Source organism: Salvia miltiorrhiza, chromosome 6 (assembly GCF_028751815.1).
Source record: "Salvia miltiorrhiza cultivar Shanhuang (shh) chromosome 6, IMPLAD_Smil_shh, whole genome shotgun sequence".
Taxonomy (NCBI): domain Eukaryota; kingdom Viridiplantae; phylum Streptophyta; class Magnoliopsida; order Lamiales; family Lamiaceae; genus Salvia; species Salvia miltiorrhiza.
Genome location: NC_080392.1, coordinates 736876 through 848848, shown reverse-complemented (window position 1 = coordinate 848848; position 111973 = coordinate 736876). Strand labels below are relative to the sequence as shown.

General features: G+C 35.1%; 14 protein-coding genes, 2 long non-coding RNA genes and 1 other non-coding gene across 27 annotated transcripts; 11 read left to right on the top strand and 6 right to left on the bottom strand.

The window, feature by feature from the left end:
- The first annotated feature begins 15862 nt into the window (after positions 1 to 15862).
- On the top strand, positions 15863 to 19808 carry LOC130987664 (protein SUPPRESSOR OF MAX2 1-like). Its single transcript, XM_057911269.1, has 3 exons — positions 15863 to 17487; positions 17723 to 17954; positions 18035 to 19808. Exons 1-3 carry the CDS (start codon positions 16436 to 16438, stop codon positions 19550 to 19552), a joined length of 2802 nt encoding a protein of 933 aa, XP_057767252.1. The 5' UTR covers positions 15863 to 16435; the 3' UTR covers positions 19553 to 19808.
- Positions 19809 to 21916: 2108 nt separating this feature from the next.
- Positions 21917 to 23981, top strand: LOC130987663 (uncharacterized). Its single transcript, XR_009089817.1, has 3 exons — positions 21917 to 22338; positions 23399 to 23462; positions 23740 to 23981. It is a non-coding gene; the product is annotated as an uncharacterized LOC130987663 (long non-coding RNA).
- Positions 23982 to 29049: 5068 nt separating this feature from the next.
- On the top strand, positions 29050 to 31260 carry LOC130987661 (uncharacterized). The gene is made up of 3 exons (XR_009089816.1): positions 29050 to 29617; positions 30678 to 30741; positions 31019 to 31260. It is a non-coding gene; the product is annotated as an uncharacterized LOC130987661 (long non-coding RNA).
- A 3652-nt stretch (positions 31261 to 34912) lies between these two features.
- Positions 34913 to 35752, bottom strand: LOC130990026 (uncharacterized). Its single transcript, XM_057914229.1, has one exon. The coding sequence runs from the start codon at positions 35750 to 35752 to the stop codon at positions 35009 to 35011; it is 744 nt and encodes a 247-aa protein (XP_057770212.1). The 3' UTR covers positions 34913 to 35008.
- Positions 35753 to 35797: 45 nt separating this feature from the next.
- On the bottom strand, positions 35798 to 38195 carry LOC130990025 (uncharacterized). Its single transcript, XM_057914228.1, has 2 exons — positions 37886 to 38195; positions 35798 to 37421 (listed from the first exon to the last, which is right to left on the bottom strand). The coding sequence occupies exon 2, from the start codon at positions 37415 to 37417 to the stop codon at positions 35798 to 35800; it is 1620 nt and encodes a 539-aa protein (XP_057770211.1). The 5' UTR covers positions 37418 to 37421; positions 37886 to 38195.
- A 6637-nt stretch (positions 38196 to 44832) lies between these two features.
- On the top strand, positions 44833 to 44913 carry TRNAL-AAG (transfer RNA leucine (anticodon AAG)). The gene has a single exon. It is a non-coding gene; the product is annotated as a tRNA-Leu (tRNA).
- A 1464-nt stretch (positions 44914 to 46377) lies between these two features.
- LOC130987660 (uncharacterized) lies at positions 46378 to 53271 on the top strand. Its single transcript, XM_057911268.1, has 16 exons — positions 46378 to 46640; positions 47083 to 47222; positions 48217 to 48574; positions 48678 to 48767; positions 48849 to 48939; positions 49196 to 49262; positions 49551 to 49594; positions 49896 to 50066; positions 50161 to 50259; positions 50412 to 50480; positions 50863 to 51001; positions 51597 to 51783; positions 52060 to 52205; positions 52307 to 52343; positions 52501 to 52695; positions 52988 to 53271. Exons 2-15 carry the CDS (start codon positions 47085 to 47087, stop codon positions 52662 to 52664), a joined length of 1800 nt encoding a protein of 599 aa, XP_057767251.1. The 5' UTR covers positions 46378 to 46640; positions 47083 to 47084; the 3' UTR covers positions 52665 to 52695; positions 52988 to 53271.
- Positions 53272 to 60490: 7219 nt separating this feature from the next.
- LOC130987659 (probable LRR receptor-like serine/threonine-protein kinase At4g30520) lies at positions 60491 to 64506 on the top strand. 2 transcript variants are annotated; one of them, XM_057911266.1, is made up of 11 exons: positions 60491 to 61194; positions 61275 to 61407; positions 61488 to 61559; positions 61642 to 61785; positions 61921 to 61992; positions 62175 to 62234; positions 62432 to 62532; positions 62629 to 62763; positions 62846 to 63196; positions 63487 to 63866; positions 63973 to 64506. In XM_057911266.1, exons 1-11 carry the CDS (start codon positions 61101 to 61103, stop codon positions 64327 to 64329), a joined length of 1899 nt encoding a protein of 632 aa, XP_057767249.1. In that variant the 5' UTR covers positions 60491 to 61100; the 3' UTR covers positions 64330 to 64506. The 2 variants fall into 2 exon arrangements, with proteins under 2 accessions (XP_057767249.1, XP_057767250.1); XM_057911267.1 differs by lacking the exon at positions 62175 to 62234 and having other exon boundaries at positions 60965 to 61194.
- A 753-nt stretch (positions 64507 to 65259) lies between these two features.
- On the bottom strand, positions 65260 to 69353 carry LOC130987658 (protein FAR1-RELATED SEQUENCE 5-like). Of its 5 annotated transcripts, none has more exons than XM_057911263.1 (5): positions 69042 to 69176; positions 68600 to 68676; positions 67871 to 68005; positions 65594 to 67656; positions 65260 to 65473 (listed from the first exon to the last, which is right to left on the bottom strand). In XM_057911263.1, exons 2-4 carry the CDS (start codon positions 68634 to 68636, stop codon positions 65621 to 65623), a joined length of 2208 nt encoding a protein of 735 aa, XP_057767246.1. In that variant the 5' UTR covers positions 68637 to 68676; positions 69042 to 69176; the 3' UTR covers positions 65260 to 65473; positions 65594 to 65620. The 5 variants fall into 5 exon arrangements, with proteins under 5 accessions (XP_057767246.1, XP_057767247.1, XP_057767245.1 ...); XM_057911264.1 differs by having other exon boundaries at positions 65260 to 65469; XM_057911262.1 differs by having other exon boundaries at positions 65260 to 65487; positions 69040 to 69154.
- Positions 69354 to 70961: 1608 nt separating this feature from the next.
- On the top strand, positions 70962 to 75435 carry LOC130987657 (transmembrane 9 superfamily member 12). Its single transcript, XM_057911260.1, has 2 exons — positions 70962 to 71187; positions 73037 to 75435. The coding sequence occupies exon 2, from the start codon at positions 73114 to 73116 to the stop codon at positions 75091 to 75093; it is 1980 nt and encodes a 659-aa protein (XP_057767243.1). The 5' UTR covers positions 70962 to 71187; positions 73037 to 73113; the 3' UTR covers positions 75094 to 75435.
- Positions 75436 to 76316: 881 nt separating this feature from the next.
- On the top strand, positions 76317 to 81494 carry LOC130987655 (autophagy-related protein 18b). 3 transcript variants are annotated; one of them, XM_057911257.1, is made up of 12 exons: positions 76476 to 76522; positions 76608 to 76681; positions 77104 to 77152; positions 77271 to 77344; positions 77493 to 77602; positions 77817 to 77908; positions 78443 to 78555; positions 79296 to 79415; positions 79836 to 79981; positions 80269 to 80382; positions 80997 to 81062; positions 81233 to 81494. In XM_057911257.1, exons 3-12 carry the CDS (start codon positions 77134 to 77136, stop codon positions 81357 to 81359), a joined length of 981 nt encoding a protein of 326 aa, XP_057767240.1. In that variant the 5' UTR covers positions 76476 to 76522; positions 76608 to 76681; positions 77104 to 77133; the 3' UTR covers positions 81360 to 81494. The 3 variants fall into 3 exon arrangements, with proteins under 3 accessions (XP_057767238.1, XP_057767240.1, XP_057767239.1); XM_057911256.1 differs by having other exon boundaries at positions 76484 to 76522; positions 77089 to 77152; XM_057911255.1 differs by lacking the exon at positions 77104 to 77152 and having other exon boundaries at positions 76317 to 76522.
- Positions 81486 to 83557, bottom strand: LOC130987656 (uncharacterized). 2 transcript variants are annotated; one of them, XM_057911259.1, is made up of 5 exons: positions 83325 to 83557; positions 83032 to 83225; positions 82632 to 82716; positions 81856 to 81921; positions 81486 to 81760 (listed from the first exon to the last, which is right to left on the bottom strand). In XM_057911259.1, exons 1-5 carry the CDS (start codon positions 83406 to 83408, stop codon positions 81668 to 81670), a joined length of 522 nt encoding a protein of 173 aa, XP_057767242.1. In that variant the 5' UTR covers positions 83409 to 83557; the 3' UTR covers positions 81486 to 81667. The 2 variants fall into 2 exon arrangements, with proteins under 2 accessions (XP_057767242.1, XP_057767241.1); XM_057911258.1 differs by having other exon boundaries at positions 81486 to 82716; positions 83325 to 83523.
- Positions 83558 to 84493: 936 nt separating this feature from the next.
- LOC130987654 (uncharacterized) lies at positions 84494 to 89811 on the top strand. Its single transcript, XM_057911254.1, has 15 exons — positions 84494 to 84860; positions 85263 to 85570; positions 85669 to 85748; positions 86115 to 86215; positions 86356 to 86478; positions 86576 to 86645; positions 87454 to 87540; positions 87681 to 87746; positions 87853 to 87945; positions 88078 to 88134; positions 88259 to 88387; positions 88508 to 88598; positions 88765 to 88853; positions 88955 to 89148; positions 89541 to 89811. Exons 2-15 carry the CDS (start codon positions 85345 to 85347, stop codon positions 89629 to 89631), a joined length of 1497 nt encoding a protein of 498 aa, XP_057767237.1. The 5' UTR covers positions 84494 to 84860; positions 85263 to 85344; the 3' UTR covers positions 89632 to 89811.
- Positions 89812 to 90860: 1049 nt separating this feature from the next.
- LOC130987653 (putative clathrin assembly protein At5g35200) lies at positions 90861 to 95288 on the top strand. 2 transcript variants are annotated; one of them, XM_057911252.1, is made up of 16 exons: positions 90861 to 91014; positions 91472 to 91598; positions 91680 to 91749; positions 91830 to 91927; positions 92260 to 92401; positions 92484 to 92584; positions 92812 to 92895; positions 93027 to 93077; positions 93176 to 93241; positions 93315 to 93380; positions 93463 to 93543; positions 93661 to 93738; positions 93888 to 94052; positions 94143 to 94191; positions 94268 to 94380; positions 94449 to 95288. In XM_057911252.1, exons 2-16 carry the CDS (start codon positions 91509 to 91511, stop codon positions 95004 to 95006), a joined length of 1812 nt encoding a protein of 603 aa, XP_057767235.1. In that variant the 5' UTR covers positions 90861 to 91014; positions 91472 to 91508; the 3' UTR covers positions 95007 to 95288. The 2 variants fall into 2 exon arrangements, with proteins under 2 accessions (XP_057767235.1, XP_057767236.1); XM_057911253.1 differs by having other exon boundaries at positions 90898 to 91060.
- A 1041-nt stretch (positions 95289 to 96329) lies between these two features.
- On the top strand, positions 96330 to 100110 carry LOC130987652 (eukaryotic translation initiation factor 2 subunit gamma-like). Its single transcript, XM_057911251.1, has 9 exons — positions 96330 to 96671; positions 97183 to 97335; positions 97467 to 97528; positions 97839 to 97951; positions 98033 to 98135; positions 98360 to 98587; positions 98666 to 98884; positions 99259 to 99519; positions 99652 to 100110. Exons 2-9 carry the CDS (start codon positions 97230 to 97232, stop codon positions 99952 to 99954), a joined length of 1395 nt encoding a protein of 464 aa, XP_057767234.1. The 5' UTR covers positions 96330 to 96671; positions 97183 to 97229; the 3' UTR covers positions 99955 to 100110.
- A 479-nt stretch (positions 100111 to 100589) lies between these two features.
- LOC130987650 (uncharacterized) lies at positions 100590 to 107166 on the bottom strand. 2 transcript variants are annotated; one of them, XM_057911250.1, is made up of 15 exons: positions 106772 to 107024; positions 106494 to 106533; positions 106307 to 106412; positions 105952 to 106146; positions 105692 to 105828; positions 105426 to 105575; positions 104976 to 105077; positions 104594 to 104758; positions 104373 to 104483; positions 104124 to 104221; positions 103141 to 103264; positions 102889 to 102978; positions 102243 to 102287; positions 101352 to 101672; positions 100590 to 100996 (listed from the first exon to the last, which is right to left on the bottom strand). In XM_057911250.1, exons 3-15 carry the CDS (start codon positions 106335 to 106337, stop codon positions 100970 to 100972), a joined length of 1596 nt encoding a protein of 531 aa, XP_057767233.1. In that variant the 5' UTR covers positions 106338 to 106412; positions 106494 to 106533; positions 106772 to 107024; the 3' UTR covers positions 100590 to 100969. The 2 variants fall into 2 exon arrangements, with proteins under 2 accessions (XP_057767233.1, XP_057767232.1); XM_057911249.1 differs by lacking the exon at positions 106307 to 106412 and having other exon boundaries at positions 106772 to 107166.
- Positions 107167 to 109757: 2591 nt separating this feature from the next.
- LOC130987649 (UDP-glucuronate 4-epimerase 1) lies at positions 109758 to 111670 on the bottom strand. The gene has a single exon (XM_057911248.1). The coding sequence runs from the start codon at positions 111219 to 111221 to the stop codon at positions 109920 to 109922; it is 1302 nt and encodes a 433-aa protein (XP_057767231.1). The 5' UTR covers positions 111222 to 111670; the 3' UTR covers positions 109758 to 109919.
- Positions 111671 to 111973: the final 303 nt, after the last annotated feature.

Here is a 111973-nt window from a genome sequence, read left to right as displayed (position 1 = left end):
CCGTCCCCCTTTTTTTTTGATAAGTTACGTAAATAAATAAATAAAATTTTACGATCGCGCGACGAAGGACTCGAATTCAGGACCTCAGGCGTTGGATTTATATTTGAGAGGTGATACAAGTCAAGATTTAAATCTTCAATTTATATTCGAACATATATCTATAATTTATTTATTAATGTATGAATTTGAATTTCAATCTCATTAATATATAAATTTGTATTCAAATCTTCACCCATATTCGGTTTGATGTTTTACTAAATGGACCACAAATTTTGGTGTTTTAGGCAACGTTACATGGACCAAAATTTACCATAAGTTGTGTGTGTGAGCTGATTAAGCGGTAGTGTGGTTAATGTCTAAAAAAAATTTTGATTTGAATTTATTATGGAACGATTTTTAAATTTATTTATTTAATTATTAATTTATTTTTAAAAAAATTATCATAGATTGGACTACTTATATATGGGGAAATGAGATGCATGAACTTATCCAAATATAGTGGTATTTCAAGGTCAAATTTTTTTTTTTTTTGGATAAATTCAAAACTATCCAAATATTCAACGGTTCAGCTTCAAAATAAAATTGAATCTTATTATTGGCCGGCTACGTACAATTTGACCTGACTAGCAAAGTAATAAATAAATAAATAATTGAGAGGAAGTCAATGGTAGTATCAAGTTGAGAATTAAATCTTTGCCAAACTCAATGTGGATTAATTATTTAATATGACAAAATAGGAATCTAAAAATGCTGACTAATATCGAATTAAATGATAAACTAGATTCTACATAGTCAGTCGAGAATACTACATAGTATAGTACAAAAAATCTTGATCTATTTGGTTAATAATCCCCCTATAATTCTATTAATCATTCTAGAAAACAAAAAGAAAAAAAAGAATATGATTTAAGTAATATTTTGAATAAAGTCAACCGTCAATTTCGGATGCTGCATGGCATTAATTAGATATGCAGGTTTTTCACTTTTAGCATTAAATCACACCTTTTTTTTCCCTGTCTCCTCTCTTTATGTGCCATCAATTCGGATTTTTTACCTTTTAATAAAATAAAAAGAAAAGAAATAATGCTATTTGAATTTATGTAAAAAAATTTGTAAAAAGAAATTAATTTTATTATTTTCTCCATATATTGTATAGTTTTTTTTAAATAGAAAAAAGGGTAGTACTATTAAGCCATGATACGGCTGGCCACACGTGGGTGTAACAGTAGTTTTGTATTAAGTTAAGCATAATTAATAGTGACAAATTAATGAATCAATTTGTGAAAATATCCTTAACCCACAAATTTATGGAGTCCTACATATTTATTCTTCGACCAAACATTTTAGATTTCGTAGATGTAGGATAATATTATGATTAGTTCATTTATCTACAAAAAAATGATATTTTTTTCTATAATAATGCTATTTACAAAATATGACCGCGCAAAAAATGGTTAATTACTTGAATAATATATATATATATATATATATATATTAATTTTTTTTGTTCAAAATAGAAAAGGATTTAGTTACTTTTAATTATTTTCTCCATATTATAATTTTTTTGTCATTATTTATTTATTTTTATTTTTGTAAGTACAAAAAATAGTAACATTATAAAAAAATATTAAAAAAATTATAGACAGAACTACAATGTGAAGAAAACAATAAAACTAACTAAATCATTTTTAATTTTGAACCAAATATTTTAGATAAATCGATTTTTAAAAATATTTAACATTTTTTTGTCTTAATATATTTGGTCTAAATAACACTACTCTATAGCAAATTACCCTAAATGTACACATATACTTGTATTTATTAAGGTGGTACCTGCATGTAATTATTAACAAACGTTGTTTTATTTTTTTATTTTAGAGGGAAAGGATATTACATTCGATCAATAATTAATATCTTCTTTTACAATATCCACGAAGCAATTGGGAAAAGAAACATTTGAAAATTTTTAAGTGGATCTTGATTAATTTTTGTTCTTTTTCTTTTCTTGCACTTCCCTAGCTATCCGATGAGAATGTGTTTTTTTTTTTAATGAAAAGAAAAGGAAAAAGAAAAATTAATGAAATTATAATCCCACAAAAAACTCAGAGAAATGCAAAAATTGCAGGAGTCTCCCAAAAAAGTGCGACAAAAAACAGACATTCATTGCAAATTGCACGCATGCATGTTTGATGTTTCAATATTTCATGCATGTTTTGGTTGCACTTTTGTTGCTGCTTTAGGTGTCTCTTCAACTTCGGCGTATTTCTCTTTCATATTCAGACATAATTCACTATATCAAAAAATACATGTTACGTCAGATAAGGTCGTACTCCCTCCGTCCCATAAAGCATGACACTGTTTTTTTTTGCACGGGAATTAAGAAATTGGTATTTTGTGTGTTAAGTGTGGTAGGTGAAAAAGTGAAAAAGTGAAAATGTGAATAAAGGATAAATTTTTTGCCATTTTTAGAAACGTGTCATGCTTCGTAGGACAGACAAAAAAGGAAATTGTGTCATACTTCGTGGGACGGAGGGAGTATTTTAGGTGATATATTATACTCCCTCCGATCTCCGTTCCACTATAAGTGAAGCAGTTCTTTGGACATGAAATTTAAGTTATTGTTTAATGTATTTAGTTATATGTGTAATTAAAGATTTTTTAAAAAATTAATTCAAAAATAAGGGATGAGTATTGATTAGGGTGATTAAGAAAAATATGGGTGTAACTAGTTTTATTAGTAGAGTCTTAAATTCCCTAATTTTTACTAAAATCAGAAACGACTCATTTTCGTTGGGACAGCCCAAATAGGAATACGACTGACTCGTTTTCGGTGGGACTGAGGGAGTATGATATTTCAGCTAAGTCAATTTAGTCTGTGTTCATGTTTTGTCATCATCGAAAAGAGAAAAAATATTTTGAAAATTTCTAAGTTTTGTGGTATTTTTATTTATATAATAATCTATCATGTATATAATTATATAAATACGATTTGTTTGAATATTTTATGGCAATTGTAACAACCTTCTATGATCTATCTCTATGCCAAAGCCGCCAAATAGCTCACAGTTTTGGTGTTTGGAGTTATTCCATTTTCAGGAAGAAAACCATTTATGTATAAAAATTAAAGAAGACGAAATAGATAACAAAAAATATATTTTGAAAATGAATCTAATTTTCTATATCGCAAATATAATTGTCACCTAACTAAATCATGCATGTATTCGCAAATGTGTCCCGTTATTTTTTTAATATAAATAAATAAAAAAATTTAAAAATCGTGCGACAAAAGACTCAACCCTAATTAAGGCCTCAAGTTTTGGACATTAACCCCATACACGAAAAAAAAAAAAAAAAAAAAAAGAGCAAACTAAAATGCACGGTAAAAACTTGTTTGAAATAAAATGAAATCAAGAAACAATATTTTATTACTAAAGGGACCGGATTCACTATAAAATTTACTCCATATACTATTCTTAGTCAAACTTATTGTTGGATGATATGACCACAATTAATTCGTAGCAAGTAGTAGTTGTTGAGATTTTAAGTAAAAAAAGAATAATCATAATATTTATCTCTTTATATTTTTTTTTTAATAAATAAAATTTTCATTCAGGCACCAAGAGCGCAACCCAAAAGGAAATACAAAGTTCAACAATTATATATAAAAATAGTCAAAACTTTCTCTTTATAGTTATAACTCACGCATATTAAATTATTTGAATTCTTAATTTATTAGTTCAAATGGTATATATATATATATATATAAGTATATATAGAGAGAGAATTTAAATAAAAGTTAATTGAGAAAAAACATTAGAAGTGAAGGTTGCAGTGCTTGGGTCAACCAGGAGAAGTGTAGTTTAAATCATGTCTATCAATATTAGTAATATTTTTTACATTTCCCATGTCACCTTAAATAATTTCACTTTATGTATATGATTTAAATTAAATATAATATCATGCAAAGCAGCGCAACGCATGGCCGGTGGAGCACTAGCTAGTTGATATTTTATCCGTCGCGTTAAATTAGTCACTTTTTTGGGGGAATATTTTAAAATATAATCTACTAATTTCTTAATTAGCTAGAATTGTATAAAAATTTATCTTGTACTAAAATAACCTTATTCATTATTTGTGATGGAAATGATGTTTGGAATAGTAAATAACGACAAAATATAACAAATATATACAAATTATATTTTCAAATAAAATTAAATTAATGCGCATTTTCTCAATTGAGGAACTAATTTCGTGAAACGGGGTGAATATTAAATAATTACTCTTTATTATATATATAAAGTAAAATTAGAGAAGGTATTAGTGCACTAGACAACGAAGCGCAACTTAATTGATAAAATGCTTCCCCTCCAATCAATAAATCGATTGTTCGAGTCACTAATTAAGGGGAGTCATGGAGAACCATTATTGATCCTCTTTTAAATATAAGAAGGAGAAAAAAAAGTCACCGTAGTGCACTAATACAAAAGGAGCTAGGGTCATGGTGTATGATTTCCCAATATATATATATAGGGGGCGCTCCAATGAGACCCCCTAATTTTAGTGAGATTTAGGGCACGATCTGGTGCGTTTATTTTATCAATCCTATGGCTGATATTGTATCTGGAGGGTGATTTTTTTTCGCAGGGTTCGAATCCTGGAGGGAGCAGAATATTTTAAATTTTGTTATTCATCAGTATATATTGTATTGTTCATCAGTATATATGTCTTATTCATTATGAATTTTTTAAATTTTATTTTTCATCAGTATATACATCTTGTTCATTAGTATTATATGTCTTATTCCAGGGACGGAGCCAGGAATTAATTTCAGGGGGGGCTGAAACTGTACGGGGGTTCGGGGGCGGTAGCCCCCGAGAAATTTTTTTTGGGCATTCTGTATAATTAAGGTATTTTTTTATTAAAATACGAGTATAATACTAATAATAACGAACAATATTTTCATAGATTATATAGTTTCAATATATCACAAAACTTTTTTTGGACATTCCGTATATTTAAGACATTTTTTATTAAAAGACAAGCATAATAATAATAATAATAACAAACAACATGTTCATAGATTATATATTTTCTATATATTACAAATTAGTTTCAATACATTATAATTTTTTTAGCATTTCATACATATTAGGCATTTTTTATTAAAAGACAAGTATAATAGTAATAATAACAAACAATATTTCATAGATTATATAGTTTTAAATAACGGAATTATCCTTAAATTAAGTATATATATATGAGAGAATATAATAACCAAATACTCTTTTATAAAACAAAATTATTTTATAATAGGTATAAACATATATCTATATATATTTAAAAAAAAAAACTCAAAATTTGGGAGGGGGCTCTAGCCCCCTGGCTCCGTCCCTGTCTTATTCATTGTACTCATGTTACACGAAAAATAGGGGGTCTCACTGGAGCGCGCCCCTATATATATATTTGAGGCTGAAATGCAACATTTTATTGAAGATGGAAAAGTACCCACGAAATCAATAAAAATGAATGTCTTTCTAAATCTAACTATACACTCCAAGCGGCGAAGCTGAGGCACCAAAGACTTTTTCTTTCAATTCAAGACTCACCGATGATGTGCATGTGCGTGTGAAAAATAAATTTTTATCCAACAGGGTTACGAATTCATCCAACATGGTTACGAATTGTGAAAAATAAATTTTTGTCACCTTTGGGATTCGAACCCAGGACCACGAATTCATCCAAAAGGATTACGAATCAACCGTAGATCTTGATGATCTAAGGGCTGAAAATCATTTATATTTTATACACTTAAGAGTGTTTTTATTCTAGCCCTCCCCTATATATATATATATATATATATATCTTGTATCTCTTGAAAACAAATAGATATACATCCCATCGTTAGTTCACTCTGAGTCCAATTAGATAAATCAATCTTGTTTATTTCTGCTGAAGCAAAGGGCCCATGAAAGATTTGTCCCAACTTTTAAAAACATAATCTAAACACAACCCTATTTATTTTTAAATATTAGACAGCAAATTAACATTGTTTTAAGTGTCCTAAACTTTTGCCTCTCTAATTTTAAACATATCTATCCACAGCAGTAAGAAATAATTTTATTATTATTATTATTTTGTTTCCTCCCTGAATTAAAGTTGAATGCTTGTGTGTAAAGCATATCTGATCAGTACTACTCATTGATGTGCCAAAATTTCAACCCTAATTAGTGGAGGAAACTAACCTCATTTTCTTTCTCTCCTTTTTTTCTATTAGAATTTTATACATATTGCTTTTCCAATGAACTTGCAAAGGTGATGGAATATATTCCATTTTCTTGCACAATAATATCTTTTGGACTTTTGGCATGTTGGGCCCCATGCAAGGTGTATAGTAATTTAGATATTCTTAAATAAAATTGACACTTAATTACTAAATATTTATCAATACATGAAAATATATATGATGATATTATAAAGTCTAAGAAACTAACAAATAGGGCAAACAGATAATCCACTTGTACATATAACCTGCATTCATATAACAAATATAAAATAAAATGCTACTTTTTGTAATTAAAGAATCAAGATAATGCTGGTGGAAGTGGGAAATAATTAATTCATTTCCTAAAAAAGGAGGGGCCGGTGCCTCCACTTCTCTTACACCTTTAACCTTTTTACTTATATACAAGCAAGGATTAATTGATCAATGATAGCAAAAATATATCATTTGGTTAAGGTTGGGTCAATTGCAAGCCAAAGTAGTGTAACCTTTAATTTCTTGTATTTTGAGCAATAAGATTAATTAGTATAATCAGAACCGATCACCTATTCACCGTGGGCAAGCATAACGTGCCCACTACTGATGTCGCAATTTTAATTAGGAAAGATAACTAATACGTAAATCTTACTCTAATTAAAATTATTTTACTATAGTTACAATTGCCACATTATGGTGGGCACGTTATGCATGCCCACGGTGGGTGGGTAGGTGATCGGTTCTGTTAGTATAATTACACCCTAATCTATGTATATACTCCAATCTTCAATTTTTTCCAAAATGATGGCAAATTTATAGTATTATGAAAAGGGGAACTGAACCAATAGTGAATAGACATGTTTAGCTTGGGTTGTGAGCTGTCTTTTTTGCCTTATAATTATTCATCATGAATAAAGCAAAACCCATTTTCACATTATTCTTCCTAATAAAGAAAGGTGTTAAAAGTCCAGTTGCTTTGAGTATAAGAAGTCACCAAAACCTTTTTGGGGGTTCACTACTTTGGAAGAGTGTGAATATATATGTTTGATCCACGAGGAATATTCTACTTTTACATAACTAATCAGAGTCACAATTAAGGATTAAGGAGATATCATTATATTTGATATTAAAAAAAAGGTCATATCATTATACCATGAATATGATATATGTGTATTAATGAAATAAAATATGTGATTCAAAGTTTTGAGTGAATTTAATGTAAATGGAATGATCTGCATGTATATCATATAAAATGTATATTTGAATAAGTGTCTGAAATCATCAAACCTCATTAAAATGGACAATTTTACTCCTATTACCCCAAATTATTCAATTGACAATTGAAAAGATTAAAAAAAATGCATTGTAGACAAGAATAAGTTGATAAATCGGACAATATTTTATCATGAAATTATAAAATACGACACTTGTTCGAATTCCAGAACAAATTTTATTTTAAATACTCTCTTTGTCCCATAACTTTTGAATACAAGAGCTAAGGCGAATATATAAATTTATTAAAAATTATAGGGGCTCGCACATTTTGAAGAGTTAATGATTGCATTTTATGGAAATGAGATAATAATAATAGGAAAACTCAAAATTACTCTATTCTATCCTATAATTGGTCTGCAGCTTTGCTTAAACCCCCTAATTATTGGATTATTCAGATTAAATTTGAGCAAAATTATCCACCGTGGGACGATTCAGGATCAATCTTAAATTCATGTATTTTTTCTGATAAAAAAATGTCATAATATAAATTAAAAAATTTAAAAATTTGAGTATTTTTCTCCAACAACTCCATGAATAAAAATCATAATCTTTCATGTTTTTTTTTTTTTTGGGGGGGGGGGATACCCTACCTACATGTGAGTCAATTGTGATTAAGTTTTTGCTTCAAGTTTTGTGCATGTAGCATGATTGATTGTGTAGATGCATAAAGTGAGTGGGGCTTTGGCTTGCACAAGTGAAAAGAGTTGTGGGGCCCATTGTCTCTCAAAGGAACATCAATTAGCCTTTGAGAGAAGCTTTTATTTGATCATGAGCCATCAACACCAATTTTGAATGTCAAAGGCGCTACTATCCTTTGAATTATAAACTAGAAGAAAGATTTCACTTTTTCTTTTTTTTTTCCCCAATAAATGTTGCGTGAAGGAAAAGGGGCTTTTAATCATGTAAATCTATTATTATAGTAGCAAGGATAAGCATAACAATTTGGGGTGGGGTGGAACCACATAAGTAAAATAAAGGGGGGTGAACTCTAATTTCGAGAAGACCAAAGGGTACAAAAATAAAGGCAATTATTAGATTAAAACTTAAATTATTTGTCTTCTTTCATAAATATTTTGAATTTTTAATAATATCAATCAAATACTCAACAATAATGCTATTTGGACAAAATTTGTCCGGACAAAATATGGTTAAATACTTTATAAAATAAATTTATATAAAAATTTTGGTTCAAAATAAAATAGGATTTAGCTAGTTTTATTTTTTTCTTTATATTGTAATTTTTTTGTAATTTTTTGATAACCTTTTTAATTATTATTTTTTTAAAAGTACACAAACTACAAATAAAATAACAAAAAATTAAAAATTTGTTAAAAAATTACGAAAAAACTACAATATGGAGAAAACAATAAAACTAACTAAATCCTTTTAAATTTGAATCAAAATTTATAAATAAATTGATTTTTAAAAATTTGTAACCTTATTTTTTTGTCCGGACAAATTTTGTCCAAATACAACTACTCAATACTCAAACCATAGACATTATATAAAAAATGAAAAAATCTCAATAACTTTTTTGATTGACCTAATCACTACAAGTCTACATTTCTAATAGGACGCTCCTAAGAAATCTTTTTTTTTTTTTGGTCAAGAAAAGAGAATATATTGAAAAAACGTCAAAGGTACCAGAGGTACCTACAAATTGATACATGAAGCAATCGAGAACTCACTTGAGCACCACACATTGAAACTAACATCCGACACGAGTACCTTGAAGGTGACGAGCCAACTCCACAATCTACCTTTGATCTCCTCGATCACAGTTTTCACGTTCCAAACTTTCCCTTCAAAACGACTTTCATTCCTTCTTTTCCACACAAGCCAAATTATGCACATCCATAAGGCTTTAAGAATGTTGACAGATCTCTTACCTCTTCCTCTATTGATGAACAGAGAAAAGTGCTGCGAAATATTACATGATCTAACCGAGCTATACCCCATCCACCTATCAATGGCGTCCCATACTTGCTGAACTTTCGGGCAAAGAAGCAGCAGATGATCCGCTGTCTCGATTCTCCCAATGCATCCGTTACACCATTCCTCTCCCACCGCCAACAGCACCTTCCTTTTAGCTAGATTATCACAAGTCGCAAGCCGGTTCCTCAAGCATCTCCACGCTGTCACTTGCACCTTATGCGGAGTCGGTGGGACGCTCCTAAGAAATCTATTATGTAACATAAAGTAATGTATACCAAAAAATTAGTTAAATATATAATTTAGCTTGGTGCAACTATCAAATTAAAATACTAATCAATGTAACATTAGATTTAAAAGTTGACATGTGTCAAAATAAACTATTGTTAAAGCCTAAGTTTTTAAATAGTTTAGGATTTAATATGATAATGCCTAAGTTTTTAAATATAGTTTAGGATTTAATATGATAATGGTCCCAGCTAATTTGATTTTACTAATAATTAATTCAGCTCATAAAATTAATTATTTTATTAATAGTATAAATTCAGTGTAATATAATAGGACCTTTACGAGTGTCTTTTTTAAGATTGCGATTTGATGAACCAAAAAGATTAATGAGAATATTTTTGATACAGTGTCAATAGTTTGAATAAACTATTCAAACTATTGACATTATTAAAATTTCAAGATGTTTTTGGATTAGGATAAATAATTTAAATTTTAATAGTATAATAATTGGTCTAAAAATAAAAATGAAATGTTGAGGTAATTAAAGGAAAAGGTAATTTAGGTGTAATAGTGAGCATAAAAAGACAAAGAGAGACGCATGCAGAGAGAGGAGCCAGAAAACAAGAGTAGGCGTGATTGGTAATTAATGTAAAAAGCTGGTCTGAAAGTCACAATTTTCCAGTTCTTTTCCGTAAAGTAAAAAGTGAAAGTTTTTTACGGCAAGATTCTCAATCTGGATATTTATTTGTTTTTATTTTACAAACAATAATGATATTTGATTTATTTAATATATTCTTTTAGTAAAAAAAAAACAGATTTGGTTATTTTACTGTATTGTCTACTTTGTAACATTTTTTTTTGTAATTGTTTATTTTTAATAAAATATCAAAATTATTACAATATAAATAATATAGTAAAATAATAGTTTTTTATTTTAAAAAATAAATTAAATAAATCAAATTTTTTCATATTTAACTAATTTGTGGACAACCACTATATATGACTAAATAGATTTTTTTTTGGCAAATTACATAAATAAATAAAGAAATTAAAAGACCGCGCGACGGAGGACTCGAACCCAGGATCTCAGGTTTTCAGCATTAACCTCCTATCGCTAGGCCAACACACACACAACTACATACAAAAAATAACACACTAAATAAAACGATAAATGACTCGACGATTTACGTGGTTCGATTATGAAGATCTACATCCACGGGTGGGGTTTTGGGGCGGGGGGGAAGGGGGTTTCACTATATCACTATACTTTGTGTGTTTACATTTTACATGGTGTAGAAGAATGAATCTAAAAGTCCTTAAGCTAATAATTAAACTTTTATTTATAAGCATCAAAGTAAACATAAGACCCTTGGGCCCATTAACCTAGTGGTTGGGCCTAAGACCCTATTACATTAATCTTTGTCTTTGAACTGAATAGCCAGCGCTGCGAGCCAAGATTGAACTATTCGAGTCGAAGTAGAGCCGAATGGACTGATGGATCGAGTATATCATATGGTAATATTCCAAATGAAATCTCACTTCAAATATACTTTTAAAAGTTCAAATTTGAGTCATAAATAAGGGCATTCGTAGTGGAGAGTTCATAGGGGCTATTAAAAGTGGTCCCCACCTAAAGAAAGCCTCTTCCTCATAGTGGAGAGTCCATAGAGGCTCTTTAAAAAAATATGCCAAGTTCTACAAAAATCTATCGATTTCAATTTTTTATTTTATACTCCATATATTTTTTTTATTTTCTGCTTAAGTCTTATTGAGCGGTGCTATACACGCGTCCTTTTCTCTCTCTTCCTGACTCGGATGCGGAGCTGAGAACTTGGAGCGAGCCTATGAGGCACAGTATTGGAGGGGGCTCAGCCGAGCCCGCTGTGCACCGGTTGGCAAGCCCCCCACCAACAATGTTTTGACGGTTAATTTGGTTGATAATGTTTGAGAATCAGAATAACTTATACCGATATAATATAAACTTAAAATTAAAGTATTTTATTATTCTATTGTGCCAAAATTGCTCCAGCCAATGGCCTAACGGCTGCATGATGCATGCTGCAATTTTCTTTTATAATTAAAAATAAAAAATTAATATTGGTATAATAGATCCAAAAAAGTTGGTTTAAGAAAGAATGAAGATGAGCCTACTTACTCTTCAGTTATAGTGAAATCTGAAATTTTGCAATATTTTCAATGGCAGATTTCTTAGTTCTAACTTATTGTTTTGGACATGATCGATTTTTTCGTAGAAATATCTTTTTTAAGAATGAAGAAACTAAATGCGTAGTAAATATGGATATTGACTTTACCAAATAGAAAAAAAAAAAATTTATTGAAAAATTTAGTTCAAAATAAAAAAGATTTAACTAGTCTTACTATTTTAAAAAATAAACAATGAAAATTTCAAAAAAAAAAACTATTCTTTTTTCTGTTTTGAACAGAAAATTTTAAATGAATCATTCTTTTATTTAACTAATTTATAAATAAACATAATATTATTATTATTTTTAGATACGCACAACTTCTATAAAAAAAAGGACCCCAAACAAAGCCCAACTTTTTCCCAGTCACTATTAAGGTGATATTTTTATTATATATAAAAAATAAAATAGCTAGGCCACGTCAGTCCATGAAAAGCTTTAAAATCTTCTAGTTTCTTTTTACAATAAATCTATGCAGCCACATTGTGGCCACCCACACACTAATATAATAAGAAAAATCTTAATTTATTTAATTTATTTTTTAAAATAAAAATAGGATTTAGTTATTTTACTATATTCTCTACATTGTACTTATTTTTTTTTAAATTTTTTTGCATTTTTTATTTTTAATTTATTTTTAATAAAAATAAAAAAGTTACCAAAAAATTACAAAAAAATAATTACAATGTAGAGAATATGATAAAATAACTAAATCTTATTTTTATTTTAAAAAATAAATTAAATAAATCAAGATTTTCCTTATTATACTAGTGTGTGGGTGGCCACAATGTGGCTATTTAGCATTACTCTTTTAATCTTCTATTCTTGATTTGTCATTATTTAATTAATAGGGTCATAATCACCTAAAAAGGAGTAGTTTTTTAATAAATGCTTATATACTATTATTTTGCTGAAAGTGAAAAAGCCGAAGCCAGGCTCGAAAAATGCGTAAAAGGCAAATGAAAGCGTGCGTTACCAAAAGGCAAAAAGGCGATTATCATCATCATGGAATTTCCATTTTGTATAAATATGTTATAAATATATTTCATTATATATATATATATTTTTAAACGTTTACAGAAAATAGTTTTATTCTATTTATGAATGCTACTATTATTTAATAAATTAATTATATTTTACGCAAGAACTTGTACGCATCACCAAAAATATACAAACATTGAATCATATGCGTGCGTGTGTTGGCCTAGTAATAAGAGATTAATGCTCAAGACTCGAGGTCCTGGATTCAAGTACTTCATCGCACGATTTTTAATTTATTTATGTAATTTAACAAAACATATGCTACAAGCCATCTCTAACCATAATTTTATCCTTATTTTTCAATCCATGCATGTGACACAATTTGATAGAGTGGCCTTGGTTCGTGAATTTTTAATATTCTCAGTTTTTGTTTTTTTTTTACAGTACTTTTTTTCTTTTATGTTTCTGTCACACCGTTTTCTTGCAAATAAAAATAAAAATAAAAATAAAAATGAGGATGTAAATAGAGTGCAGAAATATTCATAATGCATACACGGTTTAAATTATTACAGCTGCTTTTATGTTGGTAAAAAGTTCCTTTGATAAGAGTAAAGTAAATCATAACTTCTCACTGTTCATAGCTTTTATGATGATATATAAAAGAATATTTATCTCATGAGAACATGATTTAGCTAAATTTCTTAAATATATTAATCAAAATGTAATCATTTTGGGAGTGGAATTTTGGGTTGTGAGTCGTAATTTCTAGTCCCTTCATGTATCCATATTAAATCGTAGTCTATTCGTGTGGTCTCACAATTTAGTATTTATATTTTTATTTATTTTTAATTTAAAATCAATTTTTATTTTTAACATTACTCCATACAATCATATAAAATATAGACTTTTTATTCCACTTTAACACCCTCGTAAATATTGAGACTGTTAATTCACTCACAACACACTCAATCACTTTATTAAATTGTGAGACAGATGGAGTATTTTTCATTTTCTATTTGATGTTATGCCTTATTCGAAACTATTATTAATATTTATATACCGCGCCTTATTGCAATAGACTTTAATATAAGAGAATGGTAGAGTGGTTAACGATTGTGTGCGTACATTGGCCGGTAAGTGTTTAGTGACTAAGGTCAAAGATCTTGTCTTCGAGTTCACTGTGACGCGAATTTTAATTTTTTTTATTTTAATTTATTAAGAAAAAATGGTAAATTTGTAACAAAAGAATCAAAGTGTTGAACGACAAATTAGTAGAATTAATGCACCTCACGAGTTGTCGTTTCAAAAGCACTTATTAGAAGCAGGAGAAGTACGTCAAAATAGCACTTTTCTTCCCTTTTTTTCTCCTTTTTTTTTTTTTTTTTGCGTGTGAAAAGTTGAAAGTTTATTTAGGTTTAAAAGCCAAAAATATTCCACCAATTATTCAACTGCCCCACGCTAAATTAAAAAGCGTGTTTCACTTCAAAGGGAAGCTAATTCCACAACTTTATGCGCCTTCTAGATCAAAATATTATTCTATACCCTAACATGTATTTTCTTTTGTAATTATACTGTAATATATGAGAAATAACAAATTGACGTTTACACTATTAATTTTGTTAATAATTTTAATATGGAATCTGATTTTCAGGAGACGTGACGTTGACTTGATATGATGAAAATACACGTACGTGAATACGTCATACATAAAAAAGAATAAAGAAAAAATGACAACATATGATGTATCCATTTGTAATTTGGTATACATTGTGGTACAGCCGTGAAACAATTCAAACGAGGAACATAAAATGATATTCTCCTATATTATGAAATAATTTATATAATTTACATATCAACATATCATAACATAATAAATACTGTATGGTAGAGTCTTCGTAAAATTGTGATTTTTCCTTTTATTTTACTGAGGTAAAGGTAAAAATTTCATTCAAAACTTGCTTCCTCACAAACAAATGAAGTAAGATGAGAATCTACATGTTTCTCAAAAACACAATATTATGTTATGGAGCGAGCAAGATCATTACAAATTTCATAGCATGAACCGAAAAGATATTAACCTAATTTATGTAGAAATTATTTTTAATACTATATGATTATTTCCACCCTAACTCCATAAATTCAACTGGCAATCTCAATATTACCCCTTTATTACCAAACGTACCATTACTAATACTCTAAGGGCGTGTTTGATATTTGCTAATACACTGTATTAGCTAATTTAGTACAGATCAGTCTAGTGTTTGGTATTATTTGGTAATAATGCAGATGACCCGGTTTAATCCCACGATCCAGTATTATTAATCCAGATTTCTTAGGATTAATAATAATACCACCTCCCTCATATGATTAACTTAAACCAGGATATTCTGTATTTAGCCATGATAGCAAACACCAACTCAGTATTAATAATCTGTTATGATCCATGCTAAATATCTTGTTTACAAATTATCCTACATAATCCTTTACTGAAAACCAAACGAGCCCAGTATAATAAAAATGAGATTATTATTTCACTCAGAACACAATTAATTATTTTATTAAAGTTCGTGTTATTTTAAACTGGGACTTTTTGGTAGAGGAGAGAGTATACTATAATTAGATCATAGTATCATATTTGACTTTAACCCATACGCATTAATTTTTTCAATTACCCTTGTGCATTAATTATCACCACTAGATAAAGTCTTGGTTTATTTTTGCTAAGCATACCAAAATGGTTAAACAAATAGAAGTACAATAATTAATAGTGATTGAGAGAGATGTTAAACTATTAAATAAATTATCACTTCTTCCATCTTTAAAAAAACAAGGTAATGCAATACCTCTCCATATATTGCAAAGATTATAATGATTGAAGTTGGAGTCGCTTAATCTAACTTCAGCATATGCAAAATTCTTCAAATTTCAAGAGCACAACAGCATATACTCATTGATTATAAATCAATGAATAAATTAATCAACCCCTAATTAAAAAGAGATTACAACTGAAAGTAGGTCAGTTTCACTCCATCTGCCAATAAAGCATATATCTCTCCAGAAATCCTTGCATCTGAAAGTACTTCTTCTTCCCATCTCCCCATTTTCCATAAATTCCTTCTTCAAAATCTCTCTCTCTCTCTCTCTCTCTCTCTCTCTCTCAATAAAAACAAAAGAAAACCAAGAACACTGCATGCTCTCTTTCTCTGACATATTCCACTTTTAACACGTTTGGCTTTTTTCTCCCCTTTTATCGTTCTCTAATTAATAGCAGAAATGTTACCTCACAACTAATTTATTTGTTACAAAAAATAAGATGCAAAAGTTTTTAATACGTCAGCCTGTTTTCTTGTTGCTTTTGTATTTATTGAAAAAAGAGGAGCCATGTTTTTGGTGTATTGATTGAGCCAGAAAGCGACGGTGCGTGTCTCTGTGTGTGTGTGTGAATTCCTTCTTCTCTTCTCTTCTCTTCTTCAAACAGAAATATGAATTCCTCCGCATCTTTTTAGTTCAAAAACACAATCAAAGATTCAATTTTTATTCGAAATTCCAGAGTTTAATCATGAGGGCCGGATTGAGCACGATTCAGCAGACGCTGACGCCGGAGGCGTCGGCCATCCTGAGCCAGTCCATCGCGGAGGCGCGCCGCCGCAACCACGGGCAGACGACGCCGCTGCACGTGGCGGCGGCGCTGCTGTCGTCGCCGTCGGGGTACCTCCGGCAGGCCTGCATCCGGTCCCACCCGAACTCGAGCCACCCGCTGCAGTGCCGCGCGCTGGAGCTCTGCTTCAGCGTGGCCCTCGAGCGCCTCCCCACGGCGCAGAAGGCGGCGGCGGAGCCGCCCATCTCCAACGCGCTGATGGCGGCGCTGAAGCGCGCGCAGGCCCACCAGCGGCGGGGGTGCCCCGAGCAGCAGCAGCAGCCCCTCCTCGCCGTGAAGGTCGAGCTCGACCAGCTCATCGTCTCCATCCTCGACGACCCCAGCGTCAGCCGCGTCATGAGGGAGGCCAGCTTCTCCAGCCCCGCCGTCAAATCCGCCGTCGAGCACTCCTCCGCCGCCGCCTCCCTCAACTACGCGCCGCCCGCCCTGTTTGCTAATCCGCCCCCGCTATCCCACAATCGGAACGCGTATCTAAACCCCCGCCTGCAGCCGCCGCCGCCGGAGGCGGCCAAGGTGGTGGAGATCATGCGGCGGAGCAAGAAAAGGAACCCAATTCTCGTCGGGGATTCGGAGCCGGCGGCGGTGGTGAGGGACTTGCTGAGGAAGGTAGAGAGTCATGATGAGATTTTCAAGAGTGTTAGTGTGGTTTCCATGGAGAAGGGGATTTCAATGGAGGAGTTGGGAGGGTTGATTGAGGGTAGGGTTAGGAGTGGAGGTGTGATTCTTGATTTGGGTGATCTCAGGTGGGTGGTGGAGCAGCAGGCTGCGGCGGAGGCGGTGGCGGAAATGGCCAAGTTGGTGGCAAGATTTAGGGGAGATGGGAGTAAGCTTTGGTTGATTGGGACTGCAACTTGTGAGACTTATTTGAGGTGCCAAGTCTATCATTCTACCATGGAGAATGATTGGGATCTTCAACCTTTGCCTATGGCTTTGAGATCAACCCCTTTTCCTAGGTATACATTTATATATCATTTCTATGCTTTGATGATGAATTAGTAGTATTGATTTGTTGTAGATGAATTCATAATCTTGATCTACTTAGTAATACATTAAGGGCGCGTTTACTTTGGAGGATCAACGAATACTCAATCATACATCTTATCAATCATGCAGAGTAAACGCGTAGTTCTTGCACTTGTTGAGAGATAAATGTATAAACAAATGGTTTTTCTCCACTGTTTTGGATAGGTTTGGAGGTGAGAGATTTTTGAGCATTCCGGTGGAGGGTGTTCCTCCGGTAGGTAGACGCGTATCTGAGAGCTCCGATCCATCGGAACGAGCCCCCTGCTGCCCTCGGTGTTCCGAAAACTACGACAAGGAGGCAGCCAAGCTCAGGACGCTTCACAGCTCATTCTCCGAAGCTTCACCGGAAGCATCTCTGCCACTATGGTTGCAAAATGCCAAACTCAATACTAATCAAGTATGTTTCCATTCCACTTTGTCAAGATTGAGAAACTTTGTTTTTTGTAGATGAAAACTAATAGTGTTTGTGATTTGCAGTCCAAGCAGAGGATTCAAGAATTGCACAAGAAATGGAGGGATATATGTTTGCATCTTCATCCCAACTTCCATCACAATAGCCATCCTTGCAGACCACTTCCACCAACGCTCTCTACGGCGAGCTTGCATAGCCGGAACCTCCTCACACGGCCGAGATCCCACCTTCCGTTGCCCGGCCAGCTCAGCACCGATCAACCCACTCATAGCCCTCCGGGGAGTCCTGTGAGGACCGAGCTTGTTCTTGGCCGGAAAGGGGCTGTCTGTGAAGATCAAGCTAGGGACTTATTGGGGTGCGTCTCGTCCCAACCACGGGCGAAGCTGCTCGACAAATTTGCTAGCCCTTTGGATGCTGATACGTACAAGAAGCTGCTCAAGGGCCTCATGGAGAGAGCCTGGTGGCAGGCAGAGGCTGCATCCACGGTGGCCTCGGCCATCGCGTGTTGCAAATCAGGCAATGGGAGGCGTCGAGGCGCTGCCTCGAGAGGGGATATATGGCTGTTGTTCACAGGCCCTGATAGAGCTGGGAAGAAGAAGATGGCATCGGTGATTGCTGAGCAGATTTGTGGGTATACTCCTATAATGATGTGTCTCGGCACGCGTCGCGATGATGAAGAGCCGGAGGCCAACTTCCGAGGCAGAACAGCCGTTGATCGCGTCGCAGAGGTGGTCCGGAGGAATCCATTCTCGGTGATCGTGCTTCAAGACATCGACGAGGCAGACGCGCTGGTCTTGGGGAGCATCAAACGGGCCGTTGAGAGGGGCCGGATCGCTGATTCCCACGGCCGTGAGGTCGGCCTTGGCAACGCCGTCTTCATCCTCACCGGTGATTGGTCAGCAACGAGTGCTGAAGCTTTGAGAGATGGTAGATTTGTGGATGAAAAGAAGCTTGCCGCCGTAGCCGGTGGCGGTTGGCGGTTAGGGCTTGTCGTGAGGGAGAAAACCGGGAAACGCCGTGCTAGTTGGTTGGGGGGTGACGATGGTGATGGTAGGCCGTTGAAGCCGCACAGAGAGGCCGCCCCGTGTGGCCTCTCGTTGGACTTGAATCTCGCGGCCGGAGACGTGGAGGATGACCGGACGGACGGCTCTCACAACTCGAGCGACCTCACTATTGATCACGAGGAGGAGTTGAGCCAAGTTAGCCACCATTGCTCTGTCACATCGGTTCCACAAGACCTTCTCAACAATGTGGACGAGTCCGTCGTGTTCAAGGCCGTCGACTCGGCCTTTGCTCGGACGGAGATCAAGAAGGCGATCGCCACGAAGTTCTCGATGACGGTGGATGAAAACTTGTCCCTAGAGATAGAAGATGATGTGCTAGACAAGATCCTAGGAGGCCTATGGCATGATAGGACCAGCTTGCAGGAATGGATTGAGAAAGTTCTAGAACCGAGCTTCGACCGGCTCAAGCCCCGCGTGCCGTCGGCCGGCGTGGTCCGGCTCGTGGCCGAATCGGACTCCGGGAGCCGGGGCCGGGGCAGGAACGGCGGAGATTGGTTGCCTAGTAGCATCTTAGTTTGAAACATGAATGGATGAGTGAGAGTGATGTTGAATTGTTAAGGGTACATAAATGGTATTTTCTTGTTTCTGTTGGGTTCATTTGTAAATATATGAAACTTTTGGGGAGGGGTTTTAGAATTCGTAGACTTGAACCTTAAAAAGTTGTAAACAGATAAAAGAAACGGAACTTTTTAGAGTGGGATGCTGACAGGTTAACGAATCTTCAACCGCTCTCACATTTAAATTAGTATTAATATTAGTATTATTTTTTAATTTACTTGTACTATTTTTCTTCATTTTATTTTTAATTTAATACTTTAGATTCTCACGTGTTTGTCCCTTTGCTGTCTGGCTCTGTGAACTGACAGGGAAGGGCAAAATGGTCTATTCACATTATTGAGGTACAGGTGGCAATCAAATATCAACTTTTTGCTTTGATTATTTTTAGTGGGGCGTGGGGCCCTCTTAAAGGCTGCTTTGATGTATACGTAATAATCCAAAGCATACCTAACTCAAAAATTCAAGTACGTTTTTAAAGGGATTTATTTTATTTTCTAAATTTTTTGGACAAAGCAAAAAGAATATGCAATACAAATGAAATTAATTGGAGTCTAAACCATTAGTTTTTCATATTTTTTTGTACAACCTTATGCAGTGGTGATAAGTAATGTTTTAATAAATTAATAATACATTAAATAAGTAATGTTTTGTTATATATTCAACGTGTTTATTATTTTATTTTGGCGAGTAAAAAGTTGACCTTATATATGTAAGTTTTTTTTTTACCTTTGAATGCGGTTAGAGTTTTGAGAATCATCATGTAAGTTGTGATTAATAATTAAAAAAATTAATTATCACTAAATACATTTAATTAAATTTTGATTTTCTCGTAAATTTAAAAATGTGAATAATAATAAATAAACTTTCAATTTATCTTATTTCGCACATGAAACAAAATCAAAAATGACGAGGAAATCAAAATAACGTCATTTCGATAATATAAAAATAAAGAATTACAATTCCACCTCATCTTATTCTTGGGTCTGATCAAATTCAACACTTTCCTGCTCGTCTCACTGTAAGAATTTCCTTGATGAGAAATGACATTTTTCTTTTAATAAAAGAAACGATGTTAATTGGGTAATTTTATTTCATATGTAAAATTAAAAAAAAAATAGAAAATTTATATTTATCATTAAAATAATTTAAGTTCACGTGCAAAATCTGAATTTGATTAAAAAAAATTATATTCAGCAGACTTTTTTTGAAGGGTGTATTTAACAGCAATTAATTAACCCAAGATTAAAACATAAAAGTGGGAGGAGTGGCGTTAGCCTTTACTAGTGAAAGTGATATACACTACTTAATTATGCTGCTGTCAGATTTGCCTTTTTGCAATTAAGACAAATTACAATCACAACTGCTCCCTATTACTTTTGTCTTTTAGAGCTTCTCCAATTAAATTTTTTTAATTTAACCTTTATTATTATTGTGAATTTTCATAATTTATTTCCATTAAAGATAATGTGATTGATCGAGATCCAATTCCAGTGGTTAATTTTAATCATTTTAGACATTGTATGTAGTTTGAGGTATAAGAAAGAGATAAGCTTCGTTTACTATTTTTTTTTTAAAGTAATAAAAAATCTGAATAAGTGGATAAATTTTTGAGCTGCACATTTTTGGTTGGAAAGTGTATAATTTTATACTTAAGAAAGAATGGTAGTATAATTTTTATACCATAACAAACAAGATATATAAAATGTGGTCCTCACTTTAAGTGATAAATTTATACATAATTATATTATTCCCTCTATTTTAAGTATAACTTTTACATTATAATATTACTTGCTAAGAAAAAAATGCCTATTACAGTCCAATTTATTTTATGAAGTTGAGAAATACCTAGTTACACAAACACTTGTTTCATCTTGAATATTCTTGATGGCAGCTGCAATGTTTTCATCATATATACCTAGAATTCAATGATTTTTTATTTTTTATTTTGGAAAAATGTTAGTTTGTTGAGAGTTTAGTTATGGAAAAGTGAGCAAAGTAGCGTGATGAGGAAAGACAAGAGCAAAAGGCTAAAGTTATTAGTTGAGATTAAAGGTTTCTTTTAACCTAATTTAGTTCTCATTGCCTTTGTCCACATGAATGAGACATTTGCAACATTCAAAAAGTAGGTTCCTACCTAATCCCCTTTACAAAGCATGTGACAGCCCGAAACCAATTCATTTATTTGAAATCATTTATCTTTGAATTGTTTGAATTTTATTTATTTATTGTAAAGTCATTTAAAATTTTATTATATTCTCAGTTATAAATAGTCTAGTCGCGCCCCTAGTTAGATATAAAACTTTGAATTATAGATTATGTCTATAATTATAGAAATTTATATTCTAAATTTTAATTTAAATTGGACCTGATAGGTTTAATATGTTATGCTTTATATTGATTTGGGCTGAATAACGTGTTTACATAAATCTACATGTATTGGGCTTCTATATATATATATACATATTTTTCCGGACGAAGATGGGTATATTTAACCCAGTTCAGATATTTGCTGAGTAAATACTTGTTTGATTTTAATTTTAAGATTAGTTCTGACGTGTTGCTCAGCTCCAACATCCACCAAATTTTACTTCACCATTTTTTAGCCACGTATCATTCCAGATTTTTATCTCATTCAAATACCTCCATCCTCATCAGCCTTTACCATTTTTCATGTCTGAAATTCCTGTGAAACCTCAAACTTGCTAGTAAATCTCTTCGATCATCTCCTGCTACAGAACTTCAGTTTGGTAAATTTATTTTCTGTGATTTTAAATCATCAGAGCAATTCTTTTTCTCCTATTTTATATTGTGCAGAAACACAACAAGCTTTTCCAAAATATTTTCTATTCTTGAATCAAATTCAGCATATACATGTTTCTAATCAAACAATTTCCCTAAATCATTCATCTAATTCATGAGAAAACATATAGAATAATTCTACTACTTTTTTTCAGAAAAGAAATTAGAAAAACTAGAAGTTGGATTGAAGAGGAATTGGGGCATAGGGTTTAGATGAGAGAGAGAGTGGGCGTCTGAACGGCGCCGGTGAGGAGAGAAGGTAGGCAGCGCCCTCGCCGGAGAAATAGGGGCGGCGGCGGCGCCAGATCTGGAAAAGGGGAGGAGGCAGCGAAGCAGCTGTGCTGTCCGTCGAGGTGATGGCGGCGGCACCCGTTGCTTCTAGTCGAAGAAAGAAGGAGACCACGCCGGGCTGGAGGAGACGGCGTCGGGCGTAGCGGCGGCGATGGCTGGCTGGGGGAGCGGCGTCGTGGCCGTCTGGCCGAGAGGGTGAGAGGGGTCGGGAGAGAGGTTGAGGAGTCAGAGAGAGGGAGGCTGGGAGAGAGAGATAGGCTGGGAAAGAGAGGAGAGGCGCCGGACGGCACCGTCGTCAGGCGGCGGCGGCGGGAAGGCTGAGAGGAAGAGATGGTGTGCTTGAGTGTGAGTGTGAGTGCGTGTGTGAAGGTGTGTGTGTTGTGTGCGTGTGTGTGTGCTGAGAGTGAGTGAAAGTGAGAATGAGTGAGATTTAATGAAGAAGAATGGGTTTAGGCCTTTAATGTTTGGGCTAGACTTTTATTTTATGGGCTATTTGGAGCTAAAGTTTGACTTGTATTTATATTTAGTAATTGGACCTTAGATATTTAAGAGTATATATATTGAGCCCAGTTTCTTTTATAATAAAAGATGTTTTATAATTTATTAGATCAATAATTTTAATGGTATTCTAAAAATAAATTCTTAATATTTATATTTATATTATTTCTAAATTTCAACTAGGCCCTTACATTTTATTATTTGAATTTATCTAACTAGGTGCGGCGCGACTAGGACGTGAATTTTAAATTCCTGCAGTTAATTTTCAAAGCTCAAGTTTCAGGTGTGGGATTTATTTCAGTACATGTTGTGGTTAATTCTTGTCCATTTTAATAATATGTGTTTTCCATATGTGTTATGACGTATATTTTGAGGATATCGCTAGGGGCCCGTAAATAGGGTCCAGGACTTCACAGTCCTTGGGTTGCCACAGTGCGAATATTGAGGATATATATGAAGTGACTGTATGTGTTTACTGTGTTATTATCTTGGACAATTATTGCATGATATCCCACACTAAGTATACTTTGTATGCTTATCCCTTATTTAACATTTTTCAGGCAACTGATGTTGGAGACGCGTGGAGGGTCGAATGGGCGCGTCGAATCTTTTTGAGTCAAAATAAATTATCTTCTTTTGAACTTTGTACAGTATCAGATACTTTTGTTTTAGTAACAGCGTTGTTTCTTTTTCAAACTGTTTTTTTTTGGTCATGTTTGACTTTGTACGTTATAATATCGTTGTGTTATGTATATATTAGAGTTTGATATTTTGAAGTTATCAAAAATTATTGATTATACGATGTTAGGTGTTAAATAGTTTCTTTAATTTATATTTTATTCTTTAGTTAGATTAGGGTGTTACAGCATGGTATCAGAGCAGGTCTACTTTCCTGTAGACTCTGCAAAATAAAATTTTCTTAAAAATTTTTTTAAAAGTCATTTGCATTAACGCCATTCGACTACCACGCACTCCGGCTTCAAGGTAAATGTATTTTAAAGTTTTTTTTCATGGGGATAAGAATAAATTGTTTATATTCCGAAATTATGTTGAATTTGCTGCAATTGTTAAAGTTATTATGAGGAAGTTGATGTTCATATTACAAGTTATTATGTTGAGGATCAATTGCAGCTATGAATTTATTTCGGAATTGTCAGTTCATGATGTTAAATTTCGAGTTATGAAAATCTTATTTATGATGTCGTCCTCGAATTAGGAATAACCTAGAATTTTCTTAGAAAAGTCTTGTCATATATTCTTTCATTTCAGTAAGCGTGAGTAAGTTGAAACTGATAGTACCTCTGAGTGTAGGACCATGAGGAATACACGCGCTCCTCCCCGTAATACTGAGAACACAAGTACGAATCGCGAAGAAAACGATGGACATCAACATCAACCTGGTGGTGAAGAAGTCATGAACCAATTCTTGAATGTCTTGCAAGGATTTGTCCAACAACAAACTCAAACTCAGGCCACCCAACCTAATCCAACTCAGGTGACTAACATGACGGATCAAGCTGTGGAACGATTCCGAAATTACAACCCGCCACGATTCAACGGACGTGATGGGCCGTTAGCAGCTGAGGAGTGGTTGGAAGAGCTCGAACGAGTTTTCACTCATATCAACTGCACCGATGAACAGAAAGTATCTTGTGCTATTTTTCAACTCAAGGAAGATGCACGCCAATGGTGGAAGCATTTTTATCGCCTGTTAGGGGAAGAAGACCGCAGGGTTTTGAATTGGGATATTTTCAAGAAAGTGGTGATGGATAAGTACTTTCCTCTCTCATTTAAGGAAAAGAAGGAGACAGAATTCTTTGAGTTGAAACAAGGAAATATGACAATAGAAGAGTACGAGCGAAAATTCAATGAGCTGGCTCGTTTCGCGCCACACTTGGTTGACACGGAAGATAAGATGATAGCTAGGTTCAGGAGAGGGTTGAGAACTGATATCAAGGGGATCATGGCTGCACATATAATTGATGATTTCAGCGATTTGGTCAAGCGAGCCGAAGAGGTAGCGACGGCTCTTGGAACAAACATCTCTACACCAAAGCCAATCAACCAACCTATGAAACGAAAATGGGAGAACTACAATCAAAGCAGAGGGAGCTTCCAAGATAAGAGACAGAAGTTTGGAGGTGACACTGGTGCAGGATCAACAGGGACGAGACCACAATGTCAGAAATGTGGAAGGTTTCACTATGGAGAGTGCATGCGGGGCAAGGGAGTTTGTTTCTTTTGTCATGAACCAGGACATACCACAACTGATTGCCCTAAACTAAGGAATAATGTGCCAGAAGGGATAAAGAATTTTGGGCCAGATAGAAGAGGAGGTAAAGAGCCAGAAAAGAGAGGAAACGCTCGTTTCTTCGCCTTAGCACATCAAGAAGCAACAGATGATGAGGACACTATGACTGGTATGTTACTCGTATCTGGAACACCTGCAGTCGTTTTATTTGATTCTGGAGCTTCGCACTCGTTTATTTCTGCTAAGTTCTGTCAAAAGAATAAGATCACTTGTGAAGTGGAAAACTTAGCACTGAACATAAGTGTCCCTTCTGGAGAATACGTTAAGACCAATAGAAGTGCTCGGAGAATTCTATTGAACTTTAGAAGTAGAGAACTTGAAGCTGACTTATATCTCATCGATATGCGTGATTTTGATGTGATATTGGGAATGGACTGGTTGAGTCGAAACTACGCCACAATTAGGTGTCGTGAGAGAGAAGTTGTTTTTAAGATACCAGGGGAAGAAGAATTTTCTTTTCGGGGATCAAAGATTGGTAAAGTACCTACGGTGATATCTGCGATGAAAGCGATAAAAATCTTAAACACGGATGGTGGAGAAGGCTATCTAGTGAGCATTGTTGGCAAGGAAAACGAAGAACTTACCCTCGAAAATGTACCAATAGTACGTGATTACCCCGATGTTTTCCCTGAGAACCTACCTGGAATACCGCCAGATAGGCAAGTGGAGTTCGCGATTGACTTAGTGCCTGGAGCAGTACCTGTCTCTAAAGCACCATATAGGATGGCGCCAAAAGAATTGGAGGAATTAAAGACACAATTGCAAGAGCTTTTGGACCTAGGGTTTATTCGGCCAAGCGTGTCACCCTGGGGAGCGCCAGTCTTGTTTGTCAAGAAGAAAGACGGAACAATGCGTATGTGCATTGACTACCGTGAACTCAATCGACTCACCATCAAGAACAAATATCCTCTGCCAAGGATAGAAGATTTGTTCGATCAACTGAAAGGAGCAGGAGTGTTCTCGAAGATTGATTTGAGGTCAGGTTATCATCAACTCAAGATAAAGGGGAGTGACATACCAAAGACGGCTTTTCGAACAAGATATGGTCATTACGAGTTTGTAGTCATGCCCTTTGGTTTGACCAACGCTCCTGCAGTATTTATGGATTTGATGAATCGTGTTTTCCACCCATATTTAGACAAGTTTGTTATAGTTTTCATTGATGATATCCTGATATACTCAACTGACAATGCACAACATGAGGAGCACCTCAAGATCGTACTGGAAACATTGAGAAGCGAGAAATTGTATGCCAAATTTAAGAAGTGCGAGTTTTGGTTAGATCGAGTAGTCTTTCTCGGTCACGTGGTGACTGCTAATGGAATTGAGGTGGACCCTGCTAAGGTCGAAGCTGTAAATAACTGGAGGACGCCTACGAATGCTACGGAAGTGAGAAGTTTCTTAGGACTTGCCGGCTATTACAGAAGATTCATCGAAGGGTTCTCAAAAATAGCAGGCTCGATGACACAATTAACGAGGAAAGGGGTCACTTTCAAATGGACTGACAAGTGCGAACAAAGTTTTCAAGAGTTAAAAAGAAGATTAACTACGGCGCCTGTGTTGGCAATACCTGATGGATCAGATAATTTTGTCATCTATACTGATGCATCGAAGCTAGGCCTAGGGTGCGTTCTAATGCAGAAAGGAAAGGTTATTGCTTACGCATCAAGACAATTGAAGACGCACGAGCATAACTACCCAACACACGATCTGGAGCTAGCTGCCGTAGTGCACGCACTAAAGATTTGGAGACACTATTTGTATGGTGGAAAATGTGAGATCTTCACCGACCATAAGAGCCTGAAATACTTCTTCACACAAAAAGAGCTGAACATGAGACAGCGGAGATGGCTAGAGCTCGTGAAAGATTACGATTGCACCATACAATATCACCCGGGAAAAGCTAATGTGGTGGCCGATGCACTAAGTAGAAAGAGCAAAGGGCAACTCGCTTCACTGATAACTCAACAGGATGTCCTGATAAGAGAATTTGAAAGGTTGAAACTGGAGGTGGTAACTCCTGATACCAAGAAGGCCAGGCTAGCAGCGCTAGTTGTTAAACCCACACTACGAGATAGAATTAAGAAGGCTCAGGAAACAAATGATTTTCTCCAGAAAATGAAGAATAAAGGAATGAAGGACGATAATATGGGTTTCTCGTTGGCAAGTGATGGGGCACTTATGTATGCAGGCAGAATCTGTGTGCCCAAGGATAAGGAATTGATAAGAGAAATTTTAGATGAAGCGCATTGCACTACTTACACAGCACACCCCGGAAGCACCAAGATGTACCAAGATCTGCACAAAACGTTTTGGTGGAGAGGAATGAAGAGAACAATAGCCGAATATGTTGGGAAATGTATGACTTGTCAACAGGTGAAAGCCGAGCATCAACGACCATCTGGATTGTTGAACCCTTTGGAGATACCTGAATGGAAATGGGAACACATTACAATGGATTTTGTGGTGAGACTCCCGAAGACGACACGTGGACATGATGCAGTTTGGGTAGTCGTTGATCGACTTACTAAGTCAGCGCATTTTCTCCCAGTGAAGATGACGTACTCAATGGATCAACTGGCGAGATTGTACGTTCAAGAGGTGGTGAGACTACATGGAGTCCCAGTATCTATTGTTTCTGATCGAGATCCAAGATTCACGTCCAAATTCTGGAAAAGCTTACACGCAGCCATGGGAACTAAGCTCAACTTTTCAACAGCATACCATCCTCAAACAGACGGACAGTCCGAAAGAACTATCCAGATTTTGGAAGATATGTTGCGAACTTGCGTCACGGATATGGGAGGAAGTTGGGAAGCTCATATCCCGTTGATAGAATTCGCATATAATAATAGTTTCCAAACAACTCTTGGCATGGCTCCATACGAGGCATTGTATGGGAGGAGGTGTAGGTCACCTTTATATTGGGATGAAGTCGGTGAACGAAAAGTGTTAGGCCCAGAGATCGTCGAGAAAACAGTCGAAGTGATTGATAAAATAAAAGAAAGGATTAAGATGGCTCAAGATCGACAGAAATCCTATGCAGATCGCAGAAGAAAGGAATTATATTTCGAAGTCGGCGAAAAAGTATTTCTAAAAGTGGCACCCATGAAAGGAGTACTTCGATTTGGAAAAAAGGGGAAGTTGAGACCTCGGTTCATAGGACCGTTTGAAATCCTAGAGCGTATAGGGGACGTGGCCTATCGTCTAGCTTTAACGCCAGGACTGTCAGCCGTACACAGCGTGTTTCACGTCTCTATGCTGCGAAAATATTTACACGATCCCAGTCACATCATCCATCATGAAGATCTCCAAATCAACAAGGACCTCACATACGAGGAAGAGCCGAGTGTTATACTGGATCGAAAAGTAAATTGCGAGGTAAAGAAATACCCTTAGTCAAAATTCAATGGACCCGACATGGACCGGACGAAGCCACTTGGGAACGCGAAGAAGAAATCTTAGCTCGTTACCCTCACTTAGAGCCAAGTAAGTTAAATTTCGAGGACGAAATTTTCTTTAAGTGGGTAGGGTTGTGACAGCCCGAAACCAATTCATTTATTTGAAATCATTTATCTTTGAATTGTTTGAATTTTATTTATTTATTGTAAAGTCATTTAAAATTTTATTATATTCTCAGTTATAAATAGTCTAGTCGCGCCCCTAGTTAGATATAAAACTTTGAATTATAGATTATGTCTATAATTATAGAAATTTATATTCTAAATTTTAATTTAAATTGGACCTGATAGGTTTAATATGTTATGCTTTATATTGATTTGGGCTGAATAACGTGTTTACATAAATCTACATGTATTGGGCTTCTATATATATATATACATATTTTTCCGGACGAAGATGGGTATATTTAACCCAGTTCAGATATTTGCTGAGTAAATACTTGTTTGATTTTAATTTTAAGATTAGTTCTGACGTGTTGCTCAGCTCCAACATCCACCAAATTTTACTTCACCATTTTTTAGCCACGTATCATTCCAGATTTTTATCTCATTCAAATACCTCCATCCTCATCAGCCTTTACCATTTTTCATGTCTGAAATTCCTGTGAAACCTCAAACTTGCTAGTAAATCTCTTCGATCATCTCCTGCTACAGAACTTCAGTTTGGTAAATTTATTTTCTGTGATTTTAAATCATCAGAGCAATTCTTTTTCTCCTATTTTATATTGTGCAGAAACACAACAAGCTTTTCCAAAATATTTTCTATTCTTGAATCAAATTCAGCATATACATGTTTCTAATCAAACAATTTCCCTAAATCATTCATCTAATTCATGAGAAAACATATAGAATAATTCTACTACTTTTTTTCAGAAAAGAAATTAGAAAAACTAGAAGTTGGATTGAAGAGGAATTGGGGCATAGGGTTTAGATGAGAGAGAGAGTGGGCGTCTGAACGGCGCCGGTGAGGAGAGAAGGTAGGCAGCGCCCTCGCCGGAGAAATAGGGGCGGCGGCGGCGCCAGATCTGGAAAAGGGGAGGAGGCAGCGAAGCAGCTGTGCTGTCCGTCGAGGTGATGGCGGCGGCACCCGTTGCTTCTAGTCGAAGAAAGAAGGAGACCACGCCGGGCTGGAGGAGACGGCGTCGGGCGTAGCGGCGGCGATGGCTGGCTGGGGGAGCGGCGTCGTGGCCGTCTGGCCGAGAGGGTGAGAGGGGTCGGGAGAGAGGTTGAGGAGTCAGAGAGAGGGAGGCTGGGAGAGAGAGATAGGCTGGGAAAGAGAGGAGAGGCGCCGGACGGCACCGTCGTCAGGCGGCGGCGGCGGGAAGGCTGAGAGGAAGAGATGGTGTGCTTGAGTGTGAGTGTGAGTGCGTGTGTGAAGGTGTGTGTGTTGTGTGCGTGTGTGTGTGCTGAGAGTGAGTGAAAGTGAGAATGAGTGAGATTTAATGAAGAAGAATGGGTTTAGGCCTTTAATGTTTGGGCTAGACTTTTATTTTATGGGCTATTTGGAGCTAAAGTTTGACTTGTATTTATATTTAGTAATTGGACCTTAGATATTTAAGAGTATATATATTGAGCCCAGTTTCTTTTATAATAAAAGATGTTTTATAATTTATTAGATCAATAATTTTAATGGTATTCTAAAAATAAATTCTTAATATTTATATTTATATTATTTCTAAATTTCAACTAGGCCCTTACATTTTATTATTTGAATTTATCTAACTAGGTGCGGCGCGACTAGGACGTGAATTTTAAATTCCTGCAGTTAATTTTCAAAGCTCAAGTTTCAGGTGTGGGATTTATTTCAGTACATGTTGTGGTTAATTCTTGTCCATTTTAATAATATGTGTTTTCCATATGTGTTATGACGTATATTTTGAGGATATCGCTAGGGGCCCGTAAATAGGGTCCAGGACTTCACAGTCCTTGGGTTGCCACAGTGCGAATATTGAGGATATATATGAAGTGACTGTATGTGTTTACTGTGTTATTATCTTGGACAATTATTGCATGATATCCCACACTAAGTATACTTTGTATGCTTATCCCTTATTTAACATTTTTCAGGCAACTGATGTTGGAGACGCGTGGAGGGTCGAATGGGCGCGTCGAATCTTTTTGAGTCAAAATAAATTATCTTCTTTTGAACTTTGTACAGTATCAGATACTTTTGTTTTAGTAACAGCGTTGTTTCTTTTTCAAACTGTTTTTTTTTGGTCATGTTTGACTTTGTACGTTATAATATCGTTGTGTTATGTATATATTAGAGTTTGATATTTTGAAGTTATCAAAAATTATTGATTATACGATGTTAGGTGTTAAATAGTTTCTTTAATTTATATTTTATTCTTTAGTTAGATTAGGGTGTTACAAAGCAACCATTGACTTACCATGAATATTCAATCCTCAAACTTTTCACCCTTATATTTTGAGAGAGAGATTGATTTCATATAACAATATTAAATTCACTTGGAATATGATTAGATTGTCAAATAATACTTGGCCCCACTTTAAATATCTTTTTTTTAGATTGTCCTGCTTCAAATGTTTTATTAAACTTTGAACAAATTCTTATTTTGCATATGAACTTTTGAATCTTTATTAAAATTACTTAATTTTTTTTTTCTTATTTTGCATATTCACCCATTTTTTATCGTGATGACATGACATAAATATACTCGCTTGACATGAATAAGCTTGCGTGGTATAAATATGACCGTCTGAAAATTAAAACTGCGTCGTATTGTATAGTTGGATGGAAATGACGTCGTTTCATGCTCAAAGTTTTGTAAAAAAATAGGTAAATATGCAAGATGAGAAAAGGTTAATAATTGAGCAATTTTAATAAAATTTGTAAGTTCATGTGCAAAATGAGAATTTGTTGAAAGATCAGTAATTTATATACAATTAATCCACGATAAATTACATCTTTATATTTAGAAACAAGTTTAAACTAATAAAAATATATTCATATGAATAAAAGTAGAGATAATACAAAATATAATCTAAATATAATAATAATAATAATAATAATAATAATAATAATAATAATAATAATAATAATAATAATAAATAACTATGGATGGCTTTACAATTCTGACTATTTTTATCTAATCTATTAAGGTAGCGTTTATTTTTATCTACACTTTCAATAAAAGATGAATCAAACAATAAATTAATTTATACTATTTCATCTATGAAAACTGATTCTCAAAAGTAAATCCCCTAACAAGAATGATTTATTACTTTTGCCAAATTATTTCATTATCGCAAAAAGTTGTTACCAATTCGATTACATGAGTATATAAGGTTTCATTTTTTACAAGGTTTTATGTGTACAGCTATAGATAGAATCAAATAAACCCAATAGCATAAAATACATATATGGATCGGGCTTAAATTTGGGCCTCAGTTTTACAAAGGGACCACTATCCATTTTTAGCAGTCCAAGCCCACTCACATGCTTCATCGGCCGGCCCGGCCCGGATAAGCCCAATTGATTTGATGCGATGACCCAAATTCTCCGAAATTATAAGTGCTTTCTTTTTCAAAAATAATTTCTTAATATTCATTTTTTGTTATATTATTGTACTTATGTAAGAAAAATATATAATCACATTCACAACATAATTAATTAATTAGTGCATAGCTCGATCAATGTCTGTGTTAGATTATGAGCTTTATTTTAATTTTAATTTTTAAATAATGTATTGATCGGTTATTTACTAAAATATTTGAAGCAATACAATAATTGAAGAAAAATATTAATTTTCTACAATGAAATTTAATTTCATAATATCAATTTTTACTATTCCCAATTCTTCTTTAGTTTTTAAATTTTTTCAATATTCAGCTAAAATTAAATTTTTACTATAGTTAAAAACGTTTCTCGTACATAACTTTTTGTCAATAGTTGGTGGGGGGTGGGGGGGGGGGCTTCAGCCCCCCTGGATCCGTCCCCGGTAATAAGTATTACTATTTGGAAGATTATTAATAATATGTCAATATTTTTTATTGTTTTAGATAGCGTTGCCATAGCTTTCTCAATAGTTAAATAAAATTCTCAAAACAAAATAAAACTGAATACAAATAAGAAATCTGATATGCCACGTACAATTGTAGCAGTCGAATATTTCATCTTCCATTCCCAACTTTAAAGTATAGACATTGTTGTCTCTCAATAAGAACAAAAAAAAAGTACAGATATTGGTTTTCCACATATATTAGTAATGAGTCATGGACACACAAAAGGTTATTGATCAAGGCTGCATTTTATCATTTTCAAGATTAAGATTTTTTCAATACAGTATAATTTTTCTACTATCCGATTCGATAATAAGAGTGTTTGCACAACGATCCCCACAAAATGGTAATTATTTAATAATTTTATGAGGGTGCGTTTACTAAATATGAAAAAAAATGAGAAAGAGAGAAAATGAGTGAATTAGATCCGTCCAAGAAGAGCTGGAAGTTCTTAAAGGCGCTGTGGATTTGCGTTAACTGGTTACTTTGGAAGCGGCGCAATGAAAGCAAATTCGATGGTAAGGCTTGGGATATTAAAAACATGGTCTTGGAGGTTAAAGCAAGAATGTGGAGCTGGAACAAAATTTTCAGGTTGTTAGATAAGGAGTCGAGCTTCTCCTCTTCGTGCTCAAGTGATCTTTCTTCCTTTTTTGTGTAACGAACGATTATGGTACCTCCGGTACCGACGGTTTTTTAATAAAGCTCTTTTCCTGATAAAAAAAAAAAGAACCGTCCAAGAAAATATTTTATCTTGTTTGAAAAAAAAAATTATCATAATAAAACATGTGAAAAATAATGAAAAATAATGAAAATATATATTTTCTCACATTTTCTATCGAATGAACGGAACCGAGTGACAAAAAATTATTTAGTAGGGGGTTAAGACCCCCTTAAGTCAACCCATGTTAATATCACACGTATATCATGTGCAATATTAGTTTCTAATATTATCAAGAGTGCCAAAATTCGAAAATTAGAGATTAAATACATACAAACATATACATAAGTCTATTGTTTGGATTGATTGGCTCATACAGGAAATTAAAGGAAAGTAAGAATGCTAAATCTTTTTTTCCTTTTAATTCTGTTTTTCTTTTCCAAAAAAAGATGCATATATTTGTTTTTTTTTTTGGTAAACAAGCATTGTTTGGTGCAGTGGTTTATGGTCTGCGAAAAAGCAAAATTTGATCGTTGGATATCTGCTGCAGTGAAAAGGATTGATATCTTTAAGCTTTTACTGCTTTCATTGATAAGTTCACATCTCCCAAACACGGCCTCTGTTTTTCCAGTTTCTTTTGTTTCAATATTTTTTCTGTTTGGTTACTATTTGCCATCGCTTTCTCAACACTTTGTTTGGCAATAAAATTAGTGTACTCAGATAAAGTCTGGTTAAATGTCATCAGCAAAAATAGTATTTATGTAGCTTTTTGCTATTTTACTAAAAATAATTACAATAAAACGAGTTTTTGCTTTCTCAGAAAATTATGGCCTTTCTTGATTCAATTCATGTCTTGAAATTTGTGCTTTGCCATTTTTGTTCCACATGTATTTTTTTTCCTCTTCATTCATTTCTCTTTTTTCATGTTCTAATTCTAATTATATTGAAGAGGTCTCGCATAGACTTTGAGAGCAACCGCTGCGGGGCTTTTGCGCCGCATCGAGCCCCGTCGCCCGCCCGTCATTGCTACACCTTCCGGCTAGAATGCCGGCCCTTCCCTTCGACCCCGGCTTAAAGGCGAATGCGTATGATTCTTGTTATGCACACCCTTTAATTAAATGGATTGAAAAATAACCTCGAAGTGTTGGAAGGCTCGGATGGGACATGTTGGTCCTCAGAGCTGAGCATAACGACAAGGCCTATAGGCAGTGACGTAGCCAGACATTTTAATCAGGGGGGGCCAAATAATAATCATAATATAATAAGTTCATAAAAAAGAATATAGAAGACTCCGAATAAATAACAATCTCAATAAAATCACAATATTGCTTTAGTTGCACTACAGTATTACAAAAATAAAAATAAATTTCCTACCATTATAACATTTCCCTTCTATTTTTCATGTTTTGAAACCGCTGCATAATCGCTTCATTAGTAACATTTACAAATACATCTTTTTCGATGTAAGATACCAGACAATCATTTAACAGCTTATCTCCCATACGATTGCGTAGAGCACTCTTTATGAACTTCATAGCTGAAAAAGCTCTTTCCACTGTAGCTGTAGCAACTGGTAGAACCAATGACAACTTGATTAACTGATAAACTAACGGAAAAACTTCATGTTTTCTTGTAGAAACCATCTTTTGAGCCAGACCTCCGATCCCTAATAATTTTGAGAACTTTTCATCTAAGCGCACATCAAAAATAAAGTTCTCAAGCTGACTTTCAAGTTCATACAAAGTTACTTCAGAAAATTCAGATGGGTAAAGCTTTGCAAGGCGAACCAGCTTCTTGACATCAAATGCAGAAAATGAATCTCTAGGATCCAAGCATGCCATGCATAAAAGTAACTCTGTGTTGATTTCATCAAAACGATGATTTAACTCTAGAACTTGCATATCAATCACAGAATAAAATAACTCAACTCGATAATGATGGAGATTGGTCATTTTCTCAACTCTACGTCTTCCTCTTCCTCGAGCTACATATTCATCCTCCATATCAAGCATAATTATCTCATGTGTGCTACAAAACTTGGAAACTTCAGTCAACAAAATCTCCCAACCATCATCTCTCATCGCTTGCAAACGTGTTTTTGCCACTTTAACAAGATTCATAGCATTAACAATATCTTGATCCTTTCTTTGTAGCACTTGAGATAGTTAATGTGTGATTCCCAAGATTTTCCTCATAATATGTAACACAAACACAAACTCAAAGCGATTCATAACGTCTAACAAATCAATGGCTTCAGCCCTCTGTGCATCATCATTTCCATTCTTCCCAACATACTCAAGAACATCAATAATAGAAGAAAATAAATGCATTAGGTTGATAAGAGTACCATAATGAGAACTCCAACGAGTATCCCCGGGCCGCTTCAATTCCATCTCTTGATTTAATCCTCTTCCCGTATTAATTTCACCATTTGCAATACCTTCAATGATTTTTTCTCTTTGATTCTCTCGAAGCATATCTCTGCGCTTACAAGAACCACCAACAACATTGCATAATCGTGTGACAGTATTAAAAAATGACCCAATACTTGTATGTTTTTTAGCAACAGCAACAATTGTGAGTTGAAGTTGATGAGCAAAACAATGAACATAATAAGCACTAGGAGTTCTCTTAAGTATCAAACTTTTCAACCCATTGAACTCACCTCTCATGTTGCTTGCACCATCATATCCCTGACCTCTCAAACTGGAAACACTTAAACCATGAGTAGAGAACAAAGAATCAATACCCATCTCAAGTGAGGTTGAAGCTGTATCACTAACATGCACAAGACCAAGAAAACGTTCAATAACACATCCATTCTTATCCACATAGCGTATAACAACACCCATTTGCTCCTTGACAGATACATCCCGACACTCATCAACTAAAATAGAGAAAAAGCCATTTCCAATATCCATAATGATAGCTTTTGTTGTCTCAACTGCAGCTGCATTTATGATATCACTTTGGATGTCAGGAGATGTAAGCTTGAGGTTGTCAGGAGCATTTTTCAATACAACATTAGATATATCTTCATTGCAAGAAGCAACAACTTTCAAAAGCTCAATAAAATTCCCTTGATTTAAGGATCTTTCCGACTCATCATTTCCTCGAAAAGCTAAACCTTGCATAATAAGATAGCGAAGACAAACAACCGAAGCATTCAATCTACAACGATAATCAATCTTAGATTGTTTTGATACTCTAGAAAGATTCACTTCAATGTGTTGGGCTTGATTCATCAAATCTTCACATGCCAATCTACATCTATTATGCTCACTAGTATGGTCTCCAACATGATATCTCAATCTTTCTTTTTTGCGCCAACAATTAAATCCTCCAGATACGAAAGCATCATGTCCCTTTTCACTACGCCCCGATGAAAAGAGATAACAGTTTAAACAAAAAACTGCGTCTTTTGTAATGCTATATTCTAGCCAAGTCTTGAATTCATCAAACCAAAATGGAACAAATTTGCGTTTTCGATTTCCTTCCATCTTTTGAGGAAAGTCATGATTCCGTGGCTGACATGGACCTTTCAATAAATAGGCTCTACGAACCTGCTCAATTAAATTTGGTGGATAGCTCATTATATCAAGTCGTAGTCCCGGATCACTTGGAAGATTTTCTAAATCGATTTCAATATTCATTCCCTTTGTTGATGCTTGAGGTGGAGAATCAACTCCAATGCTCACTTCCTTTGGTAATATTTGAGGATGTTCATTCACTGATGAAGATGGAACATCTACCTTGGGAGATGCTTTCGAATAATAGCGTTCCATTTATCTAAAATATAATAAACAAAATTAAACAATAAATAAATAATAAATAAACAAATAAATAAAGATGAAACAAAGGAATAACTAAACAATTAACTCAGTTTTTGATTATACACGTTTCAAATGAAAGGAATTAAGGAAACTAGGGAAGACCACTTTGAATAAACAAATATACAAATTTCAATGGCTTTAAGAGTGTTTTTTTTGCTTTACACGTGTTGTTCAAAGCCAAATCCCATGGCCATATGTATTTCTTTTTCTTTTCTTCCACTTTAGTCTTTGGAAATCATGGAACCTCCAGTTCAGATCGCAACAGCGCCGCGGAAGGTAATCCTTTTTTGCTATTCATGTTTATTATTTTTATGATGATTTTCGTTGATAATTGATGTTATTATTCATACGCATACCCTGCTTATTAAAGGGAAAACTCATAAAATTGAATTAGGGCTTGTGATTTGGGGATATTCTTACTCTAAATTAGTATGATGTGCAACCTGCAGTGTTGATGGAGCAGCGGTGGTGCCGTGGTGGTGAGGGTCGTCGCAGCGTCGTCGTTGGAGTAGGGGCGGCGTTGGAGTTGCTGATTGCGGGGAGAGAGAGAGCGAATTTCTGGGAGAACCGCAATCAATGAGGGAGAAACTAGGATTGAAACTAAAATAATATTATTTAATTATTTATTTAATATTAATGTGAAATTACTAAAATACCCCTAGTTTTTTTTGAAATTTCCAGTGGGGCCCAGTGCCCCCACTGCCCCCCCTCTCCCTCCGTCACTGCCTATAGGTCAGAAAGCAACAAAGCGAGACAAAGGGAAGGACAAGAAGGTGGAGTTCTCGACGTACAATGACAAGGTTAAATACTACGACGCCATGGACTGCGTCGCAAAAGCAACACTCAACCAGAAGCTCTCGATTTTTCAATTCTCAACGCAGACAAATGGAAGGTAGATGCGCGAGAATCGACAGTGCACAATTCGCTGCTCGAGTGAGTCATGAAGCATCGAGAAGAGAATCGATGTAATTTTATTTTAATTCATGTGATGCTTTTTAATTATTGTAATTTCATTTAAATTATTGTATTTTATTTTAATTAATGTAATGTTGAAATTTTAATTTAAAAGAAATATTATATATATATATATATATATATATTACATAAGTAAATAAATAAATTTAAAAATCGCATCATAGTGAACTCGAATTCAGGACCTCAAGCATAAAATGTTAAATTTTAAAATTAAAGATTTAATTTAAATGAAATAATTAGAGCCCCTCAACCATTGGGGAAAAAAATAAAAAATAAAATTGTATCTCTTTTAATTTTTACATTAAAAAGATTAAAAGGAAATTATTTTTGGATGGCCCGGCTGTCTGAATTCTGAGCTAGCATCAGTGATTTCTGTCTGTTGCTGTTCGCGATAAAGATGGATTTCTTGCATGGCCTTCACCTTCAGCTAATTAATTTTAATTAAACTACCCTTAGACTTTATAAAATATGGAAGTCCTAATTTCAATATTCATGGTTCTCCCTTTTTAATGGTGGCAACTAAAAAAAAAAAGAAATAGAAAAAATACTCATCCGTCCCACGAATTTTGACACGTATTCTTTTTTGGGCCGTCCCACGAATCTTGACACATTTCCAAATAAGGTAATAATTATTACCTTCTCTCACCTACTTTATCACTTTTATACTTTATTAATTACACACATAAAACACTAATCTACAATTCTTTAATTCATATGCCGAAACCAAACGTGTCAAGATTGATGGAACGGAGATAGTAGTAACTGGAGTAAAATAAACAATAAATCTATGCAGCCACATTGTGGCCACCCACACACTAGTATAATAAGAAAAATCTTGATTTATTTAATTTATTTATTTAAATAAAAATAGGATTTAGTTATTTTACTATATTCTCTACATTGTACTTATTTTTTTTAATTTTTTTGCATTTTTTATTTTTAATTAATTTTTAATAAAAATAAAAAAGTTACCAAAAAATTGCAAAAAAATAACTATAATGTAGAGAATATGATAAAATAACTAAATCTTATTTTTATTAAAAAAAATAAGTTGAATAAATTAAATTATTTTGTACTTAGGTAAATTATGGGTAGCCTTAATGTGGCTATTTAGCATTACTCTAAAATAAAAGAGAAGCCTAAGAAAATAGTCAAACCTAGTACATTGAATAGGGCAGTCCTAAACTGCAATTAGCAGCCTAATTAGCGGCAGAAACGCTCCTAGATTCCCACAAACGAATGTTTTAATTAACAATAAAATAAATCTATGCAATCATATCCTCATTCACAAACTAGTTTAATAGGAAAAAAAAATTAATTTATTTTTTAAAATAATTAAATCTTGTTTTTATTTCAGAAAATAAGTTGAATAAATTATTATTTATATTTAAATAATTTGTACTCTTTAATTAAGGGGCGTCGGGTTTAGTGTTTGGTTGTCTCCAACTAACTCATTCAAACAGCCTCGGAATTGCTGCATGTCTCGTCACCATTCACCCACATCATTCAAACCCAGCCTCATTCTTTCTTTCTTTTTACATTTTTTTATTTGAGCGGTGACATGATGTAAAACAAGAAAATTGTGGCTATAAGTAATTAAATAGAGAAATTGTTAATTTTATTTAATTTATTCTTTAAATATAAAGATAATTTGATTATTTTATTATATCATCTGTATTGTAGTTATGTTTAATTTTTTTAAAAAATAAAACAAAATTAAAACATTACCAAAAAATAAAAAATTGCTACAATGTAGACAATACAATGAAATAATTAAATCTACATTTTATTTAAAAATATAAATTAAAAAAAAAAAACATACTCCCTCCGTCCGCCAAAAGTAGACTACTTTGGTTGGGCACGAGATTTAATAAAATTGGTGATGATTTTGATGTAGTGGAGAAAGGGTCCCACCACTTTATGAGATGTGTGGTTGAGATTGAATTTGGGGTGGATTTTATTGTAAATAAAGAGTGTTTGTAAGGATAAAAGATTAAAGTGGGTGGTGGGACCATTTCCATAAAAGGAAAGTGGTATACTCTTTGCGAACGCCCAATATAGTAAAAGTGGTCTACTTTTGGCGGACGGAGGGAGTATTTTTTTTCCTATATATTTAACTAGTTTTTTGGACCGCCACATTGTGGTTGCATAGATTTATTATTATTATTATTACGTCAAATATTTTAATAAATTATTGAAAAATGTGTATAAGTGAATAAATAAATTCATTAAAACTAAACGAAGAAATGAACCATTAAAATTGATGTGTTAAATCAAGTTAAAATAATTGATGCGTTAAATGATTGGATTTTTTTGTAAATATTAAATAGATGAATAAAGTGTAAAATATAAGGGTGGCGATTTCTAAAAAAAATAATTTCATATTTTTCGTGGTTGAAGATTATAATATCTACATTTTACAAAATAAACCAAGAAAAAAATGCGATAAAATTGAATAGCTATTTTATTACTATGTCACTATATTTTAAAATAACCAACTCGCACGCCGACGAGACCTCTACACCATACAAAGGTGAAAAAATAATCGCACCCAGGCAGAACCACTATTCACACAAAATTGAACCCAAGACCTTTCACAAAAAATAGTCTTTGGGTGCCTCAACTTTGTCATTAGAGCAATGCTGGTTGGCAATAAATCTCTCATTTAATAGCTAGTAAAGTTGTAGTCATTATAGTAGAATATGCTAGCATCATGTTTCCAAACTGATAAAATCAACAGAAAGAAAACACTTCAAACGATTTTTCACCAAAAAAATGGGGCAAACTTAACCGTAAAGACCCATTTAGTTCAAGTGCATAAAACTGTCAGATATAGTATAAAATGTTTTTTAGTGGAAAATATATCTGTTCACTTTTTTTTTACACGATCCTATATTATATCCATATTGTTTTAATACATGCAATTTCCATATTTTCACGTGGATCTTCTATAGTAATATTTGACGTATATCCCTTTATATACACATATTACTTATCAATTTCAAGAGTTCACAACCGGAACCTATCTAGCTAGGTTATAAATAATTAAAGATGTATATTTAGATCTTGCGCTTTTAGTTGTTAATTTGTTTCAAATTTAGTTATTGAAATTTTATTTATTAAAATCAGTAAATCACATCGAAGAAGGTTAATAAGGAGGCACGAGCCAAATTCTCCATTAAATGATTGTGTGACATCTTTCATTACATTAATATATGATCCTCACATATAATTATAAAGAAAGTTGATGTTACATCTAAAGTGACTAAAATACTAGCAAGTTATTCAATGTGTGGGTAACTTTTTTTTTCACAATCACTAGTGACTACTTCTCTCATTTTGAAATTGGTGTCTATTGATTTTTCTTTGTGCAATGTATGTACACAATTGCTTAGTCTGTCTTGTGCTTTAATTTTTATATGTCGACTTATTATATTATAAGGGCATTTACTTTAAGTGATATAATAAATTACAAAACATAGGATTAAGTAATTAAAGGATAAGATGGTCAAATAAGTTTATAGTATTTTATTTTTATCAATCAATCATACTAATTATTCAACGGATGACCAACTTTCAAGAGAGGGAAGAAGTGCTTGAGGGTTAGCGAGAGAGAATTTAATTATTCTTTTTGTTATTTTTTTTAGGGTAATTATTCTTTTTGTTATTAAAAAATTTAATTAGTAGAAATTTATTTATATATATTTTAAATATTTTAAATAAAATAAAATGACATTGTTTTATCGTACATGGTAAAAATTAAATGACCACATCAAGGAACCCTAACGGTTGATAAATATGGGATAATATTTGTAAAATGGAGCAAATATATTACGGACACACGTCGTACTATATAAAGTGATAATTAATCCTTTAATATATTTGGCCTCATTACAATGAGATAAGATAAACAAAAACTTGTAAATTAATTGTTATAAATAAAATTATTAATAAGATTTAGTTTAAATGTCAAAGCTGAGCCACCCGACAATTCTCTCTTACGAGAGATCTTGGATTCAATAGTAATTTAATAACTTAATTTGTCATCTTTTAGTTCAATTAATTTTATCAATTTTAGTAAGCAAATCTAACAAAAAAATCACTGCCCAAAGCTCCCCGGTTTTCACTCTTTTGTTGCTCAAAAATCAAAATTATTTTTCTCTTTAAAAGATGGGGCAAAGGCCATTTCAAACACATACTTCCACTTATAACTTTCTCCAAAATACCTATTTTTCCAACTCTTTAACATTTCAAATTCTTCTTCACAACAATGTAGAAGATTGCACCTTTTCAGACCATCTTTCCACATGGGTGGCTGAAAAAACCAATCTTTTTCTGCTTGACGCGTTTGCTGCCGCCGGCGGCGGCGGTGGCGGCCGAGCTCACAGCAAGCGAAGCTTAGAGATATGATTTGGGCTACCGCGGGAAAGGTGGCGGCGGCGGCGGCGGTGGAGAAGCATATGGCTGTTCACAAGATTCAATCTTTTGAAGTGGGGTTTCATTCTTTGTCACTCTTCTGTTGGATTGGCTTCTGACGGCGGCGGCGGCGGCGGCGGCGCGGTGTGATATTGGCGGCACGGCTCAATCGGTTTTGTGGCGAAATTAAATTACCCTTTGCTTCATGTTTATATTATATATGCAAACAATCAACATTGAGTTTACATTTTATAAAGAAGGTTTGGTTTCTTCAAATATTTCTAATGATAATATATTTTCAACTTTAGAGATGTCCATTTTTTCTCTTTTTGCCAAATTAATAGCTGCATTTGAAATGTTTGTCAATTATCATACACATTTGGCAACTCCATATGCATGTTTTCTATATTTTATCTCTTGAAAATATGTTGTCTCCCCATTTTTTCCCCTTATTATGCCTAATATTGTGTGATCCACTTCTTTTAATTATGTGTATGTTTTCTAGTTTTAGAAAACAGAAGATTTTATTTTGATAATTAATGTTTCTTTTATAAAATACTCCCTCCGTCCGCCAAAAGTATGGCACTTTGGCCGGGCACGGAGATTAATAAAATTGGTGATGATGTTGATGTAGTGGAGAAAGGGTCCCATCACTTTTTGAGATGTGTGGTGGAGATTGAATTTGGGATGAGTTTTTTTGTAAATAAAGAGTGTTTGTAAGGATAAAATATAAAGGTGGATGGTGGGACCATGGCTTAAAAAGGAAAGTGGAATACTTTTTGCGGACGCCAAATATAGTAATTGTGTCATACTTTTGGCGGACGGAGGGAGTAAAAAATATTGTAAAATTTACATTGATTCCCGAGTTAATTTTGAATGGGGATTTCAGGTGACATCTGTTTATTTCCATTCCTCAGTGAAATTGTCTTTTCATAATGTGAGAACATTGATTTCTATGTTTATTTATATTTATATTTATATATACTCAATTTTATTTCCAGCGCCTGAAATTACTCTTGTTTTTATTGCTTGTTCAGTTATTGTCGAGACAGTGGCATTTATCATTTTCTTTGTACAATAGTGCTAAATAATTAAATTTTATTTTCTCTTATATATCTTCATAAAATTTTTATAATTTATTTGAGGCCCTTAATTAATTAATTAATTGGTACCCTCTAACATTAATGATCATTATTTACCACAAAGCAAGCTTGGAACTAAATTAGAGACTTTGGCCAAAGAATTTTATAGTCAATAGAATTAATAAAATGAAATGCTAGCTTGATTAGTGTTTATTCTGCACTGCCAAATTTTCATTAATTTGCAAAAGGGATTTAAGAGCTAAATTAGAGACTGGCCAAAGAATTTTAGAATCAATAAAATAAATTTCTATTTTATCCTAAAATAAATAAATAAAAACAAACAAAAAATTGCTACTTTTTTAAGTAGTGTTTGCTCTGCACAGCCAAATTTCATTTATTTACAAAAGTGATTTAAAAGCTGAAATATGGATAGGTTGTCAGTAACGCAGGGACCCTCTGCAGTAACAAATGTGACAGTAAATTTTCAGTGGGTCAATTACCAGTTAAATTTGTACTCTTGTTTATTACTCCAATAATGTATAGTAGTAGTAATTAATACATGGAAGTGAAATTTCATAAGTTTTTATTTTATTTTTATTTTTTATTTTTCTTTGCAGCAGACTGAGACATTATCTTAATGGTAGATATCTGCAAAGCACAAATATCAAAATAACTCTGTGGATGAGTTGGCCCCATCACTGCCCTCACACATTTATTTTTGGTAGACATAATAAATTATACATCGATATAAATGCATTTATTTTCTACGCTATCCGAATTAATTTAAAATATTTTCTACGCAAGTGCAATTCAGGCTCTTTATTTTCGAGTTATCATATTGCAAGAAACTTAGCATATGGTTAAATACGTGTATGATATAATTTTAATACATGAGTTGAGATGGCCGAGTTGGTCTAAGGCGCCAGATTAAGGTTCTGGTCCGAAAGGGCGTGGGTTCAAATCCCACTCTCAACAATTATTTTTTATTTTTTATTCTGTATTTTTTTTTGAACTTAGACATATTAATGGTTAATAAATGTATTTAAAAATTGTTATCACCAAAAAAAAAAAAAAAACACACTCACACACTCTCCCTCTAAGTGACTCGAACCCCCGATCTATTATTTTTTATTCTGAATTTTTTTTTGAACTTAGACATATTAATGGTTAATAAATGTATTTAAAAATTGTTATCACCAAAAAAAAAACACACTCACACACTCTATCCCTCTAAGTGACTCGAACCCCCGATCTATTGGTCAGAGGAGAAGCGTTTTACCAACAGACTGCACTTTATCGCTTGTTTAATACTTATGTTTAAAACTCAAATTAAATTTTCAATTTATTATTATAACCTTATAATAATTTTAAAATACTCTTAATTTAAACTCCTTTTTTTGTCATCCATAGGTTGAGGATATGAAAAAAAAAAAAAAACGAGATATAGACAACACAAAATTCAAAGCTGAAAAAACCACTTGCAGTCGCATAGAATTTGCCTAAGATCACTGCACTCAGATTTAAAGCTACGAATTACGCGCCTTATGGTTAGAAATTTCTTGATACAAGATTCAAGAAGGATATACATATCGAAAGTAAGAAATATGTTAGGAAGAGAAAAGAAGAAATTTGAAGCAACTCGAAGTTTATGGTAAATTTGTTATTCCAAAACCTAATCTATGACATTGTTGAGGTAAGGATTCAGTATCTGACGGTGATGGATCGATGCATATATTGAATGAGGTTATTTGACAAATATTTTTCAAAAGTTTATAAGTTATTAAACAATTTATAAGTAAAACATCTTCTAATACTAATACACCTACTTAGAGCACTTCCAGCAGAAATCTCAAAATTATGCTCCTATATTCCTCCTTAAAGCTTCCCTATTTAATATTAGGATCTTGATTTTATAAATGCATACACCATATCTCCTATTTTCTACATAAAAACAATAATTATGTGTGGGTCCTACTAATTATAAGCTTAAAATAAATTTAGGATGGGTGTAAATTTAAGATTAAATTTAGGTAGGTGTAAAATTTTTTGTAGGCCCCATCCAATTTAAGGGATCTGCTGGATGCATTTTTTTATCTCATTTTCAATTATTTTAGCCTAAATTTAGAGTTAGTGATGCATTTAGGTGATCTGCTGGGAGTGCTCTTAGAAGTTTTAAGCATGCATTTTTCTTGCTATTAAGTCACTTTCAGATTCTATATTAAGTGGTGAATTTTTTTTTTCCCCAGAATTGATTATATTTGCGAAACGAAAATTTACAATCAAGTTTCAATATATGATGTGAAAGCAAGAAGCAAATCCAACAGCTGCACATGCTCTCACTGATTTACATAAATAAATGAATTAAAATTTTGAGATTTCTCCAGATTTTTGATTATTTTTATCATTTAAATTAATTTTGGTGTAACGCGACACGAACCCGGCCCACTAATAAACTAGCCGATCCGATCTTAATCGAATACCTGAACAACCCGATTCGCTCGACAAACAGCCGACGGCGGCGGCGGCCTTACAATTGAATTCGCCGCCGATGCTTCGTTTCCCTCTGTTCAATCTTGTCTTTCGCGCCATTATACAACCCGCCTCACTCTTCGGTTTCAACTGCTTACTTCTTCCGTTAATTTGCAAGGCGAATTGAGGAAACTGCGGAGCTCTGAGTGCGCCGACGCCTTCCGATCAATTTGGTGAGTTACGATAAAGTTATTGGTTGGAGTTTGCTCGGATTAAAGGAATATGGCTCGCAAGCAAGAATATTTCGTTCTTTTTGCCTTTTTCGCTGAAAAGGAAGAGAATTCATTATTGAAAAATTCGGAATTTAAGTGTCAGGCTGATTTTTTGTTTGGAATTAATCGTCAGAAAGCTTAAATTTGACTGAAGAATGACTTAATGAGGACGGAGAACTTTGTTTAATCATGTTGATTTGATGTATCACATAGAAAGACATGAACTTTATTGAGTTTTAGATACGTGTTTAGTGATAATAGTATTTATAAGCTCCTGATAGTACTCGACTCATTGAATCAAGGAACTTTTTATTTAGTTTTTCTTCATTTTTTTTTTGATTCTATGAAGTAGCGTTGTTAACATTCACCTAGTTACTCTAGTTTATTGATTTTGATTTGTTAGAAATGGGTGTTATCGAAGATGGTTCGATTTCGGGTGTCCTACCCAGTGGCGGAGAGGCATTTGTAGTTCATTACCCTGGTTATCCTTCTTCTACTGATCGTGCAATCGAGACTCTGGGAGGAATGCAGCAGATTCTTAAGGTATGAGTGATAGATTGCATCTCCAAGCTGACTTTTTAAACGAGGAATTTGTTCGTAGTAGCGTCCTTTGTTCGATGTGTTATAGAGTTCGTTTTCAAAAGTGGAATACATTTATTGATTATGCATTTGTCTGGAGTGATTTTGCACATTGGAGAGATTGAGTTGGTATAGCAATCTCTAGTGCTCAATTATAAAATCACAGTATGAGAGATTGAGCTGGAGTTTATTCACCTGTTTATAGTGGTCCATCGTTTGCAAATCCTGATGTAAGCGTGAGCAGAAATGAGATGTTGTATTTGTCATTCAATCCTGTTGGTGAAAGTTTGTGACAAGGCTATACCCATTTGGGGAGGTGAAGTGATGCTTAGAAATTGCTGTCTTATTCGTCTAGTGGCATGTTCAATCTTTTCTTCATGGCTTCAGACTTCCAAGATAGATGAGCCAGGACAGCATTAGTTGGAATGTAACAGAGGATAAAGAGTTAAATTTGGTCGATGTTTTAGCCTTTTCTAGAGACGTAGGTTTAGGGTGTGAAAACTGGCAATTCTGTTGCTTTTCAAGATACCTTCTAAGAGTTTGTTGCTAAATTTGAGCTAAAAATGGTAGAATTTTTTTAACATACTGTCGTTGTAGGATTGAAATTTACCCCACTGCCCACAATATTTTGAAATCAAGTCTCCAAGAGTTCAGTGACACGTTACTCTGATAACTCAATTGTGATGGTAGGCTGATTGGCACAAATCTTATGCTTCTTATCTAAGGTTTCGCCAGCCTCTAAAATAATGTAGTCTCATCAGCAATTCATCCGCTTTTGGTTTTTTATGTAAGTCCTGGTCCAGCTTGGTTCCTGATAAGTTCATTGGCATGGCTAGGTAGCTGGGTTTTGCAGTTGACTCATTGCTTTCTTTGTCCGTTGAACTATTTCGATTCCATTAAATATGATAAGGACTTTATTTTGTTGTTGGCATTCAAATATTAATATCTATGTTTCCAGGTTCGTGCTGAGAAGTCAAACAAGTTAGAGTTGTATTTTCGTCCTGAAGATCCATATTCACATCCAGCTTCTGGGGAACTTCAGCCATGCACCAAATTCCTGTTGAAAATTTCCAAAAAGAAAGTTAATGATTTGATAAATGTTATTGACCGTTCTGGACATGCATCTGCAAATCCGGTTCATCTTAATGAGGATATTTTAATTTCTCAATCGACTGAAGCTACAGAAAATATCGTCAAGCCCAACTGTGAATCTGTGTTGCCTTCATCAGAAGCCAAACAGCAGATAAGCAATGGACCTCAGGAGCAGCTTTCTGCTGATATTGTTGCAAGGGTATCTGAGGAATATCACTTCAATGGTGATCTATTTTCAAAATTCATCATCTTATTTCACATCTTACATGGATGCTATGCTCCTTTGATTATGCTATTCATATTCCGTCTTTATTCTACTTTGTGAAGGAATGGTGGATTATCAGCATGTTCTTGCTGTTCATGCTGATGCAACTCGAAGGAAGAAAAGAAACTTGGCTGATATAGAACCTGAATCAGGTCAGCTTCTTTCTTGATTTGAGTTTTTTCTTAGAATTGGAGTTGCTCTTCTTTGTCTCACTTTTTCTACACTCATTGTAGAAAATGCTGATCCAGTGAATGTTGATCGGGACGATTTAATGATTTTAGTCCCACCACTCTTTTCATTGAAGGATCGTCCACAAAAAATAATGTAAGATGCTTTTGCTTTGTGTGGGCTTTACTTTGCCTGAACTAGGTGTTATTCTATCTCTATCATAAAAATGTGATTTCTTGGACCCTATCCGACTGTTTAATTAAAACAAAGCATTGCGAAGATCCCTGCGGATGCTAACGCAATGTGATTTCTGCCCAGTGCTCTGATTGTCATGTGTTTCATAATCTATCTTCTCATTTATGAAAACTTGGCTTCTTTGGTTTTCTGTCGTAGTGATTGTGTGTGACTGCAGATTAAAACCATCTGGAGATCTGAGTTTGAAAAAGAAACAAGACACAGTTGTCCAGAAGCGTTCAGAGGTAGCTTACTTTGTCGGGAAGAAATAAGTTGTTTGACTTTTTATATTACATCAGTATCTGTTCTGATATATTTACTTTCTACTGGTAAACATGTGTAGTAACGGATAGTATATCGAGTAATAATTTTCAGATAATGCTGAATTGCATCAAATACTTTGACCATCTCGATTAGTCCTTCCTATTATATTCTTTGTTGTTTCCTATCTGGATAAAGATTTGGTTTTCTGTATCTTCTAAGATGTCCGCTTAGCTATTGAGATTTTGAATATTTTCATTCATTTGATGCAGTTGGAGATAGACCAGTGTCTTGCCATTGACTTCAACATCAAAGATATCCTTATATATTCATGTATTTGTGGTTATATACACAATTATCTCATGCTTAAATTTCTAAAAATTAAAAATAGTTCATTGCTTCATTTCGCAAAAGAGACTTTTATGCGAGAGTTTATGTAAAAACGGAGAGAAAAGCTTGGATACTGGCGTATCTGCAGTGGCTGAAGGTGGACAAGTTTAGCCAGATTAACTAGATTTAATCCTTTGTCAGAGTTACAAACTGAATCTGAAATGATTGCAGAATGTGATCTTTTGAGTTTGCAGCGTCTTCTTTTGTTTGGACTTAACATTCTTACAGATTCCTAAGAAAGTAGATTGGGAGAAATCCATAGCCAGGGAGTCAGATCTATGGCAATGGCAGACAATTGTGTGTGAATTGTTTGAAGAACGTCCACTATGGGTGAAATATTCGTTAGCTGAACGGTTATTTGACCGAGGCGTGAATGTCCCAGACAGAGTTCTCAAAAGGTGCCTTCTTTAGCAACTGTTTTGTAATTCGGGCTGAGTAAAAGTACCCTGACTAGACTCAACTTGCTCATCGAGATTTATCTCCGATTTCTAGGCTTCTTTTTCTGGCAGCATATTATTTCTCAAATGGGCCATTCATGCGGTTCTGGATAAGAAAAGGATATGATCCCCGCAAGGATCCTGAATCTCGCATGTAAGTTTCGTAATCAAAAGTTTCTAGAGTTATACATGCATCTTCTACATTCTAGAGGTGTAAAAGGTTTTTAATCGGTACTGATAAAGAATTGAAATCGAACTTTAAAACTTCTTTCTCTTGAGTGTGCTAACTTCCTGTGACTTGATTAGATATCAGAGGACAGACTTTCGAGTACCACCTCCGATAAGAAGCTATTGTGATACCAACCTGGTGTCCGGGTAAGGGCCTGTATAATCTTTAAAATTCTTGGCATTTGTATCTTTTCTTGTGGTGATATTAGATTATATTACAGTATAGGAAGCCATGAATCATGAGAATTTCATCTTTTCCAAATTAGAAGTAATGACAAATCAATGTAAGGCTCGACGAGGAAGCCATGCAGACATTTAGGTGGGATATGCAGCCAATGTAAATTGGAAGAAACCGTTGCATACTTGGTGGGAATCATGTAGTATTACTGTGTAGTATAGCAGCAAACTAAACCCATTAAGCCTTTAGGAAAAATTGTTTACTGTATAAGTTAATTTAGACAGTGCAACTTGATCATTTGTGGACAATCAGGCCGTCTAATATGCTTCTCTTCTTGTCATTCTTGAACAGATTGAAGTGCAGGTGGAAGGATATTTGTGAATTCCGAGTTTTTCCTCGTAAAGCTCAACTTTCATTGCAGCTCTTCGAACTCAGTGATGACTATATTCAACAAGAAATCCGAAAACCTGCCAGTCATGAAAATTGCACCGTACGATTTGTTTACTCTGTCAAGTATTCTCTTAAGGGAACATGGTTGCAAACTTTTTTCAGAAACCCTCTGATTCCACGGTTTAAATATTTATAACAGAAAGATAACTAGAAAAGCTTGTCTCGGTAAATACTGAAGTTATTTATTCGCAGATGCAGTTTCTGAAAGCATATTCTTTCTTCCAACTTCTGCTTCAACTGAAATACATATTGTTAGCGATTTTTGTAGTTCTTCAATTGGATATCATGCCTAAGACATAATTTAATATTCTTGCTTTAAATTTTCAGAAACTTTTAGCTCATCTACAATGACCAAATCTACCAAATATGAGAATTACTTTTAGGCGCTGTAGGAAGACATCATCAGCTCAGGAAAATTGACGTTCTTTTTGTAGTGTGCTTTTTGTTACTATTACGTTTTCTTTTTTCTTCAGTATTTATAATTATACATAGCTCTTCTGGAGGGGATGTCTTCTCTCTCTCTCTCTCTCATTATATTGGTTTTTATTTTTTAGTTTTATATCTGTCATATTTTTGGGTGTGAGAAAATATTAGTGTGCTTGAGTAGGTTTTGAAACATATGGTATTTTCTGCAGCTGCAAACAGGTTGGTTCACATCACAGATGCTTGACATCTTGCGATTACGTGTTGCTCAGAGGTTTCTGTCAGTATATCCTGAGGGTGGTGCACAATCCTTGTTGAGATCTGTTACTAATCGGTTCGAGAAATTGAAGATATTGCATCTTACTATGAAGGATAAGAAGGCGAAACAAGCTGATAAAGGTTCAAATAAAACCAGTAATTTAACAGTTAGCTTCTCATTCTTTGTAATTCTTTTGGAAGGATATGTCATACTTATTTAGTTCACATTAATAATACTATGAAAGCTGCTTCCCAGGATAAGTAGTCTGCCATGTTCACATTAAGTCTTTTACATGGTCCTGATATTTAATCAATATATTTGTTCATATTTATGTAGGCTACCAAACTAATGAATGAAATTTCCGACTGCTCGTTTGGTTTCTCCTGTGATTATGGTTTTATATTTCCATGCTGCAGAAGTTTTAGAAACTGAAGATAAAGAAACTAATGATGAAGCTGAAGTTGAAGCCGAAGTTGAAGTTGAAGATAAAGAAGATGAGGAAGATGAAATGGAAGATGAAAATCTTGGTGAGGATGTGGATATAGACGAGGCGCTCGATATGGTGAGTCAAAAAATCACTTGGCTCATGTGCCTCCCATCATGCATGTTGCATCAATGGCAACAAATAAAGTAATCACTTCGTTTTTTTTTTTTTTTTTCCAGGTTGATCCAGAGAGGGACTTCTCCCTACCAGATACATGTATCCTTGCTATCATTTCTTCGTGTTGCTTTGCTTGCTTCATTTTCGTATGTTCTCTCGCGTGAATTGGTTTCTTACAAATTATCAACAACTGCTATAGTAAATCACATAAAACTCCCTGTCGTACCTGATCTCCGGTATCCTATACTTCATTTAGATATAGAAAATGATAATATCTCAAAGGAGTATCTACAAGATCTTTTTGGCAGTTTTCCCTTTGGTTCTGCTGGGGGCAGTGAAATGCACGACGACCCCTATGATGAAGAATATCAGATTTATGATCAAGATAGCGATGACGACTTCTCCAATGATGAGGACTAGTGAATCATCGAACGAGATGGGGCTTCTTACGGTACAACCTACTACCTCTGCTTTTACTTCACAACTTGCACATCCTTAAATTTGATGCGAAAACGTCTTCAAGCTTCTTGAATAGCTCTTTGCATGTGCTGTGATTAGAATTGCTGAAAATCTTGGAATATATATGATGTTAATTCCAGCTCTTAAGTTGCTATTAGCATGCATTGAATCAACTGTTTCCATTCTAGAACTGTGATATGCTGTTACATGTTATAGTATATGTTTTAAGATTAAGACCTTTTTTTGAAGATTTTTGGCAAACCTAACATCTCTATATGCTTTAGGGCTTTTGCTCATCTCCGAAACGATGGCGGCCGGCGGGTTATGGCTCACCGAAACGGAGCGAAACCACCCTACTTCTTTAGGGTTAGGCTGAAGTTGAGAGGTGTGTTGATTTTTGGTAGATATAGCAGTTGTAGATGAAGTAGGAAAAACTTTATTTATCTTCAAATGTAAATGAGGTTGTTTCAGTGATTTGTGTCTTGCTATCAACTTATATATACTATTGGACATATTCTTTGTTCTTGTACTTATGATTTAATGTTTATATTACAATTTTTTCATTTTATTAGGTTCTTTTGGTTTTATAATCCATATTATTAGATTCTTTTTAACGGACTTATCAAATTCATTAATTTTTTCGTTATATTACATATAATCATTTACTTCCTCCGTCCACTAATTCAAGGCCTACTTTCCTTTTTGGTCCGTCCACCAACTCAAGGCCTATTTATTTTTAGTAAGTTTTTATTCATATTTTAATTGATAGGACCCAATAAACAATACTCCATTTAACTAATAAACAATATACTTTGTGGGTCCCTTTCTCCACTCAACCAATAAACAATATATTTTGTGGATCCCTTTCTCCACCCAACTAATAAAAATATATTTTTTCTTAAAACCCGTGTTTTGCCTCCTAGGCCTTGAATTAGTGGACGGAGGGAGTATCATTTAAACTAGAGTTGGTCTCCTGTATGGGAGTTCGAAGTAAACAGTCTGAAGATCCGCGGGTCGACCCAATTCGGCCCGTTGTCGCATCGCTCCATTAGTTGGAGTATTACTTAAACGATATTTTAGTCAATAACAAATAAATCGTACACATAAAGCATCATACTGTATCTTCTTCTTTGAGCACTCCTTTGCTTGTAAAGTTTTCTCAATTTTTTCGAACTATTAGATTGTCTTTTTAATATTTCCAAACAAATTTATAGAATGGGCCAAATTTATTTAATGGGCCCAAACCTCGGCCCTATCTTCTTGGGCTCATGTCTTCATCGTTTTCAAATAATAGAATCAAAATTGGAAATCTTTTCTTGGAATTGGGCAATGAGCATCTATATATAGAAACAAAATCGTACTCCCTCCGTCCCACTGTAAGTGAGACCTTTTTTTTAGGCACGGGAATTAAGAAATGTGTATTTTGTGTGTAGATAAAAAAGTAAAAAGGTGTTTAAAGGGAAAAACTTTTACCCAAAAAGGAAAGAGTCTCACTTACAGTGGGACGTCCAAAATAGAAAGAGTCTCAGATACAGTGGGACGGAGGGAGTATTAGACAGACAATAGTTCTGAACATTCAACCGATTTTGGGAGTCGTTTTTGCAAAACAACAATTAAAAGCCCTAAATCCAAGCTGCAGCTCCACGAGTCTGCTTAGCACCGGTCGATTCCTAATTAAGCATGTCGCTTTTTTTCGTCAGCTTCAAGCCTCTCACATTCTCTCGGCAACTTCAAGCTTCGATTCTTGATTTACATCCTAATTGAGATATGTGTTAATTTTAAACACATACATTGTCGTTTTAATATGCCTAAACCGACATTGTTTTAGTAATTGGCGGATTCCGACATGTAGGATTTTAAACGGCCGCTTGCGCACTAAGTTCGGCCAAATATTGACGAGATAGCAAAATGAAAAAAATAAATAAGAATTGAGCGATTTTAAAATTGATATGCAAAATGAAAATTCTTTGAGAGTTCAATAATTTCCATGCAATTAACCCTACGAAATATTACCCTTTCAAAAAAAAAAAAAAACCCTACAAAATATTACATATTCAAATACCAAAGTGCATTTTACATACCAAAAATTGCATCTTTCGTATCACACGAACTTCTTGAGTTGGAGAACAACAAATTCAACCAACATAATAAGTTGTTTTCCATTCAACAAACATGCAACTATCTTATCCACTTTTTTTGTCAATTAACTCAATCTACCTGCAATAAATCCTAAATGGTATGCAACTATATATTTAGAATTTTCAAATTATCCATATTAAAGAATAATGTTATTTGAGAATATATATATATATTCTTAAATGAGGAAAAAGAAAACCATAATTCCATTTTATATTTGTTGCACGCTAATTTTACAATACAACGCAAAAGGTTACTCCCTCCGTCCCGCGAAGCTTGAATAATATTCATTTTCGAATTGTCTCGCGAAGCTTGAGCACTTCTTTTATATGACATTTTTTTTTCTCTTTATTCACATTTTCACTTTTTCACCTATCACACTTAACACACAAAATATTATTCCTTAAAATTCGTGCCGAATTTTTTTTGCTCAAACTCCGCGGGACGGAGGGAGTATTTTGCAACAAACACTTGCCAATGGGCAATGATGTATTTTAACCATAGAAAAAGAAATGGATGACTCACCAAAAATTAGATTTTCTAGTGAAAGTGACCAAGAATCCCCCAAGACATAATTCTTTTCAATCCAAAATTTACTCAATGCGAAGTCAAATGTATAGGGGTTTATTAAAGTAAAGTCCATTTCACGTAATTGACGTTTCATTCTAATTTGATTTGATTCCTACAAATAAAGTTAGATCCCTCTCACCATCTCACGTAATCGGTCCAATCCACATTCTACTTCTCCAATTAAAAAAATAAAAATAAAATGTCTAACTAATAAAAGTTGGGTCCTTTGCTCAAAGGGGAAAAAAATTAAATAAAAAATAAAGTTAAATTCATAAATAAAAAATTATATTAAATAATTACACAATAAATTTATATAATAATGAATTCCCGTCGAATTTCGACGGAGTTAAAAAAATAAAAATAAAATGTCTAACTAATAAAAGTTGGGTCCTTTGCTCAAAGGGAAAAAAAAAAAGTTAAGCGTGTAGAATTTAAATTCAAATTTGAATTTATCGAACACCAAATTTTACATATCTATAATCGTCAAAATCGAAAAATAGAGAATTCATATCACCTCCCCCTTTAAACCCTTTAGCAAGAAAGGGAAGAGACAAATTTATTTTTAAAAATAAATAAATATAGATACATTAAACAAAAATTAAATTAATTTTTCAAATATTTTTGTGAAAAGAAAAAAAGTGGGGGAAAAGTGGGAAATGACATTAGATACCCTGCATGTGGGCAAAAGAGAAATAGTAGTAATATTTAATTTATAAGTGTGGAGAAAAAGAGAAGAGGTAGCTTTATTGGTTTACGATTTTGCCCTCAACAAAATGGCTTTTATACTGTGATGATAGCCACTTGGAATTGCAGGTGGAAGAATCAATTCCATCCAATGGGATTTGGAATGGAAGAATAAACGCACTCCAACAAAGATTTTCATTTCCAATTTCCCATAAGTTTTGGATTTATTTGTCTACTAGATTTCCTTAATCTCTCACTCATGCTTCTAAAATTCTAAACTTTTACTCCATCTTTGTTATATTATTGTTGACCTATCTTTTTTGAGCACATGTATTTAGGAGAATAAGATTATAATGTAAAAATATGTGAGATTATATTATTTATAGTGTAAAATTATTATAAAAGTAATATTAATGGGACACCAAAAAAAAAAAAACAGATCAATAATAATGAAACAAAGGAAGTACTATTCTCCGTCTCAGCTAACTTGTTCAATATTTTTTTTGAAACGTCTTAATTAAGTTGGTTAATTTCTTTATATTAAATAAATATAGGTAAGGAAATATTTAATCACCTATTCACTTTATTATAAAACACGCTTAAAATACCAATTTCTCAAATTCTGTGTCAAAAAGAAGTTGATCAACTTAATTGGGACGGGGGAAGTATTTGGTTATTGTGCTACTCTCTTTACGTATAAATTGTGTTATTTTTGTTATTTTAATATGTTCATAAATATTGTGATTGTTATTAGTATTTATATATTTTAAACTTTATTTACATTTAATATTTCATATCAAAAATTCAATTGTGCAATACATGATATTATCACGAGGTATTAGTGGAGTACTATTTTTCTTCATTTTCCACTTTATAAATCATGAGATAAAAGAAATAATGTGATAACTTTTTTCCTATCTTCTTTTTTCCTTATTTTTTCCAAGATAAATTTGCAATTAAAGAGTCTGCATCCTATAAAGTAAATTATGACGTGGGATTGATTTTGAAAAGGGTTTACAATATTAGTGTAGTTCGTGTAGAGAAAAATAATTGGAAGTACCTAATATAACCTTAATTAATTAGTGAAGAAAGAACTCATATAAAAAATAATTGAATAAATTGATAGAGCATAAATGTTTAATTAGGAGAACGGCGAAAAGTTTACAACGATTTTTCAAACAATTATTACAAACCACGAACTTTTCAAACGATTTTTTTTTCTTTTTTTGGAAAAATGTAAGAAATAGGTGTATTATGTATATCATGATTCATGATGTCGCATTTTCAATATTATTTATTTATTTTATAAATGGCCCCAAACACTAACAAAATTTACAGAGTTAGTGGATATTGCTGATTCTATAAATTATAAAATAGTGTATATAAATTATAAAAAAGCAATTGAGTTGGACGTTGACATTCAATCAAAATAAAATAAGCATTATTACGTGTAACGCAACTTTAAAGACAATATTATAAATATATCGTAGTTGCTATAGTTAGTGTGCATGCTTTGAGTGGTAAAAATATTCTGTTTTTTGTTGTATAAATTAATGCAATTCATGCATCCATTTTTTTACTTTATTTATTACTCAACTGAGCAAAGAAATGGAGAACATGGCCATATCAATATCATTCCCAATCTTGACATTCTTGTTTTATTACAAAGCTTTTTCACTTTCACCAATACAATCATTAAATTCCATGACCAAAATTATAAAAATACACACGTGAAACCCCAATCTTGAAGTCGATAATTTTATCTAGAGTAGTAATTATTAGTGGAGTAATCAAATTAAGATGATTATAAGTATAATATTATTACGTTTGTTTTGTTTATTATGGAGTCTGATTTTGAATTTTATGAATTTCGAGGCTCACAGACTTAATCGAGTTTAAATAAATATTTTAAATTTTTATTTAAAACTTAAGCTAAAAACTAATTAAGTTTGATTTATTTATTTATTGAGTTTCACTAATAACCACGTAAAATGCATCAAAAAAATGCTTGAGTTTCAAACTTTAATACCACCTTTGTATTTTACGGGGTGATTAATGACTTTTGTATGAATGAATACGTTAGATAGAGAGATGACGACTATATATTTTTATGTATATTTCTAAAGTATAATCATGTTGAATTTATTTGAAAAAAATATATATATGTTTGACACAATTTTAAGTTTATGTTTAGGCAAATCACCAAAACTTTATTTATAAAATTATAGTAATATGTAAAATAATTTAAAATAAATAATAGTATTAATAAACCATAAATTTTATAATTAAAACTCAAATATATCTTCTAAAGACTCTATGTATTCCATTTGAAAAAGTTGAATAAATTTAATATTTATTCAACTGTATGAAATATAATCTGGGTGGGTATTTATACTCCCGAATCTGACTTGACCCCACATGAGTATAATTTTTGTACTCGCCTCCGAATCCGTCCCAAAATTTTTACCTCATACTCAGCTTATTAAGGTCCGAACCAGCTAGTATTATTGACATCCTTAATTAAAACAGAGGCAAGCCAATAATATAAATTAAAAAACATAGAGGAGAAAGAAAAGTGAAAAATGAAAGATGAAGATAGTACTCCGGCCCTCCGTCCCGTGAAGCTTGAGCAGTATTCTTTTTTGGGTTGTTTCACGAAGCTTGAGCACTTTCATGGTAAAAAAAAAATTACTCTTTATTCATCTTTTCAATTTTTCACCTACCACACTCAACACACAAAAAATCAACTTCTTAAAATTTGTGACGAAAACAAATTGCTCAAGCTTCCCGAGACGAGAGGGAGGGAGTAATTATGAGAGGGTAGGTTGGCATAGTGAAGTCAAATCTGCACAAGCATAGCATAGGGTATCAAAAGGAACAAAAGATGAAAAAACAGAGTGCATGCCTCTCAACATCTGGCGTTTAGCTTCTCGTATCAACCTCATTTTTATCCTTTTACCTTTCTTGTAAATGCCTACTCTTCTCTCATGTTGTGCCTACAACAAGCAATCTTTTTTTTCTCTTTCTTCAATTAGAGAGAGAGAGAGAGAGTACAATTTCATGTCAATTTAATTTGAAAGACAGTTATATCCGGACAATATTACTATGTTAATTACTCCCGGTGTCCCATGAAGCATGACACACTTCTTTTCGGCACGGAAATTAAGAAATTGATATTTTGTGTGTTAAGTGTGGTAGGTGAAAATGTGAATAAAGGGTAATTTTTTTTTTTCATTTTTAGAAACGTGTCATGCTTCGTGGGATAGACCAAAAAGAAAACTGTGTCATGCTTCGTGGGACGGAGGGAGTATTTACCACGCTAGTGTTGTTTAGCTCCAAACAAATTCAACTTATTCGATTGATCAACTTCAATGGTAGATAAATGAGTAAATGGCGTTTATTTTGCATAATCGATAAGATACATAATTGAGTATTTTTATTCTTAAGAATAAAAATTTTCTAATTTAATATTTTTAATGAGATATGAATAAAGAAAAATTAGCTTACATGATAGAAATAATCAACGACTTTGAAAATTTTCAAAATTTTAATCCATCAAAATAAATAATTGATTTTACTATTTTTATTTATCAATGTGAACAAAGTGTAATAGAGTTGAATTAAATAACATTGTAGATAATTTATATATTAGTAAAACTATTCAAATATTTGTATTAGATACAATTGATATTCAAATACTATTAAATTGTATTTGTAAATTGATACTCGAAATTTTTAAAACTAATCCCGTCGAAATTGGTTTGTATTTATTTGATACAATTAATTAAATTCGATATTCTATGGTGAAATTATGTATGATAAAAATTCTAACAAAAGAAGTGTTACATGTGCAAAGCACTAGATAGCAGTAGTACATTGGTACTCTCTCCGTCTAATAAAAATACCCATAGTTTTTCTTTTTCATTCGTCTCATAAAACATACATAACTCATTTATAGTAGTAATTCTCTTACTAAACATCAAGATATTTTCTCAACTCACACTATATTTTACAGAATTTCTATGCATATTTTTACGAGACAAAGAGAGTATTATATTACATAGGAGTATATATATATATTTTTTTACGATGAAGTGCAGTCTGTTGGTAAGACGCTTCTCCTCCAACCAATTGATCGATGGTTCAAGTCACCCTAGGAGTTAGAGCGTGAGTAAGTTTTTTTGTTTCTTTCGTTATAACAAATTTTGTTTATGTGTATAGGTTTAATGGTTAAATCTCCAATCTCCATTCACAATTCTCCAAGTTCTGGATTTTGAATGATCACATTTGATCATCATGGGAATTAGTTCCAGCTTTAGATTTCATTAATTAATCAAATATTTGGGTGTCGCACTCACACATTTAATCTAATCGCCTCAGTATCAGTGACCAGTGACTTCTTCTTTCTGAGTATTACTTTCTCTCACTCACTCGCTCTCTCTCTCACACAGTGGAGAAATTTTTTAAAAAGTGGAATAAAGCAGGAGGAGAGATGGAGATTGCAGAGCAAGAGAAGGCCAAAAACCCCACAAACAAAGTAGAAAATGCAAAAAGTGTGGATAGGAGGAGGAATCAAAAGTTAGAGAGAGCAACCCCTCACACATTCCATGGTGTTTAAGTAGATTTAACCCAAGTTTAGGAGAAAAAAAGAAAGAGATGATGGCAGTATCCTTTTAGCGCAGACCATATATACACACGCATTCACACAGAGAATTGGTTGAGTGAGAGAGAGAGAGAGTAGTATTCTCTCTCTAGACATTCAACAGAGTGGTGGAGGAGAGGATAAATAAAGGGCGTCTAAAAATACTCAAAAGATACCAACTTTGTACATGTTTATACATATACATATACATATATATATATATAGAGAGAGAGAGAGAGGGAGAGGAGAGGGAGAGGGAGAGGGAGAGATAAAAGAGAACATTCCAAATACATGATGGTTGCCGTGAATGAGATGTAAACTGCGGGTAGTTTCTTTTCTCTCCCCCCCATGTTTTCTCTGTGATCATGTCTCTCACTAGCTGCGCCTGCATTTTCTCTCTCATTCTTCTCGCATTCTTCCTCACCTCCGCCGTTTCATTCGAGGCTCGAAATCCTGAAGGTACAATCCAGCTTCTCGCAATGAAATTTTTTCATCATCTTTTATTTTGATTTTGTTTTCCATTTGTGGTGATTATGTAGTTGTAGCTCTTACTGCGATAAGAGAAGGTCTGAATGATCCCCATGGAGCTCTGAGCAACTGGGATGGAGACTCCGTGGATCCCTGCAGCTGGTCCATGATTACCTGCAATTCCGATAATCTCGTCACCGCGCTGTGAGATTTCACTCTCTGTTTGATTTCTCCTCATTCAACATGTTTGTTGCCTCAATTTGATTTTGTTTCGCTTTTTGCAGAGGAGCGCCTAGCCAGGGATTATCAGGCTCTTTGTCTTGGATGATTGCAAATCTCACGAATCTTAAACAAGTGTAACGCAACTCTCTCTCTCCTCTCTCTCTCTCTCTGTTCAATTTCCCTCCCAATTTGAGCCTTTTGAAATTTCCAATGCAGATTGCTGCAAAATAACAATATCTCGGGGCGCATTCCAAAAGAGTTAGGCTATCTTCCAAATCTTCAAACGTTGGATCTCTCCAACAACAAGCTGCTAGGGCATATCCCTGAATCCTTCGGTTTCTTGAACCATCTGCAGTATCTGTGAGTTTGTGTTTTCTTTGGCTTGTTCATGAGTTTTTTTTTTTTTTTTTGGGAAATATGTTTATTATTTTGTGACATGCTTTGTTTGACTATATTTGTGCTGTCTGTTATTGTTATTTGTCTTGTCGTGGACAGGAGGTTAAACAACAATAGCTTGAGTGGGTCTGTTCCTCTGTCCTTGGCCAGTCTTCCTCAACTTGCTTTCTTGTGAGTATTGATCTCACTTTTTTGCTTCAATTTCTTCACACACACACACACATGTGTATAATATGTGTGTTTAATTGTTTATATATATACTCCATAATACACATATACTAGATTTTGTTGTTATATAGGAATCAGGGTGGAGATTTGGTTTCACATGTGAATTTTGGTTGAAATATTTTCAGGGATTTGTCCTTCAACAATCTCAGTGGACCTGTGCCCACTTTTCCCACAAAATCATTTAAGTATGGCCTCCTTTTTCAGAATTTGTGGACTTAATCATCATGTTACTCGATACTTATGTTACTGTAATAAACACAACACAATCATATCGTGGAAATCTTGGTTTATGCATGCATATGAGAATTCTGTACAGTAGGTTTTACTTCTTGCATATGTTACATTTTTAGGTTTCATGCCCTTGATTAGTGTGTTGTTGCAGTATTCAGGGAAATCCACAAATTTGTGGAAGCCACTCTGCTGAAAAATGTTCTGGATCAAATCTTGCTAGCCCTCTTGCATTCTCAAGGAATCAATCTTCAGGTTTGCTAGTGATTCTCTCTTTGTGAGTTTGCGCGTGCCTGCCCGGGCTTGGTAAGTTGCTATAATCCAGACATCTTTTTTTTACTCGTTTTTCAGGCAGAACCAATTCGAGGAGACTAGCGATTGCACTAGGAGTGAGCCTAGGCTTTGTGTGCGTTCTAGCCGTTGTGTTCGGGTTTCTCATCTGGAAAAGAAGCAAGAATACGAAGCAATCCATTTTAAATCTTACAGGTGGATTGATCTTTCGATGCATCCCAGTGAAAATTCACACGTTCGTTGTCTTGTAGTAAATTCCCTAAAACTATGTATGCAGATGTGCAAGAAGATGACCTTGATCTTACAAGATTAGGAAACCTTAGGAACTTCACATTCAAAGAGCTGCAGCATGCTACCGACAACTTCAGCTTGAAGAACATACTTGGGGTGGGAGGATTTGGCAATGTGTATCGAGGGAAGCTGGGAGATGGTGCCGTGGTGGCAGTGAAACGACTGAAAGACTTGACGGGAACTACAGGCGAATCACAGTTCAGAACTGAGTTGGAGATGATCAGTCTAGCAGTCCATCGCAATCTGCTTCGTATAATAGGGTACTGCGCCACCCCAAATGAGAGGCTTCTTGTGTATCCTTATATGTCTAATGGGAGCGTGGCGGCAAGACTTAGAGGTATACGAATTTTTAGCCCTTTTTTAGGTAAAATGCTAATAGTTAGTATGATTTGAGCTCTTATGCTGCTTTATTAGTTATAACATGACAGAAGAAAATCATCATCTGTGATCTTTATAGGGCCCATTTCAACTGCAGTGAATCTGTTTCATGATATCAGATTATCTTCTTTAATCTGATGTAATGGATTGGTCATGTAAATTAGACACTTGAGATTTTGAAAGGATCCTATGTAGGATTGCTGTCTGAAACTTGATGTGTTGAAAGAATTGCTTATCACTTTGACACAGGGAAACCGGCTCTAGATTGGACGACGAGGAAAAAGATTGCAGTGGGAGCTGCAAGGGGGCTGCTGTATCTCCACGAGCAGTGTGATCCGAAGATAATCCACAGGGACGTGAAGGCTGCAAACGTGCTTCTAGACGAGCACTATGAGGCCGTTGTCGGTGATTTCGGGCTTGCAAAGCTGCTGGATCATGGCGAATCCCATGTGACCACAGCAGTCCGTGGCACGGTTGGCCACATTGCACCAGAGTACCTCTCCACGGGCCAGTCGTCTGAGAAGACTGACGTCTTTGGCTTTGGCATCCTACTCTTGGAGCTCATCACTGGAATGAGAGCCCTCGAGTTTGGGAAATCAGCCAACCAGAAAGGAGCTATGCTCGAATGGGTACTGTCCTATTTCATCATGTCACATCTATACAACTACAACATTCTCTGGCAAATGGCCTAATTTCTTTCTTGACATAGTAGTAATGTTGTTGTTTTGTCTTTAGATTAAGAGGATACAGCAAGAAAAGAAAGTGGAGCAAATGGTAGACAGAGAGCTAGGGATGAGCTACGATGAGATCGAGGTAGGGGAGATGCTGCAGGTAGCTCTGCTCTGCACGCAGTACTTGCCAGCTCATCGTCCTAGGATGTCTGAGGTTGTGAGGATGCTGGAGGGCGACGGCCTGGCTGAGAAATGGGCGGCATCCCATAGCTACATTCATGCTGCCACAAGCTTCTCAGGCAAGAGCAAGTCTCATTCCAATGAGGAGCTCGACCATGACCAGTCGAGCTTGTTTGGGATGACGACCACCATGGACGACGACTACGATGCTCATTGCATGGAGCTTTCGGGACCGAGGTAGGAACGAGTGGGAGGTTAATAAATGAGTCATTTGGAAAGAAAGAAAGAAAGAAAATGGAAAATTAGGCTTGGTTTTGAAGGAAAAGTGAGGAATAGTAGTAGTCATATAATATCATTTGCATGCCTTGTTGTTTTATGATGATTATATTTTTTTGTCAATGTATATATAGCTTCTTTACTTGATTGTTTCGATTTGTTGAGGAAAGTCAGTTTAGAAGCTTTACTTTTGTTTGTGTTTTTTTTGTGTGGGGAAGCACATGAATGTATTGCAAGAGTGATGAGGTAAAGGTAAAGGCAAAAGGAAAATGGAGAGATGCTTTTGACTGAAAGTCTCAAAGTTAATGAGATGTGGTTAGTAGGGTTAGGGTTGTCTTTAATAGAATAAAGATACCATTGTTTAATAAAAACATAGTATAAATTTGAGTACATGGTAATAATTTTTTTTTTAAATATTTATAAATGAACTTGAAAATGGATATTGAACATAAATTAATTTCTTGAAAATGAAAGTAACTTGTTAGAATAATTTTCTAAATTGAATTGTTTAAATTTTAATGTTTCTCGCTAATAATTTGTCAAGATAAAATTTAAAATAATAAAAGCATGATTGAGGAATAATTTATTAACTTTTCCAATAACTTGGTCTACAACAACATTTGGTTTTGCCATTACAATTCAAATGTAATTCATACTACAATATTTTAAAGAAAAGTGGCAATTATTCTGAATATAAATTATGCCCTTTTCGTGTGGCTATGTTTATAGTACTAGTATATTTTATAAATAATAAAAATTATATTTATTCTAAGATAAAATATCAATTATTCTAACAAAAATGATAATCATCTCCTAAGAAAAGTGACAGTATCCCTTTTATCATGAGACAATTATCCTGAACAAAAGTGACACTTATAAACAAAGATTAAAGGAGTTTCTTTTATGATGAGCCTACAAAATAAAGGCTAAATGATGGAATCTGATAGATTAAAAAAAAAAAGCAATTGGGTTCAAATTCAAACATACAGCCATATGCTTACATACACTGGTAGAAGAGTGTGGCAGAAGCCTCTACACAATCATCAAATTAGTGTGGATAAAAACAAATATCTTCAGATTTGCTTGCTCCATGATTCTTCAAAGCCTAACTGCATCAAATTACCTAAAAATGTCAACAATGTATCAAACAGATCATCATTATGCCAAATAAGAAGCACTAAATAGGAACTATAGCTTAATGTAAGGAAATTTATTCTAAAACAACTTACTTCAAAATCTTCTAAAATGATCTCTGCTCAGGAGTTTTGGAGCCATTCTTCTTTTGATTGATTGGAATTTGATGCATCGCTAGTCTTCTTCTTCTTACTCTTCTGAAGATGGTCTATTCTTTGTTTCCGTCCCTTTGTGATTGAATGTGAAGGATCCAACTCATCATAAGACGAGCTTGAAACTTCAGTTTCCTCCGTTACATCCCTTGTTTGCCATGTAGTCTTCAATGCTTCGACAGCTGAAATCATACCATTCAATCCATCCTCAACGATTGCTCTTGCCTCTTCATTCTCTTGGGCCTTCACAACAAGATCGTAAAACTTTTTCACCATATGTTGTCTCCAAGTAGCTGAATTTTGACCCTTCTCAAACCTACCTGTACCTGATGTAGATTTATCCCATAAATCTTGCTTGGCGAATTTCGTCCATCTTCTCTTAATGTAGCACTCGGGTATTTGAGGTATTGAATGAGCATGCATAATTCTCAAGCAATGACAACAAAAAAGTCCACATTCCTCAAATCTCTTGCATGTGCAACTTACCAAAAAATCCGTTACATTAAAATTCACTTGGTAAGATGTGATCCCATCAGCCTCGGTTACATGATAGAATTTAACATCATGTTCTTCGGATAAGAAGCTAATTGAGGTGGAAATGGATTTCAAGAATTCTTTTTCAAAATCTTTAAAAATGGCCAGAGTATATACCTCGGAAGCATGCTTGAGAAATCCAGTCAATGGTAAGCACGAAGTAGGATTTTCTCTTGAACACTGTAATTCATCATCTGCTTCATTGCTTCTCCAACGTTCGACTATTTTCTTAAAGATGATATACAACTCATTCAGGCTTGTTGTCTCTTTTGCATTGAATCCTATTGTAGTATTCATGCTTTCACTTCTTCGTGAAGATAGAATCCCAGCAGAGAAGAAATCTTTGTTGTATACATTGGACCACTTATGTCTTAAATCATACAATCTTTTAAACCAAGAATTATCTTGCAATCCATAGATTGAAATCATGGAGCTCCAACAGTCTTCAAACTCACCTCCATCTATACACCCAATCAAACATTTCTGAAATGCATCATTGAAGCACTTGTCAGATTTTAATTTCTCAAAATCATTTACTCCATTTTGGTACAAATGCCTTATGCACAGCCTGTGTCTCACCGTAGGAAAATTCTTTTCTATTGCATTCTCAATTGCTTGATCTGGATATGTAAACAATGTCACAGGACTTTGGTTCTCCATGGATTTCTTGAAAACCTCAAATAACCATTCATATGATTCAGCATTCTCATTTGTGATAAATGCACAACCAAACATAATATTTTTCCAATGATTATTTATACCAACAAACGGTGCACAAATCAAATTATACTTATTAGTCCTATATGTTGTGTCAAAGACAACAACATCACCATATATCAAATAGTCATCTTTCATCCTCGAGTCTCTCCAAAAAATATTGCATAATCTGCCATCCTCATCTAATTTGACTCTAAAAAAGAACTCATGATCCTCATCACCTTGTTGGTACAAATTATCAATTAGAATTTGTGCATCCCCTCCTTCTATTGCATTTATTTTCACATGTTCACCCCCCACATCATGTCCCATGTATCTAAGTGAATCAACTGCTCTCATTTCAGAAGAGATCATATCCTCAATAACAATATCTTTCTCAATGTCAGCTAGTCTTTGAGGATGATGCATGTAACTCCTGGAAAGTGTATGATTGTGTTCTGTGTTATGAAAGAATATTTCATACAAACCATCTGCATTCAATTTTATCTTCAATGATGCCTTGCAATTCGTTCGTGTGATGCAAGTAGCTCTATTTTTCCCTTCACTTTTCGAGCTAGAGGTTCTATCCTTTCTAATTCCTTCACATGAACACACCATCCATTTCTGAACCATCACCCCAGCAACATTATATTTTGAACTTGATCTTCTAACTCTAAACCCAACTTCATGAGCATGATTGCAATATATGTCATATAAATCTTCAACTTTCTCTCTCTTAAGACCCACTAAAGAACCAGACAAACATGTAATATCACCTATAGCAAGTAAAAGGGTCGTATCAAATATAATACTTTGGACTATAATTATGAGTTCACAATATCAATTTCTATTATAAAAGTATCATTTACTTTAAAGCAAAGTATTATATAACATTAAGACCAATCTTAGAGTCATTAATATCTTTTATCTTTTTAGAGTTCATATATGTCTATTTTTCATAAAAATAATAAACTAAAATCTAGATATTACCTTCATTGAGAAGATTACTTTGTTTTTTTTCAGCACGAGACTCGTCATAATCATCAGCAAAGTCGTCAAAAACAACTACAGCAGGCTGTTCTTTGTTGGTATTAGATTGATCTCTCTCCTCTTCAAAATCATCACCTATTACAATATTAAAAGGTAATAACAAGGAAAACTTAATATTTTATCATTGTTTATCATACAAGGAAGTGTAATTCATAATTCAGAAAATAATTAATACAAGCATAACAAATGTTAATGTCCATCGGAGAAGGCTTGACATAACAACTTATTCTCTCAAGAAATTCTTTTCTTTTTTTTTTTTGGGGGGGGGGGGGGTCAACTAATCATGAGACATGGTTTTATCTGCTGAATTGCCTCTTCGTATACGATGAAATCTCTAGTGCTAGCCATTTTAGGAAAGCAAGTACAACTAGTGAGACTTTCTTATACATGCTTTAGCTTATTGGACTAACTCAAGACTTCTTACTTTTCTTGCTAATGAAAAACAAGATGCATTCATGGTCGCATGGTGTGTGCAAACATTTTCAAATAGCATGCATTCATGGTTCGTGCCAAGAATGATGTCAAGTCGTATTCTTCTTATCAGAAATTTCGAAGCATTAGCTGAAAAAACAAAGTCGTGTATCTCAAATTCCCACATGAAAAGCAAAGGAAACTTAACATGAACCTCATATGCAGCAACATCAGAACTAGCAAAATTTGAGAAATTACCTTTTGGATTGCTACTGCTCTGTTCTTCAATTTCCATTCTTAGTTTCACATTAATGGATAGTTAAGTCTGTTCAAACCTGATATACAATGGAGAAAAAGTAAGACTAACAAATTAGAGCATAACAAGCAATACTACAAACACTTGGTAGGTGAAATCAAATATCAAATCATTAAGTAAATTTGTTATGTAGATCAATTCATCTCAGTTCATGTTACAATCATAAAATTAATCAATTCAAGCTCATAGGAGAACAGATGCACAACAACCACAATCTACAGGCAAGATTCAGCAAAGAAGAAGCACAAAAAAGACACCAATTTCATTGAGAAAACACAAGCATGAAGAAGTATAAAACCCCCAAATTTACACATAAAAAAATTTTGAGAACAAAAAAAACTATGATAATAAATAATGTTGAAAAAATCAAGAAAAACTTCACACTTCGTGCCCTCATCAGAAGAGGAGATGCGCTGCAGAGAGAAGGGGCGAATGTGAGAGACAGAGATGAGAGCAGATTGCTAATTCTCTCTCTTACGAATGTGGATTTCTTTATTTTTTTTTAATTGTTTTTAAATCATGTGACTTTCTTTATTTTAACATAAATAAATGTCTTGTTTACAAAAATAATATTTTATACGAGTTGGTCTCGTAAAATTATTTTTAATGTTAAAAATAATAATCAATAAATAATGAGATTGCATGGGTTATACATATAGTCTGGTATACTAGTTCAAATTAAATTAATTAGTAAAGTTACATTGTTGCATGCATTTTCTAACAAATGATAAAATGTGGTAGCAAAAATTGGACTAGAAAAATAATTAAGTGCTATAGAGAATAAAAAGATTCAAACACAAACACATTTATTATATGAATTACGAATACGTGCATACAAAAATAAAAAATTAAAGAAAATCACATCGATCTTATCAAATTGTTTATTCATTATTATTGATAAATATTATTATTTCACGGCTTGACATTATCTATTATATTTCAAGAGTGGGAGTGATAATGAGTAGTAATATAATTGATCATTTCGAAGGTGGAGGCGCGAAACCTCGCCCCGATGATAGATGACGGCTCGTAGCATAATACATGTTAATGCTCATAATTACAACAATCGCAACCTTGATGTTCATCTTCAACATTTTGATCACAATATATCTATCCATATATATATATATATATGTACGCGCGCGCTCGTGTGTGTGTTTAATTATAATATTGTTATACAAAAGGAAGACACCGACTTTTATTATAAAATATATGAGTATTTGTAGGGAGAGAATTCGATGTAATTTCTACTAATATTTCATTATAGATGTAACTCAGGTGATAACTTATAGCATCCACAGTAGTGAGCCCCTTACAATGGGGCTCTTAGGTGGTCCCCATCACTTAAGAGTAACTTCCTTAAAATGGGGCTCTCTACTTGCGGTAGGGCTAGGAAAATATACAAAAAAATTCGGTATACTGGACATACCGTACTGGAAAATACCAAACTTAAGGTATACTGAATTTTTTAGTAAAGTATGATACCATACTGAAGATTTTCAATAAGGTAAAGATATTGGTTTTTCAGTAGTGGGGTATACCGGTGTATATTGATACCGCGGTATATATCGAAAAAATTGGTATATACCGTATTAAAGGTATATACCCGAACATGGTATGATACATTATTACCGGTATACCGATATATATCGTAACAAAATCTATATTTTTAAAATATATAATATATATTTTTATGTATATATTTTAAAATTTTATAAAATGTAATGTATTAAGATGATGTTTACTTTGAATGACTGATAAACTATATAATTGAGTATTTTTATTTTCAATACTAAGATTTCTTCAATCTCACCATTTCAATAAAATATGAATCAAACAAAATGAGCTCAAATGATTATAAATTATCAAAAAGTCATGAAATATCCCAAAGTTTCAATTTATTAAAGCAACAAAGAATTAACCTTATTATTTTTATCTATCAAGTTTAATATTCAAAAGTAAATGCCTCCTAAGAATATATAAATTGTCAAAATATTTGGAAAATTGAGCCTTATAAGATCAAATTTTTTTTTGACTTAGATAGATAAAATAAAATTTTAGTTGGAAAAAGAAAATTGAAGATAAAGAAATTGTAAGGTATAAACAAACTATGATAGGTTACTTTTTGTAAAATAATTGCTTTTCATAAGATTGTGAAGAAATAAACTAGAATTAAAAAACTTATTATTTGGAGAATTTATAAGTGCTCAACTATAATTTCAAATAAACTAGCAAATTTTGAATAATATATTTTGTAAAATTTGCCACTTTAATTACTATCCACGCCTAAGGCTAAAGATGTCTTTTCCACAAATTTGTAAAATACCGAATTATTCAGATCTAAATCTATTCTTCCAAATCACGCGATGCAGCATTGCTGCACCCATACAATACCCAGCAGCACCAATCTTCACACACTCACATGCCAATTTCACACACACATTCCACTCCACGAGAAAATTCCTCATTTCGACGCCATAACCTTCCGCTAAACCCTAATTTCCTCCATCCGGCTTCAGATCCACAGTCGGTACGTTCATCTCCGCACACATCGTATTCGCATAATCACTGATCTGAAATTCATTTGAATTTCTTTGTTTTTTTGTTTCTGTTCTTTTTTTTTAAAAAAAAATTTGTGGTTGTTCGTGTTCTTTTTGGTGGATTGAGCTATATATCTGCTGTCATCCTCGTTTCTTTTAAGGCCTGATTGGAACCGGTTTTGGAATGTAGATCTATGTTGGAAACGATGAATCTGGTTAATAACTTTTGATTTGGTATCGAGGAATCCGATAGCTGAAAAAACTTATATGGAGCGCTAGTTTCTGCGCTTTTCTTTTTCCTACCCCTGCGCGTGTCTGTACTTTTAAATTTTAATGCAGTTGTTCTTAAGTCACGCGGTGAAATACATAGATTCTTTTTGGGATATGGTTATGAGGTTGTTTCTATGTGTAGATTTTGGTTAGTTCCTGAAGATTTGCAGTTCTGTGCACCCGTAGAAGTAATTAGACTGGGGATCTCGGGTTCTCAGGTTCTTATTAGTTTGAGAGGATGTGACGTAGTGATAGTCAAAGCAAATTTAACTGTGAAGACGATTTAGCTATTATATGTTAGCTGTTTTCTGAATGCATTGCTAAACTGAAAGGATTATTATTGAAACAATGTTAAAGTACAGCACTGATGTATTTACTTTTTCCCTTTGATCTTATTATCTTAATGTCATGTTGTAGTGTCATTAGCTATTACTATTACTTTTGGCCCTAATGGTTTTTAAGGATCTGGAGAATAGTTTATTTGACTGGTTTGTTTGTGGTGTATTTAGCTTTAGTTGTCTGATGTAGGTGGATTGCTATGTTAACAGATGGTCATGCTACAAGTTCTAGTATCTTTTTGCGTGGGTATTGAGAAATGTCAGTTTGTCATTATTATTAATTTAAGCTTCAATAACTCTGTTATGTATTGGTTGGGCTGATGCATGACGATCTCTGCATGTTTCAACAAATTACGTAACATGCAGCATATCAAATGTATAAAAGCCTAAAGTGCTAGATTTTTAGTGGTCTCTAATGTGGTCAGGTTTTTAGTTAATTGGTTTGAAGATCTATCAAGACAGCCTTATTGTGGGAAATCATTGGATTTGGTATGCATAGAGAACATAAGATGATAGCCACACTGATCTGGTTTCTTGTTGATATTGCGCTGCAATGGAAATCATCTTGACTTTCTATTTCTCTGTTTATAGATCTGTGTACAAAGGTATCTGCATGCTGTAAGATGTTTCTTTTGCTTAATTTTATGTTTGACCTACTTCTGTACCCTCTCTTTGTAAGAACTTTATCATGTTAGCAATTGGCAGCTAGGCTTAATAGTTCAGAATGTTAACCTTGCATTTTATCGGCTGTGTGGTGTTTGTATTTGTGGGAAGTTAGTTACACTCACTCCTTAATTGAAAATTAAGTGTTTAGTAGGAAATCATTTCATATGAGCTTCTAGACATGGAAGTCCATTTTTTGCACATATTCTATATTTGATATCCGTAAATGGACTTCGAGAAAGAGTGATATATCCAAAAGTCCACATTGAATCAGCTCAACATTGTGGGTTTTTTAAATTTTTTGGTGGATGAACAGTAAAATACATTCCAACAAAAACAACCTTACTATAGTTACAAGTACTTTTAGGAAACTACATGCTTGAATATTTCTTTTCAGAACCTTGATTCAGAGGTGTGCAAAATGCTTGTAAGTATGTCTAGTTAATGTTTGATTGTAAACCTATATTGTGGCCTGAAAAGCCCTTAGCCTCAGTTAAACCGTGAGACTTATAGCTTTGAATTTCAATCAAGAAATAGAATACTAACTGTGTGAATCTTCCTTTTGCAGATTTGATTTTTATGTCTTCAGTTTAGCTTATCTCAAGCTGGTTTGGTTCATATTTTAGGCTTTCCTTCTTTTGAGCAATGGCATTCCCTTCAATATCAAGAAGGAAATCATGCACTATTTTCACATACTTCATTCTAATATTCCAAGCTTGTAATGGTTTCTATCTACCTGGAAGCTATATGCACACATATTCCCCATCAGAGGAAATTTATGCCAAAGTGAATTCTTTGACCTCCATTGAAACTGAGCTTCCCTTCAGCTATTACAGTCTGCCTTATTGCAAGCCTCAAGATGGAATTAAAAAAAGTGCTGAGAATCTTGGAGAGCTGCTAATGGGAGATCAAATTGACAACTCTCCGTATCGATTCCGCATGAATGTCAACGAGTCTCTCTACCTCTGCACCACTCCTGAATTGAGTGAAAATGATGTGAAGCTTCTAAAACAAAGAACTCGGGATCTGTATCAAGTGAACATGATACTTGATAACTTACCTGCTATGAGGTTTACCAACCAAAATGGGGTTAAAATTCAGTGGACTGGCTACCCAGTTGGGTACACTCCTCAAAACAGTAATGATGATTACATCATTAACCATCTCAAGTTTACAGTGTTGATTCATGAGTATGAAGGGGCTGGTGTAGAGATAATTGGCACTGGTGAAGAAGGCATGGGTGTCATTTCAGAAGCTGACAAAAAGAAGGCTTCAGGTTTTGAGATTGTTGGTTTTGAGGTTGTCCCATGTAGTGTTAAATATGACCCTGAGAAGATGACTAAACTCCACCGGTATGATACTGTTGCACCTGTCAGCTGTCCACAGGAGATTGGTAACTCTCAGATTATTAGGGAACATGAGAGAGTGTCCTTTACATATGATGTTGAGTTTGTAAAAAGTGACATCAGATGGCCATCTCGATGGGACGCGTACCTGAAGATGGAAGGTGCCCGTGTGCACTGGTTCTCAATTCTAAACTCACTGATGGTGATTTTCTTCTTGGCAGGCATTGTTTTTGTCATATTTTTGAGAACAGTGAGAAGGGATCTGACAAGGTATGAAGAGCTGGACAAAGAGGCTCAGGCACAGATGAATGAGGAGCTTTCCGGATGGAAGCTTGTGGTTGGTGATGTTTTCCGAGAGCCTTCCAACTCAAAGTTACTCTGTGTGATGGTTGGGGATGGGGTCCAGATTACTGGGATGGCGGTTGTCACTATTGTCTTTGCAGCTCTTGGTTTCATGTCACCAGCTTCACGGGGTATGCTGTTGACTGGCATGATATTGCTTTATCTTTTCCTGGGAATTGCTGCTGGATATGTTGGTGTGAGAATGTGGACAACTATTAAAGGTACATCTACAGGTTGGAGATCAGTTTCTTGGTCGATAGCTTGTTTCTTCCCCGGAATCGTTTTTGTTATTTTGACTTTCTTGAACTTCATCCTTTGGGGCAGCAAGAGTACTGGGGCTATTCCTCTTTCCTTGTATTTTATACTCTTGGCACTTTGGTTCTGCATCTCAGTACCCCTCACTCTCTTGGGTGGACACTTAGGCACACGAGCTGAGCCTATTCAGTACCCCGTGCGCACCAACCAGATCCCTAGAGAGATTCCTGCTCGCAAATACCCCTCATGGCTTCTCGTTCTTGGTGCTGGAACTCTTCCTTTCGGAACTCTCTTCATCGAGCTTTTCTTCATTCTTTCTAGCATCTGGCTCGGGAGGTTCTACTACGTCTTTGGCTTCTTGCTCGTTGTTCTCTTGTTGCTGGTGATAGTTTGTGCAGAAGTATCTGTTGTCCTGACTTACATGCATCTATGTGTTGAGGATTGGATGTGGTGGTGGAAAGCGTTCTACGCCTCTGGTTCAGTTGCCCTATACGTATTCTTGTACTCCATCAATTATCTCGTCTTCGACCTCCAAAGCCTGAGTGGACCAGTGTCTGCAACACTCTATCTCGGCTACTCCCTGATAATGGCAGTTGCGATCATGCTCTCTACCGGCACCATCGGTTTCCTTACTTCGTTCTACTTCGTTCATTACCTCTTCTCGTCAGTGAAGATTGATTGAGGAATAGCATCAAATATATCGAGAGACCGGGCGTAGAAAATGTTCGAGCAGCGTATCAAAGAGCATTCAGAGGTTTTTCACCAAAGACATTATGAATTCTGTACCTTGATTATATGTTACTGTAGAGCCAAATTGTCATTTTAGCTACTTCGTTTTCTGCCATTTTCCCCTCATTTCATTGTAGTCTTTGCGCATAGCCTCGCTTTCTTTTTTTAATGCATGAAGTAGAAAACGATTGTGCTGAATTCTTCCTATTGTACCTATATATGCTGATAAAGAGATGTGGACTAAGGTGGTGATTGTTTTGGTCTAAATAATTACTAGCATTGCTACCATTTTACATTTCTTCCTTGTGTGTTTGTTTTGTTTTAAATAATTAGAGCTTTACTATTTTCTATTTCTTGTAGTTTGCAGATGCATTTTCTTTTTCTTAGATTAGATTCCTAGGTTTGGTTTTCTATTCTCTTAGGTGTGTGCTTTGAGGATGTGAAATTCTTATGTAAATATGAAATAACAGTGTATAAATTTGAGTGACAATTATGGATTAGATATGACTTCGGATTTGGATATTTAGTTTGTTTTACAATCTTAATTCGTGAAACGAGCTTGTAAAATTATTGAATTTTAGTAATGAAGAAATTTATTACTACAATTTTCAAAGAATTTAATTTCATATGCAAAAGGGTTCATACCTTACATCAAATCATTAGAGTATCCTTAACAATTAAAATGAATAAGGATATTATAGTTACAATCAATATATGTAACACTAGTAATAGATAAAGAGATATCTATATAATAAATAAAGATGAATTTTTTTATATTTTAGTTATTTTTTAAACATAGTCAAATTTGATTCATGAAAAAAAAAACTCAAATATGCATTTAAAATTTAATATAATATAAAAATCATCAAAAATGATAATTAAAAAATATAAAAACGTGGGTACAACCAAATGTACCGTACAATCGGGTTGACCCGCATTCAGAATATTGTTATTTATACGGTTCAAGTTAGGACTCGGGTTCGGATCAGAGTACGAATTAGGATCTAATTGTACCCAAAATTGCCTCATTAAAAATCATAAAAAGACTACTTACTCTATAAGCGGTAGATTAGAAATTAATCAAAAAACATTGGGTCTTCTAAGCCATTTCACATCCGATTAACCGATACTGTAATTAAATAAAATAGAGGTTAATACACTTTTAAATTTTAATCAATGAGGGTTCAAACTTGCAACAGAATTTTGCTTGTTATATAATCACAACTCAAGAGAGATGAGATGAGCATGGGTCGGACTGGAGCGGAGTGTATTGGAAGGATTTACAAACGACTTTGGAGAAAAGAGCTGTGAATTTAGTCGGGAATGGCTAATCAATCATCTGCTCATCCGATTCTCTGCGCTTCCTTCAACCAAGACAACAGGTTTTTTTACTATACCGATCATTCATCAATTCGCAAGTACCAATTTTAGACGTCTTAATCCAAAACGATGTTTTCTTCCTCTCAGCTGCTTCGCAATTGGAACCAAAGACGGCTTCAAAATTTTCGACTGTAATACTGGAAGGCTCCTCTATGAACGAGGTATTTAAATTATGGAGTAATATGTTTCGTGCATTCAAAATTTTGCTCGAAATTCAGCTCCGTTCCTTTTTCTTTTTCGTTTGGAAGAGTAGTTGATTTGTTCGTTAGATTTCTTTTATGTATTTGTGAATATGAGCGTCGGGAGAAAGTGTGATTTCGTTGTATCAGAGATCATGTTTGCGGAAATCGGATGGGTTATTGGTGTTTATTTTAGTTGAAAACGATGTTGAGACTGTATATAGTTGATCACTTCAATTCATTTGTTATGCGTGTATTGCCAAAGTTATTCGGTGATCCTGAATTCCTGATATCATTATTGAATTAGATATATGTGGTATAATACGGGGATTAAGGAAATTGTTTGCCAGCTCAAGTGATCTAGTTCTTGTTTAATCTTCACTTACAAGGATATGCATATGCAGTATGCACCAGACTATGAGTGAATTTTAGCAATGCACACGGCATGCCCTGGTAATTTGCAGTTTTGCTTCAACAGCATGAAAGATATCCATGAATGTGAATCTTAATGTTTGTTGCTGTATTTTGAGCACATGAAGATCTTCTAATGGAATTCAATTGCTTCTGCTAGCTATTGGTGCATTCATCATTGTTGAAATGCTATACAGGACAAGTCTTCTTGCCATTGTTGGGGCTGGTGAACAGGTTTCCCTTCAGCTTGCTTATTGTTTTTATGAAAATTCAGTGTTATTTTTACTGCAATAGTCATTATTCCGCACTTTCATCATATGATTAGGCCCCCTTTCAAGTGCTATTTGTTAATGACCTCTTGTTTTTCATCTGCTTGTGATAGCCTTCTTTGTCACCAAGGAGATTATGTTTGTTCAATACCGTTAATGGAACTTCACTCAGAGAACTCAACTTCTTGACTTCTATTCTTGCTGTTCGTGTAGATAGGAAAAGGTATTATTTGCATATGTGCTTCTCTTATGGTTCTCAGTGTGAATTTCTGTCAAATTAATTTAATGAGTTATGATTACATTGATTGTCCATTCTGACTATGTGCTATTTTATATGAAGATAGATTACTTTATCCTTGATACAGTATTATCTAGTAACTTATGCCTCTGTCTGGTTCTTCATTCAATAGTTTCTTGGATTTCTCCTGTATGTGCAGATTGATAGTTTTGTTTAAAGAGCAAACCTACATCTATGACGTTAATAGCTTGGAAATAAAGCAGATTATAGATACAGTGCCTAATGTACAAGGTAATTTTGAAATAATCTATTTTATCATACTTCAAAACATAAGTTGTTTACATTTGACCTGTACTGATGTAGCTGCTGCATCCAAGCGATTTCCAACTCATGGAACTTTTGATGATACATCTAGATGTATTCTGTGAACACTCTGATGGTTGTGACCTTAGAAGTTACTCCACAACCCAATTTCCTGCATAATGATCTATTAAGTTTTTTATTAATCCCACATTGTTTGCTACTGCTTCCCCTTCTATAAATGAACTTTACTGTTTTAGAGAGGAAGAGGCAACTAAGGTTGAGAAATGCTGTTTTGAGAAAAGTCTTACTAATTTTGGATTAGCCTATTAATGTCAACAGGCCAAATTAGAATGACATATAATTGAATCCAGTACAGTACCTCTTCAGTGGCCTGATTTTTGTCTTTTCCTTAGTTTTGAATATAGATGAGCTTTAGCATTGTATAAATAATGTAAAGTTGATGTTTAAATCCTTTGATGTCATCTTTCGGTTCGACTCTCTGAGCTGTCTTTTTTTGTTCAGGACTTTGTGCATTTTCTGCCAGCATGGATAATCCCTATTTAGCTCTTCCAGCTAGTATAACAAAAGGGTCTGTACTGGTCTACAATGTAGTGGATCTGCAGTCACACTGTGAGGTAGTGATCTGAATTCTGAGTTGTCAGCTGATTTTTGACAGTATCAAATGTAGTCAGATGTATGTCAGTTTTGCATCAACTTTATCATCTCTCTCCATCATGTTCAAGCTACATAAGTTTCATTGACATTCAAGTGCACCGTGTCTTTTTAATTGTTTCATTCCATGTCCTTGTAGGACTTCTCCTTCCCTTTGTAAGTGAGTTAATAATCCTGACTTTCTACACGTTGTGGAGCTTTTAGAGGTTTTCTATGCATATGTCTGTCCCTCTATAGGGACTACCCGGTGTTATCCAAAGGCATTCAATCCCTGTTCAATCTGATCTAGTGTGTCTGAAAATCCATCTCAGCATTCTCATTTACCTGAGCCTCATTTTTTCACGCTCTTATTTAGTCTCCCAACACTCTGGCCCATAAAGCATCATCAATTCATAGCCTGTTATATAAAACTTTCCTTTCAATTTCAAGACTAAAATCTGATGTTTGTACTTATGGGCATAACTTCTGGAGGAATCTAATTAGTTCATTTGCTAGTATGATAGATAACTTGGACGCATTGGCTCTGCTTAGTTCATGTCTTGTGTGCTACTTTTTCATGTTTTGTTATGGAGAAGAGTTTTACTTGATCGTGCCTTGCTAGTCGATTTGAGGTCATATTTATAATGAGGTGCATTTTAAAGAACGATATAGGAATTCCCTGTTACCACTTATCTGTTGTAATTTAACTGAGGGTAAATTGCAGATAGATGCCCATCGCTCGCCCTTAATTGCCATGGCTTTTTCTTCGAATGGGACATATATAGCTACAGCATCTGAACACGGAACTATAATCAGAGTTCATCTAATCTCTGATGCAACTAAGGTGAATGAGCAAATAATCATCTATTCTATGTTCAAGTATCATTGCTTGTTATTTCTTCAAAATCCTTGAGTTCTTAGTTGAATGTCCTCTGTTTTGATTTCGGATGTGATGGTGGTAAATTTCTCCCTGGTTATAGCAGCTTAAGGAAGATCTGTGCCTAAATATGTAGGGAAATTTTCATAATCATGTAAAGGGTTAGTTGATGGACATCAATAAAGGAATGACATTTTATCACTAAGTCCGTACTCGTGTATCAGTGATTACAACCGTTAGGTTTGTATGAAGTTGGCCTATTCCTTTATGCTTATCTTTCCATTTAAGTTACCATGTTGGGAATTTTGCACTTTAATGACAACTTCTGAAAATTTTGCCGAGTTTTCTTGCTTCTTATCGGGAGCTCAGCTGTCTTATGTTTGTCAGTCATACAGTTTCCGTAGGGGTACATATTCGTCGACGATCTTTTCTCTGTCATTTGGGCCATCAGCTGATCTTCCAGATATTCTTCTTGCTACAAGCTCTTCAGGTTCGGTCCATATTTTCTCCCTGGGCTTTGATCTTAATGAAAGGTAAAGGCCTAAATCTTTAGTTCTCCTGCTTTTTAATGCCTTATCATCCATTTGACAGGTCAGTTTATTTTGGCTGCCAAATTAACATAAAAATGAAAAATGTTACATCGAAATGAGAAATGTTACTATCTTTTAGATTCGTATTGTCAAAGATCGATGTACATTGTTAAATGACCAAATTGTTCTTACTCGTTAGTCCGTCCTCAGGGTCTCCTTACTCTAGCTACATTTACATGCTTAAAAACTAGTTCTCCTGTATAACTATGCTTATTATCCTTGATATTCAGGAGCAAAAAATCAAGCAGTCTTCTTGGGTCAATAATTCCTGGTTCTGTTAGCGATGCACTGGATCCTGCTCATCATCTTGTATTCCATCATGCTTTCGCAGCTGGAGTCAGAAGGTTGTTAGTTTACACAATCTAGATGAATTCGTTTTTTTTTTTTTTTTCTTTTGGTAGGAGAAACATTTCTTTATTTAAACCACGTGATGGTGGACTCGAACTAGAGAACTTTGGCTTCAAGCATTAGCCACACTACCACTAGGCCAACACACGCACAACAATCTAGATGAATTCTTTAGCCCTTGCTTGTGACTTACTGACTAAAACAGGATGATATTTGAAATCATGCATAAGCGTAGAGACAATTGAGGAACATTTGCCATAAGAGTCTAGTAGTATCTATGCTGAATAATTGTCCAAGAGAATTAAGAAATATGAGCCCTATGAAAAGATGTAGTCTTTCACATTCTTGTATGGCTAAAAGTGTGTGCTAGGCAACGTCTGCAATGTTCAATGTCTGATCAAATCATCGATGGCTGTTAGACACTCTCACTTGGTATTTAGAAATTCTGGAATAACTCGGGTACCTTCTTTACGAAAATGTGCTCGATGCAATCAGTAGTGGATGAAATCACAAAGCTATCAGCAAATAATATATGATCAATTACTGACCTTCATAAGATTATCTACTTCTTCAAGGCTTTAATTAATCTCTTCCTACACTTCTATTTCAGTGATGCTGTAGTTAGGAAGATAGAGAAAGCCAGTGGTACGTCGATGTCCGAACCTGTTGTGTTGAGGTAAGCTGCACCTGATTCAGACTGCCTATATATAGTATTATCAAAATTGCCAGGAGGTAGTTTTAGTTCACTGTTACTAATTTTCATGCTATTTATTGCATATAGTTGCATGTAGGTTATTTCATACAAATTTTTGAATCTCTAATGGAGTTTCATGTCTAATTTTGTAGAGCCACCATATCAATGATTAGCTTCAGTGGATACTTTCAAGAATATAGTTTCAGAATAAACCACAAAAACGAAGCTACATGGACATTGGAGCACGAGTTCAATCTTTTGACAGCCGTTGCAGAATGATATTTAATTCAATTGTACAAAATATACTAAACGATTATTTAAAGCTGTTGTAACGTTTCTGTTATGGTTGATTCTCTGTTGTAAAATTACATATGGTAGGGTTATTTTCGACTGATTTCATCTCCATTCATTCAATTCCTGTGTTATTTTCAAATCCATTAAAACACCATTTCTCAGATACTGATACAACAAAATCCGACCTTGGAATATATTTGACAATTTTGTGCATCTTTGAAACCTAATTCCGCAGATATGATTAGAACCCTCAAAATTTCACTAGAATACACAAAACTCTTGAAGAATCTGCATCATCGGGTCCTGGTCTTGACAAATTTGCCTCTTGAAGCCCTCTTCTCCATTTTCTCTCTCTTCTTTTTCGTCTTCTCGTCTTCCTCGCCCCCCTGCACCGAATCAAAATGGTGTGAGAATAAACCACTGCTCCGCGCCACAATCACAATCGCGACGGAGTAAGAAAGTGGAATGGACAATGAAGTACCTCTGAACCTTGTGACATAAACCCTCTCACAAGCCCAAAGAGTTTATATGCGGCAAATCCTGGAATCTGGTCATAGATAGTCCAAAAAAATTAACTCGACTCGTTGAATCAACTACTGAAACAGCAGTGAGAATATGATAGATAGAGATGAGCATTTTAATCACAGTTGGAACTGGGCAATCAGTAGAGCATCTAGTTGATGCAAATAATAGGGCAGTGATGATATTGGAGGAGCAAACATTCATGAAATTATGGGAGCACGCACGAGGGCATGTTGCCATTTACGCATCCATGTTAATGAATATCAACAAATAAATAAGTATATAAGACAAGTTACTTGCAAAACAAAACAGACGAGTGAATCTAAGAGCGACCAATGTATTTCCTCTTATTTATTCGACTTAGATTAAAAAAGGAATTGTCTTCTGCTACAGTTTGTCACTCCAAGGCTCGGTAGCTTTCATTTCAGTTAAAAGTTTTAAAATTGTCTTGTAATATCCAGCAGGTTTCTGAAAGTCCATCAATTACTCTGGTTTCAAGAAAAGCCTATATACATAATACAATCTAGCAATTAGATATACCAATCATAATTCGAACTAGTTGTTCCAAGAGGGACTCGTAATCTTTTTGTTGAAGAAGGGGAACTTGAATTGTTCTATACACAAACCAAACAACATTACCATATAATTATTGGCAAGGAAAGTAAAATGCATCTCTCTCTCTCTCTCTGCAATTAAGTGGTGTATTATAGATGAGGAGGGGATTGAATGCCTTACCACCAAGTATATGTACCAGAACTTTCCGGAGATGATGGAACTAAGTTGAACGAAGCAAGTAATGTAGATCACATCGTGCAAATATCTGCAGAGTTGTGGTAAAGTAAGACTACAATCACAGGTTGTAAAACAGAACGAAATACATAATTCAAATGACCTCACGAATCAGATAATCGACGTGCAAGAAACTAAAACATCATCATCATATTTGCATAGAACACAAACCAAAAAACCAATCTAGCAATTTTTACAAGGATCTAACACAGCTTCTAACTGAAGCACTCAAATTTCTTCCAGAATTGTGAAACAACAACAGCGAGATTATAAATTAATAATTTCATTTAGTCAAGTAGGATTTGGTAAAAAAAAAAAAATCGGAAATAAGAAACGGTTCACGCACCCGCAAATTCCGCCGGTGCTCATATCGAAGCCGCCGTCGAGAAGCTCGCCGTCTTCAGTGTAACTAGGTTTCGCCATGGCATCCAGCTGCTGGTAGGGGATCACGTAGGCCAGCGAAGTCAAAATCAAGCCTAACCAATGCTTCCACGTGAAACTCGAGTAGAAAACTCCCATCCTCAGCACTATATAGATCACCTGCATCAGAAATTCCACCAAATTCACTTCGATCAGGACAAAAAATTGAAAAAAAAAATTGGAAAAATGAAATAGATGTTAAGTTTGATAGAGCTGTGCATTGGAAGCGATGATGAGACGGAGCAGAGTTTTCATGTGTCGGATGTTTTCTTCTTTGCGCTTCTTCGCTCCTTGATTCGCCATAGCTCCGAAACGCTGTCGTTTTGATGCAGACTGTGAATTCTGCTTCTGAATTAGACGAAGAAAATGGGGAAATTTTGCTTTCTCCCAAATTTCTGTGTATTTTGTAAGATTTTTTACAGTTTAGTATTGGACTTGAATTTGATTATGGGCTTTTGCTTCGGGGCCCATTAAACGACTATATATATGGTGAAAATTAATATTTATTCATTAATATTATTTTATTACATTTTAGTAAATTTTTTAGTTTTTCAAACGAAAATGGCTCATTTCAAATTTAAATCTCTATTTTAAAATTCATTTATCATTTCTGCTTCCCCATCTCTCTCTAGATCCTCTCTTTTTTCTCACTAGCCGCCACTATTATCCTCTAAAAATCCAGCAACGTCGTTTTCATCACTTACGCCAAGCCATCCTCTTCTCCAGGTCACAGTTACCGACGCGGCGACACCCAATACTTCCATCTAACTCGACGAAAACACAATATTTATAGAGCCCTAAGAGGACTCTCCATTATGGATTCATATAGAATTATATTTTGGACAAGAGTGATGTTATTTGATTATAATATGGGTGATCATAATAGCTTAAATCTCAATATATTTAAATATTTTGTTCAAAATAAAAATAGAATATTGCTAGTTTTATTATTCTATATATATTGTAATTTATTTTTATTTTTTAAAAAATAAATAAAATATAAAAAGCTACAATATGTAAAAAACATAAAACTAATTAAATCCTATTTTTATTTTAAATATAAAAAATAAATACATGAATTTTATAATTTTTTGTCATTATTATACCACATGGCCTTTTCCTTTGGACAAATATAAATAGGCCAAAGTTGTAGGTGGAGATTTTTTTTTTTGGATAATTTCTTTATTTACTTCTATGGAGTAATTTAAAAATAAAATAAAAATCACCTTCTTTATTTACTTATATAGAGTAATTAAAAAAAAAAGTTGCAGGTGACAAGGAAGCTAATCCGAGTCAGATTAGACAGTAATTAATTAATTATTGTTTGAATAAACCTCAGCAAAAAGGGCAAGAAACTCAATAAGAAAAGGTAAAACCAAACAACCGCACGCCAATTCAAGCTCAAATATTATTGGAGAACAACCCAGATCCCATAAATGCCTCTCTCTACACTCTCATTGTCTCTCTCCTTGGACCCTTTTTCCTTGAATGAAACAATAGGATTTCTCATTCCCAGTTTTTTTCTTTTCTTTTCGAATACCCACTTAAAAATCGTATCTTTTGTTATTTATTCAATTCTTTCATTCTTGATGCTATCGAGCTTCTCTGCAGCTTTGCTCACAGTTTATCTGTAGTGCTTGCGAGTGAATAATTATTTGTTTTTGTGAAACACAAGCCCTCGATAAGTTCAGGACTTTTGCTGCAGCAAAGGTTGGAATTTGATTTTTCCTTGCTCGATCTTCCTCTTGCATGCAGGTATTTTTGTTTTTGTTTCTTGAGCTTGATGATGAAGATAATTTTACCCTTTTTACAATTTTATATATTTATTTCACTGCTGAGTTGGTTGGTAGTAATATTTTAAGAGAATGAGTTGGTTGAAAAGGTTAATTTTTGTTCAAGAATATGACGTCTGAGAAAATGAGAGTGCATGATTATTGGCAGTTTTATTCAATCCATGTTTTTTCTTTAATTTTTTAAATTTGGTTTTGCGTTGTCGTAAAATATTGCCCAACTTAATATTAAAGTAAAGATGGATTCTGATGAATTGAAGAATTAAAAGTATTTCTGTAGTTGCCGTGTTCATCTAAAGTGGGAATAAATCCCAAATCAAGTAGAAGCATTTCCATTAATTTGATTATTGGATGCAGCTTGTTGCAGCACTTGGCACAATCAAGGAGTTCAGAATTTTTCCGTGCATGATAGAATTGGGCTGAATCTAAAAGGAGATATCTGTAACAAAATGAGGATTCTCATTCGGACCATGAGGCAATTTAGGCCTGCTTTCAGGTCTAGAGGAAACACCATATACGAGGGCTCGTCTAGAATGCGAGATTCTTGGTTCAATATGGATCACCGCTCTATATATAGCCTGTCCCATAGTATAGATGAATTTTGTAAAAGTAGATATACACACATGATCCACAGAGCTACTATATCAACTGATGTAGCTACATTGACTAATGGAGGTCGTATATTGTTTCACAATATTCTGTAATTGAATGTGGGAGTATGCAAGAGCAAGCAAAGAATTCACATTTGTTTTATTTCTCTAATTTAATGGCAGAACATAATGGAGGAGGGCCTCTGCTAGAATATGAGCGTAGGATAGCTGCCGGTGAACTTTTGGATGGAGATGCTTGCCAGGTTAGCTAGTTTAGTCTTAATTATCAGTCCACTTCTGTTATTTTTTCTGATCTTTCGGGTTGACATAGTGTGTTGGGTTGAAAATTTTATTTTTTTAAGTAGAATGATATTCTTATACGTGTATATAATTTCATTCACTTGCGACTTTGTGGCTTTCTTGAAGTAATGGATTGCATACTTGAAGTGTAAATCACTGGTTTGCTAAAATAGAATCCGATGTGCCCTTAGTTTACGGGGAAAATAAATTTGCTCTTGCTATATGCCATGCTAACATCCTTCTAAAGGTTACAAAATTGAGTTAAACAATATGTATGAAATTGGAGTTGCCATTTCCCTGGAGATAATGTGTGAATTATGACTTTGCAGCTAAGTACCCTGGGAGAGCTTCAAAGACTATACGATGAGCTTGTTGAAAATGCAGATGCTTGCCGATTGGATCGTTATGCTACTTCTAAGAAAGCTGGGAGGTAAAATTTTCAGATCCTTGTTTTTGTGTAGCATGAATAGTTTTAGTTTGGTAGTATCCATAGTTGCATTATCCGGTGTCATTATTTTCTTGCATGTACATTGGTATGGTTTTCTAATAATCAATTCTATATATGTACAGGAGTAGGTGGTTATGGTCGCGTTTTATACCCCAAGCTTCGGATGCACCAGTGAGAGGACTTTATCTATACGGGGGAGTGGGAACTGGAAAGACTATGTTAATGGACTTATTTTTTAATCAGCTGTAAGGACCAAACCCAAATCAATCTTTGAAGTGCTTTGATTAGCTTCACATTAGCCTGTGTTTTGGTTGCTTCATATAATACTTCTAAATGTTCCAGTCCTTCCAACTGGAGGAAGAAGAGGATCCATTTCCATGACTTCATGCTAAATGTTCACAGCCGTCTACAAGTAAGATTTCTTTCTGATTCCTTTTATAAAGTTGTCTGAAATCTGGATGGTCTACTGAAGTTTGTTGTGTTTATACCAAGTTAAAACACCAAATTTTGGATTCAAGCTACTACAGAAATGCTTATGCTGCTATACCAATTTGTTTTTCAGCATCTTCTGTTTGTAGATATGATATTACTGCTCCGTGTTTTCTTTTGTGTATCCATTTAATTCCTAACTAATTTCAACCTCTGACCGAGACTGTAGGTTGTATGTATGACAGTATGAGTTTTGTGGACAAAACCTTCTTGTAAAATGCATATGAGAAAATAACCCTTGCTCATTTCGCCGAACAGCATCAAAGACAAAAATTTAGACAAAGTGATGTGAAAACATCTGTACAGGAGAATATATGTTATCTAGTGCCTAATAAATATGTTATATACTTCTTCTGAAAATAGAAAAAGTTAATTTTGGAGAAAAAATCTGGCATCATGGGTCATCCATGAAGAAGCTTACTTAGGGCTTCTGGGGCCTTTTCCTTCATTACTTAGCATATGATGGAGTTCTTGTTCACTTCTTTCCGATAAGAATACTACAGTTGGCATTTCTTTGTAGTCGTATAGTGTGATTATGTCGGGATTCAATGCATCAGATACATTTGTGATGACAAAGGAAGGTCAACATTTGATCTTATTTGAGTAAATAACAAGTGTTAGGAACCATAGTAATTGGCATTAGTCATAGTCACAAGGGAAGGTTCAAACATATGCATGTGATGTGATTTATCCTGACGAGAACTGAAGATCATGGTGAAATTTAATTGCAGAAGCACAAGGGAGTGTCAGATCCTTTGGAAGTTGTCGCTGGAGAGCTATCGGATGAAGCAATCTTGCTATGCCTTGATGAATTCATGGTATGTTGAACTGGCAAATAATTTATTGTTCTGCCTGTAATATATTTATCATGGTCGACAATTAAAGTGACGTGCCAGTGGTAATCATCGTGTACTGCTCTATCTTCCAGCTGATTATTTATATTCTGTTTCCTGCTTAGGTGAATGATGTTGCTGATGCCTTAATTCTCAATCGTTTATTTGGACATTTATTCAGCAACGGAGTTGTGAGTATCCGACTTCCCATTTCTACTTTCCGGTATTTGCATAGACGTATTCGTTGCCTGCTTAGTAGCCTTATAAGCTGTAATTTGTGTTGTGATTCATGAATAGATTCTCGTTGCTACCTCAAACCGAGCTCCAGATAACCTCTATGAAGGGGGGCTACAGAGGGACCTGTTTCTTCCATTCATTGCTACTTTGAAGGTACGTTTTTAATCTGATGTGATGGTTGGAGGGACGAGTTATGAATCTCTCTTTTCAAGACGCTTTTAACTTGTCATTACACGTCGATGCGTGTTGAACCTCTTATTAACTTAGAATCTAATTCTGATGTAGGAAAGATGTGTAGCTTATCAAATCGGTTCCTCTGTGGACTACCGGAGAATGACATCGGTAAAGCTTCCTCATCTCTTAAAACTGTCCATTGCAGTATTCACTTCAATGTATTTATCTTCTTATTGTGCTAGCCTTTTGTTCCATTTCACCATGCATATTATTGGTTCGACCCGAATGCTAGGCGGAGCAAGGATTCTACTTCGTCGGCAAGCATTTGACGGGCCTTCTCAAGCAAAAGTTCTACCAATTAATTGGTGAACATACAGCTTCTCCACAAGAGGTGGAAGTTGTCATGGGGAGAAAATTGCAGGTACAAAACTATCCCAATCCAAAGATTTAACAATTGTTGCAGCGGAGTGCATTGAATAACTGTCGATGTAGAATAATTTTTATGCTTTTCTGCTGTTCTTAAATTCTCGTGCTTCGTCAGGTCCCACTGGGTGCTGACGGCTGTGCTCTCTTCCCTTTTGAGGAACTCTGCGACAGGCCTCTTGGAGCTGCAGACTATTTTGGGTTGTTTAGTAAGTCTCCCGAAACACGAGTCAGCTTCATTCTCGTATTTTCTTGAGTTTCCTATCCGGCAGTAATTCTATTTCTCCTCGAGGATATTTTTTACTTTTGATTTATTTACTTGTCCACTTTAGAGAAATATTCAAGATACTTAGTATTTTGTTTCCTTCTTGCCAGATAAATTCCATACACTGGCACTCGACGGCGTGCCACTTTTCGGGCTCTCCAACAGGACTGCAGCGTATCGGTTTGTCACTTTAGTTGATGTAAGTCCTTCATACTTTTTTTTTTTTCAAAAGTAATTTATCCATGAGAAATCTTGTTTGCACGAAACATGATATCTTGTGGTTAATGTTTGCGCGTACAGGTTATGTACGAGAACAGAGCTAGACTATTATGCACTGCTGAGGGGACTCCACTCCAACTCTTTGAACGGATTGTAACAATAGCCGATGCTCAGCAAATGGCACCGAGGACCTCTTCAAGATCAAGGAAATCCGATGACTCCGACATTTGTGTGGACAACGAATTAGGTTTTGCAAAAGATCGCACCATTAGTAGGTAAGTGGCTCTTTTCCTGCATCGGCAAAAGTGTGTCTTAGTAGAGGATGGCATGCATTATACACAATAATTAATGAGAGAGAGAGATGGAACGAACGAAGATAGGAAATGATAAAATAAGGATATCTCCCCTTAATTAAAACTTAACAATCCCATAATTTTTTCTAATTTAAGACTGAGCCTATTCTAGTGGGACATCCCAAAATGGAAAACGAGCCTATTCTAGTGGGACGAAGGGAGTATTTGACAATGCTCAATATGAGAAAGGTTGTTGTAGAGAATCTAAATTAAAAACTTGTTGTGTTCTACTGTTTGAGCTACCATTTTCTTGCGAGAAGCCGATTATGTAGTTTTCCTGCAATTGAAAAGGAGAAAATTCTTGCTTCGTTTAGGTTAACAGAAATGAATAGCAAAGAGTACTTGGAGCAACATGCCGAAGCCTTTATAGGAAAGCATCGCGATCAGAAAGTCTTGAGCTCGTAGTTTCGCTGACCTATAGAGGCTCTTGCGTCGTCCCGGCTCTTGTCTCTACCAAGGTTTTTTTTGTGGCAGTTATAGATAATAATTCATAGTTGGCTTGTAATAAACTTTTGTACAGCTTTTAATTGGATGAGATGAAAGTTTTTTGCAATAATATCATGTCGAGAAATTGTGTTGCGTTTAGTTTGAGTTTATAGAATGGTTCCTGCTTCCAGTTTGTTATATATTACTATAATAATACCTTTTTTTTTTTTTTATGAAATCTTAGATCATGGAAGATTAATGGTCTATATTGGTTTTTAATTCCTATATGTGTGTGTGTGTGTGTGTGTGAAAATTTCTAATTTTTCAGAAGAGATTTTGCTGATTTTGGGTTGTATCTGCTTCATATTTATGCACTACAATGCTTGTTGTGACTCAATCTTCAATTGTTGAAAAATTGCAGCGGATTTTTATAATTTTTTTTTGGATAAATAAATGTTCAAATCTAAGATTTTTAGATTCAGATATTAAACACTAATCACTCTACTATCGGACTTACACACGAGATTTTCATAATTTTTTAATCGTTTGATACTTTATTGCAAAAGATTTTTTAAAAAAAGTAAATTATCTGTAAGTACGTTCTCTTTAGTTGCAAATTTTTTAGGAGAAAATAAGGTATAAGAAAAGAAGAGAAAATTTTATTATCCCCACTCTTTTTTTATGTCATATGAAAATATAGTTTATCACGTCAATGCCTTAAGAAAAATATTATCACATGAATACTCCAAGAAAAAATATTATCTCATCAATATTCAATTATAATATGAATCGGAGTTATGAGGGAAAAAAAGTTGTCCGTTTTTCATTTTTTTTATCTTGCTCGAGAAAATTTATCCATTCGACAGAACATGTAAGTGGAAAATGAGGGTCCGTTATCTTTAGTTGTAATTTATCATGAGAAAATGAAGGATAAAAGTAACTGAATTTTTTTTTATCAAACTATATATATTTTTTTATTTTATATGCTTTAAGAAGGAAAACATGATAAAATATTATCACATCATTACTCCATGATATTGAAATTATCATCATAAAGAATATGGGTTAATATAAATTAGAGAAAAAAAAGGGTCATGCATGGTTTTGTATAAATATACAATATTACCCCATATATATATATAGCTTACATGCGCTTGTGTGTATAGTTTCAAAGGAAACACACATGCAACGTGTAAAGTTGAGCAACAGTTTAGGTGCGTAGAGCTAGAGTTTATTAATTAAATGCAAATTCCTTCCATCCATGGCAGAAACGATGAGCTTCTTCATTCTCCCGCGGGAATGACATTGCGTTGCAGATCTTTTCTTTGATCTCATCCATCGTTTTCTCTCTCTACTCTTCAGGTATGTAATTGCTTCATTGCCGCCATCCACCTGCCGATCTGTTCACGTACTCGACCACTCTCCTCTAAATCCCCTCATCTCTCTCTCTCTCTCTCTCTCTCTCACACACACACACACACACACACACATCGCGTTATGAGTGTCGTGGAGAATCTCCAAAATTTATGAATTCAGGCGACAGGTGATGCTAAAATTGCAGGCAAATCGTGATGGTTTTCAGTCGTGTGCATGCACCTGTTGTTTAACATTCAAATGCTAATTGTTGTTTCATGTTTGTGTGCGTGAGTTTGGTGGAGTATCAGTGAGGCGCTCCATATTTCTGTGTGGATTGAGATCTGATTTATCTGTATAATAAATTTAGCTTCGATAAAGTTATGATGGATACAGTAGTAGCCTTGTTAATGCCTGAAGAAATGTGTGAACGACGTGCCTTCTTTTGTTGTTGGTGATTAATTAGGCTGTTTGGATCTCTCTGATTTCGGTTCTTCACAAAAATGGCTGCCGGGACCAATAGCCAGCAAAGTTTTAGGAACGCGATTAAATCTATCATTAAGGAATCTACATCAGTGAATAGTCAATATAAGGTGATCATGTGTTGGTATAAAGCTCTCTTCTGAGACCACTGAATTTCAGAAGGTTATATCACATAATGTTGAATGTTTCAGCACATAAAAGTCACCATTATTAAAGCCACAAACCACCTCGAATCGTTGCCCAAAGAGAAGCATGTACGAAGTGAGTTCCATTTTCAATGAACTATTGTATGGGATATGAAGTAAAATAGAAGTTACAGATGCATCTTCTCCATTTTTCAGCTCTACTTGCCGCCGTCTCTGGTTCAAGACCTCGAGCTGATGTTGGTTATTGTATTCATGCACTTAAAATGCGTCTTGCACAGGCAGATTCTTGGGTGGTAAGCTTCCTAGCCTCTTATTTTTAAACTAGCGGTTTGTTTTTCCATTACATCAGACAACTAAAATTTCTGGAAGCCTTATTCATCAGTTTTTTACTTTTATTATGCTCTGTTCTAGACATTTTGGCTTTCTCTTACATGAAAGATCCATCCACAACAAGTTATTATTATTCTACATTTGTCAGAGAATGCTGATGCAGGGTAATATACATGTTTCCTGACATTTTAATTCAGCAATTGATCGTCGTATCTCTAGACTTACTACATTGTCATTGCAAGAACATGTTCTTTGCATAACTGGTTTTCCCTGAAGAATATTTGTCTCTTCTCAGGTTGCGCTGAAAATTTTGATTGTTGTACACCGTGCATTGAGGGAGGTTGATCGTTCATTTCTCGAGGAACTAAGTTTCCATAGCAAACACAGACGCCACATGTTCAATTTATTACATTTCAAGGATAAAACAAGCCCCTCTAGTATTCCCCTTTTCCTTATTCAACTTATCAATCACTTGGAGTACTGTGGGCAAATGATCATTTGATGTTTTCTGTTTTTAAGCAATGGACTATTCCGCATGGATCCGTACATATGCTCTATATATTGAGGAGTGTCTGCAATGCTTCCGTGTCCTAAAATACGATTTCTATAGTGATCCTACGGTAGGTAATTCATCTTCCTCTGGAGAATCTATACTCTCATATCTATTTTACTTTTCTGCAATCTCTTGGGCTCTCTTGAAAAAAAGAAAAGAACAATAATTTTCGTCATGGTTTTAGTTCATTTTTGAAAATACAGTTGTTACATAGCTATCCGAGACTAATGATGCGCTTGAAGATTATACATCTTCAGTTTTACCTGTCATGACCATTCAACCCTTATTTTACAGAGAACAAAGAACCTTGACATTCCTGCCTTGCTTGAGCAGTTACCGGCTTTGCAACAGCTTCTTCTTCGCCTTCTCTGTTGCCAGGTATCAAGAAGCAGTTATTTGTATATAAGCAAATCTCTGTGCTATCAATTTTTCAAGTACTTCTCCATACATACAAACAGAAAAGGAGTAATTGATGTTTTTAAGCTCTGGGATATGTTCATTGCCTGCAGCCAATTGGAGCGGCTACATACAATTACATGGTTCAGTTTACCCTTTCAATGGTGAGCATTTATCAATTTCTATCTCAATGAACACTTATTATTCTCTCCATTTCCACTGACAAATAGTAGATAATTTATTCTTGCCTTGTAATATTTAGGTTGCAGCAGAGAGTGTGAAGCTCTATGTGGCAATAACAGATGGTGTACTGATCTTAGTTGACAAGGTTTGAAACAGTTTTCCTTATTTTCATGAATTATTTCTCCACATGAACTAGAAATAAACTGTATGCTCTGCAGTTTTTTGAGATGCAACGCGGAGATGCTGTGGCAGCGCATGCTATATACCGGAGGGCAGTGGAACAAGTAAGTTTTGGCGTGTTTTTCAACGTGTTCATGCATATAAGCTCATCTTAGATCAAAGATCATATCCCATTTATTGCTCCAGGCGCAGAGATTGTCCGACTTCTTTGAGATGTGCCGTAGCCTTGAATTTGACCAAACACAGAAGTATGTCAAAATAGAACAGGTCGAAATCCGAAATTTCCTTCCACATTACCTCATGATCATCTCACATCATTATTTTCGTTTTAATATTTCTCATGATTTCATCTATTGAACTTCTTCACTGGTCATCAAACTACAGCCGCCTGCATCGTTTCTCACGGCTATGGAAGAGTACATAAGGGATGCTCCGCAAACAATAATCCTTCCTTGGACATCGGTGTGTATAATGGCTTTCCAAATCTCAACTAATTAATCAGTTGATTGATAAATAAATCTTTCTAAACTGATAAAGTTCATGTATGTACTTCATATATATGTCTGATTGCGAGTCGCCTCTGAAATAGATCTTCCTCCTTGTACTACCAGAATGACGATGGACGTGTTGCTCCAAAACTGATTGCTATTCCTGATCCTAAGCAAGCCGCTTCGGAAGAAGGATCACACTCATCCGATGAATGCGAGGAGGAGGCCGCTACCAAAGCTGACAAGCGCGATAAGGCGGCTCCACCACCCCTGATACCTGATCTTCTGGTACAAACTTCTCACTTACTGACTTACTGTTAGCTTCTGAGTCGAGTTAAGGCCAAGTGTTGCGTGACAAAATTTTAAGATGATCCTCAGAGCTGGGACGAGCCGAGTGAAGAAGCACCGGAATCAATGGCTGCGCCAGGTGATTCTCGTTGTCCCTCTACATTTGTAGACAGTAGGCAAGCATATATGTGACTCTGCTTTCTGATCAAGCATAGAAGGATCGTCCAACGCCACAGGAGACTCGCACGTCTCAACTGATGCAACTGGCTGGGAGCTTGCTTTAGCTACACCACCACCTTGTGGTTCAGCTCCATTCACACTCTGCAAGGTGATTACTCCCTCCCCCCCCCCCCCCCCCTCTCTCTGTCTCTAATTTGGCTTGAACTCATCATACAGGGCGGTGTGGTGGACAGATCAGTGCTGGACAGTTTATACGAAACAGCACTAACAAAGCCACCACCAAGTGCAAATGGAGCTCCTTCTCAGACACCTAAAGCTTCTTCTTCTGCAAATCCTTTCGAAGCCGATGATCACGTTCACGATCCCAACATTTTCTACAGTGGATACAATCACAACATGTTTCTCTATCCAAATCCAAGCCCCGCAGCGCAGCAGAGTTTCATGCAGCCACCACCATTCATGCAGCAGCACCACATGGTGGTCCATGATTACATGCAGACGGCCGGCGCCGCCGTTCCTCAACAGCTGCAAGAATTCGCAAAGCAAAACTATCATCAGCAGCGATATCTGCAGATCGCCGGAATCCACCACCAGCCACCACCACTTGCGCAGCAGAACTACCTGCAAGGACAAGTCCCGGTGCCGCCGCCGCCGCAGCAACAGAAACCAATCGTGGGGCATTTTTCGAATATCAGCTTTGGGAACCCGTTTATGGAGCAAAGCTCGTTGCCCGTCGTAGCTCAAAACCGGTCTTCCAGCTTCAATTTACTCTGAAGTATATACTACAAGAAAACATGCCAGACACAGACGAAATTTTTTATTTTACGATGATTTTTTTTTTTTACCGACGAAATTTTCCGTCGGTATCCAACCAGTATATAACGTCGAAATGAAGGTGAATAAGTGAGGCTGCATTGTTGATTTGTTTTGGTAAGCTTTGATATTTAGTGGCAAAGCTAAGCACATTGTACTCATGTGGTACGCGTAGTGTAACCGATTTCTTTTCTGCGATAATAAAGATAGTGATGAGCAATAAAATATCTTCTCAAATTATAATAGATTCTAAGTTGATAAAGGATCCTTTTAATTGCTCCCCTCTATAGTCATCAATTGCTTAGTGATACGAACGAGGAACCCATTAGATATATTGATAACAACTATGGTATATATATTAATCGAATTGATATCGAGATGACCTAAAATATTGACATGATATATAATGATGGGGCTACGAGGATAAGGTTTTTTATCAGTTTAAGTTTGTAGGGTTATTTTTAAATAAAGAAATATCATAATTTTCAGGGACGTACCGATATAATAATAAAGATCACAATTTTCAGGGACGGAGAAATTATTGTTTATCTATCTACTCTATTCGTAACAATGAGCAAAAGTGTGTGGTGATGATGTAAAGTGTCTATGTGAAGAAGAAGGCACAATAATATGTGGTGAGAATAGAACATATAATAAGTAGGAGTAAAAGTGTGTGTCTAGAGTTGTAAAGTCAGAAGAAGACATGACAATGTAGTAAGAATAAGTCATGATGAGAAAAAGTAGAAGTGTGTGTCTAGAATTGTATGTGTTGTGTGATGAAGAAGAATGCACGATGTTTTAGTGAGAAGAAGATACGATGAGAGAGAGAGAGAATGATTCTCATTTCTCAGCGGTTCCAATTAATTCTCAACACTATTCTATTATTGAATATATATAGATGAATTGCAAGAGATCAAAAAAATATTATGTCACGTTCCAACCAAATAAAAGGAATATACATGAAAAAACCTACTTATTTGATGCACATCAATCAACAATAAAATAGTGTGATGCCTTTTTATTATAGGATAAATTAGTGAGTATAGTAGTAATATTTTTATTTTATTTTTTAATAAACGCTATAGTAAGAAAAATATGTTGTACTCCTCCGTCTCACGAATCTTGAGTCATTTTCTTATATGGCAAAAAAATCTCTTTATTCACTTTTTTACTCACACTTAACACACTAAATATTATTTTCTTAATTCTCGTGCCGAAAATAAGCGATTCAAGATTCGTGGGACGAAAGGAGTATAAAATTACCATGCCTATTCTAAACAAATTGCAGCCCAATTGTTTAGTTAATTAAGCCCAATTCAATTCAAAACAAGGCCCAAACTTTCTCTCTCTTGATTTACCCACAGACCCCTCTCTCTGCTCATTCTTTCCCTTCACGCTAAAACACAGAAAACTTCCCAACTGCCGCCGCCTCCTTCTCCGGCGAGGATCTGCGCGGCGGACCGCCACTACTACCGCCGTCCGTCTCCCTTCACTGCTCTCTCGGCGGAGCAGCAGCAACTTTCTGCCGCCGCCCCGACTGCCATCTTCCTCCCTCCCTCAGCACCTCTCACCTCGGCTCTACCCAACTCGACACACGCTGCACTCAACAATAAGCCTCTGGTTTAGGTATATGCGTGTCTACAGAAATTTCTATTTCATTTTTAGATCTCTGTTTCTTTGTTATCGTTTCTGTAAAAATGTTTGCACATCTTTAACCTAGCTGTGATGCGATAAAAGCAAAACAATAGGGAAGATAGAGGTTCGCAGTGACAGGAGTTTAAGAGGTTTTACCTTTTGGAAGTGGATGATGCTTGTTGATTTCTGCAGAAGAATGCAGTCTGTAGTTAGAAGCTGCTGTGAAAAAGAAGAAGATTCAAAACATCAAGATTTTCAATCAAAACTGTTTCGGTCTCTTATAGAATATCTCTCATACTGACTGATACTTGTTTCATTTCTGTGGATTATATATCTTGGTTTGAATTCAACTTATTTCCTGAGCCCTACGACAGTTTTTCCCCCTTAATGCTATCATGTGGAATAATTGTGCATGCATATATGCAAATCTTTTATTTAATGATGATGGGAAGCTTCTATTTAGAGCTCTTCTAATCTGTATCGTTCTATTCTCTATTGCTAGATTTGTATTTTCATATTGAATAAACCAATCTACTACGAGCTGCCACAATGTTGAGGAAGGGCTTGATGGAGCAGGATTTAAGCAAGCTGGATGTAACAAAACTAAATCCACTGTCGCCTGAGGTTATTTCTCGCCAGGCCACCATCAACATTGGTGAGCTCGTATTACCGATATCTTCGTCCTGCTTCTTAAGAATACATGTTTTTACCTCCTTTGTGTGTGTGTGTGTGCTGGTGTTGGGGGTAGTGTTCATAATTAAATGTTGAGTTCCTTTGCTCCTTCAGGCACCATTGGGCATGTGGCTCATGGGAAGTCAACAGTTGTGAAGGCCATCTCTGGTGTCCAGGTATTGAACTCCACATTGGCTACGGTTTAGATATCCATTCACTATGTGAGTTTAGTAAGCATTTATTATGTATTGCTATTAAATGTGTTGTGATTCCGATGAGCGCTTGTCAAGTAGACCAACAGTAGTAAAACTGTATGGCCTAGAGGAATATTCGGGATTTAAGTTGTTGATGAAAATATTTTGAACATGATGGTTAGGTTCGCCAAGTTCTTTTTTGGACCTTTATTATTGTGCTTATTCATTATTTGTTTTCTTGCTTTTTATCATTCCGTGAATGCATGATTTACTTCTTGAATGCTTTTTGCAGACTGTTCGCTTTAAAAATGAACTGGAACGTAATATTACTATCAAACTTGGGTATGCCAATGCCAAGATATACAAGTGTGAAGAGGATCGATGCCCTCGGCCTATGTGTTACAAGTAAGATGTGATCTGTGACTAGCTCTGTTATTGCTGTGCTACATTTCCTGTTTCTTGCTAACTTTATGATTATTTTCTCAGGGCGTACGGAAGTGGGAAAGAAGATAGTCCAATGTGTGATGTCCCTGGGTTTGAGAACTGTAGGATGAAATTGCTTAGACATGTATCTTTCGTTGATTGTCCGGTAAGATTTTCTTGCAACTTTTTGGTCATCAGCAACTCTATTTCTTTTATTGACTACTTTTAGAGTAAGGCTGTCATAGTCCTGAATTTCCCATGGATATTTTCTTCCAGTTATTATGCTGATTTTGGCCTTATGTTTGTCGCCTTATCTTTGTCTGGCTTCATTATATTTATCTTTATCTTCATGACCTGACCTGATACTTGGACTGTCATATGTGTCCACAGGGTCATGACATTCTCATGGCTACAATGCTTAATGGAGCAGCAATTATGGATGGAGCTTTACTTCTAATAGCTGCCAATGAAAGTTGTCCTCAACCTCAGACATCGGAACATTTAGCTGCTGTGGAAATCATGCGTCTGCAACATATCATAATACTTCAAAATAAAGTTGATCTTGTTCAGGAAAATGTCGCCATCAACCAGCATGAAGCCATTCAGAGGTTCATTCAGGTCAGTTTGTTTCCCTGATGCAATGTTGATAACTTATACCCACATTTAGTAATACCATTTTTCAAATTGTCTCCACAGGGGACTGTTGCAGATGGTGCGCCAGTGGTTCCGATTTCTGCCCAGCTGAAATATAACATTGATGTTGTATGCGAATATATTGTGAAAAAAATCCCAATCCCAGAGAGGAACTTCACATCACCACCAAATATGATTGTGATCAGGTCTTTCGATGTCAATAAGCCTGGGTCTGAAGTTGATGAAATTAAAGGTGGTGTCGCTGGTGGTAGTATTCTTAAGGTAGTCTTCTATGTGTAACTAACGCATCTGATATATCCTGTCTCGTGTCAGAGAAGAGTCTTCTATGTGTAACTAACGCATCTGTATATCCTGTCTCGTGTCGGTTTTTTCTCTGATCTAATTGCACATAAGCCTTTGTGTTAGTACAAGCCTAGAAGATTAACATACATCCTGCCTCTTATAATTTTTTTTCTCTGATCTAATTGCATATACATATTTGTGTTGATACAAGCCTAGAAGTAAACCTTTCAATAGCATTGATTTATCCTAGCCATATTTCATTGTTTTCTCCTGTTTCTTAAGTGAATAGTTTCCACATACAACCTAGTCATCTAAGGTGTCAATGTAACAGAGCTGTGAAATTGTACTTGCAGGGTGTTCTGAAAGTAAATCAGTTTATTGAGGTCCGTCCTGGTATTGTCGTCAAAGATGAGAATGATAACATCAAGTGCACCCCTATATACTCCAGAATAGTATCCTTGTATGCTGAGCAGAATGAATTGCAATTTGCTGTTCCTGGAGGCCTTATTGGAGTTGGAACAACAATGGACCCCACACTTACTCGTGCTGATAGGTTGGTTGGCCAGGTTCTCGGAGAAGTTGGTTCTCTACCAGAAGTATATGTTGAACTAGAGGTAAGGACAGCTCCTGCTATACGCTGTCTTTGACTTGTCATCAGATTCATATCTAAAGCAAGTGAATTTTCCTTGTTTTCCCGGATTTAACTATTTGGTGGCTGTTGCTAAACTCATCTGTTCAACTCCCAGGTTAATTTCTTTTTGCTGAGGCGGCTGCTGGGTGTCAGGACAAAGGACACAGAGAGGCAGGGTAAGGTGACGAAGCTGACAAAGGGAGAGATGCTAATGTTGAACATAGGATCTATGTCAACCGGAGCTCGTGTTGTTGCTGTCAAGAATGTGTTTGCAAAACTGCAGCTCACTTCTCCCGTGTGCACCAGTAAAGGAGAAAAAATTGCGTTGAGTAGAAGAATCGATAGGCACTGGCGTCTGATTGGCTGGGGTCAAATTCAAGCCGGTATCACTCTTGATGTTCCGCCCTGCCCCATCTAAGTGAATTGCTGCATTTACATATCAACTGAAAAACCACCAGAAAGCAAGGAAGTGACGATGTTTGTTCCTAGGAGGAGAAAAAGATTGTCGACAGTTTTGAATACTTTTATTGTTTGTGACGATGTTTATCCTATTTTCTTTACTTTTTGGAGTTCATATTGTTTTCCATGCATTTTAGATGTTGAGTTACTAACTATGGCAACGTGCTATTTCATCTTATTATCTGTTAAACGAGCTCAGTTTTGTTCCATTGTAAATGTTTAGAGATATATCACATGAAGTGTTTCCACATATAAAATCATTCAAGATCTTCTAGTCGAAAAAGCACATGTAATTTGAATCACATGCATGAAAATCAAACATATTTGCTTTCTGCAGAAGAATGCAATCTGTAAATTTCTTTATTTTTTTATTATGATGCGCAATCTGTTGGTAAGACGTTTTTCCTCTGACCAATAGGTTGGGGGTTCGAAATCTGTTGGTAAGACGTTTTTCCTCCGACCAATAGGTTGGGGGTTCGAATCACCTAGAGAATTAGAATGAGTGTATTTTTCCTTTCTTTGGGTAATAACAATTAAAAAAAAAAAAGTCATGGAAGAAATGAGGATCATTATGTAACAAACACATTACATGTGTTTGTAGACTGTAAACCAAAACAAAATTTCTGAAATTGATTCCTAAGCTGCAATGCTAATCAGACATTGGAAGCTACATATACATATATAACTAATTCCAATATTATTGTGACACTAAACATCAAAAATCATCATAAATTCTCCAACCTAAACGAGATCATATTTTATGAACTCGGTTGTCAAAAAATAGATGAATGGATAGAAGTTGCACGGTGACGGGCTTAAAGATCTTGGCCGGCAATGGTGGAAGACAATCTTCACAAGTATTGCTTTGATTAATGAGCAACTCTGTATGTGGCAACAATTTCAGACTCAAAAGTGATACTGCACTGATAGATCGTTGCTTCTTTCTTCCATTCGAGTGTTGAAGTATACATCGATCATCTATTGAATAAGCTCGAAGATACCTGAAAGACATTGAGAAATGATTGAGAATTCAATTTTTCATTGACAAGAATGTTGAAAGATACAAAACAATCAAGGAATAAGAAAGTATATATGCATGCTCTGTGAATATGAATTTTAGCAGTGTTTATCATTTTGATTGAATCTGCACTCCTTATGGTTCATATCGAGTAGAAGTGAAGTAAGAAAGGACCTTCCGACCTAAAAACAAAGCAGAGGAGATGAGATGCCTTGCACCGCCGTTTACATAACAATAAGATTTAAGGGTCTTAGCGATGGAAACTACTTCTTAGGGCAGGAAGCGATTCAGGTTTTAGAAATCACAAACAGAAGTCTATGCAATAGTACTGAATGTACCTTCACGTGGTGCGGCATGATCTTTATATCGTAAGGAACATGCAGCCATGCCTCGGGACGATAAAACAAGAAGTTTTCAGGCTTGCTGGTGTAAACATCAGCATATTGATGGATGTGGTAAGAAAATGCAGATTCTTGACCTGTATCTGTCAAGAATGTAGCTCCAAAGGACCTATTAAACATGTCTTTCATTGTCTGACGTGCCTTCTGTCTCTCACTGTTGAGGTCCTGCAGAAGAGACGTGTACTCTTCACATTCATCGCCCTTACCCACAGCAGAATGCAGTTTCCCTAGAAATTCTTGTATGATATGCAACTTCGCCTGTGGGAATTGTAGAGGCAGTTTAAGAATTCAATATATAAAAATAATAAAATAAAATAATAACAATAACAGCAACAATAATTCACCCAAAAAAATGGAAACAAATTATTATTCTGTAAACATGTACATTACCACATTCACAAACTCATTTTGGGATGTTTAAATTCAATATCTTTTTTCTTGATATAATAGAGTGTTATATATATATATATATATATATATATATATATATAGAGAGAGAGAGAGAGAAAGGTTCCGTTGAGAATGCTAAATGTGTGTGTGTGTTATAATAGTCTTGGGTACAAAATAGCTAAATTATCAACATATGTAAATATTAGATAGTACAGTGAAGTAATAACTAGTGTAGATAATACAATAATATACCAATTATTAGTAAGAGATAATATATCACGTAGAAGCGAGATAATATATCACGTAGAAGCAAGATAATATGTTAATGTAATACCGTTGCTTCCATCTGAATGATACACATCATATCAAATTTCACACAGAATATCTGACTCAGGACACTTGATAAGTAAAATCTCCAGAGTTCTCAAAAGGAATTACCTGCTCAAAACGATAACTATCTTCATTCTGGATCTGTATCTCATTCTGAGAGCAATCAAGAAAAAAATCGCTAGTTCATATCTCAAGCAAGACAAGCTGGTAAAATGTAAAGAACCTATTACATTTAGTGTTTTGACTCATTGCCAACTATCTGGAAACAGAAGTAAGTGTGCGAACAAAACACAGTTAAGAAAACTCATATATTGTAGGAGCTAAGGTGGTTCCTTTGCTATTACGGTTATTACGAGCAGCTCAAACTAAACTCTGGCCATGGTATATGTCAAAATTTAAGCCAGCTGAAATTTTCATAGTAGAGGCATGTGATTATATCCTTTTAAATGATTAATATAACAGAATCAGTATAAGTATAACATTCTACAAAAGTATTCAAAGATTTTATTAAACAAATGTTGAGTTTACTTGTAATCTTCGAAATCCTTTGATCTGGATTGTAATCCAAGAAATATTAAAGACAAGCCTTGACCCACTTTTCTCTTTCTTAGAAAAATAATGAAGCGAACCCCATTGTTTTGGGCTGTCATATGAAATGTTATGAACCATCTACAATTTTCCTCCCTTAAGAAAGGAACACTAGCTTCGTTATGTATGCTGAGAAAATATAGAAGAGCAAGACTTGAAGGCATACCTCCAATTCGTGAATGATGGCAGCTGTACGCCACCCTGATTTGGAAGGCCCTCTAAGGTCACTAAATAAGTGGTCCCCAAAGTAGATCACCTAGATAAGTTTAAGACATTGTGTCACTAAGAATCAAGAAAGTTATAACAATATTGATATATAACAAGTTTACATGCTGCTGTCAATTTCAAATGTTCAGTAACAAAAAAACTCAGTAGTATCACTGTATTCAAAAAGAAGGAGCTGGCCATGTAGGAGTACCTCAGGACCATTCCACTTAGTTATTTGCAAGAAAGCCTTCAAGCATCCCTGGTAGTATATCTTGTTCGGAAGAAAAGCATCCACCTTAGTAAAAGCCAATGTGTCTTTTTCAACATCATAACAGCTAGATGAAAGTTCCGAATCGCAAGTTTGACAAAAAGGAGCAGGGAAAAAGGAAATTAGCTGAGATCAACTACTGACAACTTCAAAGGCAGAGCTACAAGAAAGACCCTCTCTCTCTCTTGGAGCAATACATAAGGGGAAAAAAACACATAAACACCAAAAGTCAGTTATATGTCCACTGGACCATAAGAAAGGAATAACCAAAAATCATACTCCCTCCGTCCCACAAGAGTGCACTTTTTGCCATTTTGGTACATCCCACAAGATTGTACAATTTCCATTTTTGGACACTACAATAAAGTGCGTACCTTTCTCCACTCACAACACACTCACCTAACATTTATTAAAAAACGGGCCACCAAAAGTAATGCACACTCTTAAGGGACGGAGGGAGTATATGCTAGGGATGGCTGGCTAAATCCAGAAACCTGTATTAATATTTATTGATTCAATAAGGTCAAAAAAGCATAAATTATGTAAAAATCTAATATGTTATATTGAAGATGTATCTGACTATCTGTAGTGTACGCTGTTATATTAATCCCAGTTACTCAAAGACTTCTCGAAACCACTTTAAAAATTCCAATTTCTTCTCCTTGATGACAAGCATCTATTTCTGCAGAAACATTGCCTTCGCACTGTAGTAAGTCCTAAATCATATAATTGATCAAAAAAATTGGCAACATGTTTACATCCAAACTGAAGATTGCCCACCAACATATTTTTTGTGATAATAATAACTGATGATGAATTGATAGATTAATTAACATCCTACCTATTTGTATATAAGTAAATGGGAGTCAATCATGTGTCGTACAAATGCATCAAGATGGTAAAAGTAATCTGGAAAAGAGGAGTACCGAAATGGATGCTCTGATGTATAGAACTGTGGTTTGTTGGCTTTAGCAATCACGACATCAAAAAGTTCCCTCCAGGAGTCTTGGTCTCCCAAAGAGTCCTAGTTAAGCAAGGAAACAATATACACAAAAATTAGAAACACATGGACAAGTTAAAACAATAAAACCCCAGGTGGGTAACACGATGCTGTGAAATACAACTGCACAAGGAGCAGATAAATTCACTTAGCATGCCTCTGACACGACAGTTACCTGCAACATGAATTTCATTCCTCCATCCACAAAATAAAAGGGAGAGTTTGTCAATAAGAAAAGCTTCTTTCCCTTCTCTCTTAGCATTCTCAGGAAGCAAAGTAGCTGTCCCTGGATTAATACAGGGCACCAAAAATCTGAGTAAACCAGTATAATCTTCACTTAAGAAGTATTGAAGAGTAATAAGGTAAGAGAAGTAATTAGTGAAAATGTTTACGTACATTCTTTACAAGGTACTTCTGTGGATCGGAAAGGATTCCTCGATGTACTAAACCACTTCTATGTACATGCTGGATTGCTTGGTTGACATCTTGATAAACATAAGAAGGATCAAATTCCAGCTTAGCATCAACAAAATGTTGAACAATATCAGCAATAAGGCATGCCTGCGAAAAATAACATTAGATCAGTGATCAACCGGTAAGTAGGGAATGTTCATTCTGAGGTAGATGGAATACTACACTTTCTATAAGTTCTCAATCCATAGAAATACACTATAGCATTTTGTACCACAGTCATAGCATACTATAAAAATTGATTAGTTATGGAAAATCTGTAGCAGTAAAAGCAGAAATGGGAAGAAAATTATAACAAAGAACTAACCTCACTAAAGCAAAAGAAGTCCATCAAACCCACAAGTCCTCGTGCTTGATCACGACCAATATGCCTTGTGCCATATAAGTTATCGATTTCTGATCGGGTAAGCTGGACTCAAAACAAAGAGGGCAACCATATTAATTCTATATATAACCTCATTTGCTTCAAAAAACATCATTCTGGCCAAAGGACATCCAATTCCACAAACCAAAACACATTGCCTCAATCCTAGAAGGACCAAAAATAAACTACATTTGCACGAAACTTTGTATTTGCAGTACCATGGATGAACTTTAACTTATCCAACAAAATTTCAAGTCCATTCCTAAAGTAAAATATACTTCCCCACTAAGTTAATAAGAGTAGAAGAGAAATTTCTGTCCAAATACTTATTTTCTCTGAAAGGAATTAAACATAAAGTACATGATTCAGAAGACAAAAGCTTAAATACAATACCTTGCGCCTGCCAAAATAGCATCCACCAGGCTCAATTGATCCAAAGAAATCCAACTTCATCAGGCATCCTTTTAACTTGTCATAATACAGCCCTCGTATCGGAAATGAATTATCATATTTGAATTCCAAGCAACTACAAGGATATCTAAGCTGAAAACCCCACAACAAAGACCAAATATGTAAATTGATACTTGTTTACGCCGGATATGCTTGGAGAGAACTTGAATCATATTAAAACTTCTCCATAGATGTATTTGAGAACAAACCTCATTAACCAAATACTCTTTCGCCATATCGTATATTAAGCACTGTAAATTGGCAGAATAGTGTGCCAATGTGTAGTCATAGTCAAACCCGTACACTTGTACATTGTCCAATCTCAAGTTCTTATTGACATATATGCCTACAATGCCAAAAAAGCATCACTGCTTTAGAAATTGTATACTAAACTTCATAAACAAATTATTCAATCAAGATAAGTTGACAATGTATCTTGGGCAAATGGAAAGGGAACATCACTCGTGACCTTTAGGATCTAATTTGGGCATTTCTTTCAGCGCATCTGGTATTTTAAGGAACTTGTCTTTCGCAGCAGTAAATGCATGCCGAATCTTGGCAATTTCATCTTGCAATATATGGCTCCCATCCTTTTCCAATTTCTGTACCCTTTCCTCTGTCGTGATAATGGTTCTAAATCTGCGAAGTCTGTTCCCACCAAACCCTATAAATCACCACAAGACATCACAATTTAGTGAAATAAATAAACAACTATGCCTACTTTGCATATCAAGAGCTTCCACTGTGATTACCAGAACATCTCCATATTTGTATTTTGAGCTACAAACAATCCTATAAAATAAATTTTGAATACGATGTATTACCCTGCACATATTTGGCTCCAACGAAATGCATTCCAATTCCACGAATACCCAACTGATAAGAATTACGGAACTACAACATGCTTCATTTTGCACATAAACCTAGGAACTAAAAAAAACAACAGGGGTATCTTCAGAATGAACATGCTTCGTATATCAAATAAGCAAACATGATGGTCCAAGAAAAAACCTTCCACATCTCCATAATGCGCAGGGTTCGTGCTCTGCAGCTGAAATTCAGAGAAATATAAACACAAACAATCAGAAGTGATGATAATTGATAAATACAGCTTTGTGCTGGTTAACCTCGGAATTGAGAAAACAATGTAAATTCAGCAATCAGTAAACACACTACACACACGCACAAATATCTAGCGCATCTTCAATCGCAAATTGGATGCAAATGCACGTGCACTCGTATCGAGAGAAAAGAAATCACAAAATTCGTTTATGAGGCAGCTGAATTACCAGACGCGAAGAGGCAAACGGAAGACTCCTCCTGCTGCGGAACGACGCCATACAAAAATTGATTTCCTGCTTCTTGGGATCGAAATGAAATGCAACCAAACGGAATCAATGAATTAGGGCTGATTTGACACAAGAAAATTCAGGGTTTGAATGGTGAAGATTTGAAAAGTGTGAATTTGGGAGGGCCATTTGTGCGTAGCCGCCAATTTCGATGCTCGTACATGCTTGCTTGCTCGATACTATATCTTCTAAAAATATAATTTACACAAAATACACTATTAAATTTATTTTCTTTTTTATTTTAAAATGCTTTGGGTTATTTATTTGCTTTTAGGTTTTTTGCAGTGATTCATTTGTACTTTTTATTCACTATGGAGGTTATTTTGATGTGATAGAAGGTCTTGATGTTTATAATAAAGGGATAATATTTTGGAATACTCCCTCCGTCCCTAAAATAACTTCCTCTTTTTTCATTTTGGGACGTCCCCCAAATAACTTCCTCTTTTTTTCTTTCCATTTTTGGACACATACCCCACCACTAATAATACTTTATTTATTCTTACTTTTCACTTTTAACCACTCTCAATACTAATTATAACATTTTTCACAATTTCCAATAATAATTATATCACTTTTTCTCCACTATCAATACACTTTACAACTTTTCATTAAAATCCGTGCCGTCCCCAAAGAGGAAGCTATTTCAGGGACGGAGGGAGTATTTGATTTGAACCCTAATTTTTTTAATTTTGAACATTTTTATCAGCGTAATTAAATTCGTGAGTTATAAATTCTGGTCTAAATTATATTACATCCATCTACAAAAAATAGTCATAGTAAATAACGATACGAGCACATAGAAAATGAGCATGTAATGAGGGAGGGGCTAGAAAATGAGGGCATAGATAGGGTTGATGATGATGGGATAATGACTCAGTTATATATTGATTGTAATGAAAAAAATAGTTGTAGATGACCTTGTTGGCGATGTATTGGATTAGTTCAAGTCGGATTATGAGCATAATGAGGAGTTAGAGGAACAAAATGATGATGGTTTAGCTGATGAAGACTTTGAACATGATGACTTTAAATATCTCGAAGTCTTTGATGGTGATATGAATTCATATGAGAAGATTTGTTAGTATGGTTATTTATGACCCTAGCTGTGATTACAAAACCCTTGAACTCATAATGAGATGAGGTTTCGGGATGGATGATAGCTGTATGAATGCACTAATAATATATTATATGAAAAATGGCACTAATAATATATTATTTGGAAAATGGTAAGTTTGTCCAGTTTAGAAAAACTAAAATATCTTGTTTTGTAAGTGTTATTTACTCTTTGGATGCTTCTTTTTAAGATAATCATAGATCATGTGACAATCAATAGTTTTAATTTATTTTCAATTAACACAAGATTTTTTAAAATTTGAATACCCTATATATATATAATACTAGGACAATGAATAAGGGGCGCGCTCCAGTGAGACCCCATATTTTTCGTGAAACACTAGGACAATGAATAAGACATATAATACTAATGAACAAAACGTATATCTAATGAAGAAAATGTATATACTGATGAAAAATAAAATTTAAAAAATTCGTAATGAATAAGACATATATACTGATGAACAGGGTCGTATATACTGATGAACAATGCAGTATATACTGATGAATAACAAAATTTAAAATATTCTGCTCCCTCCAGGATTCGAACCCTGCGAAAAAAAATCACCCTCCAGATACAATATCAGCCATAGAATTGATAAAATAAACGCACCAGATCGTGCCCTAGATCTCACTAAAATTAGGGAGTCTCATTGGAGCAGCCCCTATATATATATATATATATATATATATATATTAAATACTAGACAAACCAAATTGGCAAATTACATATATTAGTAAGCAAACTTAACCAAGTTCAATAGTGACAATGAGATTGACATTGCTTATCATATTTGTTTTCATGTTGTATTCATTGTAGCTCTTTCTAGATACAATGAACTCAGCACATATAGTGTAATTGAGTCAATCCCACATGCCACCGTCGTTACAAGTGCAACCCCTACTTTTCAACAAACATAATGAGTATTAAATATATGAAAAAAAAACCTTCAACTAATTATATGAATGTTTTCACATGTGCAATGAATGAGTGACATGCAAAATCTTTCACATTTATGTTCGATATTTTCCAAAACGATAGTACCTATAGTGCAAGGCAATATGCCTACAATATAACTGAATTTTGAAATATAAATATTTCTTTTATATAAAAAATCAATATATTTGAACCACATTACTCAAATTTTATCAAATTGGTAGAGAGGCTCCAGCATCGGAATTTAAATGTGACGCGCAACATATGTCCTTGTCTCATTCTAACAAATATTACCGTCGTTGAGAATGTGGCAAGGGCAGAAATTTCACGTCTCGATTAGACAACTACATAGAAATTTTGATGTTGAAAAATATGTTAAAATAGTAAATGCCATTAAGAGTATTAAAATTGACCTTGTAATAATATTATTAAAATTGAAAGAGAATCCAAATATTATATTTAGGCATGGAATTTTTGAGTCGGCAATGCACGTTCATGTGTGGTGCTACACCACAAATACAGCAGTCGGTCAATTCGACAAACTAAAAACCTTATTTATAAATTAATAAATAAATTATTGATTAGCCACTAAAAAATCGACACAAACTTTTAACGGAAATAACAGCTGCAGACACTTGTCATAAACAGAAAAACATTAATTGCTAAAATATTACCGAAACCAATAATTATTCACATGATAATGACTAAAGTAAATCGTGTCTTAATAATGCAGAAGCCACGACAAAACTTAAAATATACCGTTGTTTTTCTACTTCAAAAAAATTCAAATAATTTCCAGCGAATTAATGCTGATAATAACAATCAATAGAGCTGGATTTTAATCAATGAAATATTGAAAAACTGAAGAAATAATAGTAGCAGAAAAGATTTTTCATTCACTTTACAAGAAAAAAAATAAAATTTCAAGTGCATCTTTTCCCCACTCTTCAAAGAAAAGAAAAGTATCCATTTCTTCGTTTCTTCTTTTTTCAGTTTAAAAAAAAATAAAAAATTTAATCCTAAAAAATTGAATGAAATTTACTTTACAGATTTGCCATGATCGTAGCCGTAATAAGACAAATACCATCTAACAAACTTCCGCAACCCGGTTTGCAAGTCGGTGGTGGGTTTGTACCCGAATTCCTTTCGGGCCGAGGTGATGTTGGCGTGGGTGAACGGAACGTCGCCGTTTCCGGGCATCTCCACCATGTTTTTCTTCGCCTTCACCTTCAATTGCTTCTCCAGAATCCCCACCATCATCGGCACCGTCACCGGCGAAGTATTCCCGAGGTTGAAGATCCGGTATTGGGCGGGGGCCCGCTTCTTCCCGCCCGAGCCCGTGCTCTTCTTCGCCGAATCCAGCGAGCCGATGCAGCCCTTGACGATATCATCAATGTAGGTGAAATCGCGGGCTAAATCCACGTGATTCTTGCCGCGGTAGATCGTGATCGGCTTCCCCTGCAGAATATTCCGGGTAAACGAGAAATACGCCATGTCGGGCCGGCCCCAGGGCCCGTAGACGGTGAAGAATCGGAGCCCGGTGATGGAGAGCCCGTAGATGTGGTTGTACGTGTGCGTGATTTCCTCGCCCGCCTTCTTCGTGGCGGCGTAGAGCGAAGCGGGTCGGTCGGTCCGATCCGATTCGGAAAACGGAGCCTTCTCGTTCAACCCGTAGACGGAGCTGGAGCTGGCCCACACCACGGCGGGCTGCGGGTCGGCGGCCTTGCATGCTTCTAGAAGCGTGACGAGTCCGGCGATGTTGCTGTGCACATACGACTGCGGATTCTCCATGGCGTACCTCACCCCGGCCTGCGCCGCGAGGTGCATCACGTGCGTGAAGGCGACGATCTCGAAGAGCTTCGCCAACATGCGCGCGTCGTTGATGTCGCCCTCCACGATGAAGATGCTCTGCGAGGCGAGGAGATTCTTGCGGTCGCGCTTCAGGGAGGGGTCGTAGTAGCTGTTGAAGTTGTCGATGCCGACGACGCCGTCGCCGCGCTTCTTCAGGGCGAGGGAGACGTGGCTGCCGACGAAGCCGGCGGCGCCGGTGACGAGGACGGCGCGGCCGTTGTGGCGGCGGATCTGGGCGGAGGCGCGGACCTGCTTCTCCCACTGGATGCCGCCCCACGCGGTGGAGAAGTAGCGGCTGCCGGAGTCGACGAAGGATTGGAAGCTGAGGTACGCCGCCGTGAGCGCCACCAGGAACAGCGCCCACAGGAACATCGTGCTCGTGGAGGCGAAGCACCGGTAGAATTGGCGGTGCATCGCGTTCGATTTGTCCTTGAATTTCCCCGGCGTCGACGGCAGGAACATCTCTCCGTCTTCCAGCGCTGATGGCATCTTTCAATTTAACCTAATTCGAATCCCGGGAATTGAAATTGGGGGTGGGAGATTGAGATTGAGATTGCAGATGGGAATGGAGAGCATCTGCTAAGGAGATGAGAGGGAAAAGAGGGGAATATATAATGGGGAGTGGGGGAGAAGACGCGTGAACGCGGTGGAAGGGGGTTTCAGCCAGGGTGGAAAAGAGGGGAGGGAGGAGAGAGAAAATACATACACAGATAGATACACTGCTTCTTCCTTTCTCTCTCTAGAATAATATATATCGAGAGTGAAGTAAGCAAAGATTAGTTTGACTTTGTGTATATACGGTGTTTGCGTATATACGATGATGACACATACATACGGTCGGGGCCGTATTTAGTGGGAAGTTGTAGTAGTGATTTTAATTTTGCGAGTATTTTGGTATGTTTTATTTGAGAAATAAAAGCATATTCCGAATTTTGAAAAGGAACATCATGTCTAAATTTGTGGTTGAGATCTGGCTTGTCCAAATCTTACTCACCCTATATTTTCTCATTGTGAGATGGACTCGGTTACTTTTATGTAAGATTTGATTTTAGATATTGTCCGAGCATATTGTTCAAATGTTTGATTTGCGGATCTCTTTTTAAAAGGAAAAATTATTATATTACCTCCAAAATTAATTTTTTCGAATAGAAATGTATAATGAATTGATGATGCTAAGGCTCATGTGAAAGTTGGCATTTTTATCTACGATCTGTTGGTAAGATGTTTCTCCTTCAATCAAT

Bases quoted from the DNA above. Each gene is read 5' to 3' on its own strand.
- LOC130987664 (XM_057911269.1), top strand. From the start codon at position 16,436: ATGAGGGCCGGATTGAGCACGATTCAGCAGACGCTGACGCCGGAGGCG. The intron at 17,488-17,722 runs GTATACATTTAT...TGTTTTGGATAG, and splicing joins AGATCAACCCCTTTTCCTAG to GTTTGGAGGTGAGAGATTTT. The intron at 17,955-18,034 runs GTATGTTTCCAT...TGTGATTTGCAG, and splicing joins CCAAACTCAATACTAATCAA to TCCAAGCAGAGGATTCAAGA.
- LOC130990026 (XM_057914229.1), bottom strand. From the start codon at position 35,752: ATGAATCTTGTTAAAGTGGCAAAAACACGTTTGCAAGCGATGAGAGAT.
- LOC130990025 (XM_057914228.1), bottom strand. From the start codon at position 37,417: ATGGAACGCTATTATTCGAAAGCATCTCCCAAGGTAGATGTTCCATCT.
- LOC130987660 (XM_057911268.1), top strand. From the start codon at position 47,085: ATGGGTGTTATCGAAGATGGTTCGATTTCGGGTGTCCTACCCAGTGGC. The intron at 49,263-49,550 runs GTAGCTTACTTT...CATTTGATGCAG, and splicing joins TTGTCCAGAAGCGTTCAGAG to TTGGAGATAGACCAGTGTCT. The intron at 52,206-52,306 runs GTGAGTCAAAAA...TTTTTTTTCCAG, and splicing joins TAGACGAGGCGCTCGATATG to GTTGATCCAGAGAGGGACTT.
- LOC130987659 (XM_057911266.1), top strand. From the start codon at position 61,101: ATGTCTCTCACTAGCTGCGCCTGCATTTTCTCTCTCATTCTTCTCGCA. The intron at 61,560-61,641 runs GTAACGCAACTC...TTTCCAATGCAG, and splicing joins CTCACGAATCTTAAACAAGT to ATTGCTGCAAAATAACAATA. The intron at 62,533-62,628 runs GTTTGCTAGTGA...CTCGTTTTTCAG, and splicing joins CTCAAGGAATCAATCTTCAG to GCAGAACCAATTCGAGGAGA.
- LOC130987658 (XM_057911265.1), bottom strand. From the start codon at position 68,636: ATGGAAATTGAAGAACAGAGCAGTAGCAATCCAAAAG. The intron at 68,006-68,599 runs GTAATTTCTCAA...ATATTGTAATAG, and splicing joins GAGCAGTAGCAATCCAAAAG to GTGATGATTTTGAAGAGGAG. The intron at 67,657-67,870 runs GTAATATCTAGA...TACTTGCTATAG, and splicing joins AAGTAATCTTCTCAATGAAG to GTGATATTACATGTTTGTCT.
- LOC130987657 (XM_057911260.1), top strand. From the start codon at position 73,114: ATGGCATTCCCTTCAATATCAAGAAGGAAATCATGCACTATTTTCACA.
- LOC130987655 (XM_057911255.1), top strand. From the start codon at position 76,464: ATGGCTAATCAATCATCTGCTCATCCGATTCTCTGCGCTTCCTTCAAC. The intron at 76,523-76,607 runs GTTTTTTTACTA...TCTTCCTCTCAG, and splicing joins TCCTTCAACCAAGACAACAG to CTGCTTCGCAATTGGAACCA. The intron at 79,416-79,835 runs GTGAATGAGCAA...TATGTTTGTCAG, and splicing joins TAATCTCTGATGCAACTAAG to TCATACAGTTTCCGTAGGGG.
- LOC130987656 (XM_057911258.1), bottom strand. From the start codon at position 83,408: ATGGCGAATCAAGGAGCGAAGAAGCGCAAAGAAGAAAACATCCGACAC. The intron at 83,226-83,324 runs GCACAGCTCTAT...TTTCTGATGCAG, and splicing joins GTCTCATCATCGCTTCCAAT to GTGATCTATATAGTGCTGAG. The intron at 82,717-83,031 runs GTGCGTGAACCG...ACAACTCTGCAG, and splicing joins AGCACCGGCGGAATTTGCGG to ATATTTGCACGATGTGATCT.
- LOC130987654 (XM_057911254.1), top strand. From the start codon at position 85,345: ATGAGGATTCTCATTCGGACCATGAGGCAATTTAGGCCTGCTTTCAGG. The intron at 86,479-86,575 runs GTAAGGACCAAA...TAAATGTTCCAG, and splicing joins GACTTATTTTTTAATCAGCT to TCCTTCCAACTGGAGGAAGA. The intron at 88,599-88,764 runs GTAAGTCTCCCG...CCTTCTTGCCAG, and splicing joins AGACTATTTTGGGTTGTTTA to ATAAATTCCATACACTGGCA.
- LOC130987653 (XM_057911252.1), top strand. From the start codon at position 91,509: ATGGCTGCCGGGACCAATAGCCAGCAAAGTTTTAGGAACGCGATTAAA. The intron at 91,599-91,679 runs GTGATCATGTGT...TGAATGTTTCAG, and splicing joins CAGTGAATAGTCAATATAAG to CACATAAAAGTCACCATTAT. The intron at 93,544-93,660 runs GTCGAAATCCGA...ATCAAACTACAG, and splicing joins AGTATGTCAAAATAGAACAG to CCGCCTGCATCGTTTCTCAC.
- LOC130987652 (XM_057911251.1), top strand. From the start codon at position 97,230: ATGTTGAGGAAGGGCTTGATGGAGCAGGATTTAAGCAAGCTGGATGTA. The intron at 98,136-98,359 runs GTAAGATTTTCT...ATGTGTCCACAG, and splicing joins TATCTTTCGTTGATTGTCCG to GGTCATGACATTCTCATGGC. The intron at 98,588-98,665 runs GTCAGTTTGTTT...TTGTCTCCACAG, and splicing joins CCATTCAGAGGTTCATTCAG to GGGACTGTTGCAGATGGTGC.
- LOC130987650 (XM_057911249.1), bottom strand. From the start codon at position 106,822: ATGGCGTCGTTCCGCAGCAGGAGGAGTCTTCCGTTTGCCTCTTCGCGT. The intron at 106,534-106,771 runs GTAATTCAGCTG...TCTGAATTTCAG, and splicing joins CGTTTGCCTCTTCGCGTCTG to CTGCAGAGCACGAACCCTGC. The intron at 100,997-101,351 runs GTACATTCAGTA...AATGTCTTTCAG, and splicing joins TCATGCCGCACCACGTGAAG to GTATCTTCGAGCTTATTCAA.
- LOC130987649 (XM_057911248.1), bottom strand. From the start codon at position 111,221: ATGCCATCAGCGCTGGAAGACGGAGAGATGTTCCTGCCGTCGACGCCG.